Source organism: Pinus tabuliformis, chromosome 7 (genome assembly GCF_031772625.1).
Source record: "Pinus tabuliformis cultivar Carrire ecotype Pingquan chromosome 7, CPIR1, whole genome shotgun sequence".
Lineage (NCBI taxonomy): Eukaryota > Viridiplantae > Streptophyta > Pinopsida > Pinales > Pinaceae > Pinus > Pinus tabuliformis.
In genome coordinates, this window is record NC_142293.1 from 984,979,179 (window position 1) to 985,123,357 (window position 144,179).

General features: G+C 37.5%; 1 pseudogene; it reads left to right on the forward strand.

Moving 5' to 3' along the window:
• Positions 1–20,543: 20,543 nt before the first annotated feature.
• On the forward strand, positions 20,544–79,859 carry LOC149250909 (ABC transporter I family member 17-like; annotated as a pseudogene).
• Positions 79,860–144,179: the final 64,320 nt, after the last annotated feature.

Genomic DNA, 144,179 nt, shown 5'->3' on the forward strand with positions numbered 1-144,179 from the left:
CCAAACATGGAAGCTCCCGTAGCCCTGAACATCGCGCCCCTCAACACACCCCATAAGGACCTGAATTATTTGTCTTTAGCTGACAGAGATTTCCAAATAAAAGACCCATCTGGTGACAGGAATCATCTTCAGACCTTCTGCCAGATAAGGGATAGCTATTTAAGCAACTCTGACATTTTTGGACTATGGGAATCAAACCTTCCCATGTATTTCCTGCCCTCAGTCCATGTCTTCCCAGACATCATTCACCAGTGTTGTGCCAATTATGACCCTGTTCATAGAGCTGTTATGTCTCCTTCCAACACTGTCCTTTTTTACATAACTACTAAATCCATCAATGAGATGATACATTTCCATTCCACTGAACCCCTTGCTCATCTTTCCATGGGATTTTTGCTTGAAAAGGCCTCTCAATTTCCCAGCTCAGAAATAACTCGTATTGCCCAGATGTTCATGAAACCAAACTGTCAACCCCAAGGCCCACCTCCCTATTTGCATGTCTGGTTCACTGAGACTGGAAAACTCATTCTTGACATAATATCCTTGATCTTGGGATTTAGGTCCATTGAATATGTGGATGATATCACCTTGGTTCTGTTATCTATCTTTACTCCAGGACAGCCCCCTGCTGTCAAGTATGACTATGCCACTTTCATTGCTGACAAAATCCATAGTCAATTGATAAATTTGGAAAGGGAAGGAGTGTTTACATATAAATCTTTCATATACCATCTGATGTTTTATTATCACCCAAATAGTTTCCAATTTCCCATCAGGAAATTAGACTCAAAAGGGAATCAGAGGTCTCTGATTTTTTAGAGCTCAGTCTTCCATAACTATGACTCCCCTTATACCTATAGTGAATTCATTGATTTGTTTGTACACCCAGCCTCCACTCTGTTGATAGGAGCTCCTCCTCCTAGAATTTCTGGTGATATGAAGAAAATTTTACAGCTGTCCAAACAATACAGGATAGGTGACTGGTACCTCTACCAGAATCACACTGAAATCAGAATATATGGATGTGAATTATGCCCATTCAAGTTGCCTAGGTATGTGCCTATGAGGCTATTTGCATTAGAATATTTCAGGCAGCTCATCTGTTCAGACTTAACCCACTTTTGTAATGTAAAGAAGAAGGCGCAACTGAGAATCAAAAACCAGTTGGGCCCTTATGTCATCCATTCTAGGGATGCATGGAAAGATGCTGAGAACATATTAGAAAACCACCTTAAATTCAAGAAGAGTTTTGAGTGGGTACCATATGACCCAAATAGTTTTATAAGTGACAGAAGAGTAAGAAACAGGCTGTCAGTTTATGTTCATCATAGCATCCTAGAAATAGAACAGTATGCAAATTAGGATGAATGGATAGAAGGGACCTTAATTGAAGAAATTAGTGAGCAAGAAAAGATGGAAAAAGCTATGAAAAATCTTGAAAAAACCCTTGACCTGGACTCTTTTGGACAGGTATCTTTCAAGTGGCCTCAACAAACAGGAGTTGGAACATCCTCTACTGGAACTTCTCAGCAGCCTGTACTAAGAACCAATGCATCAGTCACAGGGACCTCAAAGGGAAAAGAGGTGGAAACAACAGAACAACCAATCATGACCGATCAGCCAGGGGGGTCCAAAGAGTAGGAACAAGTACAAATTCCTCCTGCCCAAACTATAGCACCAGAAATCCCTGTATTACAAACTCCTCTAAATGAGGAAAGAAGCAAGAAGAGAGACAGGGAAGACCCCACACCTATCAGTGGACCTGCAAAACAGCCGGGTGCAAAGAGGAAAAGATTGAATCCTCTATTAGAGGATGAAATTATTGAGGAAACCACTGACAGTCTAAGAGGTGAGAGGGTAACCATCCAGCAGACTTCCCCAGTAATAGAGACATCAACTAGCTCACACATGCAGGAGCTAGAAAGGTAGCACAGTGTTGAAGTGTCATCTACCAGGCCACCAGGCAAATGGCCCTCTGACATCAAAAGGACATTCACTGAGATAAAGGCCAGGAACGATCCAATAAGGCTTCAAATTTACAACCAGTATCTTAAGATGGCTCCCACAAAACAACAAAGATTAATGTCAGCATATGACATAAAAGAAGGAAAGATGATAATAAGTTACTTTAAGCCCAAGATGCAACAACCACAATCAGCAGCTGACTACATCAGGACAAATCTGGAGGTCTTAGCCAAGGATATTCATCCCTTGGACCAGATTGAGCTTCATAAACAGACTGGAGAAATGGTATACTCCACACTGGCTGATAAAGCTATGTTAGCTCATAAATTACAAGACTCCTTGAATAATACCTCTGCTCAGTTAGATTTAGAGAAAGCTTCTTCTCTAGCAAAGGACAACAAGATTAAATCCTTGGAGGAAATTATCATTGAAGTGGGACATGATCCCAAAGATGCCAAAGGCATAAAGGTATTGATGAAGAAAAAGAAGAGGACATTGCTACCCTAAGAAAACAGTTGAAACTGCCTCCTTCCATGCACCCACAGACTGTAGAAGTTGTACAACAGAAATCCGAAGAGGATATGATGGACCTGCTTATGAAACTCAATGAAAGATTAACTGATACTGAGCAGGCACTGGAAAAAGCGCTAAAGGAAAAGCAGGGAGAGTCGACCTCCCAGCCACCTGAAGAAATCCCTGCAGTCACTACTACCCCCTCCACACTTATAACAACATTGCCTCCCACTGTCCTGGCATCAACAACAGAGGTCATCACAGGTACATCAACAACAACAGCAGCACCAGGCAACAGTACCAATATGAGTACAGAGGAACTGATAAGAGCCATGGAAGAATTAAAACTACAAGTGTCAGAATTGAAACTGGTGAAGGAGCAATTGGCAAAGGTGGAAAAGTGTTACACAACAATTTGTCACCGTTTGTCACCGTCCCTGTTACCCCTCACCCGCACACTGGAGGACTCATTCCGGGACCTGTGAGAAGTGACATGACCTGAAACCACTTGCATCATATTCCTCTGAGTATGAGCTTCATATGCCCTGAAGACATCTCCTGCAAAATACCCATGAAAACAACTCTTTTTGCATTAGCGCGGGTCCACAGTTCACTGCCCGCACCAATGAGGGAAATCCTCTAAAAAGGGGCTGCCATTGGCGCTCTGTCTCAGAGTCGCACTCGTGCCAACCGAATTGAGTAAAGTTTTTAACCAACAAGCTCCCGAAGGTTCTCTTCAACCCATTCACCAACTGAATCTATGTTGAGCTAGGATGGTTTGGCTTCGAACCTCCATAGAAGGGAAAGTGGTTTGCCACCTTTCATGGAAGTTTCCAAGTGATAAAGCCAATCCCATGAATAATGTGGTTGATCCTATCTCTTTCTTCTCTATCTATAAAAGCTTGCCTCTATGCCTTGAGCAAGCTAGTTACAATAGTTCTAGTTCCAGTATAGTGATAGAGAGTTTGAAGCTGCAAGAGCCTTCTTTGCACCCATAAGGCCAAATATAAGTAAGGAGATTCTTGTCACCCAAAGAGAGAGAGGCTTGTTCCTCATCCCAACAAGCTTTGAAAGACTTGTGTAGTTGACTACCCAGCCAAAGGAGGATTTGACGTCAGAACAATGGTTGTATTCTTCTTTGTTATTTATTAATAATAGATGACTATCATTATGGTTCCACTCTCATTGTCTTATGTTCGATGTTGAGTTATATCTTTTCTGACTGATATATAATTGCATCTACTAGATTTTATGCTTGTATTCGTGTTATTCTTTGCATGTGCAGGTGTCCAATCACGGAGATCGTGGGGATCGTGACCGGACGAGGCAAAGGAACGAGAGCGACGTCTCTTCTACGAACATTAGCGTTGGAATCCAAGTAGGTTCTCACCATCCACTTTTTATTTGCAATTAGGAACTTGCGTGATAGCATTGTGTGATTGTTGCTAGATCCGGTTTGGGCTAGTAGGGATCGTCTCTGTCTGCAGAGAGGATTTACCTCCACAACAATTTGGCGACTCCGCTGGGGAGTTATCTTGTTGTTCGATTTGTAAACTTTAGACGGAGCCTGAAGTACGGCCAGATAGCCATCGAAACGCTATTGCTTTGCATTAGCGAAGTAGATCAACGCCACTTCAGTCAATCTCTGGTTTGGTTTACAAACTAAACAACTTGGAGTTTGTCTTGCCTCTTTGGTTTCTCTTGTTTTGATTGCTTAGATAGCTTTCTGGGTTGGATGCTCTGTTGTCTCTTGTTGCTTGGTCTGTCTGGATACTGTCGACCAAGCCTTGGACTGCTTGTTTTTGTTTTTAAGCTAGGAAACTTGATTGGCGCTCTTTTTTGCATGACAGTCGCGCCAATTGGCGCCACTTGCCAGTGTACAGCCTGAGACAATCCTCAATTGGTGCTAGTTTTCCGCCTGACAGTCGCGCCAGGCCTGTGAACTTTTCCAGTTTGCTTCTTTTCAGCCTTCCAAGCTTGGGTTTTGTGTCTAGCTAGACCTTTTTCAATCACTTGAGTGTGTCAGAGTCTTGTTTGACTGGTTTTGAGTTTTTTTGGCAAATTATTAATTTGATTTCCTTTGATCATTACTTGGAGGTTTGTCTCAGTCTTTTCACAATTTTGCATCTTTTTGCTTTTGTTTTTGCAAAAAAGTTTCCCCCTCATTCGCCTAGGAGTGTTAAATTGTGTATGAGTGTTAATCGCCTTTGAGTGTTTGTTACACAACAATTTGTCACTGTTTGTCACCGTCCCTGTTACCCCTCTCCTACACACTAGAGGACTCATTCCGGGACCTGTGAGAAGTGACATGGCCTGAAACCACTTGTATCATATTCTTCTAAGTATGAGATTCATTTGCCCTGAAGACATATCCTGCAAAATCCTCATGAAAACAACTCTTTTTACATTAGCGCGGGTTCACAGTTCACTGCCCACACCAATAAGGGAAATACTCTATAAAGGGCGCGCCATTGGCGCTCTATCCCAGAGTCGCACTCGCGTCAACCGAATTGAGTAAAGTTTTCAATGACCAAACTCCAGAAGGTTCTCTTCAACCCATTCACCATCTGAATCTATGTTGAGCTAGGATGGTTTGGCTTCGAATCTCCATAGAAGGGAAAGTGGTTTGCCACCTTTCATGGAAGTTTCTAAGTGATAAAGCCAATCCCATGAATAATGTGGTTAATCCTATCCCTTCCCTTCTCTATCTATAAAAGCTTGCCTCTATGCCTTGAGCAAGCTAGTCATAGTTACAGTCACAAGAATTACGATAGTTCCAGGAGTTTAAGAGTTTGAAGCTGCAAGAGCCTTCTTTGCACCCATAAGGCCAAATCTAAGTAAGGAGATTCTTGTCACCCAAAGAGAGAGAGGCTTGTTCCTCATCCCAACAAGCTTTGCAAGACTTGTGTAGCTGATCACCCAGCCAAAGGAGGATTTGACGTCAGAACAATGGTTGTATTCTTCTTTGTTATTTATTAATAATAGATGACTATCATTATGGTTCCACTCTCATTGTCTCATGTTTGATGTTGAGTTATATCTTTTCTGACTGATATATAATTGCATTTACTAGATTTTATGCTTGTTTTCGTGTTGTTCTTTACGCGTGCAGGTATCCTATCATGGAGATCGTGCAGATCGTGACCGGCCAAGGCAAAGGAACGAAGGCAACATCTCTTCGATGAACACTAGCGTTGGAATCCAAGTAGGTTCTCACCATCCACTTTGTATTTTCAATTAGGAACTTGCGTGATAGCATTGTGTGATTGTTGCTAGACCCGGTCTAGGCTAGTAGGGATCGTCTCTGTCCGCAGAGAGGATTTACCTCCACAACAATTTGGCGACTCGACTGGGGAGTTAGCTTGTTGTTTGATTTGTAAACTTTAGACGGAGCCCGAAGTACGGCCAGATAGCCTTCGAAACGCTATTGCTTTGCATTAGCGAAGTAGATCAACGCCACTGCAGTCAATCTCCGGTTTGGTTTACGAACTAAACAACTTGGAGTTTGTCTTGTCTCTTTGGTTTCTCGTTTGATTGCTTAGATAGCTTTCTGGGTTGGATTTCTTGTTGTTTCTTGCTCCCTGGTTTGCCTAGATACTGTTTTCAAGCCCTGGGTTGCTTGTTTTTGTTTTTGACTTAGAAAACTCGATTAGCGCGCTTTTTAGCCTTACAGTCGCGCCAATTGGTGCAAGTTGCTCAAAGACAACCCGCGCCAATCCCATAAAAGCGCGAGTTGCAGCCTGACAGTCGCGCCAGGCCTGTGAACTTTTCCAGTTTGCTTGTTTGCAGCCTTCCAAGCTTGGGTTTTGTGTCTAGCTACACCTTTTTCAATCACTTGAGTGTGTCAGAGTCTTGTTTGACTGGTTTTGAGTCTCTTTTTTGAGAAATTATTAATTTGATTTCCTTTGATCATTACTTGGAGGTTTGTCTCAGTCTTTTCACAATTTTGCATTAATCGCCTTTGAGGGGGGGCTAAATTGTGTATGAGTGTTAATCGCCTTTGAGTATTTTTAGTTTATGATCTTTGGAACTCACACCCGTTTTTCTTGATTTGCACTTGATTGGTTCTTAGATTACATTAGAATCATTGTGTGTTTGAGAATTCTCTTGCATAGATCACACTTGCATAATTAGAATTCTAATTTTCAGGATATGAATGAAAAGTGTGCATAGATTACATTTGCATACTTTGGGTGTTTGCCATTTTCTATCGATTTCACGTTTTAGCCCTAGGACATCTAGTGGCTTTGCGTGTTGAATTTTTGGTCTTCTATCATTCCAGTCAACTTTTTGGTTACTCTCTTGCACTTGTTCAGTGGTTGTTAAGTATTCTATTGCGTTATTCAAGTGATTTACTTCTTTTTCACTTGGATTCCGCTAAGCTTCGTTTTGGGCCTAGATCACATGGCTCATTGAAGTCTTTGGTGTTTTTCTTTGATTTGAAGGACTGTTGTGGTGTTTCGGGGACTTGATTGTGTTCTCATTGAGTGAAATTTGTCTTTTTACTCTTTGTTATTATCTCTCAAAATTTGTTTAGTGCATTTTGCCATAAAAAAAGAAACAAACAATCTCTTTTGCTTTGCATTAGTTAATGGAAAATAAAGCTTTTCGTTGTTATTAGCGATTAGTAACTTTAGAGAAAAATTTTGTTAATTGCCATTAGCTGCATTAGAGTTATTGTTGATTGTTTTGTGGTCATTTTTGTTTGTGTGAAAGCTCTCAACCCTCTCGTAGTTAGTGTTCATCGAACGAAATGATACTTTTTGGCATATAGCTTGCATTTAGGGAATTGTGAGAGATTACATACGGTAGGACCTAGAAATCAAAACCTAATCAAAGATCAACCGTAAAATGAACTGAATAAACTTAATAACGCATTGGAACTTAACGCAAAAATCTAGAGGTCTAGGCTAGAGACGTGCTCCAGCGTCGTTAAACCTAGTCACTTTTGTTTCACTTAAGGTTGGGTGATTCCTCCTTCTGTGACGCAACAAGTGGTCTAGCACGGACTTGAGCTCCCACGTACCGTCGAGTATATGGGGAGACCCCACTAGGTTATCATCCTTTATCCACAGGAAGTCGTGTCTGCCGCCTTACAAGCCGTAACGCACCGAACACAGCATTCGGGAAGATTGATTGCCGTACGGAAAGTCCTTGGTTTTCATATGATTGCCAAGCTGTATATGCAGTTTTACGGGTTGTCTGGTTAACCCTTGCCTAGTTTCTCCAGAGTAGTCACTTTTGATCCTTTTCGGACTCCTTAAAAGAAAAGGCTCACTTGAGCAGTTTGTCACTTCGGGCTCACAAAACATTCGAAGGCGACTAGAGTCACATTTTTGTCCTTTTCTCGACTCTTAAAACATGAAAAGGTCAAGTTCAGTTCCTTTGTCTTAAAATTTATTCGGCCGCGTTCACATTTACCTGATTAGATCTTGTTTACGTTAGCTTGAGCAAGCTTCTTTTCGTTCTCAATGGCAACTTTACCGGGGTTCACCAACCCAGGGACCCCCTCTGACGGGAACCCTGGTCATTTCGCTCCTTTTGGAAATGTTGGTGCTCCTTATATGGCAACGTTGTCCCTCCCAGGGTTAACTGTTGGGTTGCTGGTTTGATTGTTCTCAACCTCTTTGGTCCCTGCCATCTCACCGTCTAGTCAATCTGTCCCTCCGCCTGAACAACATCATGTTGATTCTAAGGTGGATCTCTCCCCTTCTACGCCCACTTCTACATCCTCATCTTCTACTTCACCTGGTGAAAGTCTAGATTCGAGTAACTAGGTGGCTAAGAAGAAGAAGAAGAAGACAAAGAAGAAGAAGGCTCCTAAGGGAGAGTTTACAAGTATAGCTACTCCCTCAGTACACATGAAGTCGGGCCCCCTTCCGCTCCTCCGCGGAAGGTCAAGTTTCCTTGTTGATTATGCAAGGAGGACCATCTTCTTTGCGATTGTCCTGGCATTCCTAGGGTCTTAGAAGTATGGTCTCATGATCCGGCCCGCCCCTCATCGTCCTCTGAAGCTCACGGCGATGCTACCTCATCAGTTGGAAATGGTAAGGAAAAAGGGAAGATTCGAATCCCCTATAGACTTTGTGAAGGCAATCATCCCCTTCACCTTTGTCCTCTCATGGATAAAGCCTCCGTTGTCTTGGAAAGTCTTACAGCTTCTTCACCCCAACTTCCCACTGGTTATCAACGTCTCTCTGTAGCCGCAAATCGTTCCCCTGCTGACAAAGAGATTGATTCATATTCTTCTCTTGTCCAACCTCCTCTTCCCGAACCTGGTTGTGCCCAGCCTGTTCCAGACCAACCATTGGTTGGAAAGAGTGTCGACTCGAGTTCACCACCCGTCGATCGCTCTGTTTCAGACGAGCATCACGCCCATGTTCTTCTCATCTCTTCAGATTCTCCTGAGTCCTGAAATGACTCTCCTAACCCAGCTGCTCCCAAAGGTTCTCCTTCGGTTCCTTTAGCACATGGGGGCAATCATACAATACCCCCACCAAGTAGTCTGGTCGCTTCCTTTGATTGGAATCCCCTGATCGTCGGTCGCCTTCCATCCAATATGCCTTTCCAGATCACAGTACATGCCTGTGCTAAGGCAGTACCTGGCATTGTTTTGGATGAAGGGGCGTCTGTCAGTCTTATGCCGTACACTACTTGGCAAGCTTTAGGTTCCCCGCAGCTCGGGCCAGTCACTCAGAATCTGTTGGCCTTCGACGGAGGAGCCTGTCCATCTCTAGGAGTTCTCCCGAAGTTCCCTATTACTTTGGGGGGAAAAACTGTCTATATAGACATCTTGGTTACCCAAGGTGTTTTAGACTTTAGTCTTCTCCTTGGTCGCGACTATGTTTATGCCATGGGGGCCCTCATTTCTTCTCTTTTCCGTGTGGTTTGCTTTCCGCACGATGGAAGAATTGTGACTATCGATCAAGTGTCATTCGTTAGTCCCCCGATGCCTCCTGCGCCATTGTCATCCCCTCCTAGTTTTCATCCACCAATTGCATCTACCCTACCACAGATCAACTACGTGGCCACCTATCCCATGCCTGGATCCAGTGATGCCGCCATCGTGCATAGTGTCCTGGGGGCATTGGGCCCTGACTTCCAAGATGTATCCCTTCCACCGGGAGTGGCACTCTTGGAAGCCCCGACTTAATATTCATTGTGATAAAGTTCTGGTTGGAGCATAGTTCGTTTCCTTGTGTCAAGCTCGTTAAAAAATGAAACAAAGTGTCTCGAGCATAGTTCCTGATCTTGTGTCAAGCTCATTAAAAAATGAAACAATGGTTATGAGGATAGTTCTTTTACTGTGTCAACCTCATTAAAAAATGAAACAACCCCTTTTCCCAATCGAGTCTTTGATTAGGATCTCGTAAAATCCAAGTCGAGTCTTTCCAAGATCTTGAAAGTGAACCTTCATTCCATCCACTTTGTTGAATGCAATGAAGCTTGGGGGGCATGTACCTCGATTTGCGTTATTATGCTGGGGGCATGCGAACTCATACCAAGCATAGTTTTTCCTTTCAAGCTTGTGTAAACATGAAACAGAATCCAAGCAAAGTTCTCCATGGTTCAAGCTTGTGTAAAAATGAACCCATACCCGATTTACATCTTGTGATTGCCATTTTTATCCGCTGAATTCTGCTAGATGAGCCTTGGTTGTTTCATTCCATTGCTACCATCTCTTTGGCCGATCATATGCTCTCACTTGGTTGTTTATCCTTTCTTGAGGAACTGCAGCGATGAGTGGTTTTATTAGCCAACCTCTTAACCATTACATGTTTTGAGTAGTTCCACCATTGCCAGAACCAGTTGCTACCTTTTATACCACTCGTTCCTCTAGGACGAGTCACCTTTAAGCTCTTTTTTGACTCGTAAAACATGAAAATATTGCCGAGTATTTTTTCCCTTTTTGACTCGTTAAAGAGAATAAAAATGGGGGTCTGCTTTCAGCTCTTTTCCGACCGTTTAAAGACGAAAAGATTGCCGAGTTATTCCTCTTGACTCGTTAAACATGGATAAGAGGTGGTCGCCTTTAAAGCTCTTTTTTCGACCGTTTAAACTAAAAAATATTGCCGGGTTTTTGTCGTTTCGAATTCGTTATTGGCTCCAAAAAGACGTGCTTCTGACCGCTTTTCTACTTTTTCGGGTCGAAGTCACTACTTACGAAAAGTACTCCTCGATCATACTGGTCGGGTGGTTCTTTCGAGCATTGTCTTATACTTTTTCGGGCTCGAGAGACATAACTTTACGAAAAAGGACCCCCCTGGAGTTTTTCTTTTTGCTGTCTTTTCAGACTCTCTAAATAGGAAAAGACGCCGAGTTTCTCCTTTGTCAGGCTCGTTAAAACTTAATGACATCGGATTCCATCGTAATGACGCTCACAAGCATATGCTATCCCCATCAAGCTTGTTAAAAATAACTGGGGTACTCGCCAGAAATGGTGGGGAAAATGGATCCATAATTGTCATCGTGTCGGCAGTATGTCGCTCTTGAACATGGCACTAGTCTGCATTCGTGTCTGGGTGGGAACATCTCATCTTGTTTTACACTAGCCTCCGTGGGTTTGGGTTATCCTATTTGACCTCTCATCTGCTCATTGCCTTGTCACCATGACCTCTGCTCATTTGATGTCAAATACTGCCAAGTCCGCTGTCGTGCCGCCCTATGTCCAAGAGAAGTTGACCTCTGCTAAAATACAACCTCCCTCTGATGCCTCACATAATTCTCAATCACCACAACATCTTTCCTCTGTCTCGTGTCAATGATGTGGGAAACATTATGGCCCACCTTTGATCAAGGTCACTTCCTGTCGACTTCAGCTCACTATCCAGGAAGCTGATATAGAGACTCCCTTTGGTGCCTTGGAGCCTGCATGCCTCAATAGCAGGTTCTTCGTGTTCGACGAGAGGTTTTCATCATTGGCCTCCGATCGAATGATTCTACGGGTGTTTGACGCCAGCTCATTCATTCACACGCCGTAGATTGTACCTATAGTACCTTGAGGGCCATTGTCATTATTGATGGTACCTCTCACGTCTGTTAACAATTTTCATTATTGACTGGTAATCAGACGATGTTCATGCATGTTCGACTTCAACTCATACATTCGCATGCTTGAACTTGTACTCTGTACAAGTTGAGACAGAACGCAAGACCCTGGATTTTGTCTATTGAGATCCAGGCTGCGATTTGTGGATTATTATGATTACATGACTCATTTACTGGATGGCTGCGACCATGCCTGAGTCTATTTATTGATCCTCTCCGGATGGCTGCGTCCATACCTTGGATCTAGATTATTATGTACTCTGTTACGGATGGCTGCACCCATACCACACATATATCATGTACTTGAGATATCAGTTGTACTTCTTTACGCAAGTTCTCCGGCGGTCGTGTTTTCAGTCACGCATGTTCTTGTAAAGAATTTCACCCCTCTCTCTCTCGGGTCTCATGCTTTAGGGGGCATCTGTTACACAGCAATTTGTCACCGTTTGTCACCGTCCCTGTTACCCCTCTCCTACACACTGGAGGACTCATTCCGGGACCTGTGAGAAGTGACATGGCTTGAAACCACTTGCATCATATTCCTCTAAGTATGAGCTTCATTTGCCTTGAAGACATCTCCTGCAAAATCCTCATGAAAACAGCTCTTTTTACATTAGCGCGGGTTCACAGTTCACTGCCCGCGCCAATAAGGGAAATACTCTATAAAGGGCGCGCCATTGGTGCTCTGTCCCAGAGTCGCACTTGCGCCAACCGAATTGAGTAAAGTTTTCAACGACCAAACTCCCGAAGGTTCTCTTCAACCCATTCACCAACTGAATCTATGTTGAGCTAGGATGGTTTGGCTTCGAATCTCCATAGAAGGGAAAGTGGTTTTCCACCTTTCATGGAAGTTTCTAAGTGATAAAGCCAATCCCATGAATAATGTGGTTAATCCTATCTCTTCCCTTCTCTATCTATAAAAGCTTGCCTCTATGCCTTGAGCAAGCTAGTCATAGTTACAGTCACAAGAATTACGATAGTTCCAAGAGTTTAAGAGTTTGAAGCTGCAAGAGCCTTCTTTGCACCCATAAGGCCAAATCTAAGTAAGGAGATTCTTGTCACCCAAAGAGAGAGAGGCTTGTTCCTCATCCCAACAAGCTTTGCAAGACTTGTGTAGTTGATCACCCAGCCAAAGGAGGATTTGACGTCAGAACAATGGTTGTATTCTTCTTTGTTATTTATTAATAATAGATGACTATCATTATGGTTCCACTCTCATTGTCTCATGTTTGATGTTGAGTTATATCTTTTCTGACTGATATATAATTGAATTTACTAGATTTTACGCTTGTTTTCGTGTTGTTATTTGCGCGTGCAGGTATCCTATCACGGAGATCGTGCGGATTGTGACCGGCCAAGGCAAAGGAACGAAGGCGACATCTCTTCGACGAACACTAGCATTGGAATCCAAGTAGGTTCTCACCATCCACTTTGTATTTGCAATTAGGAACTTGCGTGATAGCATTGTGTGATTGTTGCTAGACCCGGTCTGGGCTAGTAGGGATCGTCTCTATCCGCAGAGAGGATTTACCTCCACAACAGTGTTTTTAGTTTATGATCTTTGGAACTCACACCCGTTTTTCTTGATTTGCACTTGATTGGTTCTTAGATTACATTAAAATCATCATGTGTTTGAGAATTCTCTTGCATAGATCACACTTGCATAATTAGAATTCTCATTTTCAGGATATGAATGAAAAGTGTGCATAGATTACATTTTCATACTTTGGGTGTTTGCCATTTTCCACCGATTTCACATTTTAGCCCTAGGGCATCTAGTGGCTTTGTGCATCGAGCCTTCCTTAGGAGTTTTGGTCTTCTGTTGGTCCAGTCAACTTTTTGGTTACTCTCTTGCACTTGTTCAGTGATTGTTAAACTTTTTATTGCGTTATTCGAGTGATTCTCTTCTTTTCGCTTGGATTTCGCTTGGCTTCGTTTTGGGCTTAGATTACATGGCCCATTGAGGTCTTTGAGATCTTTTTTTTGGTTTGAAGGACTGCCTTAGTATTTCGGGGACTTGATTGTGTTCTCATTGAGTGAAGTTTGTCTCTTTTACTCGGTGTTATTATCTCTCAAAATTTGTTTAGTGCACTTTTCCATTGAAAAGAAAACGAACAGTCTCTTTTGCGTTGAATTAGTTAATGGAAATTAGAGCTTTTCATTGATTAGTGACTTTAAAGAAAAGTTTCATTTATCGCCATTAGCTGCATTAGAATGGTTGTTGATTGTTTTATGGTCATTTTGTTTGATTGAAAGTTCTCAACTCTCTCGTAGTTAGTGTTCATCGAATGAAATGATATTCTTTGTCATATAGCTTGCATTTAAGGAATTGTGAGAGATTACATACGGTAGGACCTGGAAATCGAAACCTAAGCAAAGATCAACCGTAAAATGAACTAAATGAACTTAAAAACGCATTGGAACATAACGCGCACTGTTTAGAGGTCTAGGCTAGAGACGTGCTCCGGCGTCGTTAAATCTAGTCACTTTTGTTTCACATAAGGTTGGGTGATTCCTCCTTCCGTGACGCAACAAGTGGTCTAGCACGGACTTGAGCTCCCACGTACCGTCGAGTATATGGGGAGACCCCACTAGGTTATCATCCTTTATCCACAGGAAGCCGTGTCTACCGCCTTACAAGCCGTAACGCACCGAACACAGCATTCGGGAAGATTGACTGTCGTACGAGAAGTCCTTGGTTTTCATATGACTGCCAAGGTGTATATGCAGTTTTATGGATTTGTTTGGTAAACCTTTTTGCCTAGCTCTCCAGAGTAGTCACTTTTGGTCCTTTTCAGACTCCTTAAATGAAAAGGCTCATCTGAGCATTTCTCACTTCGGGCTCACTAAACATTCGAAAGAGACTAGAGTCATCTTTTTGTCCTTTTCTCGACTCTTAAAACATGAAAAGGTCAAGTTGTGTCCTTGCGTATTAAAATTTATTTGGCCGCGATTAACATTACCCGATTAGATCTTGTTTTTGTTAGCTTGAGTAGGCTTCGTTTTCGATGGCAACCTTTTCGGGGTTCACCAACCCAGGGATCCCCTCTAACGGAAACCCTGGTCATTTTGCTCCTTTTGGAAATGTTGGTGCTCCTTATATGGCGATGTTGTCCCTCCCAGGGTTAACTGTTGGGTTGCCGGTTTGGTTGTTCTCAACCTCTTTGGTCCCTGCCGTCTCACCGTCTAGTCAATCCATCCCTCCACCTGAACAACATCATGTTGATTCTAAGGTGGATCTCTTCCCTTCTACGCCCACTTCTACGTCCTCATCTTCTACTTCACCTGGTGAAAGTCTAGATTCGAGTAACCAGGTGGCTAAGAAGAAGAAGAAGAAGACACAGAAGAAGAAGGCTCCTAAGGGAGAGGTTACAAGTGTAGCTACCCCCTCGAGTATACCTGAAGTCGGACCCCCTTCCGCTCCTCCGCGGAAGGTCAAGTTTCCTTGTCGATTATGGAAGGAGGACCATCTTCTTCGCGATTATCCTGGCATTCCCAGGGTACTAGAATTATGGTTTCACGATCCGGCCCACCCCTCATCGTCCTCTAAAGCTCACGGCGATGCTACCTTATCAGTTGGGAATGGTAAGGGAAAAGGGAAGATTCAAATCCCCTGTAGACTTTGTGAAGGAAATCATCCCCTTCACCTTTGTCCACTCATGGATAAAGCCTCCGTTGTCTTGGAAAGTCTTATAGCTCCTTCACCCCAACTTCCCATTGGTTATCAATGTCTCTTTGTAGCCGCAGATCGTTCCCCTGCTGACAAAGAGATTGATTCATATTCTTCTCTTGTCCAGCCTCCTCTTCCTGAACCTGGCAGTGCCCAGCCTGTTCCAGACCAACCATTGGTCGGAAAGAGTGTCGACTCAAGTTCACCACCTGTCGATCACTCTGTTTCGGACGAGCATCACGCCCATGTTCTTCTCGTCTCTTCAGATTCTCCTGAGTCCCGAAATGAATCTCCTAACCCAGCTGCTCTCGAAGGTTCTCCTTTGGTTCCTTTAGCACATGGGGGCAATCATACGATTCCCCCACCAAGTAGTCTGGTCGCTTCCTTTGATTGGAATCGCCTGATCGTCGGTCGCCTTCCATACCATATGCCTTTCCAGATCACAGTACATGCCTGTGATAAGGCACTACCTGGCACTGTTTTCGATGAAGGGGCGTCTGTCAGTCTTATGCCGTACACTACTTGGCAAGCTTTAGGTTCCCTGCAGCTTGGGCCAGTCACTCAGAATCTGTTGGCCTTCGACGAAGGAGCCTGTCCATCTCTAGGAGTTCTCCCGAAATTCCCTATTACTTTGGGAGGAAAAACCATCTATATAGACGTCTTGGTTACCCAAGGTGTTTTAGACTTTAGTCTTCTCCTTGGTCGCGACTATGTTTACGCCATGGGGGCCCTCGTTTCTTCGCTTTTCCGTGTGGTTTGCTTTCCGCATGATGGAAGAATTGTGACTATCGATCGAGTGTCATTCGTTTGTCCCCTGATGCCTCCTGCGCCATTGTCATCCCCTCCTAGTTTTCATCCACCAGTTGCATCTACCCCACCACAGATCAACTACGTGGCCACCTATCCCATGCCTGGATCCAGTGATGCCGCCATCGTGCATAGTGTCCTGGGGGCATTAGGCCCTGACTTCGAAGATGTTTCTCTTCCACCGGGAGTGGCAATCTTGGAAGCCCCGACTTTCTATTCATTATGATGAAGTTCGGGTGGAGCATAGTTCCTTTCCGGTGTCAAGCTCCTTAAAAAATGAAACTAGATTTGGTTGGAGCATAGTTCCTTTCCAGTGTCAAGCTCCTTAAAAAATGAACCTAGGTGTTGGAGCACAGTTCCTTGTCTTGTGTCAAGCTCGTTAAAAGATGAAACAAGGGTTATGAGGATAGTTCTTTTACTGTGTCAACCTCATTAAAAAATGAAACAACTCCCTTTCCAAATCGAGTCTTTTGATTAAGATCTCGTAAAATACAAGTCGAGTCTTTCCTAGATCTCGAGAGTGAACCTTCATTCCATCCACTTTGTTGAATGCAATGAAGCTTGGGGGGCATGTACCTCGATTTGTGTCATTATGCTGGGGGCATGCAAGCTTATAACAAGCATAGTTTTCGTTTCAAGCTTGTGTAAACATGAAACCGAATCCAAGCAAAGTTCTCCATGGTTCAAGCTTGTGTAAAAATGAATCCATACCCAATTTACACCTCGTGATTGCCGTTGTTATCCGTTAAATTTTGCTAGATGAGCGTTGGTTGCTTCATTCCATCGCCACCATCTCTTTGGCTAATCATATGCTCTCACTTGGTTGTTTTTTCTTGAGGAACCGCAGCAATGAGTGGTTTTATTAGCCAGCCTCTTGACCATTACATGTTTTGAACAGTTCCACCATTGCCGGAACCAGTTGCTACCCTTTATACCACTCGTTCCTCTAAGATGAGTCACCTTTAAGCTCTTTTCTGACTCATAAAATATGAAAAGATTGCCGAGTATTTTCCGTTTTTGACTTGTTAAATAGAATAAAAATGGAGGTATGCTTTTAGCTCTTTTCTGACCGTCTAAATATGAAAAGATTGCTGAGTTATTCCTCTTGACTCGTTAAAAGTAAATAAGAGGCGGTCGTCTTTAAACCCTTTTCCGACCGTGTAAAGACGAAAAGATCGTCGGACCCTTGTCGTTTCAGGTTCGTTAACGGTTATGAAGCGACATGGTTTTGATCATTTTTTTACTTTTTCAGGTCGAAATCACTACTCATGAAAAGTACTCCTCGATCGTAATGGTCGAGCAGTTCTTTCAAGCATTGTTTTATACTTTTTCGGGCTCGAGAGACACAACTTTACAAAAAAGGACACCCTTGGAGTTTTCTTTTCTGCTGTCTTTCAAACTCTCTAAACATGAAAAGACGCCGAGTTCTTCCTCTGTCAGACTCATTAAAACTTGATGACATTGGAGTTCGTCGAGATGAGGCCTCACAAGCATATGCTATCCCCGTCAAGCTTGTTAAAAATAACTGGGGTACTCGCCAGAAATGGTGGGGAAAATGGACCCATAATTATTGTTGTGTCGGCAGTATGTCGCTCTTGAACATGGCACTAGTATGCATTTGTGTCTGGGTGGGAACATCTCATCTTGTTTGACATTAGCCTCCGTGGGTTTGGGTTATCCTGTTTGACCTCTCATCTGCTCATTGTCTTGTCACCATGACCTCAGCTCATTTGATGCCAAATACTGCCAAGTCTACTGTAGTGCCGCCGATATGTTCAAGAGAAGTTGACCTCTGCAGAATTACAACCTCCCTCTGATACCTCACATAATTCTGATACACCACAACATTCTTCCTCTGTCTCGTGTCAATGATGTGGGAAACACTATGGCCCACCTTTGATCAAGGTCACTTCCTGTCGACTTCAGCTCATTATCCAGGAAGCTGATCTAGAGACTCCTTTCCTGTGCCTTGGAGTCTGCATGCCTCAATGGCAGGTTCTTCGTGTTCGACGAGAGGTTTTCATCATTGGCCTCCGATCGAATGATTCTACGGGTGTTCGACGCCAGCTCATTGATTCACACGCCGTAGATTGTACCTGTAGTACCTTGAGGGCCATTGTCATTATTGGTGGTACCTCTCGCGTCTGTTAATAGTTTTCATCATTGACTGGTAATCAGACGATGTTCATGCATGTTCGACTTCAACTCCTGTATTCACATGCTTGGACTTGTACTCTGTTCGGGTCGAGATGGAGTGCAAGACCCTGGATTTTGTTTGTTGGAATCCAGGCTGCGATTTGTGGCTTATTATGATCATTACATGACTCATTCATTGGATGGCTGCGACCATGCCTGAGTCTATTTATCGATCCTCTCTGGATGGCTGCGTCCATGCCTTGGATCAAGGTTGTTATGTACTCTGTTACGAATGGCTGCGCCCATACCACATATATCATGTACTTGAGATATCAGTTGTACTTCTTTACGCAGGTTCTCCGGCGGCCGTGTTTTCAGTCACGCGTGTTCTTGTAAAGCATTTCACCCCTCTCTCTCTCAGGCCTCATGCTTTATGGGGCATCTGTTACACATCAATTTGTCACCGTTTGTCACCGTCCCTGTTACCCCTCACCCGCACACTAGAGGACTCATTCCGGGACCTGTGAGAAGTGACATGACCTAAAACCACTTGCATCATATTCCTCTGAGTATGAGCTTCATATGCCCTGAAGACATCTCCTGCAAAATACCCATGAAAACAGCTCTTTTTGCATTAGCACGGGTCCACAGTTCACTGCCCGTTCCAATGAGGGAAATCCTCTAAAAAGGGCGCGCCATTGGCGCTCTGTCTCAGAGTCGCACTCGCGCCAACCGAATTGAGTAAAGTTTTTAACCAACAAGCTCCCGAAGGTTCTCTTCAACCCATTCACCAACTGAATCTATGTTGAGCTAGGATGGTTTGGCTTCCAATCTCCATAGAAGGGAAAGTTGTTTGCAACCTTTCATGGAAGTTTCCAAGTGATAAAACCAATCCCATGAATAATGTGGTTGATCCTATCTCTTTCTTCTATATCTATAAAAGCTTGCCTCTATGCCTTGAGCAAGCTAGTTACAATAGTTCTAGTTCCAGTATAGTGATAGAGAGTTTGAAGCTGCAAGAGCCTTCTTTGCACCCATAAGGCCAAATCTAAGTAAGGAGATTCTTGTCACCCAAAGAGAGAGAGGCTTGTTCCTCATCCCAACAAGCTTTGCAAGACTTTTGTAGCTGACTACCCAGCCAAAGGAGGATTTGACGTCAGAACAATGGTCGTATTCTTCTTTGTTATTTATTAATAATAGATGACTATCATTATGGTTCCACTCTCATTGTCTTATGTTCGATGTTGAGTTATATCTTTTCTGACTGATATATAATTGCATCTACTAGATTTTATGCTTGTATTCGTGTTATTCTTTGCATGTGCAGGTGTCCAATCACGGAGATCGTGGGGATCGTGACCGGCCGAGGCAAAGGAATGAGAGCGATGTCTCTTCTACGAACATTAGCGTTGGAATCCAAGTAGGTTCTCACCATCCACTTTTTATTTGCAATTAGGAACTTGCGTGATAGCATTGTGTGATTGTTGCTAGACCCGGTCTGGGCTAGTGGGGATCGTCTCTGTCCGAAGAGAGGATTTACCTCCACAACAAAAAGAATTATGATAAATCCAAGATGAATGTGGCAGAGAAAACAAGGGAGGTCAAAACATTGGAGAACAAAGTGAGAGCATTAGAAAAGGATCTCTCTCTGGATAAACCTCTAGCAGAAATCAAAGGAATTTTGTGGACCAACATCAATCAATCCCTTAGTGATGTGTGGAGGTCTATCCAAGTCATTTATGAGCAGATTGACTTGATAAGAGCGGCCCAAGTGGAGATTCAAAAAACAAGAGCTTTATTGGGACAGATGCCTGAACAAGCTAACCGGCTGATACATTTTTTGAACACCAAGACCAGCGAAGAACTGGAAGCACTAGAAATCAGAGACAGAATAGGCACCATTCTAGAAATCAAGAGAGTTCTAACCATGAGAACTCTAATGCAAAATTTGGAAAGGAGATGCCAGGACATGCAGGTAGAGATTAATTCTTTCACAGAAAAGTTTACAGTCTTGCATAAAAAAGGTTTTCCAAGTCCTTTGGGAAGTAATGATCATCTGATGAAACACAAAGACTATGTACATAAATTGAATAAATATACTGCTGATCAAATCACTTCATCAACGAGTGCTTCAGGAGAAAAAGCACTTCCATCTGGCCAGGCCCTCTACGACAGCCTAGAAAATTTATTCTACATTGAGCACGAGGTGAAGCATCTGTTCACCATCCCACCTAATTTCTTCAGATACACAGAGACTGACGAAACTTTAAGGAAGCTTCAGAGACATAAATTACCAGGACCGGAGTGGTGGCAAAGTATGTTAGAAATTCTATAAACTTATCTTTGGTACCTTGGTGAATTGAAAATTTTAGACCATTTACCATAATGCGGAAGACAGAAATAAATGAGAGTCATACCGGTCAAAGTATATCAGATCAGGGCTAAGGAATATCCAGGCAACGACGGAGCAGCCAATGTGGAATATCAGTGGAGGACAGCTGCAAACCGACTTACAGAACCTACCTCTGGTACATTCAATAAAGAGGGAGTGGCCAGCACAGCGTCAATTTATTGTTTCCCTGTTTCCGAGACTGTTCGTCTCTATCTTTTGTAAAAGAAGCATTAATCATCACTAGATATTATCTCCTTCAGATATTTTGTAAGATATTTTGATATTTTGTATAAATGCCCCCCCAAGCGAAGTATTTGGGGTTGGTGGATGTTCATAGTTTTGACTGTAATATTGAATCTTTTGGAATAAAAAGTTGTCGGAACCATTTTTGTCTAGCCTAATAGATGAGGAATTGATGCTGAAGACCTGTTACAGAATTCTTGAATCATCTTATGGATCAATAAGTCCCTTCTAACTTGTGTTTTACAATTTCTATGTTTATTATTTGACCTGTGTTTCATGATCTCAATAGTAGAGAAAATGAAGCATTCAAAATTTGCTTAAATGCACTCTGTCTTCAATCTTTATTATTTTATATGTTTTCTTCAGAATTAGTATAAACAGTGAATTCTTAATTGCTCCTGTTTCCCCTGATTCTTTCATCTTGACTATTTGCTAAGGAATTCTTAATTGCTCCTTAACAGTAATAAGCCATTTCTCTCTGTCAACCTGATGAAGGATTCTTAATTGCCTTTCACCCATTGACTCCATTCCATCTAATTTCATCCTAATTTTGTTCCATGTTTGACCACCTTGCTCTGTGATACCATCCTCTGTTTAGAAACCGAATCCAGGAAGCTATCCTTCTTTGACTCCATCATGCCCAATGGACTGAAACTTTTCAGGTTTACCTCACTATTCTATTGAATCTCACCATCCAAAACCTAAACAAAACTCTTGTACTTCATAACTAGCCTAACACATACAGAAAAAGCTAAATCATATAGAGAGATCCCTCTCTGGGTATAGATTGGCTATAATCTGTATCTAAGAGATTGGTCTGTGGTTAACTCAGCCGTATTCCCTTTCTTACAACTTTGGGGAAAAACCTGAGTGATAACAGGTCCTACACTTACTTGATTAAAAAAAAAAGATAATTAATGGCACTATTAAAATTAACCCACGTTTTTTTCCCTCCTACATATGGTTAAAAATTAGGTGTTGATGGAGAAGGCTCAATTATATAAAATTGAGACCTAGAAATTGTAAGTAATGGTCCCATTAGTTTTGAGTGTCGATACTTACAAGAAGTAAAAAAACTTGAAATGCCATATTTTCACATAGTGAGTGAAATCCTTCTAATTTTGGCACAATAGGAAGGAAAAAGCATTCATTTGAGGCTAAAGTGTTGTTCCAACCTAGTATTTTGGGTGATGGTATTAGAATGTAGCACTAAATTTGCAAATTTTAGTCTTTAATAATGTCAATCTTTAAGCTCATTAAGATGTGCAATACACTCATATTTGTTTCTTGCAAATACTACAACGATAATCCTTTAGGTGAATGAGTAAATCCACATCTCATGACAAAACCACAAGCTCTTATCATCATATAATACACAGAATCAAGATTGTCTAGTCTCACTAGATAAGATCATGTTTCAAAACATCATGATATTGCAAGTTCATTCTCCACATTAACTCCTTAAGGCCCATATCTCTCTCTATCTCTCTCAAAACCTTCCTCCCTCTCTGTCACGATTTTTCTCTTCCCCCCCCCCCCCCCCACCACAAAGGTCATTTGTTTGTATATTCTTGTATGATTTATGTATAATAAGTTATTTGTGTATCTTTTGTTTATTCATAATTTGATAATTTATATGATTTTATATTATTGTATTATTTTGTTTTCCATAAGTTTTCTATTAAAAAAATTGTATTTTATGTTATCAAATGAAAAAATTCATTGTTTCCATGAAACCTAGCAAACACTCATGGGTCTCCACTTATCCAAACTATGCCATAACATCTACATTCATGGGATATTAAAGTATACCTCTATTATTACTACATATTAATAAAACTTCCCCAAAAAAACTTGAACCATGCTCCCAATACTTTTTTCTAATAAATATAACCCCTATTTTTATTATATATCCCTTATTTTTACCGAACACCCCTTTTTATATACCTCAAAGCCTATATACCCTCCAACCCCACATCTCTTCCCCACCCACCCACTTATTCATTAACTCTATTTTCCATAATTTCAAAGCCCGTTTTGTGAAATAATGTAGTGGGGTATTGGTCACTATGGTGAATCTCTTGTGCAATAACCCAAACCCAACATCACCTCAAGTAGGCACTCCAAACCCCAACTCATAACCAACAAACATAAACTTTGAAATTGATGTTGGGTTGAGGTATTTTAGAGCCATGATACAAGGCCTATTAAATACTAAAAATCCATCCCAACTATCACTAGCCACTTCCCTAGAGACCATGGTATCTTCCATTGCACATGCATAAGGCCAATCAACTCACGTATCGAATTACAAGGAGATAGTGTTGGAATATTATACAATATGGATAGATAAAAACCAAGTTAAGGACTTATACGTTTTAAGGAAACAATGATGACATTGTTTATTGATCCAAAATCCTAATTAAAACCACCAATGTATGGATGTGTGCATCATTCAACCATTTATAGGCCATTCGATGGATAGGTGGCTTACAGTATTTGAAAAACCCTACCATAATAGGGAGGTGCCTCTTATTTCCATAGGAAATTATTTAGCAATGGTAAATTCTATGGGATGGGTCATTGATCTACAGAGGATAGAAAAAATGTTAGGCATAACCCATTGCTCAGTCTTCATCCTCCTAGGAGAAGGCATAACGCCCTTACAAGTGTCCCCACATTAGGAGAGAGCAATAGCCAAACCCATATTGTGATGTACCTAAGTAAATATATAGCATACTTGTTCCCAAGGCACACTCAAAAACACAATTTTTTGGTGAAATTCAACCTATAATACCACTATACATTAAAATAAAGAAAATCAAGAAAGTGTGCATGGCATACATAAGCTCATGTAGATAACCAAGAAACATTGAATATATGGCATGCAAATTCTCATAAGAATACACAATAGTAAAAGAATGATAAGCATTAAAATACACATTAGTATATAAATACATAGTGAACATAGAAGATACTTATCTTTATGAAAGATTCACGAACTAACTGTAGTCACCATACATTCCACCCAACCATAGGCTTTGTTGCACATTAACTCTCTACAATAGGCTACCCCTAATCCGAGGCTATGATACCACAAGGATAGGTGCCTATGTCAACTCTATCTCTCACAATGGAAAATTTTAGGGGCAAATATTCACAGGTGAGCTAATTTTCCATGATTTTTCCAGAAAAATGATTTGCCAATTTTCATTTTTTAGAAAAATGATTTGCCCAAATTTTACAATATAAATTATTTTACCTTTAAAATCACCAAAGTTATATAGAGTATAAATAAAATCATTATAAATTTGAATAATTTTACAAATACATCAATAAACATTTTACAGTTTTCATATTAGGGACTAGTAAGATTCGCCAATGTTTTTAAACTTCAAGATAATTTTCCATACTTAAAATTATCCTTGTCTCTCATATGCAATCATCTATCAAGAATTCTCTATTTGCACATATGCACAATAGTCATAACTACACAATTACTCAACTAACCCCATGATAATCTCAACTCTTAGCTCTCCTTCCCCTTTAGCCTACAAAATCCAAGGAAAGAAACCCCTTCTCTATAATGTAGTTCCTCATGCTATTATATTTCCCTGCAAGGATCCAATGCTACTTGTCCATAAATCTCAATGCTAGAAGCTCTAGAGAGTCAACCAGGGAAAATTTCACTAACAATTATAATGCATACCAACACTCAAGCATCTTCTTATGCTAGAATTTACAAGTATTAACACACATCCAACAATAATGACTCTTAGAACTATAATTCTTCTTCTCTCGAAGAAGCAAGAACCAAATCCATTGAGAATAATGAATCCCTGACAAGCTAGAAAGGTGAGGTTAAATATGCATGCTCTCAAAATGACACATGACTTCCCCTAGAAGTTCAAATATTGACATTGTATTAACTAATTCATATACTGGTACAATAAAATATAAATAAGAGGTTTAGACTCTCTAGCTACCATCCACTAATGGGATCATATCCCTCTATTACTCATGTCCTTGCCTATTTGCAATCACTGGTGTGTTTTATTAATAATATTTGAAACCATTACATATCTAGGCTCTATAGTCTTTCATCATGTAAAAATATACATTATTAAACTATGGATCAAAACTCACGTTATTACATTCCTCTCCCACTTATTTTGTCACCTTCCTCAATGCTCAACACCATACTAACATATATTTATATAAATTTTACACCAAAAATTCAAAATAAATGCATATATGCTTCCCGCATAGCATCTTTAAGCTCCCGTGTCATTTCTTCTAGGTTGTAGTTGGTCTATTAGACCTTTACTAACATGATGGTTTTGTTCTGGAGCATCGTGGCATTCTTTTCTAGTATACATAGTGCCTATACTTGGAATTATACTTCAAGTCAATGACATGGTTAGGATCAATGTACATACTCTTTCAACAAAGACACATGAAACACAATTCACTATCAAGGAAGCAGACAATGCAAGCATGTATTCAACTCATCTTATTATGTTCAATATCTCATATAGAAAACAAAATTGAGTTGTCAAATTAGTACAATGCCCTGAATTCAATGAGATTTTTTTTCGATTCACTTTCAAAATAAATGTTCATCCACTCTAAATTTTATGGCCATCCTCTTTTTATTTGCATAACTCATTTGTTTGCCTTAGGATTCCTTTCAATATTTGCTTCATCTTAATAATCTGCTCTTCCATTTCCATCAGTAACTCTGACCCAAGTATGATGCTTATTATATGGATTTGTAGCCAATACAAGCCCAATTACTTCTTGCTTGTTTTCACAAGAACTCGTATTGATGACCATATTGCCTACAACATATTATAGAAAAAATGATTTCTTTTCCATATTATTTTTGAGAGACAAATTTTAAAACTAATGTTTTGTACTTTTTCCTTAAAGGAAATATGATTTCTTAGCCATATTATTTTTGAGATACCAACCTCAAAACTAATGCTTTGTACATTTTTTTCCCTGCAACATACTTGTAGGGAATTCTCCTTATGGAAAGACATATTTGGGCAAGTCTTAAAGTCACTATAGGAATAAAATATTTTCCATAAATTGATCAAGTAACTAATTAATTATTATTATCTTCTCCCATATTAGTCATATATGAATTTTAGGTAATTAGTTAATTATTATTATATTTTCACATGCTAATCATGTATGAATTAGAATTAATTTAATAATGATTAATACACTTGATTACAGTGTGTAAATTAATTACACAAGCACTCTCCCCTCATATATGATTTTTCTCGTAGGTCATGAAATCATGGGTTCACGGCTCATGGCATAGGGCTAGTGTGGCTTGATTATTGTAGAGATGGAATACAAGTCTGAACATCCACCAGTGTGGGGATCTCCTACCTATATAATACTATGGGATCAAGTTTCTACGTGGGAAAGGTAGCTAGCTCCCTTGCAGCGCAGGGCATGTGTTCATTTTTATATACGATGGTGGGTTTTGGGTCTATATGTATTTTCATTCCAAAACTCCAAGATCAGAGCAGAACTAAGTAAATATTCAAATGAGAAGGATCCCTTCTATCTCTTACACCCATATCTATCCAAAAGAGAGGTAGATACTAAGAAATTCTAAATTTTCATAAAAACATTTAATGGGAAGACCTTCATCTTCTAGATATTGGGCTCAGATCTAGCAGAAAACATGAAGTAAAGCATTTAAGAAAACCTTTTTATACCTGCGATTTTTCAAAGTTTGCTATACGAGGGGAAATTTCTATAGGATTCCTTTCAATTGAAATATTACGGTATTGCAATTAACTGCATCATAATATTAAATCTGAGGATGAGGGGTGGAGCTTTAGGATTAAGAAACACTAATGGATCTATCTCATTCAAGAATGCATTGAAAGGGAAGGAAGTTAGTGAACTAGGATCTTTCAAGGATGTAGTGCAAGGGAAGGCTCATAGCCCATTTGATCAAATTCATAACCTAGGACCCTACATCGTAGATCAAATGGAACAAGCAATAGATATGGAATTTAACCTACAAGAGGTAAATTATCTTTTTTCTGTTCTCCAATCTAGGGCCATAATATGCAAATTCAATGGTTTCTAGCCGAAATATGATGTGTTACACCAATGGGTATTTTCCACTTGGACCCCTAACTATGATCTATATTTATGCTCAAAAGGATTTTTCACTGTTTAATTTGATACACTGAAAGATCTCAATTTCACCCTAAATGAGGGACTATGGTTCTAGGGTAGAGAAAGGCTCTTCATTACACCATGGTTCCTAGAATTTTATGCTAAAAATATGGTAGTCTCTATGATGTTGGTATGGATGAGAATACCTAATCTCCCTCTTCCTTCTTGGCACCACAATTGTTGGAAATATAACTATTTTCGGTCTTTATAATTGTTATTGTACTCATTTCAACATGTATCTTATATACAAAACAAACTAAGAGAAGAAAAAGTTATTATTTTAAAGCATGGGTTTCATGCTTTTTATTGATGGTCTTCTAGGTAAAATCATTTTCTTCATGTTTCTAGGGTTTTTTAGGTCATAGAATTTATTGTCATGAGTCAAGAGAGTCAACATCATGTTTATAAGAGCCTTTCAGGCAAGATGTACTTTGTAAGAGAATTTATTTTTGAGTCTAAAAATTCCTGGAAGGCTCTTAGTACAAATCAGCCTTAGCAGAGACAAGTTGGCCTAGAGAGGGGCTATTTCACCTCTTGGAAAGGCTATATATAGACATATTTGACGTCATTTGACACATCATCATCAAAAATTTGATCTACAATAGAAGGAAGAAGAAAGAAGAGTGAAGGACAAGTTTTTAAGGAGAAAAATTTACCGAAGGAAAGAAGATAAGTTTCTTGGGCATTTTCTCTCACGCATGTGAGTTTCTGGAGCAGTTATAGGGGCCAAAACTTATGAAGTAACTGCAGGTCAAAAATTACATTTCTGGGGGGGATGAAACTATGTGATTGGTGAAGTTTTGGAAGGGTTTATCTCTATTAGACTCTGTTTGAATTTTACCTAACTGGAATGTCTCTTTGAAGGGCTAACTTGGTACTTGGAGGAAGGACTTGGTCTAGGGTTTGGGTCTTAGTTGTCTAAATTATATAAGAAGACAAGAGTTTTTCTAGTTTTTCCCCTTGGAGGGGTTTTTCCCTGGCTTGGAAACTAATTTATGTGTCCATTGTCTTTACTATTTTTCTCTTGATATTTGTTTGATGAAAAAGATATAATAAAGAAAACACAATAAGATAAGTAAATTTCACAAGAAAATATTAAGGTTAAGGAAAATCTAAATTAACAATTTTCCAACATGGTATCACTGCTAAGGTGAACTAAATAAGGAAGCTAAAAAATGATCTTTTTTTTGACACAAAAAAGGGTTTGTTTGTCATGAAGAATTAGGGTTTTGGTAGCTTCAAGGAAGGATGAAATTGTAGGTCTAAATTGCAAAAGATAAAAGTAAAAATCCAAGTTGAAAAAAAGTCCAAATACTTGGTTTTGACCTAATTACCTTTGAAATTATTGACTCACTCAAAGGAGGAAATTTTGAAGAACTGTTTTGTACCAGAACTAAGATTCTTGCAGCAGTAACATAAGGTCGAAGGTGTAGGTCGAATTTGCAAGGTTGAAGTTGGCAGATGTAGGTGTAGCTAATAGCTAGCTGATGCAGGATTGAATCTTATTGATCTAACCTACCTGGAAGACATCCGTAAAGGAGACATCAAGGAATCTTGGTATCATTCATCAAATTGTTATTGAAGGTATCCTATAGGGCATCTTTCTAGAACATCATTGAAGTCTCTTTGAAGACCTTGAAAGCCTCAAGATAGTTGATGACATCATCAGAGAAGGGAATATTCTTGAGATTTAAGTAAGTATCATATTGTTTCTATATGTATGAATCTAAAGGTCATATGGGTTCTTTCTGCAAGGAAAGCAATAAGCTCGTTCACTCAGTAAATTTCCTAGCATGGAAAACAAGGATTGATCTGGCACTTGCAGAACATGAAGTAATGGAATATATCCTCAATGAAATAGTTGAACCTAGAAAAGACAAAACTTAATAACTAGAAAAATGAAAATAAATAATAAGTAAGGGCACAAAGGATCATTGTTGAATCCATCTAGGATCATCTAATTCCCCTTTTTGTTAATTTGAAGACTTCGAAGGCTATGTATGAAAAGCTAGTGGATTTGTACTTTATAAGTACATCAAGACAAAATATGTCTTTGAGAAATAAGCTATATAAAATGAACAAATCAAAGGATGAGGATATGGCCTCCTTTCTAATGAAGATCTCTCAAATAAGAGATCAATTGTAGGGGTTTGAGGAGACAATTTCTGATTCTGAAATGATCATATGTGTAGTAAATTCTTTGACACCAGAATGGAGCATTTTTGTAATGAGCATATACTCTAACAAAGACTCAACTCCTTTTGATGAGTTATGGGCTCAATGCATCCTAGAAGAGATGTTGGGTCCCTATAATACTAGTGATTACCCCATTACTATTGTAGTTATACCCCTTATTAATATTGTTGTGCCCCTATTGCCCCCATATTGTTATTACTGTGCCCCATAGAATCCCTCTATTGTTATTTTTGTGGCTTTATATTATTATTGTTAGGTCGGCTGGATTATATTGTGACTCCTTAGACTCCTATATATAGAAAGGAGGTTTTGTCATTTGTATCATCCAAGAATTGTTCATTTATGTAATGTAAAGGAGGTTGCCCCCTCGAAGAGGCTGAATTCTAAGGCGTGGATCTCTCTTTTCTATCTTTTTGTGAGCTGGTTTCATAACATTTGGTATCAGAGCTTTGGATTCTAGGGTTTCGCTGCTCCAAACAGGTCATCGTGGCATTTTCGCTATAACTTTTTTCTGTGACGTTTCAGAAGTTGCAAAAAAAACCCATTTGAGAAGAAATCACGCTGAACCTTGGGTCCAAATTTCAGATCTTTTTGCGCGATATTTGCGGAGATATGATCTGAGGAAGTTGGTCTTTTTTCAGACTCCTGAATTACATTCAAAACAGGTGACCTGGGGAAAATCGTCATAACTTTCTCTCTGGGGATCGAATTGAAGTTTTGTAAGAAGGTACAGAAAGAGGACGGATATTAGTTTCTTGTGGGTATTTTTCAGATCCAAAGGTCGAAACAGTGACTCGTGGCACGTCGTACAAGTTCGCTCTACTGAACTAGTCTATAATCAAGTCACTGTGGGAGATTTCGCATAACTCTTCCTTGGAGAATCCAATTTGGGTCAGACTTGTGGCATTGGAAAGAGGACACAGAGGGCTACTACAGATCACAAATTTAGAACTAGATAATCAGAAAGTACAGAGATACATCAGAGGCAATATCGAGCTCCTACAAAGTGAAAAAAGGTGTGTAGATTTTCTTTAATTTTTTCTTAAGCTTGGTTTGAAAATTTATTTTGAAGGAATTCAAAGGGCATATTAGAGAATTATTATCGGTAACTGATGCCCCGAGGAAAGAAAATGCAAACACCTAGTAAGGAACCTGAAAGCTCTAGCATGACTCATGAAGAAGAAGAAGAAATGCTATATGATATATCAAAATTACAAGAACAAGTGCAACAAGTGTCACTTGCACAAAAAGCAACAGAATCTAAGATGGATGGTTTAAGGAAAGATGTAGAAGCTAAGATGGATGGTTTAAAGAAGGGTGTAGAAGCTAAGATGGATTGTTTAAAGAAAGGCGTAGAAGCTAAGATGGATGGCATGGAAGCTAAGGTGAACGGCATGGACGCTAAAATTGATGGCATGGATGATAAGATGGAAGAATTGAAGATAAATATGAATAAGTTGCTACAAGAAATGGTCACTAAGGGTGAAAAGGTACTAAAGGAAACTCATGATGAGAACAAAAGAAATGTTAATCATGATTCCATAGACTCTAATGTTGGATCGAAGACTCACCATATTCCAAAAATCGATATGAGGAAGTTTGATGGCAAGGATCCCGCCACATGGATATTACAGATGGAGCAATTCTTCGATCTCAATAATGTGCAAAACACACAAAAGGTACGTATGGCAACTTTATATTTGGAACCAAATCAGTTTGTATGGTATCAATGGCTTTGCTCTCGTAAACAATTTATCACTTGGGCAATTTTTACGGAAGAATTGATAGCACATTATGAGGATACAAAAAGCAACACTTTTTTTAGCCAATTGATAAGTCTCAAACAAAAGGGTTCAATAATGGAGCACATTGAGGAGTTCCAAAAATTGAACATAAGGGTAAAAGATATTCCAGAGGAGCATAGGATTGATGTGTTCATAGGGTCTTTAAAGGATAATATCCAACATGATGTTCGCCTTTGGGAACCTGATTCATTAGAGAAGGCATTCAGGTTAGCAAGAAAAATGGAAAGCAAAATTATGGCAACCAGGAAGCATACCACTCACAACTATAAAGACGGAAGTGTTGTTGCCCTAGTCTTCCACAACCTATAAGGTTGACACCACAACAATTGGAAGAAAAAAGAGCAAAAGGGCTTTGTTACAGTTGTGATAGCAAATACACTAAAGGTCATAAGTGTGCTGAGAAGAAATTATTCTACATAGATTGTGAAGAGGAAGAAGAAAAGGAGCAAGAAAGGTCAAAAGAAGAGGATATACTCCAGGAACAAAGCCTAGATAAAGAAGAAATGAATCCGACCATATCTTGTAATGCATTGGCAGGAATTACCACTCCTCAAACCATCAAGATAGAAGGACAAATCAAGAAGAAAAAGGTAATAGTGTTGATTGATTCAGGAAGCACCCACAATTTTATTCATTGTAAGGTAGCAAAAGAATTGAATTGCTTCTTATATCCAGCACCAGAGTGTCAAGTGATGATTGCAAATGGAGGAACAATAAATTGCTCTGGAAAGTGCCATAATATCAAGCTATCCATGGGAGAATATGTATTGACTAGCCCAATGCTTTCCATTCCAATGGGAGGTGCTGATGTTGTACTAGGAGTCCAATGGCTACAATCCTTGGGTACAATAGCTTTTAATTTTCAAGAACTTTTCATGAAATTTTCTGTGGAAGGAAAGGAAGTTGAATTAAGGGGTATTGCAGGGAAACCAGGAAAGATAATCAGCTCTAATGGTATGACAAAGCTTCTAAAAAAGGAACAAAGAGGTGTAATTGCACAATTATGTTCGCTAGATGTTTCCACATTGGAATCATCTATTTCTCCAGATCTCCAAAAAGTCTTGGACAATCATTCCAAGGTATTTGAGACTCCCAAAGGTCTCCCACCTATGCGTGATCATGATCATGCTATTCATCTGATTCCAGGAAGTGTTCCTCCAAACATCAGGCCGTACAGATATCCCTATGTCCAAAAGAGTGAAATTGAACGTATGGTTGCAGAAATGCTAGAGGCTGGTATAATTCAACCAAGTCAAAGTTCTTTCTCTGCTCCAGTAGTATTGGTGCACAAGAAGGATGGATCATGGCGCATGTGTCCGGATTATAGGGAGCTCAACAAGCTCACTATTAAAGATAAGTTTCCCATTCCTGTCATTGATGAATTACTGGATGAATTGCATGGATCAATTTACTTCACCAAGTTGGATCTTCGTTCGGGATATCATCAAATCAGAATGAAGATTGAAGACATTCCGAAAACAGCATTTAGAACTCATGAGGGTCATTATGAATTTTTGGTCATGCCTTTTGGCCTTACCAATGCACCTTCAACATTTCAAGGTTTGATGAATTCAATTTTCAAACCATTCCTTAGAAAATTTGTGTTAGTATTTTTTGATGATATACTAATCTACAGCAAGTCTTGGAAGGATCATGTTGAACATGTTGACAGGGTGCTACAACTATTGGAGGAGAAACAATTATATGCAAAAAGATCCAAATGTTTCTTTGGAGTCCAAGAGGTGGAATATCTGGGTCATATTGTATCTCATGAAGGAGTTAAGGTAGACCCTAGCAAAATTAAAGCCATTAAGGAATGGAAAATCCCCACATCCATAAAGCATCTGCGAGGATTTCTCGGGTTGACAGGGTATTATCGCAAGTTTGTTAAGAATTATGGGAGAATAGCAGCACCTCTAACAACATTATTGAAGAAAGATGCATTTTCATGGACTCCAGAAGCAACAAAGGCCTTTGAACATCTTAAAGAGGCAATGTGCCAAGCACCGGTCTTAGCTACACCGGACTTCACAAAAACCTTTATTGTGGAATGTGATGCTTCAGGAAATGGAATTGGTGCTGTTTTAATGCAAGATGAAAGACCCATTGCTTTTGAAAGTCGTCCAATCAAGGGAAAGTTTTTACACAAAGCTATTTATGAGAAGGAAATGTTGGCAATACTCCATGCACTTAAGAAATGGCGACCCTACCTAATGGGAAGACACTTCAAGGTAAAAACGGATCATGATAGCCTTAAATACTTTTTAGAACAAAGATTATCCTCTGAAGAGCAACAAAAGTGGGTCACAAAGATGTTGGGTTATGACTTTGAAATCATCTACAAAAAAGGGAAGCAAAATGTGGTGGCAGATGCACTCTCAAGAAAGGATGAGGATGTGGAAGCATTGTTGTGTGCCATTTCTATTATCCAACCAGATTGGATAAACGAAGCAAGGGAGGAATGGAAGAATGATGAAGAAGTGTGGGCACTTATTCGAAAGTTACAACAAGATTCCAGTATGTCTGATACATTTAGCTGGAAAAATGATTCGTTATGGTACAAAGATCGCTTATACCTCTGTAAGAATTCCCAGCTAAAACAAAAGATTCTTATGGAATTGCACACTTCTCCCTTAGGAGGGCACTCAGGATTTTTAAAAACTTACCACAGGGTTAAGAAGGAATTTTTTTGGGATGGCCTTAAATCAGATATTCAAAAGTTTGTGGCGGAATGTTTGGTTTGCCAACAAAATAAAGTTGAAACAATTAAGACACCAGGTCTATTACAACCTTTATCCATTCCAAGCCAACGTTGGGAGGAGGTTTCAATGGATTTTATCACAGGTTTACCCAAGTCTGAGGGAAAGAGTGTCATCATGGTGGTAGTTGACAGACTTACCAAGTATGCACACTTTTGTGCATTATCACATCCATTTAAAGCCAGTACAGTTTCTACTGCATTTATGGAAACAATTCAAAAGCTACATGGAAACCCAAAGATTATTGTAAGTGACAGAGATCCCATTTTCACTGGAAATTTTTGGACAGAATTATTTTCTTGTCTTGGTACTCAGTTAGCTCATAGCTCATCTTATCATCCTCAATCTGATGGGCAAACTGAGATAGTAAACAAATGTTTGGAAGGATATCTTCGTTGCTTTGTATCTGATAAACAGACACAATGGGTCAAATGGTTGCCTCTGGCTGAATGGTGGTATAACACTTCCTTCCATACAGCAACAAAAATGACCCCATTTATGGCACTTTATGGGTATCAACCACCATCCATCACATCATATTTAAGAGAAAATTCTAAGGTTCAGGCAGTGGAACATCACATCGAACATCAACAACAAGTCCTCCAACTCTTAAAGGATAACCTCGTGTTGGCACAGAATAGAATGAAACAACAGGCAGATCAACATCGCAGTGAAAGAAGTTTTGATGTAGGTGATTGGGTATTCCTACGGCTACAACCATATAAGCAAATGTCCCTCAAGCAAGCTAAGAAGGATAATAAATTATCACCAAAGTATTATGGTCCGTACAAGGTGTTGCAAAAGATTGGTACTATGGCATACAAATTGGAGCTTCCTGCAGCTTCTCGATTGCACCCAGTTTTCCATGTTTCATGTTTAAAGAAGGTTATAGGCGACAAGCTCCCAGTTCAAACAATATTGCCAGAACTTGACGAGGAAGGAAAAATTATATTGGAACCGGAAGCAGTCACAGAAACAAGAACTCGACAGCTACGAAATCGATCAATTTCAGAGTATCTTATCAAGTGGAAGAACTTATCCGCTGAAGATTCCACATGGGAGGATGAGAATTTTATGCAGAAGTATCCAGAACTACTCAAGCGTTGAGGACAACACTTTTTTGAAGGAGAGGGGCATGTTGGGTCCCTATAATACTAGTGATTACCCCATTACTATTGTAGTTATACCCCTTATTAATATTGTTGTGCCCCTATTGCCCCCATATTGTTATTATTGTGCCCCATAGAATCCCTCTATTGTTATTTTTGTGGCTTTATATTATTATTGTTAGGTCGGCTGGATTATATTGTGACTCCTTAGACTCCTATATATAGAAAGGAGGTTTTGTCATTTGTATCATCCAAGAATTGTTCATTTATGTAATGTAAAGGAGGTTGCCCCCTCGAAGAGGCTGAATTCTAAGGCGTGGATCTCTCTTTTCTATCTTTTTGTGAGCTGGTTTCATAACAAGAGACTAGGATCAAGGAAAAGGATGATATCGAATCAAATGAGTAGTCTCAAGCCTTCATTGCAAGGAACAAGAAGCTAAAGAAGGGAAATTTTGGGAAGTCCAAGAGGAAGCAAGACATGTCCAAGGTTCAATGCTTTTGATGAAATGAATTTGGACACTTTAAGAGGGATTTTCCAAACAAGTAGAGCAACAAAAAAAGGAAAGAAGTGAATCTCACACAACTAAGAAATGGGAGAAACTAAGAAGAAGCCAAAAAAATAATATTTCAAAGATATTTAGTATTAAAGAAGGAATCCTCTCTGTTAGGTCTTATGAAGTTGGTTTTTCCTTTAGAATAAAATGCATTTTTGTTTACTCTAGAAGGTTTTTGTTGCAAAAGCATGGCATCATTGATAGTAGCATGTGATAGAGTCTACTTGATTGAGTTGCTCTATTGGAATCTTCTGGTCTTTCAAAATTTAGAAGATTGAACCATTTTACATATTATTGTTCATATATGCATTCTCTTATGTTATGTTAGAGGTAGTCATTTTGCTAAGGTGGATCATCATGATACTGTAAGAACCATCATATTGGAAGGTTCTTGGAGGAAGAACTATGACAAGGTTAGTGTATATTCCATATTGTATGGAAATAATACTCTTGAAGGATGAAGGAATTCAGTTGATCAAGTTAAATTACAAATAGTTAGATGATTGTATGAAAGCATAGGAATAAATATTTGAAGAAAATTTTGTGTATGATTCATATAAACATAATCATCTAAAAGAATTTGGTCATAAATCATGCATGATTAATCTTTCATTTGATTGTATGATGCCTAAAAGATGAATTCGACTAAATCTAGAATGAATAAAAAATTAAGACTTTCTCACTAGAATGTATAGAATCATGTTCAATGTCTAGTCTTCGAAGGATATTGTAACCTGGTAATCAAGTTTGATCATTGGGCACTCTAATGCATGAAGGAATACCCTTATGAAGATGGACCATGATGATGTTTATGTTTTGATGAGAATGTTATCATGATGAGGTAAGTCTAATGATAATGATTTCATTGGTTATTCGGTTAACATATTGTTTTGCTACCTTGAAGGATATTGCAGGAACACATGATGAAAATTGAGGAAAATTCAACTATATGGATTGAATATGTGATGCCAATCATGAAGTCAAGATGTTTTCATTTTGGGATTGAAAGGTAGCAGTGATAAGATACCCTGAAGGTCACGTTCGTATAATAACAAGAGATCACCTTCATGATGAAGCTATGAATATATTGAAGTTTGGTAAGGCTCAATATAATGTCTTCATTGTTGATGATGAGATGAAAGTGATGGCATGAACCCTGTCACAAGATTTAAGGAAGAAGATGGATCCATGATACCCAGGAAGGAAGAAAGCTCGATATAATGAGATGCAAAGGAAAGAGGGACCCATGCAGCTATAAAGAATATGTAGTTAATACTCTTATGGAGACAAGATATAAGGCTTGTAGTGTCGACTTCCAAAATTGAAAGGAAGTATGGAATCTCCTCTAGATTTGAGAGGGAGTAAAGGAGTCTCCTTATATAATAGCAAGGATTTATTCCCTAGTCAATGGGGAATGGGGATATCTTATCTGGTTGTGAGGGAGTAATGATGGACATCACATGTGCATTATCTTCTTCATGTTTCATGCACTTGACCAAGACTAACAATCGTAAGTTTAAGTGAAGGCCTTCGAGATAGAATAGTGGAGGATTGGATAAGAATTTGTGGTTTCGTTGAGGATAGAGCATCCAAGAAAGGAAAGGGGCCGCCACTATTTTAGGATAAGACACCTATCCAAGATAAGAGTGGTCGAAGAGGACAAATATTCTTTGAGGATTAGGAATCCAAGATAAGAATATTCCTAAAACAACATACCTTGTGAACATCCAAATGGGGTATTTAGAGGTAGCACGGTATCACACGTAAAGCCTCCTAGCGTAATGTTCTTGAATGAAGATGAGTTTGCTTAGTTAGGCCTCAAAGACAGTGTTGGTTATAATTTTTACACTTACAGTTGGATTATCAATCCGGATCTTCTTATGAGAACCCTTCAATTTTTGAATGATGTTGTACTGGATGTACAACAATGAATAATTCCCTAATTAAGAGGTATTGTTGGAAATACAACTAGCTTTAATCTTCATATTTTTTGCTGCACTCATTTCAATATGTATCTTATGTAACAAACAAAAGAATAAAAGAAAAAATTATTATTTTAAAGCATGGGTTTCATGCTCTTTATTGATGGTCTTCTAGGTAAAAGCATTTTATTCATGATTCTAGGGTTTGTTAGGTCATAGGAATTATTATCATGAGTCAAGAGAGTCAACATCATGTTTATAAGACCCTTCCGAGCAAGACGTACTTTGTAAAAATAATTTATTTTTGAGTCTAGAAAGTCCTGGAAGCCTCATAGTACAAGTTGGCCTTAACAAAGACAAGTCGGCCTAGAGAGAGGCTATCTGACCTCCTCGAAAGGGTATATATAAGGAGATATTCAACCTCATTTGACACATCATCATCACAAGTTCTGTTTACAATAGAAGGAAGAAGGAAGAAGAGTGAAGGATAAGGATCCAAGGAGAAAACCTTAGCGAAGGAAAGAAGATGAGGTTTTTGGGCATTTTATCTCACAATGCGAGTTTCTGGAGCAGTTACAGGGGTCGAAATTTCTAAAGTAACTGCAAGTCCAAAATTCCATTATAGGGGGGTCGAAATTTTGAGATTGGTGTAGTTCTAGAAGGCTTTGTCTCTGGTAGACTTTGTTTGCCTTTGACCTAATTGGAAGGTCTCTTTGAATGGATGACTTGGTACTTGGAGGAAGGACTTGGTCTAGGGTTTGGATCTTGGTTGTCTCATTTGAAGCAGATTCTATAAGAAGAGAAGAATTTTTTGGGTTTTTCCCCAAGAGGGGTTTTTCCCTTGCTTGGAGCCTAATTTCTGTGTCCATTGTCTTTACTATTCTTCTCTTGATATTTTTTATGAAAAATATCTAATTAAAAAAACACAAGAAGATAAGTAAAGTTCACAAGAAAATATTAAGGTTAAGTAAAATTTGAATTAATAAGTTTCCATATTTCATTTTCCAATAAGAAGGTCCTAGAGGATATTGGAAATATTTTGGGAAAAAATAAAAAAAGGATGGACCTTGAAAGGGAAAAAAATTTCATCTTTGTCTTTTCCAAAATATGTGTAGAGAGAGACCTCAGCAAAGGCCTACCTGATTGTATTCTACTGATGCATACAAAATTTTGGTGGACCCGGGTTTTAGATTATGAGAACACAAAATTTTGATGTCGTATTTGCTTTCAAATTTGACACCTACATAACTCATGCCTGCAAGTTAAAATGAATTCAAAGAAGAAAAAGAGGCCATCCCAAAAGCCAAAGGGTTGGAAGGTCTCGGATTCTCATATTTCAAAAGAAAAGGAGGAAGAAACCATGAAGAACATCACAAATGTGGATGCTCAGGTCCAACAAGGAAATTCAATATAAGGGGGAGTTGTGAATTAGTCTGGCATCACAACACACATTTAGAAGGGTGCCAAAGTAGCATTGGCTCAAGCATCAAAGCAGCAAGAATATGTGTTATATAATGAAATGAGCATGGGGAATTCAAGAAAAACCATTCCTTTAAGAGATCCAAATCTAACAAAAAAAAAATATCTACAAAATGTAATTTTGTTTTCTTTTTTCTTCCTATTGAATAAAATTAATTTTTTTTTGCGAAAAACAAAAACAACAAAAAAAAACAAAACCACCAAGTTTACAATATCCATCATCGAATAAGTTCCACATTATATATTCTTTTCATTATTAGGCACATGCCTATCATTTAGAAAAGGAATTCTAACTAAACTATTAATTGAACATATTTTCTGCAAAATTTTAACTATACAAGTTACATGATATTAAGATGACTCATTAAAATAGCATAAATTATTTTTAAAGAAAATGTAAATAAACATCTATATTATAATTTTGAACACCCAATATAATATGTCATATATTATATTTGTATAGTCATCCTTTTAAATAAAGATTTCCATTTTATAATTTCTAATGCTAGGATGTCCCAAAAAAAATAAATTATGTTCAACTATATTTTGAGGAAAATACAACTTACCAAATAATGAATTATGAAGACACGGAACTTGGAAACTAAAGCTCCATACCCTCCATAACTTTTATTAGAATTTTTAAAATATGTTTTGCATGGTGTACGATATTTCTGCAAAAACTCTAAAATGTAACATTGGTAAACTTTTACCATTTATGTTTTGTGGTATTTGAGAGTTGTTAATTTTGCTAAAAACTAAACATATCTGTTTTTGTATGGTTGTGAATTAATTTTGCGAAATTTTCATAATATGAAGTTTAGCCATTTACAGTTTATTTTTTAAAAGTTTAATTTATTAAAAGATCTATTGCACTTAGATGCGCATTCTACAGCCCAATATGATCCCGATGTGACGACCTTGATGTGTAAGTATGTCACTTCTTCAAAAAATAATAAAAAATAATTTTAGCTAATGTCGGCCAAAACATTCACTTGAATCTCAAATTGCTAATGTGTTTAATATCTCTCTTATCATATAGGTGAATTTGAATGAATCATAAATTTATCTTTAACAAGAAAATTTACCATATTAAAGTTCCAAATTAGGTAAAGTTTTAAACATCTTTACTCTTTACTCAAGTCAATACCATTTTTAAATCAAAAGAAAAAAGTTTAATTCAACACAAAGAATCTTGCTCCAAAATCTTTTAATACTTCTTTTAATTAAATATTTGTAAAATAAATCCTTAAAAGGAAAAATCATATATATTAATTTAATGTTGTTTTATTATAAATTTTGTTATCATTCTATGTAAAAAAATCATTAAATCTAATATTGATATTAAAATTTTAATATTAATATTAATATTCAATATTAAATATTATATTAATATTAATATGTTAAAATATTAATATTATTAAATTTAATAACTTTGGATTAATAAAATATTAAATTTAATATAATATTTATTTTGTTATATTATAATATAATTAATATATCATGATATATCATTAACTCTAGATATATATGGAGGGAAGAACAAAGACGCAAAATGATAAAGGTGGTGAGATAGAGAGAGCGACAAGGGAGAGAAGGGTAAGAGAGAGAGTGGGGGACACAAAGATGGAGGAGGGAGAGAGGGAGAGAAGGGTAAGAGAGAGAGTGGGGGACACGAAGATGGAGGAGGGAGAGAGAAGGAGAGATTGACAAGGTTGGAGGATAGAGAGAGAGAGAGAGATGAGAGAGATGGGGGGGGAGAGAAGGAGGTAGGAGATAAAGGGAAAGAGGGGAAGGACCAGAGAGAGGACTTGAGAGGGAGGTATAAAGAGCTGGAGTTGGAGGGGGAGAGAGGGAGTGAAGAAGAAATACATAGAGGGAGAGAGAGAGAGGGAGTGACAAGGGAGAGATGGAAAGAGAATGTGTATGTTTTTGGGTGATATAGAAAGAAAAAGAAGGGGAGATGGAAGGAAGAGGAGAGAGGAGGAGAGAGGGAGGGAGGGAGATAGTGACTAATTTGGAGGGCGAAGAGAGAGAGAGAGAGAGAGAGAGAGAGAGAGAGAGAGGAAGGAAGAGAGAGATAAGGAGAGAGGGAGGTGGAGAGAAAGGGAGGTAAGAAGAAAGAAATAGAGAGAGAGAGAGGGAGTGATAAGGGAGATAGAGAGAGAGGGAGAGAGGAGAGCATGAGGGAAGAGAGTTAGAAGGGGGAGAGAGGGATGGAAGGATAAGAGAGAGGGAGATGAAGAGGGAGGGAGAGATAGATATGGAGAAAAAGTGTGTATTTTTTTGGGGGTGATATAGAGAGACGAAGTAGAGGCAAAGGGAGATAGAGATATAGATGTTATATGAAGAAAAGGAAGAAGAGAGAGATAGAGAGAGGGATAGAGGGAGGAAGAGATAGATATATATGGAGAGAGAGAGTGCGTGTGTTTGGGGGGGTGCGATAGAGAGACAAAGAATGAGAGATGGAGGGAGATATAGATATATATGGAGGGGGGAGAGAGGAAAGAAGATTTCTCGCACTAGATCCATTGATTTCAATATAGATGATTTCTAATCCTATTTTATTGCTTGCACTAGATGCATTGATTTCAGTGTAGATGGTGATTTATAATCCTATTTGATTGCTTGCACTAGATGCATTGGATTTCAGTGTAGAAGCTGATTTCTAATCCTATTTGATTTCTTTGACTAGGTGCATTGATTTAGCATAGATGTTGATTTCTAATTATATTTGATTTCTTGCACTAGATGCATGGATTTCAATGTAGATGTTGATTTCTAGGCTTATTTGATTGCTTGCATTAGATGCACTGATTTTAGTGTAGATGTTGTTTTCTAATCCTATTTGATTGCTTGCATTAGATGTTCTTAATCTTGAGGCTGTAAATTATTTAAAATATTTTTCAAGATTAGATGGAGGGGGGAGAGAGGGAAGAATATTTCTTGCACTAGATGCATTTATTTCAGTGTAGATGGTGATTTCTAATCCTATTTTATTGCTTGCACTAGATGCATTGATTTCAGTGTAGATGTTGATTTCTAATTATATTTGATTGCTTGCACTATATGTATTGATTTCAATGTAGATGTTGATTTCTAATCCTATTTGATTGCTTGCACTAGATGCATTGATTTCAGTGTAGATGTGGATTTCTAATCATATTTGATTGCCTGCACTAGATGCATTGATTTCAACGTAGATGTCGATTTCTAAACTCATTTAATTTCTTGCATTAGATGAATTGATTTCATTGTAGAAGTTGTTTTCTAATGATATTTGCTTGCTTGCATTAGATGCATTAGATGTTAATCTTGAGGCTATAGATTATTAAAAATATATATTTTTCAAGATATATTTAGTAATACCGAGAGGGACACTACTAAGAATTAATTAATAGTTGTCAAAAATTGTGATACCTAGAATTAAAATTAAATAGATGTGTAGACTCAATCCTCCTACAAAGTGAAAATTAATCCTTGACAAGATCATCTCCCTTCTTTACAGCCAACTAATTACTAATAGACAGTTACATATATTCAAAATATATTCAATATTATTAATAAATAATTGCATACAGCAATGTATTCAAAATATTTATAAGAGGAAAAGATATATTTATAACATTGAAAACAAATCAAAATATTCTTGAAAGGGATGTGAAAATTGTTTGAATGTAAAGATTTTATAAATATGGCCACTCATTAAAAAATTAAAAAATACATTATTTCTTGACTTTGCAACATAGAGTATATATATATATATATATATATATATATATATATATATAAAATAAATAAATAAATCATCAAAATATTCTTGAAGGAAATAAATTATTTAAAACATTAGCAAAGAAAGAAATTATTTCAAGGGTAATAATGACGCAGTAAATTATTAAAACTACTCATCAAGATATATTTAGTTTAATACCTAGAGGGACATTGTTAATAATTAACTCTTTGTTAGAGGTTGTGATACCTAAAATTAAATGAAATAGATCTATAGTATCAATCCTCCTGCAAACTATTGAAAACATTGTCTCTCTTCTTCATCACCAACTAGTTATTAATAGACAATTACATACACATAAAAATATAACACAACAATTGTAACATTCACAAACACTACCATCCAAATCCAAACATGTAAACACATAAACCACTCAAAACATCCAAAAACAAATGTACAAACCATTCAAGGCAAGCAACACAAACTAAATTAAAGAAGAGAATGATATGGTAATGCCAAGCAAAGAAAACATAATGTGAATTTTGAAGTTAATCTCAAAAATATATAGAATAATGATGATCTAAAAATGTGACATTGTTTCCCTCAACTGGAACCGGCTTAGATCCATCTAACACCGGATTTATCATGCCCCAAGAGGGATCAAATCCCTCGAGGTGCAAACCTTTCCTCAAGTTCTACACTCCAAAAATAAGGTTTGCACCTCGAGGGATTTGATCCCTCGAGGTGCATGATAGATCTGGAGTTAGATGGTTCACTAATAAAAAATAATGAAATTAGTGACTAGGTGACTAAAAATGTTAGTCACCACAATTATTTCAAGTGAATTACTACTAAATTTGAGAAATTTTAAGTGACATAACTAAAACGACTGACATAGATGACTAATTTAGTCTAGGGATAAAATATACGACTAGATAACAAGTGACCCAAGTAAAAGTGACTAACTTAAATGACTAATTTAGTCCATGACTAAAATATATGACCAGATAACAATTGAAAAAATATATGAATTAGTCATTTATGTTAGTAATTTTTAAATGTGTCACTTTGGAAATGGAAAGTTGCAATTTCGATACTAAAGTGTCACATTTTACTAAATTTTAACACTGTAAATGGATTCAAAGACCTCCTTAGAGGGATCTCTAAATCCATCTGCAATGTTAAAATTTAGAGACGCATGGTTCTCTAAATCCATCTGCGGTGTTCAAATTCTGAAGACCCTTTAATTTTCTCTAATTTTTAGCATTGCAGATGAATTCAAAGACCCCCTTCTTTGAATCAAGTTGTAGTGCTAAAATTTAGAGACCAGGGGTGGAGTTATCCATAGGAAATTAATTATTTTAATATTGAATTTATTGTTTGCGCCAATGACCTACCTAGATAGTCAAATCAAATATTGACATTTATATTTATTTGGGTAAAGTTTAATTTTGTGTTTGCACCAATGCCTTCATTATAATTTTAGTAAAGGTAATTTTTAGATAGTTAAATATTTATATTTATATTTATTTGGCAATAAAGTTTAATTTTTAAACTTCATTGCTTCATGTGAGTTCCTTTAAATCTAGAGTTAAATCTTCATATTTACATTTAGTAAATAAATAATCATAACCTTACTTCATGTTAAAAGTGTGAGTTTATTTAAATATAGGATTAAAATATAAATAGATAAACCTAACACACACACACACACACACACACACACACATATATAAAAGAAAACATTCATAACTTAATTGTATAATCGTTTTTTTTTTATCAATTTAATTGTTTAATTTTTATTTTTATTTATTTATTTTTTTTATCAATGGTATTAGGTGACTATCATGCTGACTATGAATAATCTAATATTATCGAAACTCAAACCCATTTTATGTGTTGGCTATCAATAATCTTATGTTCTGGTTTCGATGAAAATGGGAAACCAACTGGTTGGCTATGAAGTTTGTGTCTTCAACACTTGCCTATGAAATCCCCGCCCTCGAAACCCAAAGAAAACTTGCCTATGAATCCCATTTCCACGAAAACTAGTCATTCTTACCCTGCGAAATTTGATATGAAACTTGTTTCCATGAAAACTGACTATTCTTACTATGATGAACTCTCCACGAAATCTAGATGTTCTGAACTATCCATGAAACTAGTTTTTGGTGCCAATTTTTTGCCTTTGGTGGGAGTGTTTTGGTTAGTTTTGAGACAAATTCATATGTGGTTAGATATTTTTAAGGGTTGGGAAATTTTATATATATATATATATATATATATATATATATATATATATATATATATATATATATATATATATATATATATATATATATATATATATATATATATATATATATATGTTAGCTTCTATAATGGATAAAATATCATTGGAGAGAACTTAGAGGCTTTTGAAGAGGCAGGCAATAACTAATTCATAGTTGAAGTGTGCAACTTTGGAGAATTCACAGGTCACTTGGGTTTGTATGAAAATGAAAATGGGAAACCAACTGGTTGGCTATGAAGTTTATGTCTTCAACACTTGCCTATGAAATCGCCGCCCTCGAAACCCAAAGAAAACTTGCCTATGAATCCCATTTCCACGAAAATTGGTCATTCTTACCTTGCGAAATCTGGATATGAAACTTGTTTCCATGAAAACTGACTATTCTTACTATGATGAACTCTCCACGAAATCTAGATGTTCTGGACTATCCATGAAACTAGTGTTTTGGTTAGTTTTGAGACAAATTCATGTGGTTAGAGATTTTTAAGGGCTGGGAAATTATATATATATATATATATGTATGTATGTATGTTAGCTTCTATAATGGATAAAATATCATTGGAGAGAACTTAGAGGCTTTTGAAGAGGCAGGAAATAACTAATTCATAGTTGAAGTGTGCAACTTTGGAGAATTCACAAGTCACTTGGGTTTGTATCTGTCTTATGTCCATGGATTTTTACATATCTAGATTCCTATTACAACATTGAAAAGATAGATGCAACTTTTGGTATATAGTAACTCTATACATACCTGAAATCTTAGTGTAGTAGGAAAGAACAGACACGTGTGTTAAGGAAACCTGTTAGTAATGATGCATCCCATTTGACTACAATTGCCTTACATTTATTTGAGATATCGACGTACAAGGGTTTGGATTTAGGGTTTTATGTTTTTATTCACAAAATTGAAAAATTTGATTCGAAGGTTTGAAAACGAAGTAGAAAACCATGGCGAGCATTCTTGATTTTCTTTCCATTTGTCTGTAACGAGTGTGATTATAGTGATTTAGGGGATGGGAATCACCATAGGGTTTTGAATTTCATCGTTTCAATTTTATCTATTTTCTTTCTCAGGTTTTGAGGTTGCAATTTCCGATGAGCGGTCGCGGGTTCTGAACTTGCACCATCACAATTGTTATCTATATCGATTCCTGCTTCAAATAACCTAGAAAGAACATTGAATGTGATTGGTAGAGTCATTACTCCTAGTACCCTGAGCTAGGGAGATGGATACCGTTCTTCTTCTCTAAACTTCAATTCTTGTGCCTTTTAAGGTGGGTTGTTTGACAAACCACCTTAAAAGTCATGACACTATAACTTTTGGAGGCAGTTTTGGACAACCACCCCACCCCAAAGTCATTAGAATTAAAATTTTAGAGGTGGTTATTTAATGACTTCCTCCAAATGTTTAATTCTCATGAATTTAGGGGTAGGAGGATCGTTTGGTGTATTGAAGGAGGCAAGGGGACATAAGGGTAGCATGGATGGGTAGAAGTGAGAGGTTCGAGCATGGTTTATTGACAAGTGTATCATGGAGTCAGGAGTGTATCATGGAGTCATCCTGACAAATGAACATCGGGTAAGAGCCAGATACATCACTAGTCCCAAAATCTACCAAATTAGAAAATCCACCAGCATAGAGGATCATAACGAAGCAACTGCGAGTGATAGAATAGTCCCCAAAAGGCTTGCCATCCAAAGAAAAGTTAACAGCCTACCCAGAAAGAAGTGTGACTAATGGGCTAGAAAGATCTAGCCACCAAGATTAGAACCCTGAATGACTTGATTTAAAACTCTCACCAGATATATAAAAACAAAAAAAAACTCCTTTCACCAACACCAACTACACCATCACCAACACCAAGAACACCTCCCTCGAAATATCTCCATTACCAATTATTTACATACCATCATCAAAACATTATTTTATAAAAATAAATAACCATTAGATTTCAACTTTAATTATTTATTTATTTAGAAAAAATAAATTTTATTAAATAACCAAACCTATTATTTATTAAATTGTATATTTATTAATAAATATTAATTTTTAATTAAAATAAATATAGATTTCCTTACATGTAAGAGTGTGCCCTTACACGTGAAAGTAAGGCATTCTAAGGCCCATCCATAAGTCAATCTAACCTAAGCTAGAAGTGAAATTCTCCTTACCTTTGGCCTTTCCCGCCCTTTTAGAACTAGACCCATCAATAATTATAGACGTTATAATGACCTGTTGTATTTCTTCCTCAAAGCTTAACTAATTTGTCGCTAGCTTGAAGGGGATAAGGCTAAATTCCTCATGGTTTTGGTAGCTATTACGTCCACGAAGCTCATTTTTCATTGAGTACAATAAAAATTGGTATATTTGTGCATAACTTTAGAACCCAACTACCATTGCAAGTACTAGATTGATAACAGAGGCATACGATCGATAGTGAAATATGTTATTGGATTTAGATCTAACATGGTTCAAATGCAATCAGTGTTGCATCAATTTCCATTGATTTCATACACCCTTTTACATCATTTTTACATGGAGTGTACCAATAAGGCAACATTAATCTCAACCCTTAACAATAACAATTTGAGCTTTTCTCAATGGGGAGTGAGGAGTGAATTCATTCACAAATCATTGTCTAGTTTGTGGTTAGATTTGTTGCAAACACCAAATTCTCAGCTACAAATCTTCCTACTCACTCTTCTATTGATCTAAAAGTTTCTGAAATTTGTAGAGAAAAAATTGAAGAATTTGTGTGTCAGCATCGAATACCTGAGACCGAATGGAAACCATGGGCACCAATAACATGCAGGCCAAGTTGGTGGGGTTTGATTATTGGCTTATTGTTATTTTTTCTAGTAATGAATATAGTATTATCATCCTTGATGGGTTTTATGATATTTTTTATTTTGAAGGGAAGCTTGTTATGGCTTTATTTGAGAATGAATTAGATGCGGGGTTTCTTTATTTTGGCCCTAAGGATTTTTATGCCCTCTCCAAGGATTTTTTTCAATTGAGAATGAATCAGTAAAGGATCAAAGCAACATGATGATTATATGGATAATATTAGGTGTACTGCAAGCTTCCTAGTTCATTTTATTGCAGGCATGGCTTTATTAAATTTACAGTGGGCGGGTCTTGTTATTTTGATAGAATGATCTTGATGTTCATTATCTAACAAAGATGACGACTTAGATGTAACTTATCTTGTATTAGACACCACTGAGAACATCTGTCTTGGGATCGCTACATAAGGTGCTTCTCAATTTTTGATTATGATGGTCTACCTCATATGATTGTGTTTATAGTCATTCTGGTCATAGTGGGATCACAATGGTTCCAGTAATCAAATGCACTCCCTAAATCACCCTCTCCAAAAATAAGTTGTAAAAAAGAAGGGGTTGGGGATTGGGGTTGGGTGTTGGGGTTGGGTAACAAACAATAAATCGTATTAGCTTGCCTATACATCTGACGAAATTGAATGCATGACAATCTCATGCATTCTAAGAGCCTTCCTAAAAGACCAGCGTTATTGGGTTTGTCTTGAATGATCATCCCTAGTGCAGTCAAGTAAAATATTGTTTGCGCCAGTCTTATTGGGCTGGATTAGTCCCAAAACACAGGTAGTAAGGTGTTATGTTTCCATGAGCTTGATCAAGAGACCTTACTCTTTCTCGCAATGGTAGGGTACATATACCTCCATATATTAAGCCGACTATATTAAGTCGGCTATAAGAAGGGGTTCTCTTTTTTCAGATGAAAAAACAGAGAATCTTCATAGATAAAATGAGTTCTTACATACTTCCTCAATAGAGAATCAAAATCAAAATTTGCCCAAGTGAAGGGGACAAAGCCTACCAAATTAAACATGGGAACAAAACAATGAATTTCTTTAAGAAAATCGATGGATAGAAAAAACAAGCACCTAGCCAAAAGCAAAATAGAGCCACAACAATATTTGGGAAACTAGACAGATCGTAGAAAAACATTCATAGCTCAAAGGACCTAGAAGAATGAATGGTTCCATCAATTCATAGCTCATAAAAAATAAAGCCAAAGATACTATCCAGCCTCTGATTGGACATGCCACTAGCCTCCATGTTTTTTTCTTTGTACACATGGAGGAAAGATAAATCATAGAAAGAAGAACAGAGGGCATCAATATTAGCCATCCATTGATTTAGCAAAGGAACATATAGAGCACTCCTCCCCTACAACCAGTCAATGACAATTTTGGCATATCGAACAATCCTAATGGATTCAATGGCTAGCCAAACAACACTCTGAAGCAAAACCCACAGTGCTACAATCTCAACCCTGTTAGTGCCATCACCCCCATTCCAATAGAATCGAAAAATCCTGCTGGGACAACCCTAATCAACGAAGGTTTATTAGAAAAACCCACATATGAGAAGATTTTATGATCAACCGAATGAACCAACTACAGGTTATGACTGATCATCTTACTTCTTGCTTGATGGATCATATGAGGTGCATTTCAGCGCGATGGATGATGTAAGGAAGAGCCTAAATGATAGAATTCATTGCTTTCCGTATATAAAAAAGCAACTTCTTATTTTATTTATTGATCGTCTTAATTCTTGCTTGATGGATCAAATGAGATGCATAGCGGCAACATGGATGATGTAAGGAAGAGCCTAAATGACATAATTCATTGCTTTCCCTATATAAAAAATCGAATTCTTATTTTATTTATTGGGTGGGGGATTGGATAATATGCCTCTAATACTCTACAAACCAGGGTCTTATATAGTGAAAATTGCATTTGGGTGAAGATGCTTTTCGGAATTGATGTACAGATAATGACATGAGGCTCATATGAAACAAACAAAGGCTTCATGTTGCCTTGATTGCAACACATCCAACAAATTTGGGGTTTTGAGCATAGTTACCAAGTTTGGCCATATTGGCCAGAAAAATTCAGAAATTCCTTAGTACAGTTTAGTACACATTATAATACGTTAATTTTAATACGGTACGAAGATTTTGGGTTATGAAATTAATTAAGTTGACAACGTTACTAGTTATCTAGTTCCTAGTCAAACATGGAACCACCTTCTGAGCAGACGAGGGAGCTCTGAAACATCTTATGGATTTTTTCATCAAGAAAACCAATCAAGTGGAATAGATCCACATGAACATCTATCTTATCCAAGCATGTACGAGGAAGCCTTACCATTTTTATATTTAAAAGATTCTAGTTACAAGTTTCTCATTAAAGAGTTTTTTATTAAGAAATTACGATCAAGCTTAAGTTTTATATTTAAAAAAAATAAAGTTATGTTATATATATGATTGTATTGGAAGATATTCATTAACATAAAAATTTCTTTTCATTACAAAAAGAAATGAAAGTTTATCTAGAATTCAATTAAAAGGTTAATTTTTTTTTTCTACCATAAAAATTAATTTACATACTTATTATTGAATAAATTTGGATTTTAATAGGATAGTGATTAAAATATAAATTTATTGGTATGTGGAGATCACTTATAACCTATTTTTAATATATAATATTTCATTTTTTACATTGCATTTTAGTTTTGAATTTTAATTTTTACTATTCATATTATTAGATTTCATTTATATATTTTCCTAATTTTTAATATTAATAAATATGATATGTTTTATCTCATTTATATATTTTTGGATAGTTTAAATCCACATTAAAGATTAATATGGGAAATAAGTAAATAGGATATCTTTTGTTTTTAAAAGAATTTCATTTTATTGTTTTAAAATTTTGAAAAAAAATAACAACATATTACACTTTATAAGATCAATTTGTTATTGTATTGAATTTTACAAATTCAAATTTTATCTGAATTGAATCGAATTCAAATCCATAATCAAATTTGGTAACTATAGTTTTGAGTGATTTGGTGGGAAACCCTAGGGACTATAGATATACATACTTCCTTGATAATTGGCATTGTTTTACAAACTCGCATTGTTTCTGCAGCGGTAGCACCGATCCAGATCTCTCTAGTGGAGCTAGATTTTTGATATTATTTCTGCAACGGTAACACCGATCTAGATCTTTGTGGTGGGGTTGGATTTGTGGTGGAGCTGCGTGTTTGGTGCCCTGAAATCAGTTTCTTTCTTCAGGGTTATTTCTACAATGGTAGCACTGATCCAGATCTCTGTGGTGGGCCTAGATTTTTGGTGGAGCTGCATTTTTGGTGCCCTGAAATCGGTTGCTTTCTTCAGGGAGATGAGTAGCAGATGTTGCGCAGCATCGATGAGTACAACCTGAAGGAGGGGTTTGTGGTCGATGGTGATGATGTAGGAGCATCTGAGCACTCATCATTAAAGGAGGAGACATGGAAAAATGAGAAAAATAGGGGGCAAATCTAGTTAAAACCGAGCTAAATAATGGAATGGATAAAGTATCTAGAAGACTTATTTAATATAATCTACCATATGTATGAATATATAGAAATTTAGGGGTCGTTGAGTGATTTGTGAGAGGAAATCATGGAGAGGTTTTGATCGGATCCTTCCAGTGATCCGATCTAATGTTTTCTTATAAATGATGAACTTGCGTGAATAGGAGACATAGAGAGTGATATAGATAGATAACAGTCAGAGATAGATACAATGTAACTAGGGGAGAAATCGTGACTAAGGCTGAAATGCCTTAGATTGTAATCTAATTTTTTATAATGAATATATGTGTGTTATGTGGATTTTTGTGTGTCCGAGTAATGTTTACTTATCATTTATATGGTAGAGTTAATTCTCATGTTATCGGATTGTTGGTCGACCATCGATCACTATAAGGATCGATGGCGATCTAAAGATATCATAGTTAACTGTCATATGGAGTGATGACAGTGTGAATGCAGAGTATGGTCGGAAACCTGTGTGTAGCGTAATTCCATTAATGGCAAAGGAATAATGATGGGAGAACATCACAAAAGTTCTCGTGCGATGATGCGACAACTGTCGGATCAAGAACTAGATTGACGACCAAGATTTGCTAGCTAATTGCATTTTGCAGAAGTCAAGGGCTGGTGGACGGTGGAAATTGCGATATGCGATGAAGTGAGATGGTGATATTGCGATGAGCCGATATGCGATATGCGATGAGCCAAATATGTGATATTATGATTAACCGAGAATGCGATGAAGCATCGACCGTTGGATCGGAGAATGAAATGGACGGTGGAGATTGAAGAATAGCGAAAAGGCTTGGAAAAGAGAGGACCTGAGAAGTTTATGGAGGCGGATTTATTCTATTTGAGATCCAGCCTTAGGCGTTCATGGTCGGATTTCCATGTATTTCTGTGTAGTCTGATAATTTATGTTGTCCCGAGTTTTGAGGCAAAAGCACTAATTAAACACTTCTGATAGATTTGTGGGCCCATAACCCATAGTTCCAAGATCGATAGCTTGTAAATGAAAGGGAGATTGCCTTCATACGATTTTTCCTTCATCAAAGTGGTATCAGAGTAGGGAAAGGTTTTCTTGCGTAAAAGGGATTTCGTGTAGAAGAAGGAGTGCAAGAAGAAAGAGAAAAAGGTACAGTTGTGTTAAAGCATGGCGAGTTTATGGTCTTTACTGTCATACAGATAGTGGCAGTAGAAGGTGAGAAGACTTGCAACAAACCTAGAGCAAGGAGTGCTCAATTGGTTCCAGAGGAGAGAACCAGAAGGATGCTAAAAGACTAAGCTCAAAGGAGAAAGTTTGGTGAGGTATCATGTAGTAGAGAAGACTATTACTGAAGAGGTTTTATTGTAGCTCACAAAAGATCATGAAAGCAGTTCCACTGAGGAAGTGGGTAGAATTGCTATGGGATTAAGGAGAAGCATATGACCAAGAGGTCATAAATTTTTGTGCCTCGGGAGTCTGATGCAGGAGCATCGAGCACTCATCATTAAAGGAGGAATCCAAAGTGGAGAAAGGAGGATACATGGACAAACGAGCAAAAGAGGGGACAAATTCTGTTAAAACAGAGCTAAATGATGGAATGGATAAAGTCACTAGAAGACTTATATAATATAATCTTCCATATGTATGCATATAGAGAAATTTATGGGTTGTTGAGTGATTTGTGAGAGGAAATCATGGAGAGGATTTTATCGGATCCTTCCAGTGATCTGATCCAATGTTTTCTTATAAATGATGAACCTGCATGTTCTGGAAAGACAAAGAGTGATATAGATAGATAACAACCAGAGATAGATACAATGTAACTATAGGAGAAATCGTGACTAAGGTTGAAATGCCTTAGAATGTAATCTAATTTTGTATAATGAATATATGTGTGCTATGTGGACTTCTGCGTGTCTGAGTAATGTTTACTTATCGTTTATATGGTAGAGTTAATTCTCATGTTATCAGATTATTGGTTGACCATCGATCACTATAAGGATCGATGGCGATCCAAGGATATCATAGTTAACTTTTATATGGAGTGATGATAGTGTGAATGCAGAGTATGGCTAGAAACCTGTGTGTAGTGTAATTCCATTAATGGCAAAGGAAGAATGACGAGAGAACGTCGTGCAAGTTCTCGTGCGATGGTGAAACAATATTTGGATCGAGAACTAGATCAACGGTCAAGATTTGATCGCTAATCACATTTCGCAGAAGTCAAGGGCTAGTGGACGGTGGAAATTGCGATATGCGATGAAGTAAGATGGTGATATTGCGATGAGCCGTTATGCGATATGCGATGAGAGAAATATGCGATATTTTGATTAACCGAGAATGAGATGAAGCATTGACCGTTGGATCAGAGAATGAAATGGATGGTGGAGATTGAAGAATAGCGGAAAGGCTTGGAAAAGAGTGGACCCGAGAAGTTTATGGAGGCAAATTTATTCTATTCCAGATCCAGCCTTAGGCATTCATGGTCGGGCTTCCATGTATTTCTGTGTAGTCCGATAATTTGTGTTGTCCCGGGTTTTGAGGCAAAAGCACTAATTCAATGCTTTCGATAGATAGGTTGTAAATGAAAGGGAGATTGCCTTCGTGTGAATTTTCCTTCATTAGGTGATCTCCATCAGAAGATAAGGGTAAAAATATTTGGAGGAGGAAAAAGCAGGGGACGAGCCTTTTGTTGGGCGTGTCGGTGGACATATGGAAGGGAACAATGGTGGGCATAATAGGGCCTAGTGGAAGCGGAAACTCGACACTCTTGAGGGCACTAAACAGGTTATGGAACCACCAGTCGACTCCGCCTTCCTCAAAAACCATGACATCAACGCGATTTCCCTCTGAATCTGTGTGGGTATGTTGTTCTAGATGCTAGCCTTCTTTGAAGGAAGAATTGTGGATAATATAACGTATGGGCCAACACTCTGTGGTGAGAAATTATCGGATGAGAAGGTGGTTGGTATTTGGAATCCTCTCTGGCCACCATATCTGCTAGCAATCTGTCTGTGGGGCAGGCGCAGAGGGTGGCCTTGGCCTGTGCTCTCGCCAATGAGCCTGAGGTGTCGCTGCTATTAAGACATGTATTGTTGAGGTCTCGGCTAAATGTAAGTTTCAGTTTGTTCAGGTAAAATATCTATGAAAAACTGCATAGCTTTAATTTGAAATGTGAGCACATGAATTTAGAAAAGATCCCTACTACCCAAATTATATTCTATTATTGTAAGAAAAATTTGCAAAAAAATTCCCAAACCAGCCAGATTGTTACCCAGTTCATGCGACAGGTTATCAAAATTTAAATTTTTTTACTAAATATCTAATGCCCCTTACCTAGACCTGAGAATCATCTACTCAGTCTGTGATCTTTAATTGGTTTCTCAATTCCTAGCTCCATAAAAGTGCAGTTAGAAAATCATATCTACAACCTCAACTGGGTGTTTTATTTGTGAGTGTATGAAGAGAGGTTCGATATCATATAGCGACCCTCCTCTGTTTTTTATGGTTTAGATAATCTCCAATCCAATTACTAAAATTTTGTAGTGAATGTAGAGGTCAATTTTGTTGCATCCTTTCTCACAAAGAAATTGAAAATTTCGATGGTCCATGCCATAATGTCTAAACATACAACTCTTTCACTATCCCTGTATCTTGTAGAATATCAGCGAATGATCCTCCTTCAATGAGTATTTATTTTATAAGCGAAAGACCCATTTCAAGAGCTTATGAATTATGCCACCTTTGAGCTTGGGCTACATGGATTTGTCCCTCCGTAATACCTTTCTCATCCAATATCTCAAATTCTCTAGATATACAGAGAATTACAACATCAACCAGTGACCTTGCATAATTAATATGTTGAATGAAAGCCTTATTATCCTTAGTCCAAGCTCTTCGCAAAATAGTAATTCCTTGATTCAGATCTTTGCTAGTAATAAAATTCATTACATGGGTAAATTTATTTATTGCAGTGACAACGCCCTTGGAATTTAAAGCATATACATAAAATTCAAGTCCAAGATCTTTCTATGTGTCTCCATGCAATTCATTGAATATTTTACAATAAAATCTCAAAACAAGTGTTTGCACTTTCACATAATCACGACCATGAAATGAAACATGGTCAAGAATGCTGATTAACCCTAAAATCACATCAAATCCCATGGAATTTTCTCCAACGATGTTAGAGTATACCAGACCAGTAATGTCAACCATCCTTAGAATTTATTTACAGATATCCAACAAACCACTATCATTGTTGTCCTCTAGATTGCTATGAAGACGAAGGTACAAGGGAATTTTGGTAACGATGTGGTCAAAATATCTATAGCTATGCAAACCTTTGAATGTTTGTACATTATTTTTATTGTATTGGAAATACAGACGTATGAGATTAATATTCTTCCATACTGTATCTCAACATTGCTTCTACATTATTTGTCTCTCAAATTACAAAACTGCACAACATGTTCAAAAGTTGCTTCATCTCCTTCTCAACCAACTTTTTTGTATAGTCAATAATTATATTGAATTCTACACATCTGGTACTGGTGAGGAAGTTGTGAAGATTGATATAATCCTTCATCTCTTCCCTCAGTTCTGTCTGAGGGATGAGATTTTTCACATGGAACTATTGTCTGGTGTAAGGGTTTATAGCTTTATGTGTGGTTTCCTAGATGGTTTCATCAAGGAGTTGATCCACTAGTAGAAAATGAGAAATTAGTGACTAGGTGACCAAAAAAGTTAGTCAGCATAGCTTTTCCAAGTGAAATACTACCAAAAATTAGCAATCTTAAGTGACCGAACTAAAAATGACTAACATAAATCACTAATTTAGTCATGTATTAAAATATGTGACTAGATAATAAGGAATACAACTAAAAATGACTAACATGAATGACTAATTTAGTCTAAGAACAAAAATACAACTACCTAACAATTACTACAATAATATGAATCAGCTCTTTATGTTAGTCATCTTAATTGTGTCAAACAATCTAAACTTACAAGTGATAGGGGATTGAAAGGTTGTTAAAGATTGGTTGAAAGGTTATCCTTCCTTAAACACTTCTTCATCCTCACATGGTGTATAGGTGAGACAACTTTTCATTATTTATCTCTAATAATTTGTAATTTTAAAAATATATTTTTTAATAAAAAAATTTATTTTATTTATTTTTAAAAAATCTATTCATTGAATCTAATTGCATATAGGTCCAATTTGAAATTAATTTGAAGAGAAATTTTAATTTTTAAGACTATAATATTAAATAAAAACTACTTTAATTTCATATTAACCGACCTAGATCCATCTTAACCCCAGATCTATCAAGCACCGAGAGGGATCCAATCTCTCGAGGTGCAAACTTTTTTTTCTAGTGCAAAACTTGAGGAAATGTTTGCACCTCGAGAGATTGGATCCCTCTCGGCACTTGATAGTTATAAGGTTGATATGAATCTAGGTTAGTTATATAATACTATATAATATCTATATTTGCATTTGTGTCTCTTTATTATTACCTCTCTCTATCTCACCCCCAAACATACACACACTATCTCTCCCTCTCTTCCCCTTCTCTGTCTATCTCTCTCTTCCCCTTCTCTCCCTCTCTATCTATATCCTTTTCTCTATTCCATCATGCTCTCCTCTCTCCCTCACTCTCTCTTCATAACTCCCTTGTCACCCCCTCTCTCTCTCCATCTTTATCCCTCTACGTTGTTCGTGTTCCCTCCCTCTCGTGCCCCCTGCCATTCCATCTATCTCTCCTCATCTCTATCTTCCTTCCTCTCTATCCCTTATCTCCCACCTCCCTCTATCTCTCCCCCCAAATCACTCTCCCTCTCTCTCTCTCTCTCTCTCTCTCTCTCTCTCTCTCTTCCGTCCAACTCTATCACTATATTCCCCCCCTCCCTGTCCTTCTCCATTTCTATGTCTCCATTTCTCTCCCTTCCCCTTCTCTCCCTATCTCTATCCTCTCCTCTACTTTCTCTTCCCTCCTCTCCTCTCTCCCTCACTCTCTATCCATCTCTCCCTTCTCAATCCTCTCTCTCTCCACCTCTATCTCTCTATGTATTTGTTCTTTCTTCCCTCTCTCTTCATTCCTCTCACTCCTCTCCCCACATCACTCTCTCTTTCTCTCTCTCTGTCCTCCAACTTTTTCACTATCTCCCTCCCTCTCTCCACCCCCTCCCCAACTCTCTCTTAAATTTGATCACATTGTATTGTGTTTAAGAAATTATCTAAATTAAAAAAACTTAATTGGTTGTAAACTATTAAACCTATATTTTGGACCAATCATGTCAAAGAAAATAAAATAATGAAAAACTTTAAAAAATCATGCACTATATTTAATCTATTATAATTAGTCAATTTGCTTCCTCTCATCCCTTAGATTGTTAGCTAAGATGGATCCATGGCGATTCTTTATATATATATAAAGAACCCACATAGATCCATCTTAGCTTAATTTTATTAAAACCTTAATTTAATTTCTATGGGAATATTTTTAGTCGTGAGGATAGAGGGTTTAGATATATATCAAATTGTAACATTTTCCCTTTTAACAATGTAAACTTTGAAATGGGAACTATAAATTCAAAACGGGAACTCTGGAAAAAAAATGCCAAAAAAACATAAGAAACAATGCTAAAAACAAAAAGCGTGTATACTGGAACGATGGTTTTTTTTTTAGGGACAATTTTGAACATGTTTTAAAAATGGCAGTGAAAATGAAATTTTCGTGCAAAATACAACTTGAAAATGAAAAAGTGATGATACTGGAACGATGATTTTTTTTAGGGTCAATTTTTTTAAAGTGTAACTCCCCCCATCGGCAATCGGCCGGCCACCCGGTCGCTCCCCCCATTCCCGACCCTAGCCGCCCCCTCCCCACACTCCCCTACGCTATCCGCCCCCTCCCCCCTCTCACCCTCCCCCTTCGGCCGCTCCCCCCCGCACCCCTTCCCCCTCATGCTCCTCCTCCATGCCTCCGCACCCACATCCAGCCCTCCTCACCCACCTCCTCACACCCCCCTCACCCTACCCGACCCTCACCCTACCCGCCCACCCCCTCATACCCCCCTCGCCCTACCTGACCCTCACACTACCCACCCACCCCTTCATGCCCTCCCCACGCACTCCCTCACGCCCTCCCCACCTTGCATAAAATAGGAGAAGGAAAAAGGCACTTCAATATTGTATTTTAGTAGCTCCCCAACTTCAATGCACCTTCATGGTGATGAGGGATAACAATTGGTTATTTTCTTGGCACCCACACTCATATGGTGATGAGATATGGCCAATGGGTTGTGCAATTACTTCCCTTCTATTAAATATGATTTCCATGTTAGAGACTTACTCTTGGAGGATGAGGGTATTGCCAAGCAATAAATCAAACTAAAGAAAAAAGCCTATAAAAGGGAAGGAAAACCCTAATCTTCAATTGAGTACTCCACTTGATCATGAGACTATTTTTGTAAAGAAAACAGAGCATTGTTTGTGTTAATGGTTTCCACTACAAATCTATGTAATGGTCACTTGTATAATTGATTTTGTTGTTTTAATTTATCCTATGCATAATGTACTTATAATTATGCAATATTCAACTTTATGTTTCATATACTTCAAATGTGATTATAAATAGGTTTTGTAATGGACGCTAACTCTGTTTTTTCAATATTAACATATGATAAATTTGAGACATCTATATCTACTCTCTTTAAAGTGATCCTCATTTATATGGATTACATTTTTTTTTATGAACTCAACATGTCACTTATCAAATATAACTTGAGGGAGAATAGCATTCCATTCCACAATCACTCTAGCTAAACCTAATTAATAAATAGATTACACACCAATAAACATCAACCAATTCTCACTTTCCTCAGCAATGATGTAAAAATATATATAGCCTATTAAATGTGTTTACTGACTCTCACTTTCCTCAACAATGATGTAAAAATATATATAAACTATTAGATGTGGACCATTAAAGTGACCTTAAGTATGCAAACATGTAACTAAGAACATAATAGATACATATTTCTTTAAATTTTAATTTTAAGATTTAAAAGAGGGAACCAAATATAATTATTTAAGGTTATTTATTTTTAATGTTTGATTCCAAAAACCCTGGCAATATATATGTCTGTGTTGAGTCGTTATCACCTCACATGTTGAACCCTGTAACTATGCTGATGACTACCACCACTTAGTGTTGCTTACCAAGTGGAACCAAGAACAAAGGATTTCATAGCACAACTTATGAACAACTTGAAATATATATTAACATGCACAAGGCTGAAAACAATTAAAGAGAAAATTACCAATTCATATTAAAATTTAAAGTGGTTCTACAATTTCGAAGTCAATGGACACAAAGAGTTAGTCAATTACACTTGATTATCCAACAATTGTTAGTAGAGTTGTAATATGGTATTAGTGGCCCAACCAATAGTATAAGAGTTTCATGTACAGTAAAAATATACCCAATAAAGTATTTATTTAACAAACATTAAAAATATCAAAGCAAAATATAGTGCTAATACTCAAACAATAGAAAAATTGAATTGTCAATTTGTAATCCAACAAACATTACAAATATCAATATGCATAAATAAATATAAGGGAAAAAAAGCCATCTAATTAACACTATAAATATCAATATATATAAATTAATGCAAACATGAAAAATACAACTATAGTGTTTGTACATTGAACAACGTTGTACCATTTAACTCATGATGTGTTCATCTCGTGAAACTTTTATCTTATTTGTACTAGTCTTTGATCTTTCATGTCAAAGTAAAATGTCTATATCTTTAATTTTTACCACAAAACCTAGAAAACACTATATTAATGTTAATAAATAATTTGTTTTCAAGTAATTATTTGTATTCATAATACTAATTATTAAACATCTTCAAAACCAAAACATTGACATTCTTAAATAATTTATTGAAATTTGAACGAAGAGTATTAATTATAGAGTGTAATTTGAACCGAAGAGTTGGATAATCATGTGTAATTATCTAACTCTGGTATAAATTGGAATAGTCGCTCAAAATTTGATTAGTCTAGAACCAAGTTAAAATTACCTTGAAAACCAATGTCTTGATGCCAAGAATTATGGATAAGAACCCTAAAGTCCGAGGACAAGTTTCTTGGAAAAAGGTTAAGAGATTTCCCTAAGGCGACGAGAACCAAAGTCTTTGACGCAAAATCACGTCTTGAATTACATCTTATTATGCATTTGTAATGATCACTGCAAACCATCGCGCTTATCGCCCATAGCTGACGGGAGTTCCTTCAAGCACTTCGTCAAACCTAAAAGCATGCAGTATTTAAAATGTGAGTGCACGAAGAGATCATTTCGCTAAGTGTTTGGAGGAACTTCAGAGGTCATTGAACTACCAAACTGCTTCAACCACTTTTAGTGACAGCGTAGCTGTAGACAACCCATTGATTCATCCTTATTGCGATGTAACTGTAATTAATTTTCTTTCCCTTGTAATCATACATACACTAGGTATTAATAGATATATTAGTCGTTTTATTTATTGGCCGTTCTAATTTAATTAGAATGGGTAATAGATATATTACTCTTTCCATCCTTTCGCTTTTCGCTTTTCTAGTTAAATTAGTATGGAGGTCATACAATTTTTGAATTTATACAAGAGTTGTAATCGTTTCTAGCGATCATTACCACTGCGAACCATAGCCCTTATCGCCCACAGCTAGTTGCGAACCATAGCCCTTATCGCCCACAGCTAGTTCTCAATGATTCATCAAAAGTGTTGGAAAATACTCCGCGCTTAGTTGATGGCCAATTTTGAGAATCAGCCAGCCACCGCGGGCGGGCGCACGGGCTGTCCGGGTGGCGCGGGGTGGGCAACGCCACCCACCTCGCGCCACCTCGTTGGCCGCGCGGCCGCCCGAGGTGCCTTGTAACACCCTGGCAGTTTGGGCAGGGCGTGCACGACACCAACACTTCGTGGACACCAACACTTCGTGGACAGCATGTTGCAGATGAAATGGATGGAGTTTTCATGGACCTGAGCATGGATTATGGGAGCTGATTCTTGGTGAGTCAGGGATGTGACAGGATGCTTTGAGGAACGACTGATGGTGACATGGGGATGTTCACTCTCATGGATTGGACGTGATGGTTGGACTAGCTACCCAACTAGTTCAGACATGAGGGCATGCAGTGGGCAGAGATATGTTGGCATCGTGTTGGAGTATCATGGCGGCAGTTCACATGAGGACGACACATGGTGATTGATCATCATGGATTGAGATGACTTCCTGTTGATGCAGTCTTGGTGGGGAGCTACTGAGGCGGTGTGTTGTCGGGACGACAACGTTTTCGGGTGGAGGAGAATGTAACGCCCTGGCAGTTTGGGCAGGGCGCGCACGACATTCACCCGGCGGTTAGACGTGGGCACGACCCGGGCGGGCGCCCTTACACGATGGACGGGCGGCCCGACGAGTTGATGTGCGACGGTTGAGGCACGGCACGACGAGGTTCAGCACGAGCTGCGGAAGGCGAGTTGGTGCGGTGCGTAGGATTGGTGGGCGACCCGATGGGCGGACGACCCATGGGCGACCCACGCCCGATGGGCGAACGGCCCGAACGACAAATGCGGTGGACAGCATGACGGAACGAGGGCGCGGTTCGACGAAGCGGGCGCGAGGCAACAGAGTTAAGGACGCGGTTCTGCGGGTACAGGCAAACACGGGCACGACCACCCGACGAGCGGGTGCGACCACCCAATAGTGCGACGGAGCTGCAGGACGGTGCGACGAACTGGAGTTGCAGTGCGACAGAGATATATGGCGGAGACACTTAGGCGAGATGTGGCCAAGTGTCGAACGAATATATTGAACGCACATAAAAATGGAGCTTATGCGCATGTATGGAATGGCATGTAAACATAAGCGAATAACGTATAATATACGTGACCTTATATGGATTATGGACGGCCATTAAAACATAAGAAGGGCGCATATTATATGGGGGTGAACGCATATATTAATATGTGTGAATAATTAAAATGAAATATAAGTGGCTATATATATGATGGGGGCGGCCATTAAAATATAAGAAGGGCGTATATGTGTTAACAAATGGACGCACATATGAATATGTGCGTGACTTAATTAAAAATAAAACGAATTAAAATAATGTAATTTTAAACATTACGTGGGCTTATGTGTTCAAAAGAGGAGTCGGCCATGAATTGGGAACCCCTCTTAAAACATAAGGAAGCATACGTATAAATTGGGAGAGATGGAGCTCATTCTCTCCATCATCTTTCGCTCTTGTCTTCGCATCTCAAGTGAGAAAATGCGCAGTTCTTATGCGCATAACTCATGCGCATGACAAAGTGAGTATGTGAGGATTTCTACTTGGAGTTTGGGAGAACGAAGAGGTTACGAGCTACGGTTGAAGCAGAAATTTGGTACACGGTATTGCGCAGATTTGTATGAGCGTTTTGGGTGACCCGTGTGGGTACCCGCTCCGGGACAAGGTGCATTATTGTGTATGGTTAAGGCTTCTTATGCTTTGTTGTATTATTTCCAAGTGTTGGTCGTGGGATTGGCCCGACACACTTGTACATTTGTATTATTGAAAAGATCATAATATATTCGGGCAGACTGTTGGGAGTTGCCTTTCCCATTTTTCTCGATTGTTTTGCAATTGTTATTCAGTTAAATTGCATTTGATAATGTTAAGAATGGCTTATGAAGATTGATGAAGATTAATGCTTATATTAATAAGTGAAGACATGTTTATATCGGTTAAAGCTGATTATATTGGTTAAGGTGTAGTCCATAAGTGTGAACTTGTTAAAAAGTGAACGCTCGGCGGTGCCGCACCCCGCCGGGCACGGAAAAAAAATAACCGTAGACTTGGGGGCGTGACATGCCTGCCGAATCTCATCAACTAAGGGTGGAGTATTTTCCAACACTTTTGATGTTTAAAGGACAAGCGTTGAAAGAGGAAGAAGTCAGGCCAAGATCAGAGCCCCACTTGGCAGGAAGTCAAGCTGTATTATTTTGTTTTGACACTTTTACAACAATGCGATCAGTGTAATAGCCGAATCTGAGTGTAGCAGGTTGGATATGCTGTCCAAACCATCACCTTCAGCGCGCAGTAGCTGCAATGCTCTCATATCAACAAAGAGATGATTGAATGTGAAGTTGATGAAATCATTGACCATATCAACCACGCGAATGGATGTTGAATGTATTAAATGATTGAACATATCAACGGTGCGATTACTGAATGTGATAGCACTGAAACGATTGCCCAGCTCTACAGCATATTCAAACGAATAGCCAGATCTTCGTTCAACCATGTTAATTCCACGCACCTAAATTTTCATATGAAAACTGTTAGAAACAAGATTGATTTATTTACGTGGTTTACAGATTCATAAGGTGAAGACACATTCCACTGAGCATAAATAAATCAGCTTATGGGTGTTTCATAATGGCTCCCTGAATGTACCAAATGTGCTGCAATTTCTGTGACCAAGAGACCAATGGATATGTGTAATGCATGTACCATGAACGTTGGGAGTATTTGTATTTAAACGATGAAAAATAAAGCAAACTACATGTGTGGTAAGGATGGTATAGGAGGGAAAATTTGGAACAACCACCACATGTAAAGGAATCACAACTTTATCAAACTCTGCTATGCTTTTGGCACTGCTTGGTGGCATGAATATATAAGGCCACGCATTTAATGGATGAACGAATCTACAATAGTAAAGTAATCTTCATATATGTTTTCTCTTTCTTTCTCTGTGCTTTTGGCTTCACGTGGTTGATTTTGATTAAACAAACATTTCTTAGCATTTTAAAGATACAAAGGTGTCACTTGACTTACTGTACGTATGCCACATAACTGAGAGAAAGCTGGGTGTTTCATAATGGCTCCCAGAATGTACCAAATGTGCTACAATTTGTGTGACCAAGAGACCACTGGATATGTGTAATGCATGTACTATGAACGTTGGGAGTATTTGTATTTAAACGATGAAAAATAAAGCAAACTGGTAAGGATAAGAGGGAAAATTTGGAACAACCACCATGTTTAAAGTAATCACAACTTTATCAAACTATGCTATGCTTTTGGCATTGCTTGGTGGCATGAATATATAAGGCCATGCATTTAATGGATGAACGAATCTACAACAGTAAAGTAATCTTCATATATGTTTTCTCTTTCTGTCTCTGTGCTTTTGGCTTCACGTGGTTGATTTTGATTAAACAAACTAGGATTTTAAAGATACAAAGGTATCACTAGACTTACTGTATGTATGCCACATAACTGAGAGAAAGATGGGTGTTTCATAATGGCTTCCAGAATGTACCAAATGCGCTGCAATTTCTGTGACCAAGAGACAATACTGGATATGTGTAATGCATGTACTATGAACGTTGGGAGTATTTGTATCTAAAAGATGAAAAATAAAGCAAACTACATGTGTGGTAAGGATGGGATAAGAGGGAAAATTTGGAACAACCACCACGTTTAAAGGAATCACAACTTTATCAAACTGTGCTATGCTTTTGGCATTGCTTGGTGGCATGAATATATAAGGCCATGCATTTAATGGATGAACGAATCTACAACAGTAAAGTAATCTTCATATATGTTTTCTCTTTCTGTCTCTGTGCTTTTGGCTTCACGTGGTTGATTTTGATTAAACAAACTTTTCGTAGCATTTTAAAGATACAAAGGTGTCACTTGACTTACTGTACGTATGCCACATAACTGAGAGAAAGCTGGGTGTTTCATAATGGCTCCCAGAATGTACCAAATGTGCTACAATTTGTGTGACCAAGAGACCACTGGATATGTGTAATGCATGTACTATGAACGTTGGGAGTATTTGTATTTAAACGATGAAAAATAAAGTAAACTACATGTGTGGTAATGATGGGATAGGAGGGAAAATTTGGAACAACCACCACGTGTAAAGGAATCACAACTTTATCAAACTATGCTATGCTTTTGGCATTGCTGGGTGGCATGAATATATAAGGCCACGTGTTTAATGGATGAACGAATCTACAACATTAAAACAATCTTCATATATGTTTTCTCTTTCTCTCTCTGTGCTTTTGGCTTCACGTGCTTGATTTTGATTAAACAAACATTTCTTAGCATTTTAAAGATACAAAGGTGTCACTAGATTTACTGTAAGTATGCCACATAACTGAGAGAAAGATGGGGATAGACAATATTTATCTTCTCCACATAATCCAACCAACTGAGAACCATACAAGTGGTTTTGCTATTTATGCTCAGTGAAATGTGTCTTCAGCTTATGAATCCGTAAACCACGTAAATAAATCAATCTTGTTTCTAACAGTTTCCATATGAAAATTTAGGTGCGTCAAATTAACATGGTTGAACGAAGATCTGGCTATTCGTTTGAATATGTTGTAGATGTGGGAAATCGTTTCAGTACTATCACATTCAATAATCGCACCGTTGATATGTTCAATCGTTTAATACATTCAACATCCATTCGTGTGGTTGATATGGTTAATGATTTCATCAATTTCACATTCAATCATCTCTTCGTTGATATGAGAGCGTTACAACTACTGTGCGCTAAAGGTGATAGTTTGGACGGCATATCCAACCTGCTATACTCAGATTCGGCTGTTACACTGATCGCATTGTTGTAAGAGTGTCAAAACAAAATAATAGAGCTTGACTTCCTCCCAAGTGGGGCTCCGATCTTGGCCTGACTTCCTCCTGCTTCAACGTTTGTCGTTTAAACATCAAAAGTCTTGGAAAATTCTCCGGCCATCCAGCCACCTCCCAGCCACTCCGGCTGCCCGTCGGCCGGCCCGGGGTGGCTGGCCGATTCTCAGAATCGGCCATCAACTAAGGGCTGGGAATTTTCCAACACTTTTGATGAATCATTGAGAACCAGCTGTGGGCGATAAGGGCTATGGTTCACAGTGGTAATGATCACTGGAAACGATTACAACTCTTGTATAAAATCAAAAATTGTATAACCTCCATACTAATTTAACTAGAAAAGCGAAAGGATGGAAGGAGTAATATATCTATTACCCATTCTAATTAAATTAAAACGGCCCATAAATAAAACGACTAATATATCTATTAATACCTAGTGTATGTATGATTACAAGGGAAAGAAAATTAATTACAGTTACATCGCAATAAGGATGAATCAATGGGTTGTCTGCAGCTATGCTGTCACTAAAAGTGGCTGAAGCAGTTTGGTAGTTCAATGACCCCCGAAGTTCCTCCAAACACTTCAGCGAAACGATCTCTTCGTGCACTCACATTTTAAATACCGCATGCTTTTAGGTTCGACGAAGTGCTTGAAGGAACTCCTAGTGTTGAGAACCAGCTGTGGGCCATAAGGGTAATGGTTCGCAATTGTGATCATTACAAATGCATAACAGGACATAATTCAAGACGTGACTTTGCGTCGAAGACTTTCGTTCTCATCGCCTTAGGGAAATCTCTTAACCTTTTTCCAAGAAACGTGTCCTAGGACTTTAGGGTTCTTATCCATAATTCTTCGCATCAAAACAACATTGGGTTTTAAGGTAATTTTAACTTGGTTCCAGACTAATCAAATTTTGAGCGACTATTCCAATTTTAATCAAATTTTGAGCGACTATTCCAATTTATACAAGAGTTAGATAATTACACTTGATGTAATTTGATAATTAATACTCTATGGTTCAAATTTCAATAAATTATTTAAGAATGTCAATGTTTTGGTTTTGAAGATGTTTAATAATTAGTATTATGAACACAAATAATTACTTGAAAACAAATTATTTATTAATATTTTTAGTATAGTTTTTTCTAGGTTTTGTGATAGAAAAGTAAAGATATAGACACTTTACTTTGACATGAAGGATCAAATACTAGTATGAATAAGATAAAAGTTTCATGGGATGAACATATGGTGAGTTAAATGGTACAACATTGTTTAATGTACAAACACTGTAGTTGTATTTTTCTTGTTTGCATTAATTTATATATATTGATATTTATAGTGTAAATTAGAAATCATTTTTTCCCTTATATTTATTTGTGCATATTGATATTTGTAATGTTTGTTAGATGACAAATTGACAACTCAATTTTTCTATTGTCCAAGTATTATCACTATATTTTGCTTTGATATTTTTAATGTTTGTTAAATAAATATTTTATTGGGTATATTTTTACTGTACATGAAACTCTTATACTACTGGTTGGGCCACTAATACTATATTACAACTCTACTAACAATTGTTGGATAATCAAGTGTAATTGACTAACTCTTTGTGTCCATTGACTTCGAAATTGTAGCACCACTTTAAATTTTAATATGTATTGGTAATTTTCTCTTTAATTGTTTTTAGCCCTGTGCATGTTAATATATATTTCAAGTTGTTCATAAGTTGTGCTATGAAATCCTTTGTTCTTGGTTCCACTTGGTAAGCAACGCTAAGTGGTGGTAGTCATCAGCATAGTTACAGGCTTCAACATGGTGTGCTATGAAATCATCTGTTCTTGGTTCCACTTGGTAAGCAACGCTAAGTGGTGGTAGTCATTAGCATAGCTACAGGTTTCAACATGTGAGGTGATAACGACTCAGCACGGATATATATATTGCCAGGGTTGTTGGAATCAAACATTAAAAATAAATAACCTTAAATAACTATATTTGGTTCCCTTTTTTAAATCTTAAAATTAAAATTTAAAGAAATATGTATCTATTATGTTCTTATTTGCATGTTTACATACATAAAGTCACTTTAATGGTCCACATTTAATAGTTTATATATATTTTTACATCATTGTTGAGGAAAGTGAGAGTCAGTAAACACATTTAATAGGCTATATATATTTTTACATCATTGTTGAGGAAAGTGAGAGTTGGTTGATGTTTATTGGTGTGTAATCTATTTATTAATTGGGTTTAGCTAGAGTGATTGTGGAATGGAATGCTATTCTCCCTCAAGTTATATCTGATAAGAGACATGTTTCGCTCATAAAAAAAATGTAATCCATATAAATGATGATCACTTTAAAGAGTGTAGATATAGATGTCTCGAATTTATCATCTATTAATATTGAAAAAACAGAATTAGCGTCCATTCCAAAACCTATTTATAATCACATTCAAAGTATATGAAACATAAAGTTGAATATTGCATAATTATAAGTACATTATGCATAGGATAAATTAAAACAACAAAATCAATTATACAAGTGACCATTACATAGATTTGTAGTGGAAACCATTAACACAAATAATGCTCTGTTTTCTTTACAAAAATAGTCTCATGATCAAGTGGAGCACTCAATTGAAGATTAGGGTTTTCCTTCCTTTTTATAGGCTTTTTTCTTTAGTTTGAATTATTGCTTGGCAATGCCCTCATCCTCCAAGAGTAAGTCTCTAACATGGAAATCATGTTTAATAGAAGGAAAGTAATTGCACAACCCATTGGCCATATCTCAAAACCATACGAATGTGGGTGCCAAGAAAATAACCAATTGTTAACCCTCATCACCATGAAGGTGCATTGAAGTTGAGGAGCTACTAAAATACAACATTGAAGTGCCTTTTTCCTTCTCCTATTTTATGCAAGGTGGGGAGGGCGTGAGGGGGTGGGCGGGTAGCGCGGGTAGGGTGAGGGCCCGGTAGGGCGAGGGGGGCATGAGGGGGTGGGCAGGTAGGGTTAGGACTGGGTAAGGTGGAGGGGGGGGGGGGGTGTGTGAGGGGATGGGTGGGGGAGGTTGGGGTAGGGTGGGGAGAGGTGGGGGGTGGGGAATGTGGGGTGAGGGGTGGGGAGAGGTGGGGGGTGGGGCATGTGAGGTGAGGGGTGGGGTGGTGTGGAGGGGGGAAGGGGGGAGGTGAGGGGGTGGAGGGGGCATGTAGGGTAGGGGAGGTGTGGGGAGGGGCCGGATAGGGTGAGGAATGGGGGGAGGGAGCGGATGGACGCAATCGAGGAGGGGGCACGTGGGGTGAGGGGTCGGGTGGAGGGGGAAGGGGGGGTGAGAGTGTGGAGGTGGTGGGTAGGTTAGGGGAGTGTGGGGAGGGGGCAGCTAGGATGGGGAATGGGGGGAGGGAGCGGGTGGCTGGTCGATTGCGGGTGGGGGATGGGGTAGGGGGCAGCTGGGGAGGGGCGCGAGGGGGAGGGGGTGCATGGGGTGAGGGGTAGGGGGGCGGAGGGGAAGGGGGGTTTGAGAGGGGGAGGGGGCAGTTAGGTTAGGGGAGTGTGGGGAGGGGGCAGAGGGAGTGGGTGGCCGGCCGATTGCGGGTGGGGGAAGGGGGGCAGGCAAGTGGAAAGGGGGGAGGGGGGCGTGAGGGGGTGAGGAGGGGGAGGGAGAGGAGTGTGGGGAGAGGGGGCGGATTGGGGGAGGGGAGAGGGTGCGGGCGCTGTGTGAGGGAGGGGTGGCGGCTAGGCCGGGAGAGGGTTGTTATGCGTTCAATGTTTGTAATATGTGATTTTTTCATCAATTTTTAAGTTAGTCATTATTTTTTGAAAAAAAAAGTGTTTATTATTATTTTTTTGACATGAAATTCATAAAAAAAAAAAGTATTATTTAACTATTTTTAGTTAAAATTTTCGTATAAAAATTGTGATTTTCGTATGTCAATTGTAGCAAAAAATTATCAAAACGTGTAGTTTTTTAGTTATATTTATCTTAAAAATAGCTATTTTTATGTCCATTGTTAAAAAACATTGTTTTTTAGAAACAATTATTTCTTGTGGATTGAAAAAATAGTTAACAATGTATAAATATGTAGAATATCGAAAATTCAAAATATCGACCTTCTTCTTTATATATGCAAAACAATAAAAACCTCACTACAAAAAAAGTAAAATTAAAATAAAAACAAGAAAATATGAACAAAAATAACACTTAAAGAATTATTAAATTTACAAAATAATTATTTACATTTCATACATTAGAAATAAGTAATGGTTTTTTGGCATGTGGTATATATATGCCATGATATTGGCCCATGGTATTGTAACAAAGCTGATTTACAAGTTAATATCCATGGTAAAGTGAGGGTGAATATCCATGGTTAACAATCTTGTCATATTGTTATAAAATATTTTGATTGTGAAATAATTTATGTTTTTTGGGCATGTGGTATTGATAATCCATGGTATTCACCCATGGTATTGTAACAAAGGCTATTTTTTACAAGTTAATAATATCTACCATAATGTGGGGGTGAATATTCATGGTTAAGAATCTTGCCATATTGTTATGAAATATTTTGGTTGTGAAATAAGTTATGGTTTTTGGACTTTTCGTATTGGCCCATGGTATTGTAACAAAGCCTATTCACAAGTTAATAACAAAATCAAAATATAACAAATTGAATTTTATTATTTTCATTAATTTAACTTTTTTATTATTAATTGAGGCCATATTTAAATGTTTACACTCATCCCAATGTCATTTTTAACTTCTTCTTCCTCGTTTTAATTTAGCGTCTTACACAAAAATATGAAATTATTATTAAAAATAAATCATTTAACCCAATTGAAATTTATATATTTTATTTTATATTATAAATATTTATTTTATTTTTCCATTATAAATATTTATTTTCTTTTTCATTTCTAGTTTAGCTCTAGGTTCAAATAAAATATTCACAGATTACAACATCACATTGTAGCACTGCATTTTCTCTGCCTTGTTGATATCTACGTGGAAATTCCAGAAGAAGGAAGACCATCAACATGATCTACGGATTTCATGGGATTCAAAACCCAGATGGAGTTTTGATGGGAAACGCCTTATCAACTATTAGATGGAGGAAGGGCAAGGGCAAGATCATTGGGCATGGAGATTTTGGTCATTTGTACATGGGCATGAATTTGGACTCTTGAGAGTTCTTTCTTTCTACTAAAGATGATTTTTTTCCTATGGGTAAACAATTTCGAGGGTTTATATGATCAAATCATAAATTTCATCTAGAGTTGAGGGTTTAATGATTATGATAATGCAGATTTTGATTGCGGCCAATAATTCATCAAAAGGCAATGCACAAGTAATCATTTTGCATGTCCTTATTGTACAAAGGGTTTAATGATTATGATAATGCAAATCTTGATTCTGGTGTCCTTATTGTACAGATCAGTTTTCTCCTCCCTAACTTTTCTAAGGTTAGAATGTATGAAATTTTATTTTTTCTTTTCTCCTTTTTTAGTGGTTGATTGTTTGTGTAATGGGCTCTACCATGCTCAAATTCAAAGGGCTTGAGTGATGCAAGCAAATTTTCTGGTAGGATGTAAATACTAGACCTTCCTCAAACTTTGTTACATGAAATTAAAATTTCTTGTAATCATGAACATAAAATATTTTTTGTTTCATCCTTAGATTCTGATCTCAATGCCTACAATTTTAAACCATGTTAATATATTTTAACTAGAATATACTTAGATCCATAAAACCTTACAACTCTCCAAATCTTAAGTAAATTTCAGCTAAAAAGAAGGAACTTAAATAGCTTTTACAATTTAGACTTAATGCTTACAGATAATGATTAAAAATGGAAGAATCGAAATGGTTTGATAACTTTTACCCACCCATCAATTTCCAAGACCTTTGTTATTATGCTGAACCTAAAAAGAGAGAGTAGAAGAAGAAGAGGAGCTTGGATGACGTGGACCATGGCTTGCTTGATACTTTTGAAAAGTTGGGCATGCCCTTGAATAGAAGAAGAGATTGACCAAAGTTGTTGTAGATGTTGTTTCTGACAATGTTTTCATTGCTACCATGCATAGGTAGACTCTATAGGTAGTTGAGGTTATCTTTTGTTTGTTATAAGAGGTAATTCGGGAGTATCTTGATCTAGTTAGGAAGTAGCTTGGAAGGTTTGTTCCTCCTACTAATAACTATTATGGTGCATTGTAATTTATTTTAGTGATAAATCCTTCTATTAAATCCCCAAGTACACTTTGTCACCCATGGAAATATCCACTTATTTCAGGATGAATGAGATGGATACCACGCAATTTGAGAGGACTTTGTAGTTTTAGAGGACTCTTATTATTGTAGATGAGAGGAGTTATGTGAGGTGAGAGGAGTTTTGTGACATATATTGAAGGATGCACTGCACCATTTTATGACACCAATCATCTCCATGCCACAATAGTGAATCTCTATTGTACCGAGGGAGCAATGATAAAGAATTTCACTATAAAGAATTGGTATGTTGGGGATGAGGAATGCAGACGTGGGATTTATAATTTTATTACAAAAATAGGTTTGTGCGATGGATACAAATCAAGTATTTCATGGACCTAAGTAGATACTCGTCCGATAATCAGTTGGAAATACTCAAGCATTGTTTTGAAAGGCGATGATGCAAGTGGAGAGTTCTATTCTTTTTCCTTGAAAAATAAATATCGATAAGGGGGGCAAAGATGATCCATATAGGGAAGAATTGCAAGAGTAGGATTGTTTCTAAAATTATATCTATATTCAAGTCAAGGAACTACTACAGAGGATTAGTGCATGTGCAACCAAATTCTCATAATGCAAGGAATTTTTCATAGTGTGATTCGATGCTTATCGGTGACCAGGCAGCTACAAATACTTATTGTTCCATTCAGGTATAATTTGAGTTGCATTCTAAAGTCTCTAATTTCATTTATTGATAGTCTTTCTTGTGTCATTGTCTCTCTTAATTTCATTGTGCTAAGATTGGAATGGGTTAACAAATCAAGCATATCATTGAGTAAAATAGACACCCACATGTCACTACATGTCATTGTGCATACTCTCTGTTTTTTATACAATTAGAAGTGAGCAATATGATGTGTTAACAACTAAATAACACAATAAAATATTATATGCCAACGTTGTTTATTTAGTGCAATATACTACTAATATTTCATAATTTTCAGAGATGGTGGATGTCATGAAGATGCCCTCAAGCAAAGTTACTGACTTGAAGATAAGATGGTCAGTGCAACTATTTACTTTAAATAGGCTAAATTTAGGTAATTAAAACAAGTTTGAAAATCACTAGAAACACCACCCCTATTTATTTTAAATAGGCTAAATTTAGGTAATTAAAACAAGTTTGAAAATCACTAGAAACACCAACCCCACATCATTTTATTTCTAGTTGTACAAGATAATATTGAATAAAATTATGAGCACTTCCATTTAAATTGACCGTACATAAAATAACAAACAAGGTTGATGCTTTTAAAAGCTATATCCATCATTAAATATAAGATATGACAAGGATGGCTCATAATTTTAAAGGCTATATCCATCACCAACTATAAGATAAGAGTTAATGAGATGAGAAAAAGTTTGTCTTGATATAACATGTAAACGTCATATTACTTATAACTCATGCATATTGTATCTTATTGTGCATATGTTAATTGTATAACTTCAATCTGGGTAATTTTTTACATTTAAATTGTCAAATATGTAGAAGTTACATTACACTAGCTTAAATTCACACACAAATAAAATATCAGAAATATGGCAGGGGAATGAGTAAGAATTTTCACACTAGTTTAAAATTTCCCCTTGGTTGGTGAAGAACCAATTCAATGCTATTTTTGGTGGAGTATTAAGTTATTAACCGAAGATAAAAAAATGTTAGTCTCTTAAATGACTGAAAAGGGATATTTAGAATGTTATATAGAAGTTACATTTCACGTAGCTATATCTACCCTGACGTAACTATAATATTCCAACTCCATTTTTTATATATAGAAGTTACATTTCATGTAGCTATAGAAGTTACATTTGCGTGTTTTAGATAGAAGTTACATTTTACATAGCTATATCTATCGGGACATAACTATAATATTCCAACTCCATTCTTTTCACACTTTTCAACATTTTAAAGATTTGTCTATTTTAGTGTGATTATGCAATTAAATAGTTGATATTGTTTAATACATCTCGTATTTGCAACATTCTGAATTATTATGTGGGATCTTGGGTAGGTTTTTGTTACCACCATATATCATGTTTTAAGTAATGGTGTTTTATAATTCACCCAAGAGACTTTAGGAGCAACCTTGAATTGCATGCTTGTTTCCATTGTACGTCTAATATTTGCAACCTTTTCCATGTGAAGAACCCAATAGCCCATGTTGAACATGAAGCAAGTACCTCAAAAATTGGGGAATATCAGTTATTCCTTTTCCAAAGGGGGGTAGATCCAGAGAAGGAAACAACAACTATCATAAATGTATTTTGTCGAGTTGTATTTAATGAAATCCCACTAGAATTTGCTACTAAAGTAAATCAATTGATGAATTTGAAGCTTGAAGGTAGTGTTCAATAGGTGTTGCAAGGTATCTCTATAACACTCTCTATCTACATGATTATAATGCCATGAGATGGTGTCTCAATAGCACTATTGTCTAGTGATGGGTGCTAGATATAGATAGCTTTCTCATGTCCTTCACGTAAATAGTATCATTATATTTCTATGAAATCTCGGAATGTGTTCAAAGTTTGTCTTAGATAAGGAAATACGTATGTACTCTTGAATTGATCTATTTTGTAACAAGATCAAGAATAAATTTGTCATTGCAAATACTTGGGATCTACCATGTAATTTTACTTTACTACATGAAATTCTTGATTTGTTAGATCCCAACTAGTTAGGGTTGAATTTTTTTTTGTTGTAATGAAATTAAGAATAAAGTTGTCATTTTAATCACTGAAATATACCATGTAAGATTTATTCACTACATGAAATTGTTTATTTGTTAGAGCCCAACTTATTAGGATTATGAAGAGTTCTCTTTCATGATAATATTTATGAATGCTCTATTCTTGCTCAAAGAATTACATATTATAGAAAGGTGGAAAATAAATTAGATGCAATTGAATGGTTTTTGTTTTTAAATGTGTGGAGGGAGTATAAGATAACTTTCAGTTTTGTTCAAATATTTTGGAGCACCCACTAAAGTGCTTCATTTTCCTCCTAGTTAATTCCATTTCTACTATCCCAAAGCTTCTAGAATTCCTTCTCCAAAGTGATCTCTTAACTATCTTGGAGGGAAATTGATTACTTGATTGGAACCCACACATTACAATTTGATTAGGAGAAAGGGATGAGAAATCTTCATATTCTTCAATATATTCCGCAAGTTAAAATAATATCGAACAATTGCCCTTTTGCTTAATTAATATGACAGTCACTCGAGCATATGTTAGGATTTTGAGACCTTTTTCAATGAATTTTTTTTCTTCTGGAAGTTATGTTCTCAATTAAAGAAATTAAAGAAAAGGTGAAAATGATGCAATGGAAGGATTTCATGTTTTAGTCCCTAAGAATGCCTTGCTAATGTGAAGGGCTTGGTATTTTCTTGACTCAAGATTAGTTGCATTTGACTTCCTAGCATTTATTGTAATTTCATTTTTGTTGTGTGTATATAGCTATCCTTGAAGTTGGTGATCTAATGTGTGTGTAATAGGAAGTATTAACTACTACGCACTCTCAAAGGTGATATTGATGGATGACTAAATTTAAATGTCCCTACTTGACACTTTAGTATTACATGATCATGCAAAGAAATTATTAATCAATATTAAAGGGAAGATGATTAGCGTGTAATGTTTCTTGGCTTGTCATATAATTATTGCATTTTGGCCCCCAATGATATTTTTGAGGCGACTTTTTGGTTTTTACTTGTGGATCTTTCCTTTGGCTCATAAAAACATCGAGGATAAATTTCCATTGCATTAGCATTGGACATCATCAAACAGGAATTCACCAAATGTAATAGAGGACATGGGAGAAATTGGTACAATGAGCGAATAACCGCTAGAGAAACAAGAAGGCACCATAATTTCTTGTGTATTTAGATTAACTTGAAATTAACTAGTCACAAAAAGTACCTTCTCCTTTATTCCAAATATTTTCATGTATACAGAAATATTAAAAACGCAATTCCAGATTAATTATTCGAACTAATAATTATCTGATAGTCATAATTTATAACTAAATAGTATAATATGATTAATATTATAGGACAAAACTATAGGGTTTGACTATGAGGGGCATTGTGACAATATATGTACACTTCTCATTGTATTAGACAATCATCTCAAAGAGTGTGATATCCATCCAAAAAAATGTACTCCTAGAGGCCATTGTGGGATTGAAATTTTTTCTTTCAATGGACAAGTGGTGATATAATTTCTTAGGCCTTAGTGTTTTGCTTCCCTAAGGTTTTAACACTACTCACAGCTAGCACCTTCATTCAACCAAGTGAGTTACTCATCTTGGAAAGTTGAATCATTTTGTCTCCAAACTCCAATATGATGTTGGATCAATCTCATGATCCTTAAAGAATAAGTCATAATAGCAAGGAACTTTTATTTTGGGCAAAAGAATATCCAAATTTAAAGAACATGACTCTTTTAGAACAAGCAATAAGGATATTTTTTACACTGATATTTTTTTTTTTCCATTTGTTTTCACAAGTTATCTATTGCCTGATATTTTTAACATGTAACTTAGTTGGTATGATTGTGATGATGGTCTTGTTGAAGGTTGAATACTAAGTTCCTAAGGTGTTATTTTCTATGGTGACATTTTATTTTATTTGTTTATGCAGGTCATCTAGCCACATAATGGCCACTATCGAATGTTGAGGTATATGTCGTATAAATCTTTTATAGTATACTTTATTTTGTATTCAAGTATTCATCAACTTTCATGTCTTATACTCTACATTGTATCTTCTTTCATTTTCAGGAGAGGAACTCAATATTGATGGTAAGAAGCAATAATTGAAGAAAGAGGAGAACAATAACACTGGAGCGATGAATGCAAAATGAGAGAGAGAAGAGAATATGTCTAGTGATACCCTTAGAGCCAATATCTTGCATAAGACAAACTCATAGAGACTGATGGTCAAGATTTTAGAGTTGGTGAATTCACTTGAATTGCTTTGGTAACACAGTGATAATGTTTTGAAATGATGAAACAATATTTCATGTGTAAATTGTAGTCCAACAGATATTAACTTGGAAACTCATATTGTAATACTTGATATTTTATATAATAAAATTTATATAGTTGAAATTATTTTTATTTGCACTTGATATTATTTAGTCTTGTAATTAACATATGTAACTTTGTGTTACCATATTAGATAAACATGCACATTGTATGGCATTTCTTTTTAAATTTAGTTGCAAAATCATACTAATTAATTTATATTGATTAATAATAAACACATAAAATCAATCTAAAACTACTAAATTAGTAGTTTATATTAATTAACAATGAACACGAATAAAATGAATATATGATTAAATTAGTCGTTTATAATGATTATGAATGAAATTAAATGAAATGAATAGAAACTACTAAATCAATCGTTTATATAATGAATATGAAAATACCAAAAAAAGATAAATGACTACTACAAATGATAAAATTTTGATTAAAATGATGACTAAATTTTGCACATATATAACTTTTTGTAGTTAATTTATAGTATCTTATAATACAACTAAAATTTAGTCATATTTCTTTGGTCATTAATTGGTTTCAAATTATGACTAAAATTTGCATATATATGACTATTAGTAATTAATTGGTTTTGCTCATTAATTACAAAATTTAATGACTAAAACAATGAAAATTTTATGACCAAATTTATGAATAAATATACTACTAGATGGTCAAATTGAGAAAACCAATTAATGACTAAGCTAAAAATGACTAAAAGTTAGTCGCATTATAAGATACTGTAAATTAGCTGCTATTGGTCACCGACTAAAAAATTGTCATTTATATGCAAATTTTAGTTATTTTTTTAGTAATTAATTAGTCATTTTGTACTAGTGATCGGGAAGCTGAAAAGAGACAAGGGGATGACCATTATCATGGTCTCCCACAACATGAACAAATCCAGAGAATTGCAGACCTCGTCTTTTTGTTGGTGGATGGGCAGATTGTGGAGACTCTGAAACCCAACCAGTTGTGTAATGCAAAGCATCCCACAGCTCTCAGGTTCCTTGAATTGAGCTCCTGAATTTCACCATCACAAACAAAATGCAATTGAATGAAATGAATTGTAAATTTGTAAAAAATTCAATAGAATAAAATTTTACAAAATGAATTCCTCTCAAGTTAATTTTCTGTAAAAAAAAAGGGTTTCTTTCACTTCATCAGGTGGGGACCGGAGCAATATACACATTTTCTTATTAGGCCAAGAACCTTTATTCCTTCAAGGTAAGAACAAATCGGGTGAGACCGAAACCTGTTTTCTTTTTAGAGTTTTTTAATTCATTTTCCTACCTGCATAAAGCCTTCTTGAAGGGGAGAGACTTTTACACAATTATTAAAAAGATAATATTACATCGTGTAAGATTGCATCATCATCATATCAATCAGAGATAAGATTACATTGTAAGATGGCACATCATAATATTTTGCATTGTAAGATTGCATCGTTGAATTGCATCGCATAAGATTGCATCATAATATTACAGGTATGAGATTCCATTTATCGACATTCCATGATCAGCATTCAATGGAGGAGATGACTTCCATATCTTTTTTCTTTTACTATAACTTATTGACCAAGGATGGATAACACCTACAAAGCTACTGTAGGTAGCGATAAATGCCTTCTAAAAGGGAAACTGAAACGATTTTCAATATTGGTTACCTTCTTCTTCAACCCAACCCTTATGACTTGATGAAAGTGGATTTCACAATAACCCTGCTCTAGAGATGATGGAACTTCGTTTAACTAATGACTTGGATTATGACAATCCATTGTATGTAAAGTTTTTGGAAGAAGTGATGTATTTGAATAGAGTTTCAAAGCAAGCAAGGATATTGGTATGAGAATCTTCTTTTTAAATAAAGGCTTCAAAATATTTAAACTGTTGACCAGTAAAAGGGATTCTTGGCTTCATTTTCTTTTATTTTTCTCTTTACATAAGTGCATGGCCAATGCAGGTTGTACGTCGATACTAGGGTGGATATAAGGACATTTTGGTAACGATGTGGTCAAAATATTTGTAGCCATGCAAACATATGAATGTTTGTATGTTATTTTTATTGTATTGGTAATACAGATGTATGAGATTAATATTCTTCCATATTGTATCCCAACATTGTGTCTGCATTATCTGTGTCTCTAAAACTACAGAACTGCACAACATGTTCAAAAGTTGCTTCATCTTGTTCTCAGCCAACTTTTTTGTGTAGTCAGCAATTATATCGAATTCTGCATATCTCGTACTCGTGAGGAAGTTGTGAAGATTGATATAATCCTTCATCTCTTCCCTCAGTTCTGTCTAAGGGATGTAATTTTTCACATGGAACCATTGTTTGGTGTAATGGTTTAGATCTTTATGTGTAGTTTCCCATATGGTTTCATCGAGGAGTCGATGAAGAAGCTAAGAAGGGACAAGGGGATGACCATTATCATTGTCTCCCACAATGTGAAACAAATCTCGAGAATCGCAGACCTCGTCTTTTTGTTGGTGGATGGGAAAATTGTGGAGACTTTGAAACCCAAATAGCTATGCAATGCAAAGCATCCCACAACTCCCAGGTTCCTTGAATTGAGCTCCTGAATTTCACCGTCACAAACAAAACACAATTGAATGAAATTAATTGTGAATTTTTAAAAAATTCATTAGAATGAAATTTTACAAAATGAAATCCTCTTAGGTTAATTTTTTGTAAAAAAAGGTTGCTTTAACTTCATTAGGTGGGGAACAAAGCAATATACAAATTTTATTATTAGGCCAAGAACCTTTATTCCTTCAAGGTAAGAACAAATCTTTCTTATTAGGCCAAGAACCTTTATTCCTTCAAGGTAAGAAAAAATCAGGTGGGGCTGAAATCTGTTTTCTTTTTAGAGTTTTTTTATTCATTTTCCTACTTGCATAAAGCTTTCTTGAAGGGGAGGGACTTTTACACAATTACTAAAAAGATAATATTACATCATGTAAGTTTACATCATCATCATATTGATCAGAGATAAGATTACATTGTAAGATGGCACATCATAATATTTGTATTGTAAGATTGCATCATTGAATTGCATCAAATAAGATTGCATCATCTAATTGCATCGTAAGATTAGAGGTATGATATTCCATTTATCGACATTCCATGATCGGCATTCAATGGAGGGGATGACTTCCATATCTTTTTTCTTTTACTGGAACTTATTGGCCAAGGATGGATAACACCTATAGAGCTACGATAGGTGGCGATAATTGCCTTCTAAAAGGGAAACTGAAATAATGTTCGATATTGGTTACCTTCTTCTTCAACCCAACCCTTATGACATGATGAAAGTGGATTTCAGAGCACCTCTGCTCTAGAGATGATGGAAATTTGTTTAACTCATGACATGGATTATGAAAATCCATTGTATGTAAAGTTTTTGGAAGAAGTGATGTATTTGAATAGAGTTTCAAAGCAAGTAAGGATATTGGTATGAGAATCTTATTTTTAAATATAGGCTTCAAAATCTTTAAATTGTTGACCAGTAAAAGGGATTTTTGGCTTCATTTTCTTTTATTTTATCTTTACAAAAGGGTATGGCCAATGCAGGTTGTATGTGGATACTAGGGTGGATATAAGGGCATTTTGGTAACGATGTGGTCAAAATATTTGTAGCCATGCAAACATATGAATGTTTGTATGTTCTTTTTATTGTATTGGCAATACAGATGTATGAGATTAATATTCTTCCATATTATATCCCAACACTTCTTCTGCATTGTCTGTGTCTCTGAAATTACAAAACTGCACAACATGTTCAGAAGTTGCTTCATTTCATTCTCAGTCAACTTTTTTGTATTGTCAACAATTATATCAAATTCCGCACATCCGGTATTGGTGAGGAAGCTGTGAAGATTGATATAATCCTTCATCTCTTCCCTCAATTATGTTTGAGGGATGGAATTTTTCACATGGAACTAATGTCTGGTGTAAGGGTTTAGAGATTTATGTGTAGTTTCCAAAATGCTTTCATCGAGGAGTCGATCGAGAAGTTGAGAAGGGGATGGTCTAAACAACAGTAGCGTTTTCCTTTAAAATATTTTTTCCAAAGAGCTAGATGTGCCCAGCGAGGGTTAGGAGCAATAATTCTCCAAATGAGCTTAGCTCCCATGGTGATATTTTGATATCCAAGATTTTTGAAATTCAAGCCTCCTTCTAAGAGCTGTTTGGAGATGGAATCCCAGCTGATTAACAGAAATGTTTTCTCATTTTGCTTGCCCCCCTTCCAAAAAAAAATTCGAATGATCTCCTCCATTTTTCTGAGAATCCTGGAGGGAGAAAGAAGAACAGAAAACTGAAATAAGGGAAGATCGTTAAGGACTGATTTAATGAGGACAGACTTACCAGCAATGTTGAGCCAAGAAAAGCCCCAGGAAAGCAGCTCGTTCTTGAATTTCTCTAGTTGGGGAAGCCAATCTCTACTGAAGGCTCTTTTAAGAAAAACAGGAAGGCCCAAATACTTGAAGGAAGTCCGGTTTGAGGAGGCTGTGAAACCAAAGGTTCTGGAAATGGAATTGATCATGCTGGAAGTGGTTTTCTAGCAATAGATATGGAATTTTCCATTGTTTAAACTGCTTCCCGAAATCAAACAAAACTCGTCCAGGACTCCTTTAAATCTGGAGGCTATAAGCACAAAGGCAGCTCCCAATAACAAAGTGTCATCCACAAAGAGGGCATGATTGATGTTTTTAACACCTCTTGCTATATAGAGCCCAACAATTGCTTGGTCCATCATTTTTTTGTCTAAATAAAAGCTAAGGACAGAGGTTTGAAGAATAAAAAGAAGGGGTGAGAGGGGGTACCCCTACCTGAGCCCTCTCATGGCTTTGAAAATGTCTGCAACTCTGTCGTTTACTAATGGAGTAATCCAAGGCTCCGATATTCAAGTCCGAATCCAATTTATAAAATTCTCCCCAAATCCAAAATTGTGTAAGACTTTAAGCAGAAAACTATACTTGACTCTATCAAAAGCATTTGCTAAATCAAGCTTGACAACCATACCTTTTTCCTTGTGATTCATACTCATGACTTTGAAAAGGTCTGCAGCTCTGCCATTTACTAATGGAGCGATCCAAGGCTCTGAAATGCAGGCCTGAATCCAATTTATAAAACTCTCCCCAAATCCAAATTTGTGTAAGACTTTCAGCAAAAAACTATACTTGACTCTATCAAAATCATTTGCCAAATCAAGCTTGACAACCATACCTTTTTCCTTGTGACTCATACTTGAGTGGATTGCCTCTTGGACCAACATGTAGTTGTCCACTATCTGCCTCCCTTGAATGAATCCTCCTTGGCTTTCTGAAATGACGTTGGGGAGGATGAGCTTAAGTCTGTTAGCAATGACTTTAGTAATCAGTTTTGTAACCAATATTACATAACGATATCAGATGAAACCTGTTGAAAGTGTTGGCTCCTTTCTCTTTGGGGATGAGAGCTAGGAAAGTAGAGTTCGTGTTGCCTCCAATTTTCTGGCAAGCTTAGGACTTAATAACCATTTTGTATAGATCTTTTTCCACAATCTGCCAGCAAGATTGGAGGAATCTGGCTGTAAATCCATCCGTACCAGGGGCTTTGTCCAGGTCCATGGCGAAGCTAGCATCCTTAACTTCATTCTTAGTGACTTTAGCTTCAAGAATGTGATTCATTTCAACAGTGATCAGGGAGGGTACCACGTCAATCATATTAGAGCTTTGGTCAAGATTTTTATCTTCACTATACAGGCTTTTAAAGTGAACAATGTAAACTTTGAAATGGGAACTATAAACTCAAAATGGGAACTCTGGCAAAAAAACCCCGAAAAAACATCAAAAACAGTGCTAAAAACGAAAAGTGTTGATGCTGGAATAACACCTTTTTTTTTTCCAAGCTAAATTTTCAACATGTTTTAAAAATGACGGTGAAAACCAATTTTTGGTGCAAAAATTGTCCAAAAAACGCCCTCAAAACGAAGTGCTGATGTTCGAATAACATTTTTTTTTTCTCAATGGTAAATTTTGTGCAAAAAACACCCTCAAAACGAAAAGTGTTGATGCTGAGATAACAATTTTTTTTTCAAGGGTGAAATTTCAACATTTCAAAATAATAACATAAAATATTTTATCATGACCCCAAAAAACATTAAAATTTCAAAAAAAATTATAAAAAGTAAAATTAAAACAATGAAAAAACACAAAACAAAAAAATAAAAAATAAAAATAACAAAACATAAATAAAAATATATACTAAAAACAAAACATAAAATAAAAAACACAAAACAAAAAAAATCAAACATCAAAAATAAAATCAATCATAAAAATGTAAAATGTAAAAAAAAAAAAAAACAAACAAACAAAATTAACCTATAAAAAATAAGAATTAAAAAGCTAGAAAAAAATTACAAATTATAAACAAATAAATAGTAAAAAAAACATATCTAAAAAAAAATGAGGAAAAAAAACAAATATGTAAACCATAAAAAAATTTGGGAAAAGAAGAAAAAACACATTTTAAAAACTATAAAATTAAGTAGGTAACAATAGAAAAATTATCCCGAATGCGGGTGCTTAAAAGGCATGGCAGCGCACAGGTGGTGCGTCACATGGGCATGTGTCAGCCCTTGCATGCCACGTACTACCCTACAGAATGTTTCAAATGGGCGCATGCAGGAACTTCAATGCGGGTATTATTACTGGTCTTGTCCTCCTTAATTGGCCTCTTGGTAACCTGTGCGATGGCGCTTCATATTTCGGGAGCCTCTGTTACATTTACGCATTCATTTGAAGTTGTTGGGCACTCCACTACAATGCTAGAGCACTCCTCGGTGTTGTGGGGGATTGCACAGGGACATTCTTGCTCTGTGCCCAACTCAGGTATTGTCCCAAGCTTGAGAGTGGTTTACAAGCATTGTAAGCCAAATTCTGCGGCCCCCGTCTTGGTTAATTTCTCCTCTCCGGGTTTCTGCAAGCTGGTTCATCGTCTGAATTTAGCAATGAGGAGAGAGCGTCTCAGAATGAGCATTCGACGAGGAGACTCTCGCGGTCGGGCTACCGCTCAGAGGACTGGCCCCATTTCTCCTTCTTCCTCCATCGAAGTTACATCTGAGCAGCATCGCCTCCATGGCATAACAACGGGACGTGGCAGAGGGCCTGGGAGCGGAAGCATAACAGAATGTGGACATGAAGCGCACCCCACAGTCAGGTATCGGATACCCTGCACACTCGCCAACTCCACTTTCATTGTATCTGTTACTGTCGAGCACTGTGATAATCTCAGAGGTCAGGCGGAAGTAAATCAGGAAAACCCACCACTAGCTCAAGGGACAATGCCCACAATTGATCTGCAACGCCCTTCTATGGAAAGTTCCACCCCGGCTACTCAAGCAGGCCTTGCGGGTCCAAGCGAGCCTGCTCAGGGGGTCCCTACTTGCTCGATGGTCCCTCTCTCTGACTCGGATGACTCCCGGAAATTTGGGTGCAGGGTGGAGGAAGAGACCTACACCACGGATGATGATTAATCCAATCAACCAGTTCGCTCTCGGCAGCCTGGAAGTGGGAGCATTACTCTGTCTTCAAATCTTGTTTTCTGTATGTGTTTGGCTTTAGTCTGGATTTTAAAATCTATGTGTCAGCAATATGGATCGATATGTCTGTTAGTCCATGTTTAAGTAGTGTTCAGTGTCGATATGTTCGTTTGTCTCAGCATGTCCATGTTCAGCATCCAATTTTTGAATATGTTCAACTTTGGGTATGTATAAATTTGGGCAAACTGTCAATTTCTCGGCAGGATTTACAGGGCCATGGCCTTGTTGTAACATTGATGTAACTTTTTGACTTTTTGTATCATAATAGAAATAGCCTGATTCAGGGAAAAAAAACAATAGAAAAATTAAAAAAACATTAACAAAAAACTAAAAAAAATTAAAATTAAAAACAAACTAGATTTAAAAAAAAAAAATGGAAAATTAACCAAAAAAAAATTAAAAATTAGTGAAATTAAGATTAAAATGATGATTACTTAAAAAATAAATGTAAAAATACATATATATGAGACAAAATATAAATATAAAATATATATATAAAAAAAAAATTGTTTAATCATAAAAGAATTTGGAAAATAAAAAATAAAAAAATAAAAAATTTATATATATAAATTTAAGTAAGTAAAAATATAAAGATTAAAAAAATCATTAACAAAAACTAGCAAAAAAAAAAACTAGATTAAACAAAAATAGAAAATTAACAAAAAAATAAAATTAAAAATTAGTAAAATTAATATTAAAAACATTTAGAAAAAACTAAAAAGACAAAAATAAGCTCAAATTATTAAAAAAAAAACTAAAAAAATATCGAAATTTTAAAAATATAGGTATTTTCCAATAAATAAAAAAATAAAAAAAATTAAAGAACATTTTCAACTTACAAAAAATAGTTTTTTGATTTAAGAATAAATAAATAAATAAATTTTTTTATTAAAATTTCATTATTTACACGCAGGCCCTTGGGCCCCCGACCGCGCCACCACCGGGCGGCGGGAGGGCGTGGGTCGATTCCGGGAATCGACCCACGCCCTCCCGCCGTTCGGTGGTGGCGTGGCCGGGGCCCAGGGCTTGCATGCAAGAAGAGTTGTTAAAAGGCAGGCCTATTTGAGTATAAAAAATGAATGTTAGTCATACGGATATTCTTCAACAATTCTTATAAGGATTTATCACGGTATTTCAGCCTACCAGGACCTTAACCCTGACAGAAATAAACGGATATTTAGTTCTTCAAAAATTTCAGGGCAAAAACCTTGAGCAACTCATCGCCTTCAGTCTATTCAATGGAGAGATATACCATAACCCTTTGTTCGATGCAATGTCTTCCCTGATCCATTTGCACGAAAAATCTGTTGACGAATAATTTCCATAACAATAGCTCTCACAGAATGCTCAGTCTTTACTAGTTTCGATTAGAGCTATACGTTCTGCATCATGAACCAAATAAAACATGTGGAACACATTCGACTTCATAAAGTTACTCACTCTCTTACTCCAATGATTTTCATAAATACATTTTGAAATCGCCAGCTGCAACCTCCAAGTACAGGAATTTCAGAGACGAGAAACTGGGGATTGGCCTCTGGAGAAACACTTCAAGCAGCGAAACAAACATTCGGCGGTTTCCCAAACTAGTGACTGACATCATAGAAACGATTCTGGGGATTGGCCTCTGGAGAAAAACTTCAAGCAGCGAAACAAACATTTGGCACTTTCCCAAACTAGTGACTCACATCATAGAAACGATTGGTATAAAAAGGAGAATAAACAGTTAATTTTCAATCATTTTTAATACTCACGAGACTATTTTCAATCTTTTCCATTACTAACTAATTCTATCAATTTATCAGAATGACTTTAACCCATTTCCAGATGGTAAATGTTTTCTTCAATGCTGAGCAAATTACAACTCATTTTTAAACGCTGCTGGTACTTTTAGACCCGGCGGGCTATACTTAGCCTGTTCTGAAATTCGATGAAACACAAACCTCCCGACATACCCATTTTAATAAGCTTCTTGACCGTGAAATTGTAATGATAAATTTGAAACATCAGTTTACTGATAAGTAAATCCATTGAAGAAAGTATGCTATTGAAATGGACCCAAGAATGCAACTTACTCGTTGTGGCTTGCAAACTCATAAATCCTGCCGGTTTCAGAGAAGATTATAAGAGCAACTTCAGCATCACAGAGAACAGAAAGTTCAAATGCTTTTTTAAGCAAACCGCCCTTGCGTTTGTAGAAGGATGAGTGCCGACTGGTAGGGTTTCGAATGCGCTTCATCTCCAGCTTCTTCTTTCCCATTTTTGGTACTTTGCACACCCTATCAGAGGTAGCTCTGTCCAGTTTGAGTATTTGTCATGGCCGCACGGCTAGATTTATATTTTAATCTAAATGTTTCAGTTGCTCTGTTCCTCTCATGTCAGCGGCTCAGCGGGTCATCTGACATCGTAACGTACATACTGTTTGTTCGAATCAACAATAAAATTATGATCGTTGTCCTTCATTGCCCATAGCCAACTTCCATTGAAAACCCAGCTCGTACAACTACACCTTTTCCGTTCCGAACAGTCGAGCAGAGAACTCTGAACGGAATCAATTATTTATGTATGCCCATTTTCATATATCGAAGAGTAAATATATATGTCGCCTACTTAATCCGGAGGGGCGTGGGACACGCCAACGCATCTTGAGGATCTCAAATACTTACAACTATCTTTAACCGGCACTCTAATTAGTTAGAGGAATTGGTAAGAAAATTATGGAAATTCTGGTTATATTAAAAAAAATGTGATAAAGATTTTTGTAAATCCAAGTTATAGTTGTTAAACTTCAAAATTTTAGGGATCTTAGATGTTAGTGATGATGTCAGGCCCTTGGCCCCCGGTCGCGCCACCACCGGGCGGCGGGAGGGCGTGGGTCGATTCCGAGAATCAACCCACGCCCTCCCGCCGCCCGGTGGTGGCGCGGCCGGGGGCCCTCATTTTTTTTTATTATTTTTTAAAAAAAACCATAAAATAGCATTAAAAAATTTTAATATTTTTTAAAAAAATTCTTTTAATAAATAAAAAATAAAAAAATGTTTAATAATATTTTTAATTTTTTTTTAACAAACATTTATAATTAAATTTTTTTTATATATTAATTAAAAAAAAATAATAATTTTTAAAATTTTAAATTAAAAAATTAATTTTTTTTTTAAGAATTTTTTTTTTTTTTATTTATTTGTATTTTGAAATAAATAACTAATTGTTTAAAAAAAACATTATAATTTTTTTTAATTAAAAAAAGATGGTTTAAAAAAAATGTAAATTTAATTTGTTTTTTTTTTTTTTTTTAACATAAAATGTAGGTTTAATTTTTTTATTTTTTTTAAATAAAAGACAAGATTGTTTAAAAACAAAAATTATTTATTTATTTTTAAATAAAATAGGTATATTTAATAAAAGATAATTGCATTTTTGTTTCTGTTAATAAAAAATAACCATTTTTTGGGGTTTTTTTTTATAACTTAAATTTATTTTTGTTTTTTTAAATATTAATTTTATTAGTTTTTTGATTTTTTTTCGTTAATTTTCTATTTTTTTTTAAAACTAGTTTGTTTTTATTTTTTTATTTTTTTCCTCGTTTTTTCTAATGTTTTTTTTTTTTTTTTAAATTTCTCTATTTCTATATATATATATATATATATATATATATATATATATATATATATATATATATATATATTGTTTCTTTTTTCCAAATTCTTTATGATTTGTGAGATTTTTTTTTATTTTTTATTTTTTTACATTTTTTTTTTTAATATTAATTTCACTAGTTTTTTAAAAAAATTTCGTTATTTTTCTATTTTTTTCTTTAAACTAGTTTGTTTCTATTTTTTTTTCCTAGTTTTTGTTAATATATATATATATTTTTTCTCAATATTTACTTAATTTTATATATATATATATATATATATATATATATATATATATATATATATATTTTGTTTTTTTTTTCCAATTTCTTTTATGGTTTATGATATAAATTTTTTTTAACATTTTTTATTTTTTGTTTTTGTCTTTTTTATATATATTTTTATATTTGTTTTTTAGAGACAATTATTTCATGTGGATTGAAAATTTAGTTAATGATGTATAAATATGTAGAATATCGAAAATATAAAATATCGACCTTCTTCTTTAAATATGCAAATCAATAAAAGCCCCACTACAAAAAAAAAATAAAAAAAAAAATAAAAACTAGAAAATATGAAAAAGAAGATCACTTCCAAAATTATTAAATTTACGAAATAATTATTTACATTTCATACATTAGAAAATTTAAAGTCAAAAAATAGGTCTTTTAAAAAAGGGTTAGGAAATAATTATTTACATTTCATACATTAGAAAATTTAAAGTAAAAAAATAGGTTTTTTAAAAAAAGGGTCTGATGCAGAATAACCATTTTTTAAAATTAGCATGAAAATCACTACCATTCTAAAACGCAATGTACATAAAAAAAATGAAAGTGCAAAAAACTATGCTCTAAAAAAAACATGTGTTCTGCATCACCCCTTTTCAAAATCGGGTCACTTTTTTGCTATCTCTACAAAACGGGTAATAGTATCAGTTCCCGTTTCAAAGTTTACATTGTTAGTGAAGGGAGGCAGCTTTTTTGATGCTTTCATTATATTTGTGAGTAATAGTGCCATCTTTGATTTCGGAAATGGCATTGATACATTTCCTTGCCTAAGCTTGTTTATGGAAGAAGGAAGAGTTCATGTCCCCTACTTTAAGCCAAAGACTGCGTGACTTAAGTCTCCAGTACTCTTCTTTTGCTAGACAAGCCTTGTGGAAGTTTTGCTGGAGCTGGGCTTCTTTATCTAGAAACTCTTTAGTTATGTTAGTTGTTTCAGCTTGGAGATGGTGATTTTCCAGACTGTGTTGAAGATTATTTCTTTCATTTTCTAGATTGAGCAGAGTTTTGGCCTAGCTTTTTAGAGCCCTTTTCACTCTTCTGAGCTTCTCCTCCCAGACAAAAAAGGGGGAGCCTTTTACCGGCTGCATCCAAATGTCCTTAACTAAATTCATGAAGTCTGATTCATTAGTCCAGAGCGGGCTAAATCTAAAGGGGATTGGACCTAGGTCAAGCTGAAACACCTGTTCCAGCTTAATGGGTTTATGATCCGAAGTGCTGCATGGGAGGATATGAACTCTAGCCTCTAATCCAAGCAGAAGAAAAGAGTTTTGAATTAAGAATCCATCCAATCTAGCATCAATGTGGCCAGGACCAATTCTTTTGTTAGTCCAAGTGTACTTACTAGAGATTGGCTTGATATCCAGCAGATCCTAGTATTGCATAAGGTCCTCTGCCCATTCCCTTGCCGAATCTTGAAAAATGCTGCCTCCTCTCTTATCTGTTGATAGGAGAGTAAGATTGACATCTCTTGCTATGATGATATTCTCAAGATTAACTAGATCTGCTTTGGTTCTTATGGAGTCCCAATAGGCATTTTTTCCACAGCGTCGAGGATGTACACGTTAAAGAGGCCAATAATATCTTTTGAGTCTAAGTGCTACAATTTTAAGAGCAGCCAGTGAGTATTGAGGGTCTCAGAAATGAATGATAATTTGCTAGTGTTCCAAAGAGTGGCTAGCCCTCTAGAAGCCCCTCGGGCTGAGATTGCTTTTGCCTCACATTTGTTCCAGAGTTTCTTACTTGCCTGAAGGAAGATAGAGTCTTCCAGTTTGGTCTCCTGGATGAGAAGTATATCAGGAGTTTCTGTTCTGTTGAGGGTCCCGAAGTCGGGTCAACAACAAGGGGGATACCCACCCGGTCCAGAACCTGGTTGGCAGCTCCTTGCCCGTTTGGAGTAGCGGGTCCGACTGGGGGTAATGGGACTAGTTTCCCAATGTGAAGGGTGTGCGTGTGTGTGTAGAGTTTGATGATATTAATCTAAAAGGTTTCTCTGAACTAGTCTTAATTCTAACAGCTAAACTACTTCTATACTAATGTAATCTAATGAAGAGAAACAATACATCTAATCTACGCTAACCCGGGGGTGTTCTCTTTTGTTATGCGATCTAGAAAGATTTCTAACAACAGCTGGTAATAAAGATCATTCAACTGTTATCAGAATATAAATCGATAAAGATAAACCATTCTGCATAAGAAGTTAGGCAGAGTAGTTGTGAACAGCATATCGCATAATCAGTTTTCTGTATGTCAAGCATAAATAAACGACTCCACCGTACAGAAGTGCCAAATGGTAATACAGACATTCATACAGTAACATATAAAGAACTCAGCTGTATATCACTTTAAGGATACTAGCAGAATTTAGTCAAGAGATAAAAGTACCATTTATGACTGATTTCACTAATAAACTTCAAGCAATAATGATTTACTTCTACTTGTTCTAATATCTGCTAAGAGTACAGAAGTGCAACATCAGTAACAGACATTAAAATGCAAACATAAATAAATCTCGATCCATCCATTCATCAAAAACCTCCTCTGAGGGTGCAGAAGTGCATGTTCTGAGGACAAGTTTTTTGATAGATTTCCGGACCCTTCTCCAAATGCCATGAGAAGGGTTAAATACTACTAGCTAATTGATCTTAATTACACGAATTTAGGGAATCGGCTTCAAATGACTGCCCTTTACTAAAAGCAAATTTATTTCTAAAACTTTAAATCTAATTTCTGACCGTTTCTGTATATTCTCTTTAGTGTTGTCAACTGCGCAACGCTTTCCTGGGAAGAGTCGGCTAGCTACCTTCTTCTTTTGCTCGGGAGATAAAAGTGGAAATAACAAGAGTTGGCACCTCCTTCTGACAGACCAGAAGATATTTTTGAAAACCTATCTCTAGCTGGGTGTATTCGCCGCGTGTATACTTAGCACAACCCAGGTTCTTCTCGAACTGATTTTGCTGTTGCTGTTTCGGTTTCCGGTCGTGCGAATGACTGAGTGGGTTAGGAGTCGCGTTGTATGGACATCCCCCTGTTTCGAGAATTGTTTCCGTTCTTTGTTCCAGGTTTTTCTGGAGCGTCTTCCTTCCTATGCGCTTCTTTCTCTGCTTTACCAAGTCTGAGCTTCAGGATCTTTTGTGAACACGCTGCTTTTGTGCGCCTTTGACTCCGAGTCTTGGATAGTCTAATTTCATCAGTGCCGGTTGTCTGATAGTCTGGAATCCGCGGTCCTGCTGCATGCGGCATTTGTTTGTGGAGGCATCTTCTCTCTGCTATTTGATTGGCGCTTTCCCCTTTCTCTCAGATGTTTCCTGCATATAGATTTATATCAGTTGCGTGTCTTGCAGTCTACGCAAAGAAGAAGGGAAATGAAAAGATTGACATAAAAGCATTAAACTCTAATGAATGCATAATCCTGACATGCATCATGACTTGACTCTTCGATAAATGCGATGCAATCATTCCTTGATACTCAAGCATGCGGTCATTAATTTCCTTTAAGGCGCGCGCTTGGTCTTGGGTTTATCGTGTGATGAGTCTTTTCAGATCGCAGATCGTAGTTTACTGATATCGCAGATCGCAGTCATCACAGATCGCAGATCGCAGTTTTTATTCAATGGTTCATGGTGCCATAGCGTGACGTTTGCGATGTGCGATGTCGCATATCGGCGATCGGCGCTTCTTGGAGGTCCTCTTTTTAGAGCGCGTTTGAGATGCATGCGACGCGATGAACTTCGCGTCGCTCTTTCGCAGTTTTACTTTTCGCGCTTTAAGTAATGCTTCAACCTTTCTTTGTGATGCGATTTAAGCCTTAGGGAGAAAAATAAAAAAATTTAACAAAATATTTTTTGGGATTTTTTGTTCAGGGTCCCCCCTTTGCTCGACGTTATTGCTAATATCAAGCAAAGAGGGGGGGTTGTTGGTGACCACAACATGTTCTTATTAAATTTCTGATGGCTTCTTCTTTGGTTCTTCTCCCCATACCTCTACAGTTCTAGGAGACTATCTTCATCATTTGTATTTCTGGTTGGCTCCCTTGGAGCCTTGGGGCTGGTTTCTCGCCATCTTTGCTTTTGATGCTAGGAGCTTCTCAAGGGTTGGCTGGCTGCCTTGAAACTTATCCTTGAAAGTGTTACACAAAAATATAGTCACCATGATTATTTACAGTCAGTATGGGTCCATCATCACTTGTACTGTCCTCCTAAGCAAGTCTCAGACCTCAGCTCTTCAAGTCAAGCTTTGAAAATGAGAGAAAGACATTGAAAATCAACAAAGCTCTGGTTCCACACTTTCTCTCACTGTTGCCTGCGGTCCTGCACCTCCTGTTTACAAAAAATGCAGACCTGCCCGCTCTGTCCCTAAAGGTGTGGGTGCAGACCCTTGTGAATGTCAAAAAGGCGCAAGTTTATTCTAAAAAACTCACTTTGTGTTAATTCTAGATGATTCTAGAAGGAATTTTGATGTGGATTGGCCGCTCTTAGGTGGTTCATGCATCCCAAAAGAGAAGGAGCTAATCCCTTGATGAGAGGAGCTATCCCTTTGAAGGAGGGCTTTATCCCTTTGAAGGAGGACCTAGTAACTTCCCTCCATTGCACTATAAATTAAAGCACTAGGCTGGTTGCTAGGGAGGTTGGAAGCTGAACATTTTTTAGGGTAAATGTTGGTGGAATTGAGACTTCCTAGTTAAGCTTGAGAGGAGAGATCACATACTTTTTTGGCTTCATTGGGAAGAGAGTGAAACTTGTCAAAGTAGAGGAGACTTCTTGTTGGACCCTGGGAGGAGCTTGTACAGTGTCAAGGCATAGGTTGTAAAGTTCTTCTTTTTATTTGAATTAATACAATCAGATTCATTTTTCTCAACAAATTGTCATATGTCATTTGTTTCATGAATTCCTTGACTTTCATGTTAAATATGTTTTATGATATTGGTTTTTCAGGTGCTATTTAGTTTGTTTGCTTGTTTGTGTTTGCAGATTCACAACAAGGGAGCTCATTTGGATCGAAGGACCGAGGCTTCCACAAACTTGCATTGGACCCAAGGTAGGCCTAAAACACTTGTTTGCCTTTGTTTATAAATGCATATTTAGAGAAAGATAGTTTGTGATTGGCTTGCTTGTCACTAGGTCTCTTTAGATTCTTGGACGGTCTATCTTGTCCGCAAGATCGACTCATTCCGTGTGACAAAATGGCGACTCCGCTGGGGATCGAACCCAGAATCTCTGGTTCACTGATTCAGAGTTAAATTTGGGAAACATATCTCGAACTATTCCTATTGACATTTCGGTTAAGATTGGAATTGTTGAGAACATTCATATAGGTGCCTCGTGTACAGAAGATGAAATCCAACCATATACGACCCTATTTCAAGAATTTCGCGACGTGTTTGCCTGGTCCTATGAGGAAATTCCAGGAATTAATTCCACGATTGTTGTTAATGAAATCAAGACTTACCCGGACGCTAAACCCATCCAGCAACGTTTGCGTCAGATTCACCCAAGAAAAGCTGCTGCTATTAAAGCAGAAGTTGAAAAATTACTCAAAGCAGGTTTCATTTATCCGATCTCGTTAACGGATTGGGTATCGAATATTGTTCCGGTTAACAAAAAGCAAGGGACAATAAGAATATGTATCGATTATAGGGACATTAATCGAGCCTGTCCAAAGGACAATTACCCAACTCCCTATATCGATCAAATCATTGATGATTGTGCCAACAGAGAAATATTCTCCTTCATGGATGGTTTTTCCGAATACAATCAAATCAATATTCTACCAGCCGATCAACCCAAAATGGCTTTCATTTGTCCATGGGGGACATTTTCTTATTGCAAATTACCTTTTGGGCTCAAGAATGCCAGAGCAACTTTTCAAAGGGCCATGTCTTATGCGTTTCATGACATCAAGCACATTGTGCAACCCTATCTCGATGATTTTCCTGCTCATTCATTACATTGAGCTGATCATCTCATCCATTTACGAGCAATCTTTATGAGGTGTAGGCATTATCGAATTCGGTTGAATCCACACAAGTGTGTTTTTTTGTATAGAAACGGGTCGATTGTTGGGTTTTGTTGTTTCAAAAGCTGACATTCGTGTCGATCCCTTGAAGGTCGAAGCTATTGTCAAATTGCCTCCTCCTTCGAGTCTTCGCCAACTCCAAAGTTTGCAAGGGAAAGCAAACTTTTTACGACGATTCATTCCTAACTACGCTGAGGTTACAAAGGGTTTTACCCGGTTGTTGAAATAGAATACTCCATTCTATTGGGATGAGATAGCTCAGAAATCTTTTGATGCACTAAAACACACGTTGACCCATGCACCGTTATTGCATCCTCCCAACTACAACCAGGATTACTTCTTGTATCTCGCCGCCTCTCATTCCACCATTAGAATGGTCTTAGTTTAGGAAGATGAATTCGGTACTGAACATGTGATATATTAACTTAGTCGAACTTTAAATCCAACTGAGCTAAAATACTCACATGTGGAGAAATTGGCATTGGCAGCTGTTCAAGTTGTCCAACGTTTTCGTCACTACATTTTACTACGTAAAACTACAGTAATTTATGATTGCAACCCTATGATCTACATTTTGACCAAGCAATTTCTAGGGGGAAAGTACTCTAAATGGATTGTTATCCTGCAGGAGTTCGACTTGGAATTTGAAAAATCTAAGTCTAAGAAATCTTTAGTTTTTGTGGAGTTAATGTGTGACTTCCCGCGTGCTGACACGGAAACTGTGGCGGAAGAGCCCATTGCGGACGAATCCTTGTTTCTAATCAGCACTTTAGATCCATGGTATGGGGATATCATCGTTTATCTCCAAACCCAATCCTTTCGGCCAGAAATTTCAAGGTCAGAACGCCGGAAAATACGATTCCAGTCTCAACAATTCAGGATTATTGGAGATACTCTTTATCGCCGTGGGGCGGACTCTGTTTTTTGACTTTGTTTAACTCATGAGGAAGTTGAAAGGGTTCTAAATGACTGTCACTCTAGAGCGTGCGGCGGTCATATGTCTGGGTATGCCACAGCCCAAAAGATATTGCGCGCTGGCTACTTCTGGCCGTCTTTGTTTAAAGATTGTATTAACGCGGTCCGAAAATGCCACAACTGCCAAATTTTTGATCGAAAGATGCGTGCTCCACCTGCTCCTCTCCACCCTATAATTGCCATTGGTCCTTTTGCCAAATGGGGTATCGATTTTATTACATGTAACCCTCACTCGGCCGGGGGGCATGCGTATATCATCCTTGCGGTAGATTATTTTACCAAGTGGGCCAAGGTGATGCCTACATTTGAGGCATACAGCAAGACAGCTGCAATTTTTGTGTTCAATCATATAATTGCTAGGTTTGGTGTCCCACAAGCGATTATCACTGATCATGGGCATCATTTTCGAAATGTTATGATGACCGAACTTACAGGCCAGCTTGGTTTGCGTCACGATAGTTCAACTCCTTATTATCCACAAGCTAATGGTCTGGTTGAATCCATCAATAAAGTTTTAGTCATCATGATCTGACGAATCATTGGGATTCATCGATCGAATTGGCATAACATGCTATTTTCAGCGCTTTGGGCCTATCATACCTCAGTAAAAACATCAACAGGGTTCACTCCTTTCCAACTAGTTTATGGTCTAGAAGTTGTGTTACCCATTGAATGCGAAATCCCATCATTGCAAATGGCCATCGAGTTACTTCCAGCCACTTCCGAAGAGGAAAAATGTTTGTTATACTTGGCTCAATTAGATGAGAATTGGCGTGATGCTGCATTGGCGATCGAGACTCATGCAAAACGTATGAAAGCTCAGTATGATCGAAATGTGACCCCTCGAAATTTTTCGGAAGGAGATCTAGTCTTAGTTTACGATCAAGCTAATGATAAATTAGGCACTGGAAAATTCGTTCCTATGTGGCATGGTCCCTATGTTGTCAAGCGAAAGCTAGCAAAAGGGGCCTATGAATTGGTAGACTTTGACGGGGACTCTTTAGGTAAACCGAGAAATGGTCTTTACCTGAAAAGGTATTATGCTTAAAGAATGGGTATGGAGAATTTTTTAGTTAGGATAGTTTTTCTTTCTAGCTGATGTGTTAGTTTAAAAAGTGTGCTTAGCTTAGAGAGTGTTTTTCGTCATCATTCTTACTTATCTTGGTTTTACTCTTGGTATTGCAGATGTCGATGCCTCTCCAAACATACATTGGTTTCACTGATGGTGTTTGTTGTAATACACAGAACATTTCTTCTGCAGCTTGGGTTATCTATTCGCCCTCTGACGAGTTGGTATCTATGCATGGGGTAAGCCTTAGTCAAACAACAAACAACATTGTCGAGTATAGTGTAGTGATTGAGTTATTATCTGAATCTATTTCATTTGGGATTCGGAGTTTGATAGTGAGGTTAGATTCCGAACTCGTTGTATTATAGCTTAATAGAGTGTATGCCATTAGAAATCCAGTGTTATTGAGGTTATTTTTGAGAGTGCGTCTCTTGGAACGTGAATTTGATTATATTGAATATCAGCATATTCCAAGATCTTTAAATACATTAGCAGATGCAATTGCTTCTCGAATGTTAAGTAGAAATTTGCAATAATCATACATATAAATTTAAAACCATTCCATAACATGATTTACAAGATAAGCCGGTAATAGCGATATATATATAGGAGTGTGTCAAAAAATACATCGTCCTCGATCATAGGTTGAAAAACACCTTATGATCGGCAAAAATGTCATATGTGCCCACAATAGGCGATCATCCTATCACTGGTGATGATCTCGATAAGAAACCACTACACGGGCCACCTTACAAAGGAACCTCCTAAAAGGTCCTGGGACCCCAATCACATAGCGCTGAAGTCGACGAGGAATGTCATCTATGCTGGTCTTCAGAATATCTCCTGTCAAGCGCTCTAGATGACTCTCCAACTCAGCCAAAACCTCTGCTGACTCGTCCTGTGGGGCTGGCACAGCTGCAACTGGTTGTTTCCTCTCATAAGGCTGGAGAGCGGCTGGTCGCTGTGGACCCACATCTGCATTTGAAAATTTTACTATCAGTTTTGTGACGATAGAAAAATAATAAAAAAAAATTAAAATAGGAAAATGTTGAAAATGATTTTACCTGAGTCATCCCATTGCTCTCCTGGTGGAAGAGCCATGTCTGGGTCACCACGAAAATCTACCCCAGCGTAAGGGAAGTCATGAATAGAAAAAACCTAGTTTTCCAACCATTGGAAATACTCAGGTTTGAATCGAACAACCTTTGTCCCCTCGTCCGGATGACGGGCCATAACTGCAACCCATCGCATCAGTTTGGGCTCTCGAGGAATCCCAGCTCCAACAGTAAGGTGTTGCGGGATCAACATCGGAACCCTCTCCAGACCAAAGCTCATAACCAAAGCCCCATAACCAAAGGTCTTCAGTTGTCCGTTTTTGGCTCTAGTAAGTTGGCCTTTTACATTGGCCAACATAGCATCACACCAGTTGAAGATGGTGCCTCGAAAGCAGTCAACTACCATCCGCATCTGGGATCCGGTGGCAATATGTAATGCGGCACTCTCGCAAATTCTGGTGACAGTAAACGTGATCACCATGAGTTCAGGAAGGGATATGGTTTTAATGTCTATCCCTTTGTCTCTAGCCTGGCTGTTGCAGAACTCTAGCCGGAGGCTATCGATAGACTGCCCACCTAGCCTAGTCCCAAATAGAGTCAAGTCTTCACCTCTCTTAGGCAAACCAGTCAAGAAATATATGTCTGCCGGCTCGATTTCAAGCTGGTGGCCACCCATGAAGAAGCACTGGTCCTGTATGCTCCATCTATCAACCAGCCACTGTAAGAAATCCACCTGGGCCCTCATGCCAGGTATGGCCCAGAATTTGTACAAGCCGCATGCCTTCAATGCATCGATCGAAGGTTGGTGATTCAACGCGGCAAGATCCACATCCTCATGCTCTCGTTCACGCCAATCTAGCATGATGTACTCTCTGCATCCAATAAAAAGACAAATTAGAATGCTAGAAATTAATTTGTTTGGGTCAAATTTGAGAATTTTTGGGTTAAAAACCCTTGCTGCGGGGACCGAACCCTCTGGGTTAGAGATAGTGTGTGGGTCCGCACCTTTCCTACATGGAAGGTGCGAACCCCTGACTTTTTCCCCATTGAGAAAAATTCGGGGTCCGCGGGCTGCCAGTGTTATGCCTGCGGGCCCCCGCGCGTGGGTTTTTAGCCTAAAAACCCTCCCAAAAAATGAAATAAAAGCCTAAAACAAAAAATGAAACGGTTAAAAATGAAGAGTAGGATGAAGTGGATTACCTGGAGAAGACAGTGTTCGATTCCGACGGTTGGATTTTCCGCAATCTTCATGGGAAATTTTCTGAACAAAAGTACTATTTTCTCACCCAAATCTCAAACGGTAAAAATGAATTGACGAAAGCCCTTTTTATAAGTTTTTTGAGTAAATAAATTACAAATTTGTTTATGTTTCACTTTGGAAAGGTAATTTTTGAAGCATTTTTATCCATTTCAAACAGGTATGAGTAATGTTTTCATTTTTGTTCAGGATAACGGATTATTCAGGCGAAATCTATCATTTTCAACGGAAAAACATTTAGAGTCACCTTTAAGCTCTTTTCTGACTCTTGAAACATGAAAAGATCGTCGATTTTTTCTTTTTAAACTCGTTAAAACGGAACTAAAAAGACGGTCCACTTACAGCTCTTTTCTGACCGTAAAAACATGAAAAGATTGCCGGATTTTTGTCGTTTCAAATTCGATATTGGTTATAAAACGACGTGTCGTTGATCGCTTTTTTACTTTTTCGGATCAGGGGCACTAATTACAGAAAAGTACTCCTTGGTCGTAAAGATCAAGCGGTTCTCTCAAGTATTATTTTATACTTTTTCGGGCTTGGGAGACACAAATTTACGAAAAAGGTCAACCCTGGAGTCTTCTTAAGTTTTTTCAGACTCTCTAAAATTGAAAAACGTCGAGTTTCTCCTATACTAGACTCGTTAAAATTTCACAGTAAAGGACCTGTTCAATTACAAACAGGAACGAACCACTCCTTCTTAGGGTTCGAATTTAAACTAAGTTAGACTCATCTGAAGGATGAGCTTATAATCAAGCAAATGTTATCCTCCTCAAGCTTGTCAAAAATAAAGAGGTACTTGCCAGAAATGGTGGGGGAAAAGAGAGAAAAATGAGTCTGTTTGTCATACTTTGTAACCACTCTTGAACACGACACTTTTATTCACCTGGGTTGGGAAATCCTTTGCCTAACAGTTGATCAAACCACATTGAAAGTCTTCAGCCGGTTTTTGGGTATTAACTTTGGGTCAATTGTCACCAAGCCATTTATTGTGTCGTTATGTGTTCAAGAGGTCACTACCAATAAGCCATTCATCTGCAAAATATCTGTCATCCATATTGACCATCCCTGAGTTAGTCCTTGCAACTAAATTTATTCAACTTGATCTATGATTTCGTGTTGTGGGCTTCCCTGCGACGAATCACTTTCTATCGACTTCAGCTCATTATCTAGAAAGATGATCTAGAAATCATCAGTACCTTGGGATCTGCATGCCTCAATGGCAGGTTTCTCGCCTTTGACGACAGGTTGCATCATTGACCTCCGATCAAAGGATTCCGTGACATGTTCGACATCAACACATTTATTCACATCTCATGGATTGTACTGGGTACTTTGAGAGCCATTGACATCACTGGTGGTTTCTCTCACACTTTTTAACAGTTTACATCATTGACTGGTAATCAAGTGGTTTCTACCATGTTTGACTTCAACACATTCATTCGCATGGATAGAATCGTATTGTTTCGGGAAGTAGAAATGAAGACCCTAGATCTAGTTTCCACAATCCAGGCTGCGAGGAATTTTGTATTCATTATATGATGGACTATTCATAAACAGATGGCTGCATCCATACTGTGTCCACATGAGTCTATAATTGTGATGTATTACAAGATCATTCCTGTATCAGAGCAGTATCTAGTTTTCTAAGTCAGTTTTGATCTGAGTATGGGAATGCCTACCTCAACAATGATATGATCTCATATATATATCTTGCATTGAATGTTTTTACAGGTTCCAACCGGGCTCTCCACAAGATGATCCTCGAAATGATAAAGTACTTCACTCTTCCTAAATGATAAATGAAATCCTCATCTAATACAGACTTCGCACTTTAGGGGGAAATCTGTTACACAAAAATATCATCACCATGATTATTTGCAGTCAGTATGGGTCAATCATCACTTGTACTGTCCTCCTAAGCAAGTCTCAGACCTCAACTCTTCAAGTCAAGCTTTGAAAATGAGAGAAAGACATTGAAAATCAACAAAGCTCTGGTTCCGCACTTTCTCTCACTGTTGCCTGCGGTCCCGCACCTCCTGTTTATAAAAACTGCAGACCTGCCGGCTCTGTCCCTAAAGGTGTGGGTGCGGACCCCTGTGAAAGTCAAAAAGGCACAAGTTTATTCTAAAAAACTCACTTTGGGTTAATTCTAGATGATTCTAGAAGGAATTTTGACGTGGATTGGCCGCTCTTATGTGGTTCATGCATCCCAAAAGAGAAGGAGCTAATCCCTTGATGAGAGGAGCTATCCCTTTGAAGGAGGGCTTTATCCCTTTGAAGGAGGACCTAGTAACTTCCGTCCATTGCACTATAAATTAAGGCATTGGGCTAGTTGCTAGGGAGGTTGGAAGCTGAACATTTTTGAGGGTAAATGCTAGTGGAATTGAGACTTCCTAGTTAAGCTTGAGAGGAGAGATCAAATACCTTTTTGGCTTCATTGGGAAGAGAGTGAAACTTGTCAAAGTAGAGGAGACTTCTTGTTGGACCCTGGGAGGAGCTTGTACAGCGTCAAGGCACAGGTTGTAAAGTTCTTCTTTTGATTTGAATTAATACAATCAGATTCATTTTTCTCAACAAATTGTCTTATGTCATTTGTTTCATGAATTCCTTGACTTTCATGTTAAATATGTTTTATGATATTGGCTTTTCAGGTGCTATTTAATTTGTTTGTTTGTTTGTGTTTGCAGATTCGCAACAAGGGAGCTCATTTGGATCGAAGGACCGAGGCTTCCATAAACTTGCATTGGACCCAAGGTAGGCCTAAAACACTTGCTTGCCTTTGTTTATGAATACATATTTAGAGAAAGATAGTTTGTGATTGGCTTGCTTGTCACTAGGTCTCTTTAGATTCTAGGAAGGTCTATCTTGTCCGCAAGATCAACTCATTCTGTGTGCCAGAAATTTTCCTGCTCTCGTTTTTCCCGATCTGATTTGTGACCTCTTGTGGATCTCCTTATCGAAGCTTTGGATTCTCCTATTTCCCCCTCTTCCTATGAGCACTCCAATTCATGCTCCTCTTCCTCTACTGCGACAATGTTTCCTTTGGAGCTCTCAGCCATTGCCATATCTATTGTTGGAACACCACTTTCAGCCATTACCTCTATTGTTGGAACACCACTTCCAGCTTGCTCAACTCCATTTCTAGAACCTTTGGCGGTGCCTTTAAAGGGTGCGGTTGATTTTTTATTTTCTAGTTCCTGAGGTTCCTCTATTTGCAAGCTTAGAGGGGAAAATTTTTTTTCATGATCCTTTCTGGGAGGGGGTTGCTGGGGGGGGCTTGAGGAACTCTTCCGTTTGGACCAGCCTACTTTTGGGTTTTCCTGGCACGCTTGACCTGATTCCAAACTTCTTCTTTACCCTTTTCTAGTTCCACATTGGTTGGGCATCCTCTCGCGAAGTGGTCGTAGACATGACATTTTCGGCATTTGAAAGGAAGCTGCTCATAGTCCACCTTCTGCAAATGGGACTTTTTTCCTACTTTGATTTTGATGGCTTCCAGGAGACCCACCTCTAGGTCTACTTCTACGCAGATACGAGCACAATCATATTGATCTTTGTTGTTAACCCTATCTATGAATTTCCCAAGGGAATTTCCGATGTGTTTCAGCAAGTCCCAGTTCTAGAAATGGACTAAGAGATTAGGAAGTCTGACGCATATAGGGATAGCCAAAGGGACATTGATTGCAGGATCGAAATTTGACATCCATCTATTGAGGTACACACCCTGGGGGGGCCCATGAAATAGGGGCCATTCTAAAAGATCAGATCCTTATCCTCCTTTGAGGTGAATTTGAAGAGGAAAAAGTCGCATCCTAAGAAGTAGGAGGTGATTCTACTCTTGATCAGAGGAGCCCAGTTCCTGTTTACCCAGGACTCAGTGGACTTAGAATGAGAGCCCGCTCAGCTAAGGAGAGAGAAACTTGAATCGGGGTCTTTGGCGGTAGGGAGATTTCAGGAATGTCTTCCAGCCTCTTGAAAAACTTGGCTACTTCACTCTTCTTCTTCTGCAGCAAGCTGGCCAAGAGCCGAGAGAAAGATTTGGAGGATGAAGGTAGGCTTGTCTCGAGTGAGCTCGTGGCCTCCATGAGGGCGAGCCCAGCTTAATCTTCCCACCCAGTAGGAGACGTGTGCTCTGAACCGTGGAAGCTCAAAAAGGAATGCTGAGAAGGGGGGCAGAGGGCCCAAAGCCACGGGTTTCAAAGTAGCTAGGGCACAGAGGTGCCGAGACGTAGCTAGGGTTTCATGGCTACTCCTAAAATAATTTCAGTATTAGCTCACCAACTATGTTTTTTTTTTTAACATGATCGGATACTTATATATTATAAAACAGCTTGGAGCCAAATCCAGTTACATAAGTGGATGGAAATAGGTGAGGAGAAGTCCAAAATGGGTTCGCAGACCCTGACTTCTTATAGACAAACTTGAGTAGTACAGATTGGAAAAGAAAATGGCTGTATAGCCTTACAAACAGACCTGCGAGAAAAAAAAATTTGCTGGTCATTAGAAAGTTAACTAGAGCTGGTTGACAGAATCATTAATCTGGGGTTCTTTCTTGATGCTTGCTCTAGTTGAAGTCTCAGCTTGCATACTTTGAGTGATGGCTTTGATGTGGGCGACTGCCTCCTGCATGTGTTTGCATTTCTCCTTTAGGATTTCTATCTCAGCCTTGTGTTTTTCCAGTTTCTTTCTCTTTGATCTGCTGTCCGCCTGGAAGTCCTCTTTGAGCTCATTAAAATGTTTAACAAACCTTGCAATCATAAAGCAATGAGCTTTGCACAACGTGCAGTTGGCGTTTCCCAGCACTCTGTCCAGGGGATTCTCGGGCAGCTCACGGTTTTCCTGGGCCTCAGTTTGTTCTCTGTTTTCAGGAATCTCTGCCATTTCCAGGGAGCTGATTTGGGTGCTGAGCGGGGACAGGGAAAAGGGGCTGGGGTGAAGAGGAAGGAGACCAGCGCGCTTGAGGAAAAGAGCCACGAAGAAGAAACAGAGCAGGGAGGAGAACACTGTTAAAGCAAAGAGCCAGGCACAGAGAGATACCAAACGGTCGGGGAGGAAAGGAGCAGCTGAACTGAAGGCGTAGTTCCATTCTTTAGGATTGCTGATGTCCCTGGGGGCATTCGAGAGAGATCTTACAGCCGATCTGCACTGATGACGGCCTCTCTTGATGCCAACCTTCCTTAGCTGGTTGCCTGGTAAAGATCCAATACTCTCCTGCGAAAAAAGAAACAAGTTTCTGATGTGCTCGGAAGGAGGAGGGCAGGTGATTATATATAGCGTGGAGGGAGGCTGAGCGAACCGAGGGTGCGACATAGGCACTGTGGTTTGGCTGGGATTAGCCACCAGCTTGAGATCTTTGCAGCAGTCTAAGGGGATCATGATAAGACTTCTACCTATAAACTGCATGTGATAGTCACGGGATAACTGGGAATTCAAGATCCTGAGATCTGACCAAGAAGAATGAGTGGTGGGAGTAAGGGAGGGAGGATCGAAGTTCCATGCCTGATGAGCAGCGTGCGGCGGGACTGGTTGAGGCCAGGGATCACAAGAATGAGAGTGGGAAGTGATTTGACAGGAGGTCGAAAGGATGCTGGGACAACTGATCGGAGATTTTGAGAGGCAGCTAAGCCAGTCACGGGACGAGATTTTCATAAATGTGATCATTTTCTTTGACTTGGCCAATCTGTCTGTTGGCTGCCTTGGTGGCGAATTGGTCCGCTTCAGTGTTGTTGTCTCTTAATACATGTTTGAAAGTCGTGTCTCCCATTTCTTTGACGTTTTCCTCGATCCTGAGCTTTACGTTATTTAGTGCCTCTTTTTTAAAATTTGTTCCCGCCACCATGGCTGCAATGACGATGGCTGAGTCTCCCACTATTATTGGGTTCCTGATTCTCAGCCGGTTCAGAATGAGGGTGCCAAGGTAGAGGCTGTAAGCTTCGGCCAGGTTATTGGACATTTGGCCCAAACCCCATTCGTAGCAGACCAGAGTTTTGCCATGGCTGTCCTTTATGATGCCCCCTGCTCCAGCTTCTCCCGGATTATTTTTGGAGGCCCCGTCGAAGTGCAAAGTAGGGCGATTCTGATCAAGGATCCATTGACTTACTTCTTCCCTTGTGCCTCTGAGCTTCCAGTTTATACTCCTCTTGCTAACTTTGGGGTGTGCTGGTTGGTTGTTGCTATGATTGATGCTGAATTTGTTATACCATTCCACCTCTTCTTTGTGCCAGCTTGATTGGTCTGGAGGAGCTACCCAATTTGCACTTACTGTTTCAGATATGAGCGCTATTGTTTTTGCCAATATGCGGACAAGGTTGGGCTTCTTGTCGTTAAAGATACAGTTGTTCCTAGCTAACCATATTTGCCAACTGAGGGTAGCTGGGATGCATTTCCACAAACGAGTAATAATGTTTTTGCCTTTCTTAGGATAGGGGTAACACTTTGCCCAGTTTTTTTGAAGGGAGGATAGTTGTTCAAAGGTCTCATCAATTTTCATTGGGCTGACAATCTGAGTCCAACAACTTTGAGCGATGGGGCAATGGTAGAATAGATGATGGCTGCTCTCCTCCTCTGCGCGACAAAGGCAGCAAATAGATGGCCCCAAGATCCCTCTTTTCCTTAGGTTTTCAGCGGTAAGCACCTTTCCTTTGAGTAGGGTCCAATTAAAGTGTTTGACCTTTGGGATGCATTCAGATTTCCAGACTGTTGTGAAGAGGTTCCATTTGGCTGTCGTAGTGGATGCTTGGAGGAATTTGTAACCATCTCTGACAGTGAATTTCCCACCACTTGAGTCCCATATATACCTGTCTTCAGCCCCTCTAATGGTGGGTGCTGCGCCTGTGAGGGAGACCTTGAGATTGTGCCATTGTTCTCTGAGTTCATTGGGAATTTGCAGGTCCTTCCAGCCTTGCCATGTGTTCCGGTCCCAAGTTGAAATGTCATACAAGGAGGTTAATTTTTTAGCTTCCATCCATATGTGCAGAGGCCTGAGATTTTGGATGTGAATTCTTGGTCTGGTGCCCATGATTCTGTCATTCCAGATGCTTACCTCCTGGCCGCTTCCAGGCACTTTGGAGATGTTCTCTCTGAACTGAGGAAGAACTTTTTTAATTAGCTTCCAGACAGGGGTGCAAGGTCTTTCAGCTATTGTTTCGGAAAGAATGTTAAAATTTGGTCCGTTCAAATATTTCCTCTTTAAAACTTCCACCCACCAGGAGCCTTTGCCAGTGAGAATTCTCCAAATTAGTTTAAAGCCCATAGCCCTGTTGGCTAAGCTCGGAATTTTGATGGTGAGCCCGCCTTTGTCATAGGGAAGGATGACTTGTTCCCATTTGACAAGGCTGAATTTCTTGGTTTCTTGCTTTCCCCCCTGCCAGAGAAAGCTTCTCATTAATAATTCCATGTGCTTATGTATGCCGGCGGGAGCCAATGTGACCGCATATTGGTAGATAGGGAGAGCAGAGAGAACAACCTTTATAAGGGTCGATCTGCCAGCCAGATTTAGCCAAGAAACTCCCCAACTTTGGAGAAGACCTCTCATCTTTTCTATGTGTTTTGCCCATATCTCAGCCTTAACTGTTTCTTTGGCTAAAGGCAGACCAAGGTAAGAGAAATAACTCCAGTTCCTCTGCATTGGAATATCCAGGATCAGAGAGATTCTTTGCCTTATTTGTTCAGGGACATTCCAGGTATAGATCTTGCATTTTTTATTGTTCAGCATCCCTCCAGAGGCAGCTAGGAAGGCATCCAAAACTTTCTTGAATCTTTTTGCCATGAGGCTTGAAGCTCCCCCAATGAGGAGGGTATCATCCGCGAAAAGCGAATGATTGATCTCTTTAGTTCCTCTTCCTATACCAATTCCAGTGATCTCTTTTTGTTTGCGGAGTTTTTCTAAGTGTATACTCAGAGTTTCAGCTATTATGATGTATAGGAAAGGGGAGAGAGGGAAACCTTGCCTCAATCCCCTAGTGCTTCTAAAATACCTGCTTGGTCGACCATTGATCAGAGGGGCAGTCCAAGGGTTGGAGATGCAACCGAAGATAGTGCTTATGAAGTTGTTTGAGATCCCGAACTTTTTGAGAACTGCAGTTAAGAAGTGGTGGTCGACTCTGTCGAAAGCGTTTGCCATATCAAGTTTGATTATCATTCCTCGTTCCTTCCTGCTGATGCTGCTGTGAATTGCCTCTTGGATGAGTATGACATTATCTGTGATTTGCCTTTGTGGGACAAATCCCCCTTGGTTCTCTGATATTAAATAGGGGAGGAGCTTTTTGAGCCTATTGGCTAGAATTTTGGTTACTATCTTATAGGAGACATTGCAGAGGGATATGGGCCGGAAGCGATCGAAAGAGCGAGGGTTGACTTCCTTAGGGATGAGAGCTAAGTGAGAGGATTTTGTGTTGTCTCCCATCTTGTGATTTTTGAAGATATTTTTGACCATCCGCACAAAGTCTTTTTTGATGGAGTCCCAGTGATTTCGGTAAAAAGCCACCGTGAAACCATCAGGGCCCGGAGCCTTGTCCTGTTGCATACTAAATACTGCCTCCCTAATTTCCTCTTCTGTGACCTCCTGATCCAGCTCTCTGTTTTGATGGTCTGAGACTTTGCTCTCGACTGCGCTCAGAAAGTCAGAGTTGTCCGACTGCTGCAGGGCTGCTGCTAGAAGAGATTTAAAGTGGTTGAAAGCCGCCTCCTTAATTTCTTCTTGGTCACTGTAAACCTGCCCTTCTGCCTCAATTTTATCTATCTGATTCCCTGCCCGCCTAAGCTTAATGCTGTTGTGGAAGAAAGAGGTATTTTTATCGCCCGCCCTCAGCCATAGGCACCTTGATTTTTGCCTTTGTTCTTCTTCCTCGACTCGGTTTTGTCTATATAGCTCCCTGTACATTTGATTTTCATGTATTATATCTTCGTTTGTGGATTGGCTGTTCTCCTTGTCTTTGTTCCACTGTTCCATTTGATGTTGCAAATCCATTTTGTTCCTCTTCTCCTTTGTTGCATATTCCTTGGCCCATTGTTTAATGACTGATCTCAGAGATTTTAATTTGGTTTCCCAAACGTAGTGAGGCGATCCCCACACTTCCTTTGCCCACTGACTTTGAACGAGAGAGCGAAATTCTTCTTTGTAATCCCAAACTTTGTTGTATTTGAAGGGGAGGGGCCCCAGATTTCTCCCTTTCTCCATACTCATCACCACCGGTTTGTGATCAGAGGCCGAGACTTGAATGATTTTGCTCTTGATGGTAGAGAAGCTTGCTGCGATTCTTTCCTGCACCAGAAATCTGTCTAACCTTTCCTTGATGTTGTGGCAGCCTGTCCTTTTGTTACTCCATGTGTATTTCCCGTTGAAGGGAGGTATATCAAGCAGATTATGAGACTGGATTATCGCCTCCAGCGCTTCTCTTGAGGGGTCCGGATGAAAATTCCCTCCTAGCTTTTCATCCACATTTCTAATGAGATTCAGATCTCCTCCCAGAATTATGTTGCTGTCGTGGGAGGACTGTAATTCTGAAGATAGAGAATCCCAGCACGTTGATTTGTCCCTGTAATGGTTTGGAGCATAGATGTTGTATATGCTGTAGACTTCTTGGGAGGCTTTGTTTCTGAGATCTGTTTTAATCCACCAATTGCAGGCTTGAAGGTTGGTGTGCGTCCATTTATTCTTGTTCCAGAGTGTTCCTATACCTCCTGATGCTCCTTCTGATCCTATTGAGTGACCTTCAAAATTTTTGAATCTTTTTACTTGCTTTTGGAAATCTGGCTCTGAGATTTTGGTCTCTTGGATGAGGACAATGTCTGGCTGCTCCTGGTTTATTAAGTCCCGGACTGAATTTATTTTTAAGGAGGAGCCCATCCCCCTACAATTCCAAGAGACCAGATTCATCATTTACCATTTTTTGGGTGAGTCCCGTTTCTTTCCTTGGCTTTATCTCCACTCCCTTTTTGCTTGTCTAGATAGGAGTCCATTGGTTGTTGTGCTCCAGTAGCCATTTCTTTTGCTGCCGCCTCGTCCCTAAGTTCCTTGTTTGACTTTCTTCCTGCCTTTTTTGGGGGATCTAAGGGGAGGCTGGATTCTTTCAGTTTATTTCTGGTGAGTATTCTCTCTATTGTTGGGGGAGGGGAGGGCAGAGGGATTGAAGGTGATGAAATGACAGCAAGAGAGATGGTGCGAGGGGAAGGAGGAGGAGAGGAGGGGTCTTCAACTTCCAAGGATTCAAAGGGGTTGGAGGAAGAGGGGAAAGAAGGAGCTGAGATGGGAGGGGGAGGGGGGGGAGGGGGGGTTTTCCAGGGGGGGCTTAGAGCTAGGCCCTTGAGAGGCAGAGGATTTTTTTTTTTTAACTTGTTCCCATTGGCCATCCGAAGGTTCTTCGCTTTCAATGGGTTCATTTGATTTTGATTTGCTACATCTATTTGCAAAGTGTCCGTATTCGTGACATACCTTGCATTTGAAGGGCAGTTGCTCGTAGTCCAGCTGTTGGATGTGCGTCCATTGGTCAACCTTGATCTTGATTGCTTCTGGCAGGCCTTTCCCGAGATCTACTTCTACACAGATCCTGGCACACGCATGCATGTTCTCCCTTGGCTCAGATCTGTCAATATATTTGCCGACCGCGTTCCCTATTGCCTTTACTGATTCATCTCCCCAACAGTGGAGTGGCAGGTGGGGTAGGCGGACCCAGACCGGGACTGCGTTTGGGATGTCCATCTCCGGATCAAAGTCTGGAGTCCATCTGTTCAGATAGAGGCCTCTGGAGTCCATGAAGTAGGGGTCGTTTCTGAATATGAGGTTCCTGTCCTCTTTTGTTTCGAAGATGAATGTATAATATCCCCTTCCGCAAAACCTGATAGCTATTTTCCCTTGTGTCATTGCAGCCCAGTTGCGCTCCACCCATTTTTGGACAGATCTTGGGGAAGGCCAGAGGCCAGTGAACTGACCTACAAGGCCTCTTTCAGCTAGGGCGATTGCAGATTTCCTTGGCAAAGAGGGAGGAAGAGATACCTCGGGGATTTCATCCAGTTTCTTGATAAATTTAGAGACAGAGGGACGAGGCTTTGCAGAGGCAGAATCAGGGATCAGGGAGGCGAAGAGCTCTCCATGGTTCTCAGGGTCAGGGGGGAGGGGGAGGGGGGGGGGTGGGGTGTTCCCAGCCATTCAAGACAGAGAAGCCGGCTTCTAGAAGGCGAGATCAGGGATGGGCCCCAGCGTGGAGCCGGGTAGGAGGCCCAAGGAAAAGCGCACAGCGCGCAGGAGGGAGGCAGCAGGCCGGAATCTACCAGGCAGAGCCTAGGGGGCACGACCAGGCGGACGCGGGAAGGGGGATTGCCTGCAGCCGATGCAGAGCAGTCTCAGCAAGCCCTTGTTGTACACGATGTCCTTTACATTCCTCAGCTCACCAACTATGTTACTACGCTTCATGAATCATAATTCAAATGGACTCTCAATTTCCGTCTTCGGGACGATATAGTCACAGGGTTTCACTTCTCAGTGAGTGATCAATTTGTCCCCTGCACCGCATAGCAAGTGCTCAGAAATTAGGCATTCAATATATGGACAGAGCTATACCTGTTTAGGGGGTTTAGGAGCCTAGAGATGGCCAAGATAAGGGTCCTGAGAACCTTTTCTCACGAGCTCACCAATACTTCTCCAAAGCTAACTCACCCAATACTTCACTGATAATGGTGATAGTGGAGCTGGTGCTACTACTCGTGCATCTGGGTAGGCGTATTTTTGACTTACGCTATTCGATCAAACCTTTAGTTGATTCGAACAACCTTGAAAAGAATGTTAGCTTAGAGGTAGGCTGTACCTGAAAACGGAGATAAAGAGAAAACCTTTTGGTACCCGAGAGATAAATGAAGTAAGTGTTCTATAAGCTGCGCAGCAACGATAGACTACACGTGCCTACGCGTATTGAAACACCCATCTGAACGCCCATCGGTTGATTCTTTTCCTTGACTAAATAATATTAAGCGAATTCCTCTCAGTTAAGCTCAGCCCCAAGTCATACTCAAAATTTTGACATGTGAATAAGATTGGCTTGAAAACGAGTTTGACACCCAAGTCCTTGCAAGTCAAACAAGACTTTCTATTTAAAAAAAATATCATTCCTTAAACTGTTAGCCCTTGGACTCCCTCATTAAAGAGAAGATTATTTTATGATCTTGATAATTGGTCTATTAACTTTTGGGGGCACCTCATGTGACACTACCATCACCACACCAACATTTTTTGGTAAAGTTCCACTGCAAGAGGCATCCACAAATTCACGTTCCTTAGCTTGTGACCATAAAGATGATTCTTCCTGAACATTTTTCATAGATGATGATAAGGACATGTAGTCCTTATCATCATCAAGTATGGATTTTCTTTCTTCACATGTTCTCCACCTTCCCCCTCTCAATTTTTAAATAAGCATCAGTTTCTCCTACATGCTTCCCTCTGATTACAAAGATATATCCATACTTGACATCCTCGTCTTGATCTTGGTTCTTATGCTTCTCTGATTCTTCTAAGCTAAGAAACCGGGAAATAATTACTTCCCTACCACCATGAATAGATAAACCATTTTTCCTACGTCATCTTTCAAGCTCCACAAGAGGAATACAAAACAATTCTCAAGTTGTTTCTCCCTCTCCAATAGCTAGAGCAACATCTTGATTTGGACCAAATTTGTTTGTTACGTCCATAAGATTGGCTTTAGAACTATCAAGGTCCTTCAATGGTGGGGCATCTCCATATATTGAATGAAAAGGAGGAACATCTAAATTTCCAGACCGAAGAAAGAAATCTCTCAGTCCATTCACATAAGCATATGAAAAGAGAAACCAGTTTGACAAAACTTGGAGAGGTTTCATCACTCTCTCCCTAAAATCTTCTGTAGTAATTCGACCAGTGATGTTTTAGTATAAGTCATTAAAGCTTTCTATAAAATTAGGCAATGCTTCTTCAAACTTTATCCTATATGTAGAATAATTTTTCATAGGAGCACTACTATTGTGAAGAATATCATAAACTAACACGAGCCTTGCAAATTTAGTTGGAATAGGCATCTCCTTTAGAGTCAAAGACTCTGTAAGTACATCAACTACCTCACTAGTTGTGTCGAAATTATCTAGAGCAAACTCTGTTGTTTCTTTTATATGATTTATCTCCAAGGTTGAAGCACGAAGCATGTCCTCAAATTCATCTCTTTGGCCCTTTGTTAAGGCGTGTTCCTGATCCACTCTCCTAGTCCTTCTAGCAGCTTAAGTTGCAGTTGAGGCTTTCTCATGCTCATGCACGTGTTCAAATTTAATCACATGAGTGGGGGAACTTAGATGTACTCTGAATTGATAAACATGATTGTTGTGGAAATATGTCTATAAGAGTTATTGCTTGCAGTGAAAGCTGCAATTTTTTTTCACAAGTGTGAGACAAATCATGTTACAAATATTTGAGGGAGGGATTGCCTTAAAAATTCAAGTTTTAGCCTACCTTTAGGATGGGTTAGTTCCTATGGAATCATAAAACACCTAAATATTAATTGTATGTAGGCTGAAAAAAAATGTATACTAAACTAGAGTAATCAAAGGTACAAGTATAATGTTGAGATTTGGATTTGAAAATCCTTTGGACTATACAAGTTATTCAAGTAATTTCTGGAAAGGACAAACCGTAGCCTTTTAACTGTAGACATAAGATATTCTTGATTATTTTCATAAAATTAGAAAATGTGGAGAATTTGAATCTCAGTGCAAGTTAAAGGTTCTTAATCTTCACACATGCTTTGTTTTCATCATTACTATGCTCAACATGTTCTATTATTTAGAGTGAGATTTCATGAATTGGCAAGCTTTTTTTCCCACATTTCTGTTTTTATATCCCATGCAATTGGAATCTTGCTACATTTGGCCTCCTCTACTTCCACAATCTACATGTTTTAAAGAGGGTGCAAAAAAATAATGATATGTTCTTTTTCCATAAGTTGTTCTCATTTTTTGGATGGATTCTGTGGAAATTTTATGCATGCCAATTATGTGGCACGAAAAAATGTTCCATTATTCTTTCTTATCATCTCATGTTTCTGAGTTATCATTCTTATATTGTACTAGTTCATTACACCTATGTCATATAAAGATCAATTTGAGTGGGCATTACATTTGATTTCCACTATAGTCAACAATTGAATATATATGTTTTGTGTGTAGGTTGGATGATGGGACGACACACTTTAATTTCCACTAGTGCTCTCTTTTTCATACATTATCACAAGTGCACAAATACAAACTCGCTTTTATTTTTACCTAGATAAGCAAACGATGACAACATTTTATTTGTGGTGACAAGGATAACTATGTATTGGATCTAGACCTTGAGCCCTTGAATTCATTCTTTCCTTACCCAACACAACCATCTCCTATTGGTAATAGAGTTCAATTTTTGAACCGACATTTGTCTTCAATATTATTTCATGATAAAGAAATCACGCAACCATTGTTGGATTTCCTTTGAGAACACAAATACCACAACCATGCCATTTTTATTTCCTTGGTTAATATATTGCATCATTATGTTTGATAGTTAATTCATTATTATTCTATGCACAATAAATCTCTATCAAATAGCAAAGAAGGATGACTTGGTTGTTTTATAGATATATAATATGAATTAATTAAAAAATCACAGGGCTATTTTGATTCTCATCTTCATATTTCACTTCTTTAGAGAAAATTATATGTTCAAATACAAACTCAACTCAAATCAAACTAAAAAGAGAATCCTAATTATGAATATTTTTCTCTCTCCACGCCTTGCAATGACATTATTTTTTTGAATTATACTTGAGTTTCAGTGATAATAACCTGAATTTGTATATTGCCTTTAGCACCAAATTGACATCATGGTAAACATATCAATATCCCATTAAATATTACCTAAATAGCATTCAAAGAATATCACCTTTAGTCTAAGCATGTGGCACAGTAATTTCTAAGGTGTGAAGTTTTATTAGAGGCATTGTTTGTTTGTTTGTTTTGGTTAGAAAAGGGTTTTCTCTTGCTTTTATGTGACTTTCAATTTATCATATGTAGCATGTTGAGAAATGGGAAAGAATAATGTGTGACATTTATCTTGTAGAAATTGATGTTGAATGAAAGGATATAGAGTTTAACCAGGCTATAATCCGCTTTCGTAAAGGCAAAGGGACATCTTAAAAATATACCTAAGAATACACCACATACAAAGTTTGAACATAAGTAATATATGGATTCTTCTTTTGTAGATATGTTATTTTTTCTATCCAAGGTATCATAGAAAGACAAATATTGATATTGTAGAAATTGTTATAGGACCTCATTCAGGTTGCTTTTTCTGATGTCCTACTTGATTGATACCTTCTCATGACAGGAAGGCTTTAAATATGAATTAATATGTTCCCAAAACAAATTAGATTCAAATTTTATAGATATAAAAGATAAAAACAAATGTAAATGCCTTCATTTGATTGTTACTTGACTCTGGTGTGGGCAGGTTACATGAAATGTGATTGGAAAAAGGATGGGGAGACAATGTAGAGATCACATATTGGATATGATTCATTTGTTGTTGGAGATCCTTAAGGCACATGAGCCATCGACTTTGGAAATGCTTCTAGTAGCTACTCCTATGGCTTTTAGTGTTGTGATTCTTTCACCTCATGGTTATTTTGGGCAAGCAAATGTTTTAGGAATGCTTGATAAGACATCAATGGACAGGTAAACAATTTTTTTATAATTGCAATGTCCATTCCATGATATCCTCTCTTTATTGTTTAATTGTATTTTGAACGTTTATTTTGATTTTGCTTAGTATTTTAACTATGAAATTGAAAATATTTGGTATAATGTCTGCTTAAACAACCAAGGCTTGAAGATGAAATTAGTATTACACGATATTGATTGAAATCCTTTTAACTGTTTTGTGTTGAAAAATTTTGATGACTATTAGAAAAGTATACTTTCATGTTGTTATTTGAGCACATGTTGTTTATATACTTGACTAAGTTCATCCATTAGAGAAAAAATTGTTGTTGCGAATAAAATGACAAGGATTAGACATCACACCTCAAATTATTTGTTTTCACATATTATTTACAGCTTGAGCTTTTTAGCATGTAACTTAGCTGGCATGATTGTACTTAAGCTCTCGTTGAAGGTAGAATACTAAGTTACTAAAGTTTTCTTTTCTATGGTGACATTTATTTGTTTATATAGGTCATCTAGCCACATAGTGGCCACTATCGCTCAACTGAAGAAAATTTGTTCATGTTTCTTGCTTTTATGCGGAAGAATGGCTTGAACATTGTTGATGTTGAGGTATATGTCATATAAATCCTTTATAGTCTACTTTAGTTTATATTCTAGTGTTCATCGTCTTTCATGTCATACACTTTGCATTGTATCTTCTTCCTTTTTTCAGAAAAGAAACTCAATATTAATGGTAAGGAGCATGATTTGGAGAAAGAGAAGAACATTAATGTTGGAGCGACAAATGAAAAAGGAGAGAGAAGAGAACCAATCTAGTGATACCTTTAAAGCCATTATCCTACATAAGAAGCACACATAGAGATTGATGTTCAAGTATTTAGAGTTGGTGAATTCACATGAAATGGCTTGGAAACAAAATGATAATGTTTTGTAGTAATGAAACAACATTTCATGTGTAAATTGTAGTCCAACTAATGTTAAGTTGAAAATTCATATTGTAATACTTAACATTTCATATAATATAATTTATGTGGTTGAAATTATTTGTAGTTGCACTTGATATTTTTTAGTATTTTAATTAACATATATAACTTTGAATTTTCATATTAGATGAACTAGCGCACATTGTATGTGATTTTTTAATTTAGTCATAAAATCATACTAATTAATTTATGTTGATTAATAATGAACACATAAAATCAATCTAAAACTACTAAATTAGTATTTTATATCGATTAATGATGAAAAAAATAAAATTAATATACGACTAAATTAGTCATTTATAATTATTATCAATGAAAATAAATGAAATGAATCTAAACTACTAAATTAGTTGTTTATATAATGAATATGAAACTACCAGAAAAATATAAATGACTAATGCAAATGATTAATTTGTAAATACAAATGACAATTAAATTTTTCATATATACGACTATTAGTAGCTAATTTACAGTATCTTATAACACGAAAAAAAATTAGTCATATTTAATCGGTTTCAAACAACAATTGAAATTTGTATATATATGACTATTAGTAGTTAATTTATAGTATCTTATAACATGACCAATATTTTGGTCATATTTATTTGGTCATTAATTGGTTTTCTCAAATGATAATATAGCCATATATTTTGTTATATATTTGGTCATTAATTGTGGCAATTAATTACTAAATAAATGATCAAATTTATGACTAAATATGCTACAAGACGATAAAATTGAGACAATCAATTAATGACTAAAAGTTGATCGCGTTATAAGATACTGTGAATTAGCTACTGCTGGTCACTGATTGAAAAATGGTCATTTATATGAAAATTTTAGTCGTTGTTTTAGTAAATAATTAGTCATTTTATACTAGTGGATCGAAGCTAGTATATATTTTTCTCCATGGTAATTTGTCGAATGAGACCAAATATCTAGAGGACATGTTGCAACATCTTATCTTACTATTCAGAATTCTCTGTCTTCTTGTCTTCTGTTCATATCTTACTATTCAGAATTCTTTGTCCCCTTTCCTTTTCATTGCCCTTGCTAGGAGAGAGACCTTTGATCAGCCTATCTTGTGCATTTCTTTACTGGAGCATAAATTTTTATTCTTGTGGATGTGGTATGGACATTCACATTGGTCTTGAGCTCTTTTATAGATTCTATTGGCACTGTGGCTTGGGATCCAACACCCGCGGTGAACTTCTTGCTCTTTGGGGTTCCTTCACTATCAGGACCTCATTGATTTTTTTTACTCCAAATCAGTTATAGAATGGGCTAATGACAAGAGATTTTTAAATTATTTATCTCTTGACCCACGGAAGCTCTGCATCAAAGCCCTATTTGCAGAGTTCCATCATCTATCTATCTTGCATATCAACAGGACCCCAAAACAGTGAAGCAGATTGCCTCTCAAAAATGGGTTTCAACTTCGATCCTAATCATATTAGCTTCCAGTAGTTTGAAAATGACATTCAGATAGGGAAATGCCTCATCCATATTTAAGGAGTTCTTTTTGTCTACAAGGCTCTCTGTCACTATCCTATTTTTTTCTGGAAATGATCCTTAGCAGGTTTTCTTTTGGATTTAATGACCTTTTGTCTGAGTCTTTGTCTTGACCTGTGTTGATTCCTTACTGCTATCAGCTGGTATCTGATATTGTATCCCAGTTCCAGGTTAATTAGGTTGATTGGTAATGGATTTTCTCTATTTTCATTGGTGATTGAGAATCCCTGTCTCTAATATATGTACTTTCTCATTTTATATAATAGAAAGCAGTTTTTTCTATGTGAAAAAAAGAGAGAAGGAATATAAAAATTTGTTTTAAATGTCAATCTGACCTAATGCTGGAAAGTTTCAGCGATGGAAGAGACACAAAAATTTGGTTATACAAATAACTCCTCAAGGCGGGATGGTGATTAAAATAAAGAGCGGGACACCAAAATCAACCATAAAATTTGCATTAGGTTTGCAGATTCGAAGTACACGGCAAGTTTAATATCTCCATTGGCCATTATGTTTATTGAGGAGATCCCACAATCCAACTAAAAATTTTATTCCATGAGTAGAGTTCATAATCTCGTGAGTGTTTTCATGCACAGGTACCTTACAAATTCTAAGGATTATGGATGTTTTACAACTGTTAGAACAAACCATCATAGTTGTAATTGTAAGTTGTTTTAATTGCATAATTGCATTGCTATGTGATTTTATTTCATTTTCAATATTATTTTGTAAATTTATTTTATATATCAAATATGTCATAAGGTTTATTAAAAGATTTGAATGTTGGTAAATTTGATTTTTTTTTAAATTCTACCAATTTTATTAAACTTTATATTCATTTTGATAAATTCTTTCAGATCAATCACATCATTCATCAAAATATTTAAATCAAAATTCATAATTTGATATCATAAATCAAACTCATAATTTATCTTTTTAATTATAGTATTTTTCTTTTAAATTCACATTTCCATCTATATTAATACCATCTAGTTAATTTATTTTATATATTAAATGTGCCACAAACTTTATCTCTAAGATTTAAATGTTATGTAAAAACGTTATCTTTGAGATTTAAAAAATTTGTCTTGGGATTCCTTGAGGAGGCGATCATGGCACGGTCCCAGTAGATGTGTTCTCTGCAAAATGGAGGAGGACAAACTTCCACCTTTTCTTCAAATGCTCTGTCTCACAACAAATCTGGTATGAACTTGCACAGTTTTTTTCTTTTCAGCATCTTAACTTCATCTCTGTTGATGCAGCATTTGCCTGGTGGGGACGACAAAACACTCTTCGGCCTATTCTTCCCATCACCTTATGGTCTCTTTGGAAGTGGAGGAACCTAAAATTTTTTGAGGATTCTTCTATCTCTGCCAAATATGTTCTCTCTTCCATCTCTGCTCTTTATCTTCCAATCAGCTGAATGATGCAATGGTTTTTGTCCTTTCTGATTTTGGGATTTGATCATATGAACATACAGCATGATGGTAATCTGTTTTACATGATGTGCTATGTTGCTTATCGGTAGTATTCATGAGTTTCCAATCTCATACAGAACTATCTGAATATCTTGTATATATATCCTCAATATAATATCATGATTTTCTTTCTGAAAAAAAAATATAATACAAATATATAGCTTTCTTTCATGCTGAAAAAAAAACTGTATCTGGAGTAAACCCAATAGGATTGTTTTTGTAATGTTATTAACATGGCGGATAGCCTTTGTGATCCTGTCAATAATGAACAAAGGTTCACGAGTTCAAATCACAAGAGATTTTCCTATTTCGAGGAAAGCAACAAGTCATGATTTCGAATCCTGTAGAGCCATTTCAGTTGAAATTGGAGACCACCTTTCACCGTGTCAGGGATACCCATACATAGAATCAATTTTATTTTTCAAATAGACATAGTGTGAAGAAATAAAACGCTAAAATGTATAGCAGTCTGATTTAAATACCGCAAGCGAAAGAATTTACTATTATACAACACAGCGCGGCAAGTCCAGTTTCAGTCGGGAAAAAATGATAATAATAAAATGTTAAATTTTTATTTATGAAATTTTAACTCATAATAAATTTAAATAATATTAATTTATATTTATTATTAACGTATTAGAATATATAATTAATAATTATATAAAATTCTAATTAATAATTATATAATTAAAAATAAAAATATTTGTAAATAGAAAATAGATATATAAACAAATATTATTTATAAATTAAAATTTATTTTACTTATAGGATATAGAATAGATTGTCACAAATAGTTTTGTTAAGGCACTCCATGATTAAAAGGTTACAATCTAGTCATACTAATGACTAGTGTGGCTCAGGCTAGATGCAATCCTTGGGTGATTTTGACAACTTAATGCCGTGGGTGGCGGTTACTCAAACCACAAGTTAGCAGTGTCAATCATTTCAAGATTCACATTACCTCACAAACATAAAAATTAAGATTCATTTTACCATATAAATTAAAATAAGGATTCATATTCATAATAATTATATTTTAAACTTTATATTTAAATTTAATTAATAAATATATAAAAACTTAATACTTGCAATTAAAAAAATTCTAACGTATATATAATTAATGTTATGCACATTACATTAAAAAATAAATTACAAAATTTATAAAACATGTTAGAGAAAAGTGACACAACCATATAAATTAAATGACTAGTAAAGGCAGATAGACATCAAGACACTTATCTCATGATACGTTTAGCATTGCTGAGATTAAAGAAAAACATAAAAATTGATTAAATTATAACTTAATTTTAAATTTTTCATGGTCATTTTCCCGATGGGGGTGTTGAAGAATGAGTCAGGAGAGGGTGAGAAGGTTAGTCAACCCATCGCCACTCCATGCATTAAATAAGGGAGAGTCATGGCCAACTGACCCCATGCATTCACACAAGTCCAAGAGTTTTAACAACCCAAAACGTTAAACTGAGAGCATACACTACCACCTCGCTTTCTTGGTGTAGCTAGTGGTGATTTGCAAGTATTTAGAGCCTTTGTTGTATCTTCAAGCCATTTGTGGGATTTATCCTCCCCTACATCTGAACTTGCAGTAAGCTAGTTGAGGAAGGTTTAGGCCCTCCTAGTCTAGGAGTCCCTTTTTCATTCTATATTGTTGGTTTGGCATTCTGCAACTCTCAAATGTCACACTAGGGTGAACAAGGATGGTTTATGCGTTTGAAGGTTGGATGACCTGTGCTAGGTTTCTTTTGGGTTCAACTAGAATTTGTCTCTTCCAAGCTTGTTGGTAATGTTTTTTCCTTAAAACCTTTCTAAGTGTTGTTTTAGTTTTAGTGTTGTTGTTCTTATTATCTAATTCAAGATGTTGGTCTAGACCCTCTGGTTAGTGGTTGTGCCTTGTTGCATCTTGTGTGGAAGGTGTTTATCCTTTCTCCATCCCAAGGAACGTTCTATGTTTTATAGATTTGGTTCCAATGCCTCTCTACGTTTCACTTGCCTTTGGCTATACTTTCCACCCATGTCTCTAAATCTCTTCACCTTGTTCGTTGTGTGCCAGTTTCCCCTCAGCCTCTGCTCTCATGTCCTTCTCATGTCTCTTGTGTCTACTATAATTGTGAATATTTTTCTCCCTATCACCATGTTGTGGAAACGCACGCGCTTGAGGCATGGATTTGGTGGTTGAGGCCTCACCAGTAGGCCTCCTGTCGAGTCTCATGTTTAGTCTGCAACATATCGCTATCACTCATCCACTAGCCTTGAAATTTAAGATGAAATCCGTTTACTTGAGGCTTGGGAAGTTCATGACAAGAATTCACACCCCTACTATGAGATTCAGGATGTTGTTTCAAATTGGATTATGGGCCCTAGACACACTATGGGCCACAAAAATCAATACTTGCACTCCATAAATTTGTACTGGTAGATAAAAACAATGTTAGGTCATGTCATTCATGAGAGGCAAGAAGACTGTAATGAAATTAAAGTTCACCTCAACAATGTCCAATGGGTTCAAAATCAGTTGGACTCATGTTTAGTCTACCTAGACACTTGACTGCCTCATATTGAGACACGTTTACATTGTTGGAGACAGACCACTCCAGGTCTGAGCAAACAACATCCCACCCCTCAAATTCTTCTAAGGATGAATGATAGCCCAAGTCCACTTTGAGTTTATGATTATGTTTTCTGAATTTATTTTTTCAAATTCCTATGTTTTATAGTTGTGGCTTGTTTTTTATTCCCAATTGTTATTTAATACCTTTTGTTGGGAGCAGGAATTTCACTTAAGCAAACTCCTCAACACTTAATTGTCAACCCAGGGGTTTCATAAACTTAGAGATGAAGCATAGGCAATGCCAGAAGTGGTATGAAATTTTCCTATTCCTAATCCTACTTCTTAAATGAAATGTTGCAAAATCAGACAGAAAACAATCTTAAAGACAATCGACACCAAAGAAATTCTAGTGCTGGAATGTAAAAGAATAATTTGTGAGGAAATCAAGTAAAGGAACTTTCACACAACTAGAAGCAATCTTAAATGCTGAAATGAAATACTATGTTTATCTTCAGTATAGATGGCTAACAGTTTAACAAGTGGGCCCTTGCAAAGATCTGTTTCCCAATTGATCTTCCTTCTACACCAAGCAACCTGTTCTTGTACTATTGCAATCTACTTGCACTAGTGCAGGTACAGTACTTATGTGAAAAAATATATTTTACCTTCTTTACTGAAGACTTATGTCTTTATGGAGGTGCTCTAAGCCTCAAGGCTTAGAGCACTTTGTTCCTGTGACAAGAGACCAACTCTTGCACCGAGACAGATCTTCCTTCACCAAAGTTTCCAATTTACTTTCAAAAGAATTAAAAGACGTGTTGAAAAGAATTGCAATTGCAAGCTAGATTCTGAGATAAATTACACGTGAAAAAGAATGCTTTAATTAACTGAACTTTGCAATGAAAGTAAACTTCATAAAGCAAAAACAATTCAAAATAATCAAGCAGCAGTCAAAGTAATTTGCATGCATCAAATAACTTTCGAAAATTCACTAATAATGTTTCTGTCCCTTTTTCTTAACTCATAATATGCAAGTGTAAAGTATGGTGTTTGTAATAACGTCCTTCCTTAATTCATGTAAACATTCTTAGATCCTTCAAAAGTATAACTCTTAACATTGAGAATGATTACTTGAATTAACAATACATTTGCTTGCAGGAATAAATGAAATTATTAGCAGGAAAAGGAACATAACACTCGTTGTAAATTAAATGAATAAACCAGAGTGCAAGAAACTACATGCATTGGTACAGGAAGAATCTTCCTGCACGACCCGATTGAAAGCAAACTAAAACAAAAATTGCAAGAAAAGAATTGCAAGAAGGAAATTGCAAGAAAGTAATTGCAAGAAAGCAATTGCAAGAAAGAAATAAACTTAATTAAACTTCCAAACTACGGATTTGTTCATGCTTGACTATGAAATGAATTTAACTTAGAACTTCTGAAATAAACATAAGAGCAATCCAAGCCACACAACTGCAAATGAATAAATATTCACACAGGCTTTTTAAATGGAAAAAACACAAGGGTAAAAGAGTTGGGTTGGCTGGGCCCTAGACAACCAGCTCGTTTCCCGTTTAGGAAACGTAATGGTTCAGCACTTAATCACGCATGAAATAAAAATTAAGCATAGCATGAAGAAAACATGGCACGTTCCTAGTATTAACTTAATCAGCAAACATACATGATAGTGCGAGTCCATCACAGAATCGAGGGTGATACAAAATTACAAAGTAAATGAAATTACAACTCAGAGATCATTAGCTTGGCTCTACCTATGGTCTACATTATATATAGTCTCTCGGCCTTAACCATATTATGCTAATTATAGTCATTTCCTATTCAAGTGTTTCGGCCGAACGGACTAACAAAGAAAATTGCAAAACCGGCTAATGGTTATAATAAAGAATGAACATTACTAGTCGTAAACCATATTCTTCGCAAGTATCGCTGACTATACGCTGCCAATTTCCATCCTTAGATAGTCCGCAACCGAACTAGGAGTCATGGATCAAAAATGCCTGCATGGAATATCACGGAGCAACACCGTTGGCGGTGCAGGAATCTGCCTGCACTAATCACGCTAAATAATGATTAACACTTAGTTCTTCAATTACTTTTAGGAAATTTAAACATAAGTTACAAGAGATACTAAAAGGTATGAAATCTATGTAAAGTAATTAATAAAGCACTTAATAAATCTTAATTATGAAATACGAAGTATATGTAGGAATAGATGATTATCTTGGACTAGTGCAGGAATGAGAGGGTTAAATAGAGATAAAACAAAGGTTAAGGCTTATGGGAATAGGGTAAAAATAGAGCAATTTGGGACATCAACATCCTCCCATCCCTAAGTTGTTGTGTGTCCTCACACAACATTTTACCTTCTGCAAAAAATCTTCAAAAATGGGTGGCCAGCTCTCAATCATGTACTTCAATACTTATCCTTGTTTTCACTACATTTGGCTTTTTACCTCGGGCTCCTTTCAACTGATTAGTCACCTTCTTGAGGTGTTTGTAGCACTTGGAAGCCCGATACTTCCATACTTTCACTTGTTTTTTCTACTTCTTAACTTCTATGAGCAACTCTACCTCACCTTGCTTTCGTCAATTTTGCTCCTTCATGACCTGGTTCAAAGCCTCCAGGTCATGACATTGTTGCTCTAATTCCACTATTCGATTGTTGAGGTAGAGGGTAGAGGTATCCATGCTAAGATCCTCTGGTGTAAATACTTTCTCCGCAATAGACTCAAGGCAAGTCCCGTTATTGTCGAGATTAAGGTCATCCAGCATTTACATTATGACATCATAAAAAGTTTTTGCACTTGGGGTTTCCTTATCACCGAGAGTTTTGATGCCCTCCATAGCCTTCGTGCCAAGAGTTTCAGTACCTTGCGCACTTAACTCCACAGGGTTTTTAATGCCCTGTTCTTCCAATTCTTCAGGGGATTCACTACCATGTTCATTTAAACTAGTCAGGGCTTCAGTACCATGTTCATCAAAAACATTGAGGGTTTTGATGTCCTGTTCATCAAAATTGTCGAGGGTCTCCATGTGTTGTGCCTCATCATCCTCGTGACCCTCTGCCTGAACTTCTCTTACACTCAGTGTCATCTTCTTCTTTCTTAATCTGTGAACAAGGGTAGATAACAATATGTCGTCTTCCTTTTCCACGTTTTCTTCGTTTACCATGGTGTGGGCCACTGCATCTGCAAGCACTGAAAGGTTATGATATTTAGGCGAAACCTGAGGTGATTCATCAATCATAATCGGAGAGCTTGACCGATATTGATTCGTCCCTGGAGAGACAGTCTTCTTCCTTGTCGAGGTTCTGATTTTTCTTTTCTTTTCTGAGGGCGGAGTGTCTTCGATAAACTTCTTTTCCGCTTGCACTGATGTTATTTTACCCTTTTTCTTGGTAGGGGACAGTGTCTCTGCCTTCCTTTTCTTTCTTGTACTCATGCCAGTAGACTTCCCTACACTCCTTGCCCAAAACTCCTTCAGGAATGCCTTCCAGGTCACTCCCTTCTCTTCCAGCACTTTCTTGATGAGGATTGTGATAAGCCCATGATGATATAGCTTATATGTGACTTGGCTTGCGTTCCCACTCTGCACACCTTTCGCCATTTTCTCGAGACTTCGGAGCAAGTAGTAAGGAAAATTAATAAGTTTCCCTGACTCAAAGTGCAACAACAACCTGATATGGTACACGAATGCTAATATGTAACATCCCTTGCAGGTCAAAACTTTTTGTAGTATGTACAGGAGGTCTCGCCATTTTCCAAGCATGGTGCTCTGTGGAAGCCCTTTCTTCCAGTTAACTTTGAGCTTTTTGTCACTCACAAACCGATGCCATTGTTTCTTTTCAAGCCACTCCTTTTTGAACCACTACTCCCCTGTAGTTGGCAAGCATGTAGCTCGTGCAATGGACTCCTCCATGACTTTGAATTCTAATGAGCCGACCTAGCTATACCTCCTTCAAACGTCTTCGCAAACTCCAGCACCACTACTATTTCGAATCCATCGAACTTTTGCAAAAATGGAAGGAATCCAGATTCGTGCAATAGCGCAAGATTGTTCTAGTATTCTGCACCTTTTTCTATTTCCTTCAAGGACAATGGCTAATTCCTTACAGGTGTCATGTTCGAATTTGCCACAATTCCCTATCATAACCTCAAAAGGATTTTAGTGAGCGATACGAACAGTTGCTGAGGATTTTATGTTGGAGGTCCATCCATCCTTTGTATTTTCAGTCCCATCCAACCGATCATGTTTAATGATAAAAGAACAACTCCTCGGATTAGATGCAGATACGTATCATCCTGCTATAGGTGAGCAATAATGATTGGATGTGGCAAAGGCTTATGCAACGACGGTGTAACGATCATAATAATCGAGTTAGGAGGTAAGACAATGATGAACAAGTGATGGGAGATTTTTTCAAAGGGAGTGAGTATGAGTTTTCGTACAACCTGTACTATCCCACAGTCTACCTCATAATTAAATTAAGACATATTTCAGTACCCATTAAAAAAATTAGATTTCAGAACCCAATATATCTTGTACTTTAAAAAATTTCCTAAGTCAGTAAATGATAAAACAAAGTATTAATTAAAATATATAATGCTATGATCTATCAGTGCAGGAATCACTCATGTGCAGAGTAATAAAATTCCATAAACATTCTTCATAAGATGCTCCTGTACTGTGTGAAATTTGTTTTGCACTTGCTTCCACAGTCGGTCACACTCCTACACTGATCTTTCTTGCACTACATTGTGCTTACACTGACTACTTGCATTGCGCATCTTGCACCAGGGATTTTACCAAAATAACAATTCTGATAGAACACAATTCTGTAGCTAGAAAAAAAATTGCCTCAATATACAAGAAAAGTTTTATTCGCCATCCTTTGGTGTTTCATGAGCATGCCTTCTGGATTGACTGCATCAAATTCTGCAATCAATTTATGAGGGAATAAAGAAGTGGGAAATGGGTGATTTTCAGAATGGGAAGGAACATTACTGCAGGGATTCCAAGAACAATATCACCAAGGGGGATAAATGAGAATGGGATGTGGAAAAAATCAGGGGAAATAGAGTGATTTTACTAGATCGGGCAAGGGTAGTTTTCTTAGAAGAAAGAGGAGGGTAATTCATTAGGTATTTATAAAAATAAAAATCGTGGGAATTATGAAATGGGAAAATAGAATAAAGGCATAATTTTATCTTCAAGGTTTGCCTGCACTGGTGCCGGAAAGAGTAATTGCAGTGAGAATTAAGCATTTCCATGCTTAAACTCGGGTAAGAGTTAGGTTCCTTGAACCTGCTTCTTCTTAGGGGCAGCCAACATATCTGAAAATCAAGTAACATTCCCTTTTTATTGAAATTTCTATCTTCCTTCCAGCATGTTGGTTTTTAGGTTGATCCTTCTGCAATCATGTCAGTCAACTGATTTTCATAATTACAGGAATTTTTATTTTTTGTCATTTTCTTCTTTTTATCTTTTCTTTTATTATTTTTTTTAATGAGGAAAAGAAAGAATCAAATCTTCAACATGTTGGTGTTACCACCTACCAACTCCTTTTCAGATTGTTGTTAGACTTGCTACATAAAATCTCCTTTAGTAAGGGGCTGAAAATATACCTTCAATCTATGCCCATTTACTAGGAACACAGAATTTCGTCCATCAATAGTTTTGATCTCTATTGCTCCATTTTCAAACATTTTGACCACCTTATAGGGTCCCATCCAGCGTGTATGGAATTTATCTTTAAAATATTTGAATCTAGAATCGTAAAGGATCACCTAATCACCTGGTTGGAATTGCTTCTTCTTGATGGACTCGTCATGCCACTTCTTGTGTTGTTGTTGAACCAAGATGTTCTACTGAACAACATCCCTTCGGAATTCATCTAATTCATTCAGCTGTAGAAGACGTTGTTTTTTTGCTTTAGAGAGATCTAGCCCCAATTGGATTGTAGTCCTGAAAGTCTTGATCTGGAATTCTATTGGCAAGAGGACTTGTTTCCCGTACACCAGCTCATATGGTGTGTGTCTTGTTTTGTTCCTCCAAGTGTTTCGGTATGCCCAAAATGCTTCCAGTAATTTGTTAGCCCAATCCTTTCTATGAATATTTACTTTCTTTTTGAGGATGGATTCAATCACCTTGTTTGTGGACTCCACCTGACCATTTTCTTTTGGGTGATACGGTGTAGATTTCATGTGCCGTATTTTGTACTGCTCCATCACACCTTGTACCAGATTAGAAATAAACTATCGTCCATTGTCAAAAACAATTTCTCTAGGCACACCAAATCTAATAAAGATTTCAGTAAAAAGAAAATCAACAACAACTCTTTCAGTAGCAAAAGAAACAGCTTTAGCTTCTACCCATTTTGTAACGAAATCTGTACAAACCAAAATATGATTTTTATTTAATGATGTTGGATTTATTGGTCCTATAAAATCAATGGCCCGTTTTTCAAAAGGCTCAGTCATAACCTGAGGACATAAAGGCATTTCCTTGGTTTTATTAGGTTGGTCAATTCACTGACAGTTGTCACATCGCTTGACGTACTATTTGGCATCCTTAAACAAGGAGGGCCAAAAATAGCCAGCTCGTAACACTTTGTATGCAATCCGCTTATCGACAAAGTGACCCCCGCAAGGTTCATCATGGGTAGATTTTAAAATATCAAACACTTATTCCTATCTTACACATCTACGGATAATGAGATCTACTCCAGTGTAAAAGAGGTCTCCTTGAATCTAGGAATATGCAATGCTTTTCTGTATGATATTCTGCTTTTCACGAGTGGATAAGTGAGGTGGTAATTTTCCAGTGACTAAATAGTTAGCTATGTCAGCAAACCATGGGGATTTTGTTGACATAGAAAAAGATGTTCGTCGGGAAAATCATCATCAACAGGAATTACTTCACCTGGATTATTTAATCTTGAAAGATAATTTGCTACTACATTAGATTTTCCTGGTCTATCAATAATGGTAATATTAAATTCCTGTAACAATAATAACCACCTAGTCACTCTACCACTAGTTAATGGTTTATTCATCAAATATCTTATTGCGGAATGGTCAGTATGCACAAAGACTTCATATCTTGTAATATAATGTCTGAATTTATTAATGGAAAAAATTACAGCTAAAAACTCTTTCTCAGTAACTGTATAATTTAGTTCAGCGGGTGACAAGTTTTTACTAATGAAATAAATAGCATAATATTGTTTGTCTTCTTCTTGTCCTAAAGCTGCGCCAATAGTAGTATCTGAGGCATCAGAGGAAATATGAAATGGCAGGGACCAGTTTGGTCCTCTCAAAACTGGTGCCTAGACTAGTTTTTCCTTCAATGTCTCAAAGGACTATTGGCAAGTTGTGGTCCAAGAAAACTCACTATCTTTGGCCAAAAGTCGAAAAATGGGGGTAGCTATCCTTCAATTTGAGAAATTCTCAATGAATCTCCTATAGTAGACCGCATGTACTAGAAAACCTGTCACTTCCCTCTGAGTTTTGGGTATAGGAAGACTCAAAATAATTTCTATTTTTGCAAGTTCAACCTGGATACCTTTGTCAGAATTAAGATGGCTAGGAACCACCCCTGCCTTGCGCATTAATCTGCATTTTTTTATCACTCAAGGTTAGATGAGCTTCTTGGTAGCGAAGAAGAACTTTTTTTAGATTCTTGAGGGCTTCCTTAAATGAATCACCAAACACAGAAAAGTCATCCATATAGATTTCCACACACTCAAGGTAAGCAAAAATGGCCAAGACCACCCTTTGAAAGGTAGTTGGGGCATTACATATCCCAAAGGGAAGCACTCGGTAAGAAAATGTACCCCATGGACATGTAAAAGTGGTTTTGTCTTGATCCTTGGGTGCAATCTGTATCTGGTTATACCCACTAAAGCCATCTAGAAAAGAAAAGTACTTCTTACCAGCAAGGGTATCAAGTACCTGATCGATGAAAGGAAGGGGGAAGTAATCTTTGAGAGTGGCTTTGTTCAATTCTTTGTAGTCAATACAAATGCGCCATCTCCCATATTTTTTCGGGACTAATACTAATGGAGAGACCCACTGGCTGTCAGAAATAGGATAGATAAAATCAGCATCTAAGAGTTTTTACAATTCTTCCTTTACAACATCTCTTAGAGCTGGGTTCATTCACCTTTGGGGTTGTCGGACAGGTCGGGCTCCATCCTGAATATAGATATGGTGGGTACAAGTTTCAGGAGGGATTCCTTTCATATCTTCATAGCCCCATGCAAAGGCATCAAGATGGTTTCGCAACGAATTCACAAGCCGCTCTTGCTGGAAGAATCCAAGTCTGAACTGATATGCAATGATTTACCTGGACTAATCTCAACAAGAGTGGTATCAGGCTTAAGAGGACACAAAGGTGTCACTAGAGATGGTGGTGAGGGAGGTAGAGAGTCATATCTTTCTTGAAAATCTAGACTAAAAATCTGACTCAATGACTCAAAATTGGGCATGGTGTCTAGATTGTTTAGGAAGTCTTGAATCTCACCCTCCTGTGAGAACTCAACATTCTGATGTATCAAGGAAACAGGATGAGTCTCCTCATCACTATTGTAGTCTAACCATAAAGTGTCTCGGAGCTCTTGAATGGATCTAGTGGGTGGATACAAGGTGACCTTCTTCCTGGAATCTCCATGGGAAATATACATGTCACCAGAATGACATCCGATATAAGCATCGACCATAGCAAGCCATGGTCATCCCAAGATCAAGGGATGTCCTCCCACAAGGTTCTTTGGCTGAAGCACAATGAATTCTATGGGATATTCCCAAGAGTCTAGAGAAACAACCACATCATCCAACACCCCTTCCGACTTGATTTTAGATCTGTCTGCTAGTTCAAGCACAGTAGGAGTAGGACGAATATGGACCAATCCAAATTGATCCATGGTTTTCTTGGTCATAACATTAATGACTTCCCCTAGGTCTATAAGTACATTGGATACAAGGACATCACCTATATAAACATAGATAATAGGGTTTCCGGGGTCGGTATATTTGTCCATGTGCATACACCCCATCATTAACTCTGTTGCTCTACCAACAAATTGAATGGTTTGAAGTTCTAATATTATCCTTCCTGGATTCTTGAGACAGATTTCTCTAATTATTTTTGTGCAAATGAGGATCTCTTTTATAGCTTGGAGCAAGGGTACCTTTATGAAAAGGTTCCTAAGCTCACAGTCCAGGCTAGACTCAGGAATGGGGTCTTTCTTCTCCACAACTAACCTCTCTGGATAGGGAGGTCGGTTGGAAGAAGATGGAAAAGGCTCAGAAGGTACGAGGATAGGCTGGATGGTGTCATCTTTTTCAGAATGGTCAGGAGTTTCCTCCTCACCTTTCTTGTTGATAATCACCATAGGCTGCTTTTGATTTTTTGAGGTTACTATCTTCCCCGATCTCAATTAGAGGTCATTGACTCCAACTGGCATGGACTGATATCTGGATGAAGAAAGCGGGTTCATAGAATGGATCATCTGTACCGATTTGTTATTGGGGTTGGGTAAAGGTTGGGCAGGAAATTGAGAAGGTCAAAACGGTGGAGGTAAAGGAAATGGTGGCATTGGCTGACTCAGCAGAGGTAATGATGGTTGTGGCATTAGGTAAGGTGCATATGTAGGAGGATATGACTACATAGGTGCAGGATAGGAATGGTGTGAATGATATGAATGGTTTGGTCCTCTCCATCCTTGTTGCCAAGATTGGGAGGGTTGTCCATAATGATATTGGTTCCCATGCTACCAATGTTGAGAGTGACTATTGTTAGGATAGGAATATGAATGTGCATTATAACCAAAAAAATGTGATGGAGGTTCAGGAGCCATACCTACACTTACCTGAGGCCAGTTTCTTTATGCTCCCATAGCATGCAGTGATTCGACTTCAAGTTGTCCTCCTTCAAGTACAGCTTTTAGCCCAGGTATGGAGGGACATTTTTCTGTGGCATGGTTCTCTGTACAAATTGAAAATTTATTAGTTTCTTTAATATTGAGAGGAAATTCTCTTAAAAGACGATTCCTTCTACATTTTGGACAAAAAATAGACAATGAATCTTGTTCCTCTACAAGTATTTGCTAAAACTTCAAAGATTCTATTTGTTTACTAACAATATTCATTATTTCAATTTTGATATTGTCCATTTTGTTTTCTAATCCAATAATCATAACATTAGTAGATTTGGTTTTATTATTTCTATTATGAATTCCTTTACCATATTTATATTGGTTCCTTGAGAATTTCCTGCACAAGTCACATATTTGATCAAAATATTTTTGAGCAATATCCCCTTGTCCTAACAGATTTAGAATATTCCTAGCAGCGTCAATACGCCCCCGTAAGAGCAAGATTCTAATGGTACTTAGATCAAATTGGTGCTTTGACCTTTGGAGGATGTACAGGGATTTATCCAAGTAGTCCTCTAGAGTCTCATCATCCTTTTTCACAATAGTAAAGATTTTATCTTGAATATCTCTAGTCTTACAATATTCTTGATATTTTGACAAGAACACTCTCTTCATTTCTTCCCGAGGAGATATAGTGTTTCCTCCTAGTCCCATGAACCAGCGGAGTGTTGCATCCTTGAGGGTTGCAAGAAACAACTTTAACTTCTAGGCATCATATGAATGATCATAACTTCTACACAAAATGTCAAACTCAAATAGGAAAGAGTCCAGATCTTCATGTACCTTACCATAGAAATGAGGAAGAGTTGATGGTGAAATATTTTTCATTTGTACTTGTGTATCGGGATCCACAATTGGAAATCCAAAAGTGGATTGTTCCTCATTTACCTAATTTTCACTAATTCTCTTCCTGATCTGCCATTATTGTTCTTCCATGTGAACCACTCTCAACAGTCTGAGAAGGCTGACTATGGGTTCTAATAGTGCCCTTCTTCCCCTTTGTGGGATGTGTCACACCTGGACCAATGCTGCCAGGGCCAAAGTGGATTGTTCCTGCATGATGAGTCTAGGTTTGTTTGGAATTTTTGCCTACAAAAGAAGGCCCAATATGAGATTTTCTTTTAGATTTATTAGTATTTCTTTGGCCCTTAGTGGGCTTCAAACCCCTACCTCTTTTAGGCATTCATTTAAAAAAATGACAAAACGAAATTCCAATAAAAATGTTGCAACTTAAAAATAACTGGACACCTATAAATTCCTTCAAGCAAATAGAAGCACACTACAGAAAAAATAATAGCAGACTTACCCCTATTGCAAAAAAGGGAAAATTATTACCAATTCAAATCGCCTCCCCAGCAACGATGCCAAACTGTTGGGTGCAGGAATTTCACTTAAGCAAACTCCTCAACACTTAAATGTCAACCCAGGGGTTTCGTAAACTTAGAGATGAAGCACAGGCAAGGCCAGAAGTGGTATGAACTTTTCCTATTCCTAATCCTAGTTCTTAAATGAAATGTTGCACAATCAGACAAAAAACAATCTTAAAGACAATCGACACCAAAGTAATTCTAGTGCTGGAATGTAAAAGAATAATTTGCGAGGAAATCAAGTAAAGTAACTTTCACACAACTAGAAGCAATCTTAAATGCTGAAATGAAATACTATGTTTATCTTCAATATAGATGGCTAACAGTTTAACAAGTGGGCCCTTGCAAAGATCTGTTTCCCAATTGATCTTCCTTCTACACAAAGCAACTTGTTCTTGTACTATTGCAATCTACTTGCACTAGTGCAGGTACAATACTTATGTGGAAAAGTATTTTTTACCTTCTTTACTGAAGACTTATGTATTTATGGAGGTGCTCTAAACCTCAAGGCTTAGAGCACTCTATTCTTGTGACAAGAGACTAGCTCTTGCACCGAGACAGAGCTTCCTTCACCAAAGTTTCCAATTTACTTTCGAAAGAATTAAAAGACGTGTTGAAAATAATTGTAATTGCAATATAGATTCTGAGATAAATTACACGTGAAAAAGAATTCTTTAATTAACTAAAATTTGCAATGAAATTAAACTTCATAAAGCAAAAATAATTTGAAATAATCAAGCAGTAGTCAAAGTAATTTTCATGCATCAAATAACTTTCGACAATTCACTTATAACATTTTTGTCCCTTTTTCTTAATTCATAAAATGCAAGTGTAAAGTATGGTGTTTGTAAGAACGTCCTTCCTTAATTCATGTAAACATTCTTAGATCCATCAAATGTATAACTCTTAACATTAAGAATGATTACTTGAATTAACAATATGTTTGCTTGCAGGAATAAATGAAATCATTAGCAGGAAAAGGAACGTAACACTTTCTATAAAATAAATGAATAACCCGAAGTACTACATGCACTACTACATAAAGAATCTTCCTGCATGATCCGAGCGGAAGAAAACTAAGACAAAAATTGCAGGAAGGAAATTGCAAGAAAGTAATTGCAGGGAAGAAATTACAAGAAAGAATAAACTTCATTAAACTTCCAAACTAGGGATCCGTTCACGCTTGACTATGAAATGAATTTAACTCAGAACTTCTGAAATAAACATAAGAGCAATCCAAGCCACACAACTACAAATGAATAAATGTTCACACAGGCTTTTTAAATGGTGAAAGCACAAGGGTAAATGAGCTGGGTTGGCTAGGCCCTAGCCAACCAGCTCGTTTCCCATTTAGGAAATGAAATGGTTCAGCACTTAATCATGCATGAAATAAAAATTAAACACAACATGAAGAAAACATGGCACGTTCCTTATATTAACTTGATCAGAAAATATACATGATAATGCGAGTCCAACCCAGAACCGAGGGCAATAAAAATTTACAAAGTCAATGAAATTACAACTCAGAGATCGCTAGCTTGGCTCTACCTACGGTCTACATTATATACAGTCTCTCAACCTTAGCCATATTCTGCTAATTAAAGTCATTTCCTATTCAAGCCTTTCGGCCGAACGGACTAACAAACAACATTGCAAAACCGGCTAATGGTTATAATAATGCACAAACTTTGTTGGTCATAGACCATATTCTTGGAAAGTGTCCCTGACTATATGCCACCAATGTCCATCCTCAGATAGTTTGCAATCGAACTAGGAGTCGTGGATAAAAAACTCCCACTTGGAATATCATAGAGATCACGGAGAAACATCATTGGCAGTGCAGGAATCTGTATGCACTGATCACGCTAAATAATGATTAACACTTAGTTCTTCAATTAATTTTAGGAAAGTTAAACATAAGTTACAAGAGATACTAAAAGGTATGAAATATATGTAATGTAATTAATAAAGAACTTAATAAATTTTAATTATGAAATACAAAGTATATGTAGGAATAGATGATTATCTTGGACTAGTGTAGGAATGAGAGGGTTAAATAGAGATAAAACAAAGGTTAGGGCTTATGGGAATAGGGTAAAAATAGAGCAATTTGGGACACCAACACCTTTATGATGGAATTGCCACACATTTGTCATGGTCTAGGTATAGCTCTATTGTATATATAATATGGGTAATTTTTCTAAATAGAAGAACTCTGCAATATCTTATTGCCATTGGTCTAGTTTCCCTTATGGAAGGCTACAACAATAAATCTTATATTTATTTATGATTGAATTATGAAATAATGAAAGTTGGAAAATTAACAAAAAAACATTATGATCATTAGTAATTATAAAAATAATTAATATAGGAGCTAAACATATATACATTCAGAAAAACATACTTACTAGATTGTACTATTTATGTCTAGGCCCATTTTCATTATTGATGAGTCACCTTTTGTTTTTTAACAATATATTCATTAATTATTAGTAATTAGATGGTTTCTACCATGCTTCACACCAACTCATTTATTCACAAGATGTAGATTTGTATGATCGTTAGATTTCAATTGGAAACCTTTTGTTATAGGAGAATTATTTCTTAAGTTATTGAAGATTGTACCATTGCTTAATGAGTATTTTAAAGATTAGTTTCCACATCCTATAGCATTATGTGTCTTCCTAATGTATACAGTAACATAGATCCACTTTGTATTTACCCATGGATATGATCTTATAAATTTCATGGATCCATCATGTATCTTCTTTTGTGGCCATATTATTACATTTTATATGCTTCATGGATCCACAATATATTGAGTTGGAAATTAGTCTTGATTTTACATCCAAGTATGGGTATGCTTGCCTCAAGGATGATTTATATCAAATAATTTGATATTTTCTCAATGTACTTTCCATATCCATAGTCTACATAATTCCTTCTTATCCCACTCATCAATGCCATTATTCATAATGTATTTTATCCCTTAGTTCCACTTATTTCCTCATGCATTAAAGGGTATCTATTATACTTGGATTTGGCACTTTAAGCCAATAACGATGTAATGAGCTAAATTACATACTCATGCTAAGATGAATTATATCATAGAAAGTTTTTCTTCAAAAGAAAAATGAGGTCATGCTTGTTTCTAAATACAAATTTGGTCATTCATGACTTTCCTAAGGAATATATGTGGTCAATCATAGGTTTCCAATAAATAACACATGACCACCCATTTAAAGCATTAAAAACAAAAAATCTCAAGGAAATATAAAATCTACAAGTTAGCAAGAGCTAAAAGTTTCATATGGAGGTTGTACATGAATAGTATGTGTATGACATGCATCCTATGCAACCTTGAACTTATCTCTTCAAAAATCTATAAATAAAGGAATCAAATCCAGGGGAGGAGAGTATAATGATAACTCTCCTTATGTTGGAGTAATTTAGTGAAAATTATTAGCTACAAGTTTATCCATGTTTAGATCTAAGTATTAGTTCTTTAGTTTGATCAAAGCTCGAGTGAGATTTAATTAGTCATCAAGTTGGCTATCTCATTGTTGTGAGTTCTTTGGTTATGTTAGCTAATAGATGGAGGCTTGTGGCTAAGGAGAGGACTCAAATGTTGGATAAGGGAGTACAATAGCAAGACTCATATATCATACTTGTTGTTACTATTTTATTAAATCAATATAAACGGATCATCTTCACCTTTGGGGGGGAGAGAGAGACCTCTATTTTGCTAATTACTTATTTATATTTTAAAAAAAGTGTTTATTTTGCCAATCGTTTATTTATCTTCAATGAGTTTTTGAGTTGGTTTAGTTTTTTGAGTAATTAGTTTACTATTTTATTATGTTTGTTGTTTTATGATTTACAAATGAAGTATGAAGAATGAGAAATATGGTTGCTATTGTTTATTTATGTAGGTTCATCAGTGAAAGATTGGAGTTGGTCCAAGATCAAGTGAAGTTGGTGCAATAGTAAGGACACCCATTGATTGCATGCTTTTTATTTCTTTTACCTTACATCATTTATGTATTTAAATGCATGTGAATCTTAGGGAATGAAATTAGTTATCTTCAGTGAGCCTCACCTACTCATTGAGGGTTTCTTACTTAGTTCATAGGTAGCTTTCCCTTTTACAAATTGTGACAATGTAAATGAAACATTTGTTAGATTTATTGTGCTCTTATTCAATACACTTGAATGGTTTTACTAATATTAGATTTATTGTAAATGATATGAAAGAAATTTGTTAAATAATGTAATTGATTATCTCTTAAATTTATATGTGCGACAAAATTTTTTGTAACAAACCCTTTTGTTCACCCTCGTTTCTTGTAAATATAACAATGTACTTATGTGCAAGAGCCACAACTAGCTAAAGAAAAACTATTTGAACACTTGAAGAGTGAATGTAATTTAATGGATGGCATGAACAAAGAGACACACAGATCCATAGTCTGAGGGGGAGGGCCTTTTTCATACCATGATCAAGTCCATAGTTAGGTTGCCTTAATTTTTTGCAACCCATATCCAGGCACATTAAATTTCTAACCCCTTCCTAACCACTCAACCATTGGCGTTGACAGAAATTAAAGACATTGGATTAGGTGGTGTGGGCAAAGGATTGTGCCCATCCCCGTCTCCCTTATGGATGGAAGCCAAGGAACCGAGACCTTAGGAAGAGAAAGGGGAGTCAATAATGAAGGTAGAGAAAGAGGGAAGAATGGTGGAAGAACGTAAAGGGTGTAGGTTTTAACCCCGTACAGAAATTACCTGCATACGAATTCTAAAATACAGAAAATAAATAATGTGAGAGCAGAACACATAAAACACATATACATAGAGATTTTCCCCTAGATCCCAAAACCGGGACTACCAGCTTGATTTTTCATTATGTTCCTTTCCATGTTATAATACATATTTATACATGCCAAAGCATGCAATACCATGGACCAAAAACCATCACGTCCAATACCATGGACCGAAAACCATCACGTCCAAAAAACATGTGCAAAAATCATGCACAAAACCATAGGTGGGTCCGCCCAACCTAACATAGGGTCCAAAACCAAAATTTTCCAGGGCGCTACCCCGAGCCCCATAAAGTGGGGTTATGGGTGCACCTCAAACCCCCTGTGACCCCCCCTCCCTACACAATCGACACAACGAAGGGGGTGCTGTGCCCCCCATCTAACCCCCCGGTTAACTACGTGGGCTAGTTGTGGAAAGAATATAACACAACCCAACATTCTCCCACTTGTTGTTTTCTTTCCACATGGGGACACAAGAGAGCTTAGTCATTTTTCCATCCTTGAAACACCCATTGTTTCTCTACACCAACATAACTTCTCAGAGCTCACAGAGTTTTTCAATGCATCTGTAGTATTCTTCAAAGTGTCCAACTTTACCAGCAACACCTTTTTGCCTTCTATCATATCCCTCACAAAGCGATATTGAACATCAATGTGCTTTGTCTTTGAATGATATGCAAGGTTCTTTGCCAAGAAAATTGCACTTTGGCTGTCACAGTATGTTCTTATAGCTTCCTGTACTAACCCCATACTTGAACACAATATTTGCAACCAAACTGCTTCCTTGCTTGTATGAGTGGCTACCATGTATTCTGCCTCTATAGTTGATAGTGCCTCTACAGATTGTTTCTTACTCATCCAACTGATTGCACCTCCAAATAGGTTAAACACATACCCACTTGTAGATCTTCTCTGATCCAGATCTCCAGCCCAGTCTGCATCAATAAAGCCATGAATATCCAACACTCTGTCTAATCCTGGTCTTCCTTGGTAGCACAAACCATAATCACTAGTGCCATGCAAATACGTGAAAACCCTCTTCACTGTTGTCCAATGCTCCTTCCCTGGTTTTGACATAACCCTGCTCAATACTCCCATTGCATGTGCAATGTCTGGTCTAGTACAAACCATTGCATACATTAGGCTACCAATTTCACTTGCATATGGAACACAGGACATGTCTTCTTCCTCTTCTTGTGTCTTGGGACATTGTTCAGCAGATAACCTCACACCTACAGGAATAGGAACCTTCACCAGTTTACTATCCTGCATATTAAACCTCTACAGTATTGTCTCAACATACTTCCTCTAGTTTAACCAGAGCTTCCTCTTTGTACGATATCTTTTAATTTCCATGCCCAAAATATGGTTTGCAGCACCAAGATCTTTCATGTTGAATTTGGAGGAAAATTGGGTCTTCAAATCCTGGATAATTTCTTTGTCATTTCCAACCAGCAACATATCATCCACATACAAGAATAGATAAATAACACGGTCACCATTTAATTTAAAATACACACAGTGATCTGCTTTGCTTCTGGTGAAGCCAAGTCCCCATATAAATGTATCAAATTTTTGATACCACATCCTTGGTGATTGTTTTAACCCATACAAAGACTTCTTTAACTTGCATACCAGTTCTTTATTACCCTTCAACGCAAAGCCTTCAGGTTGCTTCATGTATATTTCCTCTTCCAGATCCCCATGAAGAAATGTTGTCTTCACATCCATCTGTTCTACCTCAAAATCAAAAGTAGTAGCAACAGATAAAAGTAATCTAATAGAATTTACCTTGGAAACAGGAGAAAAAATATCACCAAAATCAATTCTCGGAACCTGGGAATAACCTTTTGCTACCAATTGAGCTTTGTATTTCTCCACCTTTCCTTATGCATTTGTCTTCTTCTTGAACACTCATTTGCTACCAATGGGTTTCCTTCCAGCCGGCAACTCCACCAGATCCCAAGCCTCATTTTTGTGCAAAGATGCCATTTCATCAGCCATGGCCTCTTTCCAGAGTTTTCAATCCTCTGAATCCACTGCTTCCTTCACAGTTCTGGGATCATCATCAGTAACAAACAAAGAAAAATTTGAACAGAAAGTAGATGGACTATACCTTTCTGGTTGCCTTCTTTCTCGAACTGATCTTCTCATAGCTAGAGTTTGTGGCTCTTCATCTTCTGATTCCTCCTCTGTTGTAGAGTCTGATTCTTCCTCCTTTAGCTCAAACTCTATCTTCTCAGGTTCCTTTGGTTGGACTTCATGTTTAATAGCATCTTTCACCTCTCTGAACACCACATCTCGGCTGTACACAACCTTCCTTGTTACTGGGTTCCAAAGCTTATAACCCTTTAAACCATCCTTATACCCAATAAAGTTGCATTTTTTAGATTTACTATCCAACTTGGTTCGTTTCTCCTTTGGAACATGTACATATGCATCACATCGAAATACCCTTAGATTTGAAAGAGAGGGTTTCTTACCAGTCCATACCTCTTGTGGAGTCTTATCCTCCAACGCCGATGAAGGTGACCTATTGACCAGGTAACATGCAGTGTCCACTGCCTCTGCCTAGAATTCTTGTCCTAACCTGACACCATTGAGCATGCTCCTTGCCCTTTCCATCAACGTCTTGTTCATTCTTTCTGCAACTCCATTTTTTTGAGGTGTATATGGAGTAGTCTTCTGCCGTGATATACCACACTTCTTACAGAATTCTTTAAATTCCTTGCTGCAAAACTCTCCACCATTATTTGTCCTCAATACCTTTATCTTCTTCTCTGTCTAGTTTTCCACCAGAGCCTTAAATTCTTTAAACCTGTCAAAGACTTTAGATTTCTTCTTAAGGAAATATATGCATGTATTCCTTGAGAAGTCATCGATAAATGATACATAGTACACAGACTTACCCAGTGATGGAACCTTCACAGGTCCAAACACATCATTGTGCACAAGCTCTAATATCTATTTCGCCCTCTTACCACCAGAGGGGAAACTCACCCGATTCTGCTTCCCATTACACAATTTTCACAGAAATCAAAATCTAGAGAGCTATTACTCATACCTTCTATCATACCTTTACCATGAAGTATTCAAAGGCCCTTCTCTCCTATATGTCCAAGCCTTTGATGCCACAACATGGTTTTCTCTCCAGAGACCACTATATTTTCTGCTCCACTTTCAGGAACCATAGAACAATTTCACCCATCAATAACAGTGCTACCTTGCAGCTTGTATAGAGTTCCAATCCGAACTCCCCGCATCAATACCAGTGCTCCCCGAACCATTTTGTAGGTATCCTTCTCGAACACTGTTTTTACACCTGCATCATCTAGCCTGCTTACACAAATCAGATTTCTGGCTAATGCAAGAATATGTAGAACACCTGGAAGCATTCTAACCCTTCCACCTTGCAACTTCAACTTTACTTTTTCGTGACCAATGATTCTAGCCTTCCTATCATCCCCCAAGAAGACATCACCACCATCATATTTCTCATACTTGCAGAACCACTCTCTATGGGGAGTGAAGTGAAAGGATGCACCTGAGCCAATCAACCATGCCTCATGATCTACATGTGTACTTGAAGAAGCCAAGTACACATCCCCACCTTCATCTGAGGTGGTTTTAGCCTCTGCAGAAGGAGCATCATCATATCCATTTCCTTTATCAAGAGCTTTAGATTTACAGTCCCTTTTGTAGTGCCCTTCCTTTCCGCATTTCCAACACACCACCTTTACAGGTTTTCCTGGAGATTTAGATCTCCCTCTAGATTTAGATCTCCCACTCGATGACTTATTTTTGTTTCTATTCTGGGACCGTCCTCATATAGACAAGGCATCACCATTCTGGCTCTCCATATTTTTTCGTCTCATCTCCTCTGTCAGCAAGGATGAGACTATTTCATCAAAATGCAAGGCAGTTGCATTGATACCTATTGCAATAACCAGACTATCCCATGAATCTGGTAGAGAACACAACAAACTGATGCACTTATCTTCATCTGAAATTTTAATATCAATAGATGCTAACTGACTTACCACAATATTAAATGCGTTCAGATGCTCCATCACCGAGTCTCCATCTTTCATCCTCAGGTTGTATAGATTTTTCCACAGGAACAGTTTATTCACCAGAGACTTAGATTGGTACAAAGTCCCTAACTTGTCCCACAAAGCCTTCATCGTAGCTTCCCCTCATACATTCAACAATACTGAATCTGAGACACACAATCGTGTTGTGCTCTTTGCCTTCTGATCCAACTTCTTCCATTCTTCATCAGACACTCCCGTTGGTTTAGTACCCGGATCTACCGTGATCCACTGATCTTTATCCACCAACAGATCCTCCATCTTGAGTTTCCACAACTCAAAACTCTGACCATTAAATTTCTCGATCTCTATCTTCCACTGCTCGCCATCTTTCGCCACCAAAATCGATCTCGCAGATCTCCCATTGAACAGGGTCTACCACAGGCTTGAGCGAAAACCCTCAGCAACAAAGACATCCCCTTGAAGCCAAATCTGCTCTGAAACCAAATGTAGGTTTTAACCCCGTATAGAAATTACCTGCATACGAATTCTAAAACATAGAAAATAAATAATGCGAGAGAAAAACACATATATACAGAGATTTTCCCCTAGATCCCAAAACCGGGACTACCAACTTGATTTTTCATTATGTTCCTTTCAATGTTATAATACATATTTATACATGCCGAGGCATCCAATACCATGGACTGAAAACCATCGCGTCCAATACCGTGGACCAAAAACCATCACGTCCAAAAAACATGTGCGAAAATCATGCACAAAACCATAGGTGGGTCCACCCAACCTAACATAGGGTCCAAAACCGAAATTTTCTGGGGCACTACCCTGGACCCCATAAAGTGGGGTTACGGGTGCACCTCAAACCCCTTGTGACCCCCGCTCGCTACACAATCAGCGCAATGAAGGGGGTGTTGCACCCCCCTCTAACCCCCCAGTTAACTACGTGGGCTAGTTGTGGAAAGAATATAACACAACCCAAGAAGGGGGACTAGCTTGGAACACATGGCATAGAGCTGGAGTTTGTGACTGAGCTTATGATAAAAAATTTGGGGTGTCACATCCTATATTATTGTGCTCAAGGCCATTGGACTAGTTTTCTAAACTCGAATGCTTAGTGGGAGGCTCGGTGGATGACTAGATCATTGTGGTGCTTGTTGTATTGATGTTAAGCCAATTAGATAGGGAAATATGACCCACTATGGTGCTTGTTGGAGAGTCGTTAAACCCCCTATAAAGTAGACTGTTGACCCCTATAGTGGTTGCTATGAAAAGATATTTATTAAACCATCAAAACAGTGGATTCAATCTTCTCGACTAACCAATACCCCCTCTAGACCTTGGGTGAATCCTTGTGGTGGAATTGAGAAGGGTAAGTGAATCACATTGGTGCTTATTTTCTAGTTGTTAAACCACTTAGAAAGGGCAATCTGAGCTATTGTGGTGCTTGCTAGAGAGTTTCTAAACCAACCAAATAGTGGACTATAAACCTTGCGACGTAGAAATTGTTAAACCACTAGAACAGTGAAATCAACCTCTTGAACTTAGCAATAACCCATATGGACCTTGGGTGTAGCCCTGTTATTGAACTCAGAGAAGTAAGTTAGTCATTGTGGTGTTTACTATCATAAGGAAATTATTAAACCACCAAGGTAGTAGACTCCATCTAAGAGTTGTCTACCAAGATTTGATGTGAAGTTTCATGAGCAAGAATCCCCTTAGAGTTTGGATCCGGGTTGGGGGTGATCTATTGCAAGAAAGTTATAGTGTAGTTTTCCTCTGGTTTGGTGGAGAGTGAAAGTCCCTCCTTAATTACTAGCCATCATTAAACATACTCAAATAAGTATAATTGTTCATGAATATTGGAATATGAGCTATGTAGATCACTTCCATTTTTATGATCTACAAGATGTTTTGTATGTCTATGCCAGACTGCCTAGGACTCATTATGGTGCTCAAGATTTAGAAAATATATCATATGTTTGTGTCATGATTTAAGATGCTTCATGAATTGTTTATGTGTCGAATGAGTTCATATATGTCTCTAAATGATGTTGAATACTTGAATGGTGGAGTCCACTGTGAATCCAAGAATGATTAATTGTTGCACTTTTATAGTTGTGATGAAATATTGAAGTATTTTATTTAATGGTTTAGGCCATAGTTAGGCCTTGGGACTATGTATGGGTTCTCTAACTAGAAGCTGATCAAGAGTGGTTGCTTCCCTATTTTCTAAAGCTACATCTTAACATGGATACAATTTTATTGTTTGTTGACTATCATCTTTCGTTGTGATTCTTTAAACCTTATAATCTGTAAACAAGAGGGTCAATCTGATTGTGGTTCCAAATAATGAACCTTGTCTTCATCCACCACCACCACTAGTGTTGTTAACCTTAACATATTGACAAAAAGTGTGTGATTGAAGAATAGATGATCCAATCATGGTTCCAAAGTGGAACTCTGTCACCACCCACGACTCATTGTCGTGAAGATTTTGTGCTTGATAACCTTGAACACAGGTGTGCCAACGAGAACAAGTAGATCAAGTTGAAAATCCAAAGTAAAATGAT